General features: G+C 31.3%; 5 protein-coding genes and 2 long non-coding RNA genes across 9 annotated transcripts; 4 read left to right on the plus strand and 3 right to left on the minus strand.

Moving 5' to 3' along the window:
* Positions 1 to 20,874: 20,874 nt before the first annotated feature.
* Positions 20,875 to 23,696, minus strand: LOC140439732 (uncharacterized). The gene is made up of 3 exons (XR_011950710.1): positions 23,532 to 23,696; positions 22,013 to 22,162; positions 20,875 to 21,707 (listed from the first exon to the last, which is right to left on the minus strand). It is a non-coding gene; the product is annotated as an uncharacterized lncRNA (long non-coding RNA).
* Positions 23,697 to 29,410: 5,714 nt separating this feature from the next.
* Positions 29,411 to 50,846, minus strand: LOC140451649 (uncharacterized). 2 transcript variants are annotated; one of them, XM_072545493.1, is made up of 3 exons: positions 50,739 to 50,846; positions 31,060 to 31,256; positions 29,411 to 30,429 (listed from the first exon to the last, which is right to left on the minus strand). In XM_072545493.1, the coding sequence occupies exons 2-3, from the start codon at positions 31,148 to 31,150 to the stop codon at positions 29,726 to 29,728; spliced, it is 795 nt and encodes a 264-aa protein (XP_072401594.1). In that variant the 5' UTR covers positions 31,151 to 31,256; positions 50,739 to 50,846; the 3' UTR covers positions 29,411 to 29,725. The 2 variants fall into 2 exon arrangements, with proteins under 2 accessions (XP_072401594.1, XP_072401598.1); XM_072545497.1 differs by lacking the exon at positions 50,739 to 50,846 and having other exon boundaries at positions 31,060 to 31,463.
* Positions 50,847 to 55,684: 4,838 nt separating this feature from the next.
* On the plus strand, positions 55,685 to 88,588 carry RpS24 (ribosomal protein S24). Of its 2 annotated transcripts, none has more exons than XM_072545503.1 (4): positions 55,685 to 55,842; positions 56,193 to 56,339; positions 56,421 to 56,666; positions 88,444 to 88,588. In XM_072545503.1, the coding sequence occupies exons 1-4, from the start codon at positions 55,840 to 55,842 to the stop codon at positions 88,444 to 88,446; spliced, it is 399 nt and encodes a 132-aa protein (XP_072401604.1). In that variant the 5' UTR covers positions 55,685 to 55,839; the 3' UTR covers positions 88,447 to 88,588. The 2 variants fall into 2 exon arrangements, with proteins under 2 accessions (XP_072401604.1, XP_072401601.1); XM_072545500.1 differs by lacking the exon at positions 88,444 to 88,588 and adding an exon at positions 67,110 to 67,136.
* An 842-nt stretch (positions 88,589 to 89,430) lies between these two features.
* On the plus strand, positions 89,431 to 90,559 carry LOC140439737 (uncharacterized). The gene is made up of 3 exons (XR_011950713.1): positions 89,431 to 89,682; positions 90,271 to 90,360; positions 90,449 to 90,559. It is a non-coding gene; the product is annotated as an uncharacterized lncRNA (long non-coding RNA).
* A 1,136-nt stretch (positions 90,560 to 91,695) lies between these two features.
* On the plus strand, positions 91,696 to 95,215 carry LOC140451661 (uncharacterized). The gene is made up of 3 exons (XM_072545506.1): positions 91,696 to 92,074; positions 92,129 to 93,990; positions 94,309 to 95,215. The coding sequence occupies exons 1-2, from the start codon at positions 91,834 to 91,836 to the stop codon at positions 93,298 to 93,300; spliced, it is 1,413 nt and encodes a 470-aa protein (XP_072401607.1). The 5' UTR covers positions 91,696 to 91,833; the 3' UTR covers positions 93,301 to 93,990; positions 94,309 to 95,215.
* On the minus strand, positions 94,976 to 97,244 carry LOC140451667 (uncharacterized). Its single transcript, XM_072545513.1, has 5 exons — positions 96,598 to 97,244; positions 96,230 to 96,545; positions 95,928 to 96,158; positions 95,327 to 95,874; positions 94,976 to 95,256 (listed from the first exon to the last, which is right to left on the minus strand). Exons 2-5 carry the CDS (start codon positions 96,541 to 96,543, stop codon positions 94,976 to 94,978), a joined length of 1,374 nt encoding a protein of 457 aa, XP_072401614.1. The 5' UTR covers positions 96,544 to 96,545; positions 96,598 to 97,244.
* A 5,818-nt stretch (positions 97,245 to 103,062) lies between these two features.
* On the plus strand, positions 103,063 to 106,158 carry LOC140433964 (uncharacterized). Its single transcript, XM_072521936.1, has one exon. It carries the CDS (start codon positions 103,063 to 103,065, stop codon positions 106,156 to 106,158), a length of 3,096 nt encoding a protein of 1,031 aa, XP_072378037.1.
* Positions 106,159 to 144,179: the final 38,021 nt, after the last annotated feature.

Raw genomic sequence — 144,179 nt, forward strand, 5'->3', positions numbered from 1 at the left:
TACTTTTAACCAATCATGATGCCAGAATGATTTGTGAATGAAAAAAATATATATATATTCTTAAATTTACTATTTCGTTGTGGGTAATATTATATCCAACAACGATGCCAAATTTCTGATGCGAAAATGATTGATAATGAAAGTGGGATATACATTTTCATGTATATAATGGCAGCGAGTAAACGGTAAAACCCTGAACTAAATATATATAATATTTTCACTGTACCATCATTTTAGACTCAAACATTTTCTGGAATAAACTTAGATAACTCAGTAAGGGATAAAAAGAGAAAGCGGATATTTTAATATACCAGCACGGTATCAAAACTCTAATCAATGAGATGGTTAAAATTCTTGTAACAAGTACAGAAAAAAAGTTATTAAGGTCTTGTAAAGTAGCGTCGATATACAGATGCTACTTTGCAAGACGATGCTAAAATGATAGTAGGATGTATATATATATATATATATATATATATATATATATATATATATATATACATATATATATATATACATATATATATATATATATATATATATATATATATATATTATAATATGTATATATTATTATGTATTAATTCTAATTATTGGAAAATTCTTGACCTTTACTTGTAAAATTAATAATTTGTTTACTAAATTTAAATTTTACTATAATGTATATCGAAACAAAAATGTATTTTTCAATCATTTAACTCATATTTTTCTTTGTCAACCGATTCTTGCGAATAAAGGTATTCTATTCTATTCAAACGAATCGCATTCCATCAAATTTATAAACCGAATTTATCTCTAATTATTCTTAAAGTTTACTACTTTTGACATATTATATAAACTTTTTTATTTGTCCACCCGATAAAAATTGAAACTTAGAATTGAAATCTAAACGCCAAAGCCAATAAAATGTTTAAATTTAATATAAATTAATAACCTGTAAAAAACTGTATAAATGTATTATAGCGAGAGTTAGTTCGTTTTTGTTGAGCGGTGTAAACGTGGGAAAAGTGGTAATCATTCCATTTTTTCAGCGGCCAAACTATAGCAACGCTGATAACCATTTTGAGGATTCAACTATACTTGATGTAAATGACTTTGAATTGAGACAGTTAATAAATTCGGACGATTTTGTCTTAAGTGATTATAATTTAGCTATTAAGGATAATGTTAATGATTCAGTTAGTAGTGAGTGTAATCTAATAACGCTACAAAATGTTCAACCTCTCAAAGAAATTCAAAGAAACTCCCTTTCAGAGTTTGTGGATACACCAATAAATCAAACCCAGGAAGAGGAATATCATGATAGACTAGAAAATAATATAATAGCACGTTCCAAAAAAGGAAGAAAAAGGAAGTACCTGGATCAAACTAGATCTATAAAGACAAAAAAATGTAAACACAAACCAAGATTACATAACTACAAAAGGCAATACTAAATATGCAAGTTTCGAGACTACATTTGCTCCTGCAGGTTGAAATTTAACCAAAATCTGTCTACAGAAGAAAGGCAAATATTATTTAAAAATTTTTATAAAGCTGGCTCATACGAGGGTAGGTGCCTCTTACTTCAAACAATGATTAAGAAGTGCAAATTAAAAGAAAACGAGTCAAGGGTTCTGACAAGAAGACAAGTACTAGAGAATAATACCTAATGAACCAAAAAGTTTGCAAACAGCTATTCATGCAAACTTTACAGATATCCAGCTGCTCGATAAATGTAGCACTAAACAAAAAAAAACAAGGTTCTGTGATAGATGGCGGAGGAAATGCTGGAGGTCACAACAAATTAGATGATGCTAAAATCGAAGAAATTGTCAATCATATTTCTAAATTTCCTAGATATGTTTCTCATTACTGCAGGTCTACAACAACAGCGGAATATCTAAATCCCGACACCACCCTCCCATTGATGTTTAAATTATATTCTGAAGAACACGAGAAGCCAGTATCTATGGCGCTATACAAACAAATATTTTACGATAAATTTAATTTAAAAAGAAATCAGTTAAAAAAGACACATGTAATGTATGTGACCGTCTTATTATTGAAAAGAGTTCTACCTCGAATGAACAACAAATGCAGGCCGAAGAAAAACATAATAATCATTTAGATATGGCAAAATATGCAAGAGAGCTAATGAACAAGCAGTTTGAGTTAGCAAAAATTGATGAAAACACTGAGTGTATATCATTCGATTTGGAGAAAACTCAGCCTCTACCCAGAGTGCCAACTAATATAGTTTTCTACAAAAGACAGTTATGGTTCTATAACTGTGGAATTCATGATTCAAAGAACAAAGGTTATTGTTATACTTGGGTAGAAGGAGATGCTGGACGAGGAGCCCAAGAAATAGGTTCATGTTTGACGAAACACATCCTTGAAAGAGTACCACAAGGAACCAAACATGTCAACCTGTGGTCCGACTCCTGTGGCGGCCAAAATAGGAATATAAAAATTGCTTTACTACTAAAAACAATTTTAGAGGATCATCCAACGTTGGAAGATATTACTCAACGTTTCTTACTTCCTGGACACAGCTTTTTAAAAAATGATGCTGATTTTTCTGATGTAGAATCAAGCCTTAAACTACAGCAAAGGCTATATGTTTCTAATGATTATATCGAAGTCATTAAAAGCTGCAGGAAGAAAAATAAATTTATTGTGGAACGAATGATGAAGGAAGATTTTGTTTCTAGTAAAAAATTAGAGGAATCTGTAATAAATCGTAAAAAGAGCACTAAAGGTGAACAAGGAAACTGGTTGCAGTTTAAAATTATTCAAGCACAAAAATCAGAGCCTTTTAAAATATCTGTCAAAAGTGATCTTAAACAAGAGGAGTTTGTTGAAATTGATATAAAAAAGAAAGAAAGGAAATCTAAAGGTCCAGCAATGAGAGTTGACAACGGTACCAACCAAAAGTTCTTTTCTGACAAACTATCTATGTTGTGGCCTCAAGAAAAGCCCATCAGCAAAGAAAAATTGCAAGACCTTCAGTCAATGTTTTACTTGATTCCAAAAGACTGTCTACCATTTTATAAAAGTTTAAAAAGTACTGACATTATAGATGATATTGAGGGGTTCTCGGGCGAGTTAGATTTTGAGGTGAAAGAACAATAATATTACATTGTATGTTTGTAACTTACTGGCGTAATAGACTTGGGAAGGTCGAGGCTCTTTTATAGGGCTGTAGCACCAATGATGATGATGATGTTTGTAACAACTATATAATTTAAGTTTAATATTGGTATATATATAGTACTTTTACTTCCAATTTTTTTAAATACTTTTACTAAAGTACTGAAATTTTTATCTGTATTATCAATTAAATAAGCTAATAATTGTATATGTTTATAAAAGATGTATTCAACGTTTCTCAGTTTCAATAAAAACATAAGTAACAATATTTTGTTTTATATTATATCTCATTCCATTGATATTATATATATATATATATATATATATATATATATATATATATATATATATATTTATATATATATATATATATATATATATATATATATATATATATATATATATATATTGTTATGATGTTTTATTTGTGAATGATGAGCAATGAGTGTTTTTTAATAATATATATGTAGGGTTTTTATCGCGTTTCTCAAAGAATTAGTTTGTAAGCACTTTTTTAAATTATCTTTATTGTATCTATTATGAAACACACATATATATCTAACATAACCAATGCAAAATTTAAAATAAACTATCTTTAAATTGAAATTCTTATGAAACTAATTAAATTATATAGACAATCTAAAATTTAAACAGACTATCTTTAAAATTGAAATAATTATGACACTAACTAAATTATATTAACAAAATTTTGTACCTTTCTTTCACTGAATGCCTAAATGAAAATGTTCTCCAAAATAAAGATTTTAATCACCACTCAATGTCTTCGTTCTTAGCCTCGGTTATCCTTGTTTTTGTGAAATTACTTTTTCCAATTATCAGCTTCCACCAATTTAAAATATATTTCTGCTTAACTGTATTTATATTTATTCTTCTTTTTAATACACCAATCTCCAATCACCAAATATAATATAATTTTAATTTTCAATTGATACTTTCTTCCATTATCCAATTACCATTTTTACATAACATAATTTTTAATCTTCAATAATATTATCTTTATACTGTTTATTAATCTTCATAAAACTTATTATATTGAACATCTGGACCTTCTGACTATCTTGAACTTACTGAACAATTGACTTCACTAACTAAATGTGTCTATCTTCTAACTAACTTTCTTACTAACTGACTGGCCATCTGACTGAGCTGTCACTGATAACTAATGCTAAATCACCGGGTATTTATATCTTTTTCCATGTTCCAGAATCATCTGGCCAGAAATCATGTTCGATTTGTTCCATCTCCTACATGTCTGAATTTTCTGGAACAGTCCATTTCGCAAACAAAGCCATCTCCGGTGATCTAGAGAATTCCTTACTTTTCTATCGAGAATTTTATCGACATTTAGGCTTTTCAGATCAGAATATAAACTTAAATCAGTGACTATATATAAACTAAACATTTTTAAACTAAAATATTATTATAACCCCACTTATATTCGTAAATTCTTATTCAACTGTCATTTAAATGTATAGTTAGTTATCTATGCACATGGCTCACTTAAATATATTTACAATATTATAATTATAAAAAAAATACTTTTTATATGCTAATTTCTTAAAAATGCCCTCACATAAATAATTTTTATAATATTCTCTAGTATATAACTTATTAAAATAACCAAATACTTTTTATATCTAATATTATCTAGTAATTAACTTATAAATTAATTTTTTAAACAAAATCATTTCAATACCCCAAAAATTAATTTTAAAATAAATAATTTACTTATTATTTTTTTAAATATTAATTTTTTTATTAACTTTCATCAATATAAATTGGTAAGTTTTTCACTTTTTATATTATTTTAAGCAAAACATTTATAGAATCTATTTAGTATCTAACCCCAAATTATGATTTTTAGGGCACAAATAATTTCCATATGTACAAAATCATCAAGTATGATGTCAAATTGATTCATAACAAAGAAATCTACCATCTATCTATGAAATGGATCTATCAGTAAGCTGTTAGTGTTGTTATTATTAGTGTTAAAAGTATAGAAAACATTATTCATTCTCTTCATAATATTTAAAAATGTCAATGATATGAAACATGCCTCTTAGTCTATTCTCTGCATCTATCAACACATAACTATTTAATCCATTCTGATTTTCAATTCTGTATGGACCTTCAAACATTGGTTGTAATTTCTTACAACGGTTTTCTGTAACATTACTCTTTCTAAGTGAACGAATTAACACTGTCTCCTTTTTGAAATGTGATTGGTTTTTTTATTTTTCGATTTTGTCTTCTGATATATTTTTCAGCTTTCCTCCTAATTCGGTTATTCACTTTTTGCATTATTTCTTCTTCTTCTTAAAGTGCCTATCCGTTCCGGATGTTGGCGATCATCACGGCTATCTTTACTTTATTTATTGCAGCGCGGAACAGTTCAGTGGTAGTCGCATTACTTGTTCTAACATATCCTGATCATATTCACTAATCCATTTTCTGTTTCCTATATGGCCAAACATTAAATATTCTGGTACTTCCTCTGTATTTAAATTATGTGTATTATTTAAAAAATATTCTACTTATGGTATATGTTGCTGCCATGTTTGATGTTGATTCTGGCATACTATCCTTAAATATTTTATAACTTCTTTAATATATCTTTCTGCAGGATTTGTCTGAGGATGTCTGATACTTGTAAAATGAATGTTGATTCCCTTTTTCTCACAAAATGCCCGAAATTTTTGGTTGTTAAAATATGTAGCATTATCTATTATGCAATTTCTAAATGGTCCTATTTCTTCGAAAAATTGATTAATATATAATTTCAATGTTTTAACATTTGTTCTGGAGCAGGGATATAGTTTAATAAATTTTGTATATAAATCAACTATCACTAGTATATGCTTTTTTCCTGTTGGACTTGGAACTAAATTTGAGATGAAATCCATGGAAACTGTATTTAGTTTTTCATATACAACATTAGATCTATATGTGTTCTGGTTTTTAAAATTCTTTTCTTTGTTTATTTGACATATTTGGCATTGGGTAGTAATTTCTTTTGCTATACTTATGTCATTCTTTGCAAAATAATTGTCCCTAAATAGCATCCATAGCTTTCTTGAACCAATATGCATGTAATTGTTATGTAAATTTTTCAATATTTTCCTTGCCAAAGTTCTACTTACTACATATACTTCTATGGCATTTATTATTTTATAATAAACTCCATCTTTCTTAAGGACTTTTTGTTTTTCACTCAAATTGATCTGATCTCTTATAATTTCTTCTTTAGAATATAATCCAGTGCTTTCTACTAACTGATTTAATCCAATTTTTATTGTTCGCTGCCCTTTTTGTGATGTATTTTCTAACCTTGATAAAGCATCTGCCACTATGTTGGATTTTCCAGAAATGTAGTTTCCAGAAATGTTAAAGCTATATTCACTAAGTATTAGACTCCACCGATGTATTCTACTGTTTCCATATTTGTTATTTAATATAGATGTTAAAGCTTGGTGATCTGTTTCTATAGTAAAATTCATTACCCAACAAATAAAATCTTAATTTTGTGACACAGTGTATTATACTTGCTAGTTCTAATTCTGAAACTGAGTAACCCTTTTCATGTGGCTTTGTAATTCTTGAAATGAATTGTATTGGGTATTCGACCCCATCATGTATTTGTAATAATACCCCTGATAATCTCTCTATGGATGCATCTGTTCTTAATATGAATGGCTGTGTGTAGTCAGGATAGTATATTTTTAAATTTGACAGAAAAATGTTTTTAATTTCTTGGAATGCTAGTTCTCTTCTCTGATCCCATCTCCATTTTACACCTTTTCTCAGTAGTTCAAGTAATGGAATTTTTTTTATACTTAGATCTGGTATCATCCTTTTATAATAATTAAATATTCCAATAAATCCTCTTAAAGTTCTTAAATTGTGTGGTGTTTTATATTCCTGAATGACCTGTGTCCGTTCTGGATCCATTTCGATTCCCTTAGTGTTAAGTTTATAACCTAGATATATTACTTCTTTTTGAAAAAATGTACATTTTTCTTGATTTATTTTTAGTCCAACTTTGTCTAATCTGTTGATTATAATTTTTAGGTTTCTCATGATCTTTAGCCGTTTTAGAAAAAATTAATATATCATCAATGTAGTGAATTACAAAATGTTCATATTGATCCAAAATATCATGAAGACATCTACATAGAGCACTGCAAGATGATTGAAGTCCAAATGGTACTACTTTGAATTGATATACTACTCCATCTATCTGAAATCCTGTATACTGTCTACTTTTTCTTTCTAGAGGTATTAGCCAAAAGCTATGCTGTAAATCGATTTTAGTGAAAAATGACATTCCTGTAATTCTTCCTAGTATTCCATCTATACTCATTGGTGCTTCAAATTGCTTTTCAGTAATCTTGTTAATATTCCTTGCATCCAAACATAACCTGATTTCACCTGATCTTTTACGTACTACTACTATAGGGTTTATAAAACGTGTGTCTGCCTTCTCAATGATTTCATCTTTTAACATATTATTAATCGTTATGTTTACTTCTTCTCTATATTTATATGGTATTGGGTATGATTTTGTTTTAAAATCTTTTTCTTCTTTAACTTTTATACTATGGATATAATTTTGTGCAATTCTATTTTCTTTATTGACAAGTCCCTTGTGTTGCTGCAATATGGAAACGACTATTGATTTATATTCTTCAGGGCAATTTAAAACTTTTATCATATCTTCTTCTTTACAAATAAAATTATTCTTCATTATGTACTCATTATTCCTTGCTTCCAATTTTACGCACTCTACCTCGTAGGCATCCATCTGCTTAAAATTTCCATTCCTTAAATATTCACTACAATTATTATTTACATTCTTTTGGGACATTTCCCTATCATCAAAATACATTTCTTCTTCATAAACATCATTATTTTCTTTTAATAATATCCTATCAACTCTTATTTCTTCTTCCACCTCATCTTTCTGCATAAATTTAATTATTTGCCCTTCCAAAGTTACCATTTTTTCTTCAAAATCTATCTTTACTTTCTTCTTTTCCAATTCATCATTTCCCATTAATATATCAACACATAAATCCTTGACAATAAATCCTTGCATATTAATTTCTTTATTAAGAATATTAATTTTAAAATTGGCTAATTTATCAATTTCACCCAACTTCTTATTATTTGCACCAACAATTTTAATTTCTGGAATCTTTATTATATCTGATAGTTTTAATGTATTAAAAAAAATTCTCCGAGACTAAAGTACTTTCTGAACCAGTATCTATCATAATTTTAATCATTTTATTTTTGGCCAAAGCATTTATATAAATTAAATTAATAGATTCAATAATTTTATCTTCATCTAAAGAAATAAAGTCAGAAGGTTTTTCATAATAGCAATGGCCTAACTTGTAATTCAGAAAGTTTACTGAACAAAATTTTGATTATTAGAATTGTCAGATTGTATCTGACCACTTGGATCTGATGTCCTATGTCTTTCCCTACTATGACTTCTACTCACATTCTCTTGCCTTGTACTATTTCGTTTTCTGTCTTCGCAGCTTCTATTCTTTCGTACACAATTTACCTGTCTGTTGTAATTAGGTCGTTCTGTATTTCTTCTATTGTTAAAATTTTGTCTATTATTATTAGTATTATTATTAAAATTATAACTAGTATTGTTATTAGGATTCTGTCTATTTTGATTATTGTTAAAATGTTATTATTGTTAAAATTTTGTAAATTATCACCATATCTAGTATTATTGTATGATTGTCTATATTGTTGATAATTATTCTTATTATATTGAAAGTTATAATTGTTTTTTCTCTTATTATTATTCATCCTAATATCATTGTTATCATTATTGCTTGCCATATTACCTCTTTGTATTCTTTGAATAAAATTAATAAAACTCTCTATTGTTTGAATATTTTGTACAGTTACTGTTTGCACAACATCAGCATCAAAATGTCTAGATACATTTAAGACTGTTTCATCCTCCCTAAGTGGTGGTTCTAAATATTTTGTAACCGTTATCAGTTTTAATGCATAATCTACCATATTTGATTTTAAATTGTGATTATACTTTCCAAAATATAGAATTTCTCTAAACTTGGCTTGCTCTAGTTCACCCCAATAATAATTTAAAAATTTATTTTCAAATGTTTGAAGATTATCTAAATCATTTTCAATACTGGCAAATTAAATTGCAGCATTATCACTTAGTGTCATTCTAATATAATCTTTAATATCATTAATATTATTCACTAATCTTAATTTATGTTTTAAACTATTTATGTATACTCTAGGATGCAGATTTTTTATATTACCAGAGAATTTAATCCCAGTCTCATTTGTTAAATTTAAGTAAGGTCTCCCTATGTCTCTCATTTGTGAAATATCATCTATTCTCTGTTCCACATTTCTTATTTGATTACTATTTATTTGGATATTTTGTTGTATATCGTGTTGCCGAGAGGGGGCATTTGGGCCTGTAGGCCTGTATACCGCTGTTATAAATAACAGTTCCAGTGACAAATATCTGTTATAGGTAACGGTTCCAAGGAACAGTTACAAAGTAACAGAGCAAAAATGGAAAACAGATAGGTAAAAATGATCTAAGTATTCCTTGACTTACGGAAGGAATAACTTAGTAAACAATTAAATTAAATGGTATAAAAATATAATGCAAAGAAAAAAATGTTTCTAAGTGTTTCTTGACTTACGGAAGAAACAACTTAGGACAGAAATATAGATAAATGAAATATGTAAATGTGAGAGTAAAATATGGAAATATTTCTAAGTGTTTCTTGACTTACGGAAGAAACGACTTAGAGTGGAAAAATAAAATACTCAAAATATAAAACGAGAAATGCAAAAATGAAACAGATTATAGAAATATGTCTAAGTGTTTCTTGACTTACGGAAGAAACAACTTAGAACAGAAAATAAACAAGAGAATCAAATATAGTAAAATAAATGCACAAATATTGCTAAGTGTTTCTTGACTTATGGAAGAAACAACTTAGCATAAAATAGAAAATAAAGGAAACAAATGTATTAAGTATTTTCTTAACTTAAGAAAGAAAATATCTTAGATAAAATATCGGAAATAGTGATGCAACAATGATAATGAAAATATTTCTAAGAGTTCTTTGACTTACCGGAAAGAACTACTTAGACAAAGTACAAATCAAAATATAAAATAGAAAAAGCAAGATAAATATTTCTAAGTGTTCTTAACTTACGGAAGAACAACTTAGACACAAAATACAAGAAAAATAAACAATCAGTACATGAACAAATATAGATCAATGTAATATCCTAACCTGAAAAGGTCTGAATATACAATAATGCTAAAATAAAAAGGTATACAGAAAATCAGAAATAAAACAATAACTTAGTTGGAACAATAATAGCACCGACTAGGTCTACAGTAGAAGAGGCAAGCTCGACTGATCGATGAGAGAAAATCTACCTGCTTTTATGTAAAACAAATCCTTTGTTTTACGTAGCGAAAGTGGAATTTCCCTGCATCGAATCAATTAGAAATTTGGATTTGGCCAACCTTGAAATTCCCAAGTATTTTGACCGATATCCAAATTCCTTGATGCCTCCGGCACGGCTGTCACGCCTCCGGAGGACAATCGTCTAATTTTTCTTCTGTGTTTCTCCTGTCTTCGTTAATTTTTACTTCTAAGTTACATTTCTGCAACTCTATTTTCTGTTCTATATCTATCTTATTATCTTGAATAATCCTCTTTACTTCTGTCCTCTCATTTTCTATCCTTTTTTTGTAGTCATTCCGTATATTTTTTATTTCATTTGCTACTTTTTTATCTGTAGCTTCAAGTTTTTTATCCATTTGTTTTTCTATTTGTTTTACAATTTTATTATTATTATCTTCTATTTTCTTTTCTAATTTTCTATAATTCTCTTCCATTTTTTTGGTGTCCTCTTCCATTTTTTTTATATTCTCTTCCATTTTCTTCGTATTCTCTTCCATTTTCTGTTCCATTTTTTTCATGTCTTCTTTGACTTCTTTTGAATTCTCTTCCATTTTTTTCGTATTCTCTTCCATTGTCTTGTTCATCTGCATCATTAATGACATCAAAGCTGCCATATTGACATTTTCCTCTCTTTCTGGATTAATTTCTGCAGTATCTTGTGGAGCTTGAACTAAAATCTCCTCTTGTACAGGTTGTGTTTCTACTTCCACATCTTCATTCTTTTTGCTTCTTGTACCTTTTTTTCCTTGAGACATTTTGAGACTTGTTCAAATATAATTAAAAAAAAATTTATAATTTTTTTTTTAATGATAATTAATTTAATTATATGAGAGCACTTATCTTCCCAAACTAATTCTTTTAAATAGAGAGCCCCGCGCCATTTTGGGCGCCAAATTGTTATGATGTTTCATTTGTGAATGATGAGCAATGAGTGTTTTTTAATAATATATATATAGGGTTTTTATCGCGGTTCTCAAAGAATTAGTTTGTAAGCACTTTTTTAAATTATCTTTATTGTATCTATTATGAAACACACATATATATCTAACATAACCAATGCAAAATTTAAAATAAACTATCTTTAAATTGAAATTCTTATGAAACTAATTAAATTATATAGACAATGTAAAATTTAAACAGACTATCTTTAAAATTGAAATAATTATGACACTAACTAAATTATATTAACAAAATTTTGTACCTTTCTTTCACTGAATGCCTAAATGAAAATGTTCTCCAAAATAAAGATTTTAATCACCACTCAATGTCTTCGTTCTCAGCCTCGGTTATCCTTGTTTTTGTGAAATTACTTTTTCCAATTATCAGCTTCCACCAATTTAAAATATATTTCTGCTTAACTGTATTTATATTTATTCTCCTTTTTAATACACCAAACTCCAATCACCAAATATTATATAATTTTAATTTTCAATTGATACTTTCTTCCATTATCCAATTACCATTTTTACATAAATAATTTTTAATCTTCAATAATATTATCTTTATACTGTTTATTAATCTTCATGAAACTTATTATATTGAACATCTGGACCTTCTGACTATCTTGAACTTACTGAACAATTGACTTCACTAACTAAATGTGTCTATCTTCTAACTAACTTTCTTACTAACTGACTGGCCATCTGACTGAGCTGTCACTGATAACTGATGCCAAATCACCGGGTATTTATATCTTTTTCCATGTTCCAGAATAATCTGGCCAGAAATCATGTTCGATTTGTTCCATCTCCTACATGTCTGAATTTTCTGGAACAGTCCATTTCGCAAACAAAGCCATCTCCGGTGATCTAGAGAATTCCTTACTTTTCTATCGAGAATTTTATCGACATTTAGGCTTTTCAGATCAGAATATAAACTTAAATCAGTGACTATATATAAACTAAACATTTTTAAACTAACATATTATTATAACCCCACTTATATTCGTAAATTCTTATTCAACTGTCATTTAAATGTATAGTTGGTTGTCTATGCACATGGCTCACTTAAATATATTTACAATATTATAATTATAAAAAAAATACTTTTTATATGCTAATTTCTTAAAAATGCCCCCACATAAATAATTTTTATAATATTCTCTAGTATATAACTTATTAAAATAACCAAATACTTTTTATATCTAATATTATCTAGTATATAACTTATAAATTAATTTTTTAAACAATATCATTTTAATATATATATATATATATATATATATATATATATATATATATATATATATATATATATATATATATATATATATAAAATATACAAAATGATTTACAATATATGCAGCATATTGAAGACTGTAGACACCCAGAAAAACAAATTAGTCATTATGCATTAATAGACCAAGTGCCAATTGGTTTATAGTCTAGCATTGCGTTTCAATAAATTTAAAAAGTGCTATTTGGCAATAGTAGACTAAGTGACATTTTAGTTAATATTATTGATATAATAGTTATCAATAAACCATTTATCACAAAAAATAATAATAGGTACTATACCATCATACATGTTATCAATACAAAGATTATCTCATAAAATAATTAGTAACTAATAGGTAACAATGCTTTGCAAAATCTCAAATATCTCAAAACGAACATTCTGTCGCTTGGTCTACCATTGCATAACACCGTCCAATTGTAATTTTATGGCCAACTAGGAAAAAACTAGTTTTTCGAAAAAATGATAAGAGGCAAATAAGTTTTGAAAATAATGTGTTTATTTGAACACATGATGCCACAAAATTCATTTGATTTGAACGTACTCACAAGTTTGGGAGATTTATGGCTGCACACCCCCCATAAAATTTTTCTGTGCGCATAGATTTTGTTGTTTCTTTTGTATGAAAAATGCTTTCAGAACAAGAAAGTAACGCGTCCATTTTTTATTACAAAATGTCAAGTAGTTTAGGAAAAAATGTAAAAAAACAATTTTTATTTAGTAACTTCAAAGGGCTGTAACTTTTTTTGTGTACACTTTTGTACTAAGGTAAGTTGGATTCAATCAACTTATTTTTGTCTCCGGAATGCGTTATTTAATTTATGACATACCTTTTTGAAATACCCTGTATAGTTTTAGGAGGATTTTTTATTCTAGAAATATAAATATTTTTAAAACAGAAAAATTTCTCAAGCGAAAGATAAAGTCACGCCTTCCAAGAAAAAGTCCAGTAACAACCGTGCTAAAATGATTCTAAAATCGAAATTAGAGCCACCACAAATTTTAATAATGTAAGTAAGTAAGCAATCTACTGTTGTAAATAAAACGTGTGAAAAGTGGTTTCCCATGAAAATGAAATTGATAATAAATATGTATTTATGTACAGAAATAGAAAATAGAAAAGTACAAACGCCAATTTTTTCAGGTAGGTAGATATTCATTGGCGACAATATTTTCGAAATTATATTTTTTATTTGCTATACACCACTATGCATCAATCTGTAGTTCATTTCTTATGGCTAAACTATTTGATATATACGTTTATAATAAACGTTATAAGTAGTAGAGCTCGGATCGAGAGAGCAATTTCCAGGGTAGTATTTCCTTTATACTTCATTTGTTTAGATGTATACATTATTAATTTAGTTGATATATTGCGACTGCTTGTGCATTCACTAAGCAAAAACCAAAGTATTCTTGCCATTAAACATGTATATGTATGTCAATGTTTAGCCGTAACAAAAGGAAATCAGATATTTGGAGCACCCTGTTTAACATAGTAAAATAAACATGTTCTTATAGGAATAGTTTTTGTCCAATTTTTGAAAATATTGAAAATACCATGATTCAAGTATCTACATTAATTTTGTGGAAATTACCAGTTATATTTTTAGTGGAACTAACAACATTCAAACTGACACGCAACCTGACTGTGCAACTAGCAACTAGGTTGACCCCATAGTAAGCATTGTCGACAGTGTTGATAATAGTAAAGCTTGTTTTAAAAAAAATTCAAAGTTATTATTGTTACTTTTACTATTATTTATATTAAAACAAAGTGTAACGAAACAATTTTGTCTTATATTATTTTAAATTTATTTTAGTATTCTGCCTGAACCTTTAAGTGTCCGAAGGATAATAGACATAGTTATTGATCCGCAGATCACTGACACATTGGAATCTAATGATAATCTTTTAAGCAATAAAATGACTTTCTAACAGTCCAACGTATCCCCACATTATCATATACGCGTAAGACAATTTTTGAATCAACGTTTTCCAGGGCGCTGGATTGTCAGAAGGGATCCAATAGAGTGGATCGGACACCGGATCTTTCGCCTTTAGATTTTTTTTTGTGGGGACACCTAATATCAAAAATATACGCCACTCCGCCTGTAGATATTGCAGAGTTGTGACAAATAATTGTGACAGAATGCCAATTATTCACACCGAAGGTATTTGCAAATGTACGAAGAGGCTTTGAAAATATACTGTATTATTATATGGAGGTCACAGGAGGTCATTTCGAACATTAAATTGGTTAATTTAATGAAATTTTATGTTTTTTGTTATTACTTATGTTCAACCAATACATTAGCCAAAATTATCTTCAAAGTTATTTCGTAAATTAAAAAAAAGTATCGGGTAGAGGAAAAAATATCTTTCAGATGGTATGCCACTCGAACACACTTGCTATTTAAAAAAAAACTGGGGGTTGATGCGTGGCAGTGGGGGGTTACATTTGAGGGCATGAATTTTGCATGAAAATTCGTCCCGCGCCCAATACAAATTGACGAGTTTTATTTTAATTTTGAAAAAACTTTTGGTTTCTGAGTTTATGGGAGGGTCAAATTTTTGGAACACACTGTATATTATTATTAAATTTATGATAGGTATTTACTAATGCTTAAGCTAAGATGTTTTATACTAATTTTCTTAAAAAAAAAATTTTTAAGTCTAAGTCTTTGTTAAAATTTATATGCTTATGTTTATTTTTTTGTATAATAAAATCTTAATGCTTTGTTTACGTTTCTTTATACTGCCGATGCACTGTTGCCAAAGGTTCGCAGAACTTTCGAAAGACGGTGCGGGGTGCGGCTACTATTTCTCGAATTGCGCTGATGTAGCCTCTTGTATGCCTCTTGTATGTAGCCTCTGAATTGTGATGACGCGCTGATGTAGCCTATTAAGTACAAGCTGATTATAGCCGCAAATGTCAAACATGGAACAAAAAATTTCGGTATAGCAGTGTTGGCATGTTTTTATAATGTAGATACTGTATGCTTCAAATATAAAAAGATAAAGCTTTAGAAAAGTACATTTTGTTTATATTATGTTACGAATTCTGCAATTGTTTATTTATATAAAACAACAATGAGTAAATATTTGTTTCTTTGTACATTAATTGCAGTTAATTAATAGACATTTTTTTAGCAATTACCCTTTGATAGATTAGGGGATAGATTTGGCAATCGTCAAATCAGCAGTTGCCAGATTACAACAGATGTTTACAATTAATCTCGAAAGAGACAAATATTTACTCGTTATTGCTTCATATAAATTAAAAATTGCAGAATTCATAAAATAGTATAATGAAAACGTACTTTTATCTCTTTATATTTGAAGCATACAACATATGTATTGTAAAATATGCCAACACTGCAAAAACGAAATATTTTTAACATTTGCGGCTATATTTAGCTTGTACTTTCGGTAAACTCAACCCACCTTTGCAATAATTATGTGACCTATTTGATTTAAAATGGATTCAGGATTTTTTTTATACTTTGGCAACTATGTCAACTTCGATCTCTGTCAATGATAATGACGTGCAACGTAAAGTAAATTAGATGGACTGTATGGTATAATTTCACTATTTGAGAGAGTGATTCATAGTTTAAAGGCGCAGAACTGCGGAAAGACGTATGAAAAATATAAATGATAGTTATATTTATTTTATTTGTTTACTATTATATATTATTATAATCTTATATTATTTATTTTCTTTTTTTCTATCCTTAAAAAATGGAATAGAGATCGAAACGTCAGTGTATTAAACATGTAAATAGATATATTGTGGCTTATTTCCAACCTTTTCCCTAAAAATATAGAATGCCACAAACAAGAAGCTATAGAAAAATAAATATATCTGTCATTTGTATGTTTGAAAACGGTCTCTTTATAGAGATCGAAACGTACGTAAATTAAACGTTTGAATAAATATATTGTGGCTTATTCCCAACATTATTTCTAAAAATACAGAACGACAAACGAAAAGCCATAGAAAATAAATATTACTATCATTTGTTTAATTCAAAACGGTCTCTGGATATAGAGATCGAAACATCAATAAATAAACATATGAATAAATATTTTGTGGCTCACTTCCTACATTCCCCTAAAATTACAGAATGCCACAAACAAAAAGCTATAAAAAACAAGTAATTTTGCAGAGAGTTTACTGATACCAATCGGCTGTCCCGGAAGTTACGCTAAAACGTCTTTTGACGTGACCCGTCCTTAAAGAGTTAAACAATGAAATTTTTTTAAAACAAATTTTAAGACAGTTTCCACACCACCCCAGAGGTATGTCTTGTGGTGCGTTACTTTTTTTAAATGGGTGTTCGCCAAGAGCCATATATTGTCTTATTAAATAAAATGAACAAAACAAACACTTAAACAGTATAAAACAAAACAAAACAAAATCCTATAAAACAAAATAAAATTCTATAAAAACAAAATAAAAATAATGTTTGATTTAACAAAACATTGTACTATTCTATTTAAACACAAACACTATACACACTTACTACCGTAAAACGGGGAGAAGTGATACAGTTTTCAAATTCAAAATGCATTGACAGCGACAAATTTTATTTTTAATCGACTTTATACTCATGATTTTATTGATCTACCTTCAGACCATCTAATCATATGATCAAATTTTATTTTCAAAAATCTTTACCTTTTTCATTTAAAAAAAATCCCTTGTATCACTTCACCCTAGGTAAGTGGGTGAAGTGATACACCATATAAAATAAATGGTGTATTACTTTCTAAAAGCCTTAGGGTGAACTGAGACACATAGTATGTTTTAAAAAAACTTTTTATTCACAAAGAAAAATTAAAAAACATTTTTTGAAAATTTTAGGCGGCCATATCGCAGTTCCACGGGATTCTGAAGTTGGCTGATCAGCTCATGAGGATACACTATGCTAGTTTCTTTAATTTCAGGCCATACAAAAATGTCTCTGTGACACCTATACTGCTTTAAAAAACTTACTTCTATGATCCTGTTGTCACCCCTGCTGTTCTTGCTTACAGTAGTCACCTGAGAACAATACAACTTATCTTTTTTTGTGATCAGATCCTTACATTTTACAACTATGAAGTCTCCTTCATTGATGGACATATAATCAATTTCTGGAATAGGTTCTTCATTTTCTCGTAAGGCAACTGTATCAAAGTCTTCTGTATTGAAGTCTTGTTCGCCTGTGCTATCATTAGACATTTCCGACTCTTCTGTCGATTCCGGTTCATCCACTAACTCCTCTTCAATATTTGCGACACTTTTTCCTGGTTTAACCTGGAGCTTTGTCTTCCGGCTAGTTCTTGGTCTGGGCTTTTCTTTTCCATAGCGTAGCTCACGAAGCAGACCTATCACAGAATCATTCATATTTTCTTCAATGTGAACGGGATTCGCACCAACTCCATTGTTGGGTAACATATTCAATATTTCCTGGCGGTCCAATGGAACAATACCTGTTTTTCTAAAACCACTTCTAATGTTGTCACCACAACTGTTACTCAGCTCGTCAACAAGTTTTTTCAACATTGGTGGAAAATGGATCTTACTTAACGAGCCCTGGTTACCTTGATTTCTCCACTTTTGAAGCAGTGATCTCCACTTACATTTTAAAGGCCTAAAAAAGGCCACATCTAGAGGTTGGGCCAGATGAGTTGAGTGTTTGGGAAGCATAGTAAATATGATTGCGTTATCTCTACATGATGTTAAAACAGCTTCGGAAAAATGGCTTGATAGATTGTCTCCTATGAGAACTCTTGGTTGCGGCTGTTTCTGCAAGAATGGTAATGCTACTGTAAAATACCAGTCCTCAAAATGGATTTGGTCAAACCAGCCACTTTTTGTACACCCATAACGTGTGCCCTTAGGACCTCCCAAACGCCATGAATCATACAAATTTTCGGCTTTGTATAATACGTAAATTGGTAACAATTTACCGTCACCACTGCAAGAAAACATCAAACTCGTTGCAGATTTTGCAGTCGTTTACTTTTTCCGGATGCTTTTGACCCCTTCTACAAATAATTTTTTTGTTGCCTGGATCGTCGGTCAGATTTGTCTCATCGTAGTTAACGATGCTACAAGGCTGGACACCCCTAAGAGTTTCTTCAAGATTGTCAAAATACTCATTTATTGTTTGCGCAGAAACACCTGCTCGTGCCCTTTTGATATTTTGGCTCATTCTTGAGCTAAGCTGCTCTTTGTGTCTCTTAAGGAAGGAAATAGCCCAATCCTCACCTGGTAAGTTATTGACGTGACAACGTCTTAAATTAGGTTGTGGCTCGGAGTCATTCATGAAAAAGTGTAACGCCCGCTCACGTCTGTTACAGTGAGTCACCGAACGAGAGAGAGGCCCGCCGGACCGGCGAATGCCTTGCGTCTCTCTCCCACTCAAACATGATCGGTCCGCTGCGCGCGCAGCACTAGAGAATTAGGCGCGTTGAATCGGTGCGTGCTTGTGTGTCTGTCTTTCTCGAGCGTTCTTGGCGTTCAAGACACATTACAGCAGAAACACTTTCTTTCATTTCATATTTCTCCTATCATCGTCCTATCCTCAACAAAATCACTCAAATAGAAATTAGTTAAGTTTAAGTTTACATGTACAATGTTTTAGTAAACAAAATATATTTCTATAGTTAAAATTTGTGCAATTCTTATTTTCATTCAATTCCTTGTTCCTATTGTGCAATTTAATAATATTTATATCAATAAATATTCTACCGAGAAAAAGACGTTGTCACGTAAAATATTCGCCCGTACAACCGACTTTACAGGCAACCTGTAATTCTTTCATATTCACCTGTTTTTCTTCGACTCAAATTGAAGAAAACCATCATCAAGAAACCCTCCCTAATAGCACACGTACGTCCATAGTACGTCCATCACGGAATTTAAGGACGTCCCTCGAACGTCCGCTTTGGTCCCAAGTACGTCCATTTAACGTCCTATATCAGTCCGAATGTCGCTGCGCCGAACGTCCTATGGACGTCCATTTTACGTCCCGAGGGGACATAAAATGGACGTACCGGGACGTTAATTGGACCTTAATCGAACGTCCATAATACGTCCGGAGGACTTACTGGATGGACTTTTATGATGTTTTCGGACGTCTATTTTAGCGCTGAGGATGTAAATTAGACGTCGACGCTATTGTATAAAGTACTAAAAGTGCCGTCATCCTGTACATATTAGGAATGTATTTTGGGAAATAAAACGTAAATGTTTAATGGAACTTACATTTATTATTACATTTACCTATTTATATTTAACGGGACAAATCCACTGTCAAAATTATACAAAAATGCAACATTATCGGAATATAAAATCATTTTGATTAATAAAACATACATGTTCAAAGGACCTTACATTTATTATTACATATATTTATATTTATGTATTAATAATAAATGGAATGAAATGGAACAAATTCACTGTCAAAATTATACAAAAATGCAACATTATAGAAATATACACAAAATTACAGATAAAAATAAAATATACATGAATAAAATAAATAAGTACACATTTATAAAAAGTATCATTTTGCACTTTAGTGCTTCAAATACTACCTAAAGCTATTGATACAAAAGATTCAGACCATACCTATACTTGAACCATAATTAGTTCTGCGGTAAGGAACATGGAAATGTGAATTCTGATGCAGTGAATGAGGAGGAATATGAAAACAAACTAGATGAAGCAATTCAGGAGATTGGTTATTTTATAAAAAAAACCTTAAAAATAAAGATTGAAAGGTAACTCTTCTGGTAAGAGAATCCAGATTTAAGAAATTGATCATACCAGAATAGGAATATGGTCTACACAATTTACAAAAACAGTAGATGCTTGTATACAAGTCGTACAAATCTAATCGACAAAAAAAATGTTTTTTAATGCAATTATAACTTAATCAACGTAAATTAGTAGAAGTTGAACAACTAGACATTAAACCATGCTCACCAGTATGAAGCTGATTCTTCAGATTTACTGTCAAAAAATTGATCAGTAAAGCCTCGAAAATTTTAGGAATAGCAGAAAGAATTACAATGGAACGATAATTAGTAATCAATAAGTTAAGGATAAAATCAGTAAATAAATTGTGATGAAAAGTGACCCTCAGTCAGAGATATATTAAAAATAAACCATAGAGGCCTACATAAAAAGAATGCAGAATTCCTTAAAAATAAGTTAAGATATTCCGTTTGGACCAAGACCTTTATTGGTATTAAGACACTGTAAGCATGCTAAAATGTACAAATTCTAATAGTTAAAGAGTGAATAAGGCTGTGACTGATATGGGATCTTTGACTACACTTGTCTACACAGGAGAAAGAAGGATTGCGAATACTGCTAAATAAATTGGCAAAATCGTTGAAACTGTGGCTCACTAAAAACAGAACCATTCAACTTCCCCTATCCCTTCCCATTCTGATTTCCCTTACAATTGTGTGGTAGGCAATTAAAAGCAGACAAGTCAATTGTTGAGTTTTAAAGTTGAAATCATAAGTATGAAAAAGATCAATACTTAATATGGAACTTTGTCTGTTTTATTTCAGCAGTAGATAAATTTTTAGGTACCTATTTTTAATAAATAAAAATGTCTCAAAAATTGACTGTCCCTTTTTGTCCACCAACCACACAATTTAACCATTACAAAATTATCATATTTGCTAATACAACATGCAAATTAAATTGTATCTGCCCTCTCTTTAGATATCCTCAGATATTTCATTATCAAGTTTCAATTGCCTTCCCCATGGCAACGCTGGTTTTGTAGTTTTTCCAAGCAGCATCTGAAAACAAAATTAATGTACATTCATAAATTGAACAAACTAATTTCAGATGTAGTTAATAGAAAATAACAGTGTATAAATAAAATATAAGGCCAACAACAAACCTTCGTCTCATATAGCTAGCTGTAGTTCTTAAAGCAATCTCATAGCCAGACCTGAACATTTGTGAATTGGTAAATTTTGCCAACTAAATTACATATAAGACACAGTTAACGATATGCTTTATCGGCTGTATGTGGCCACTTAAGCGATAGTGTAAATTCTTAAACGTACCTTAAATTGATTTATGTTTACAAGTTACAAACCTTTTAAAATCAGAGCTATATGTGTGTCTTCAAAAGCTTTATATTGATTTTTCCCTAGCCAACTATATTTTACTTGAATTTTATTGCAGATCAGCTTCTTAAGGCTTCTTCTAACAAATTTATCTCACCAATTTTGGAAAGCTCATTATCCTAAAATATAAATCAACATGTAACAGTAATCTAACTAACCCACAAACTTGATCATCCATGCTTAATTATTTTAGCTTAAACTATCTAATAAAAAAACAGCCTGTTACAAAATCAATCAAACATTCATTTGCAAATTTTGGTTTCTCATAACCATGGTAAATGCCTATTAAACCTACAATTGGATCGCGTTATGCAATGGTAGACTAAGCGCCACAATAGGGAACTTGACAATTTTTTTTATGTATTTATTATATTTGTCTACATATAGAAACAACGTATACCAAATATCAACCCTCAAATCGCAATATTTAATTTACAATGAACATTTAAAGTTATGATCGCCAGTTTTTCATTTTAAACAACACGACGAGCTATATGACGTCACGCTGCTCGTTCCAGGACAAGAGAACAACGAACTGGCAACACTGTTGCCACAAACTGTCAACTGTAAAAACATTGTTTTGAAGTTTAGATTTTGTTGTGGATATTTTCTTTTTATTAGCTGTGCTTTAATAATATCAATAATAATAATGGGCACACACAAAATCGGACGATTTTCACATTTGGTCCCATTGAAGATAGCTATAATTGAGCTGTCAATTAAAGTTCATAGAACGAAATGTTGGTTCTTGACTGTATTGCCATGTTTTTTTAATAAATCGGGAAATAGCATGTGATTTATAATTAATAAAAATCCAATAGAACGTTAACAAACAGTAAAAAAGAAATTCTTTCAAAAAATAATAAGAATAGTATTCAGGTACTTTCCACAGATATCTGGTGACCATCTGTAACAATCTGGCAACTAGCGGTTTGAGGATTGCCAAATCTATTAGCTTATTATCGAAGGCAAATGCCAAAAAAATGTTGTAATAATAACTGCAATTTATATGAGAAGAAACGAGTATTTATTCGTTCGTGTTGTATATAAAAAAAATTGCATAATTCATATAATAATATAATAAAAATGTATTTTTGAAAGCTTCTGTATTTGTAATTGAAGCCTACAACATATACATTATAAAGACATGACAACACAGTCAAACGTCAAAAATTTGTTTTGTGAATTTAATTCACAGCTCCTTTGTAGCTATCTTCAATGGGACCAAATGTGAAAATCGTCCCACAAAATCAATATTACAAATATTGTATGGTTCCCATGTGTTCCAATACAACTTATAAAACGCCCGGAAAGATATTTATTCGTGTGCCTCAAGATCAAAAACGCCGTTTAAAATGGTTGAAGGCATGTAGAAAAAATTAGAAAGATATTTTACAGAAAACTACAGCCCACGTATGTGAGGATCATTTTAACGTGAGTATAAAAATCAGACTCTATATCTAATCATCTACATATCATTATACATACTAAGCTATTTTATGTTTATTTGCTCCACAATGCAGTTAAACTCCATTCGCTTAGCTCGGGCATATTTTGACAGATTCATTGTCGGAAACCTACAACACAACAATTCCTACTTTTCAGTATTAATAGCTAAAGTATCCTACTATTGCATACTACTTTGTTTAAAAAAAGAAGAATTATTCTAAAGAGTGGAAGTGTATACTAAACCATGGAGCAAAAAGACAAAAGAGGGAATCTAATCGTTATGAAAAGGAGATCAAAAAAGTGGCCTCTGATGGCGGACATATCCGGAAATGCGAATGCGCCAAATTTAAATTTCATGACACTTCACAATAATCATACAGTGGTGTAGGGGTTCTAATTTATCTATTTATTTGTTATATTACATAATATTAATATTACATAATAAAAATAAAAATTTTATTAATACATAATATACTTAAAATACTTTTTTTAACACTAGAACACAATAAAGTTTTAATTAAATAATAATAATAGTCTAAAATGTGAAACAATTGTTAAAAAACTTCAATAGAAAATACAAATAATCTTTCATGTGACAGTTATAACCCTGTGTATTCATTGTACCATGACATAACCCAACTAAATTTGATTTCTTAAACAAGGAAAGAGTCTATCTTTCCTTGTTTAATGTGGCCTCTCAAGATGTCACTTCCTGTCTAACAATATTTTTGTCCCCACTACCTTTACATTCCCTCTTTTGTCTTTTTGCTCGATGTACTAAACACATCAAATTTTGGGTAGTATATTTAAAAAATATATTTTAGTTGTTATAATTTAACATAAATATTTATTATATGGTGCAGATAAATAAATATTTATTGTCGGTAATTCGCAAAGTTTTATTTTAGTTACTATTTAGTTAGTTTACTATTAATATTGGCTATGAGTACGTGTGCTTGGTTGTATAGTAATTTCCAGCCACTTTTAGTCTGTCAGTCTGTCAAAAAGTAACTAAATTCACTAGACAGTTCGGACTGGGAATTGCGAACCGAGTATAAGTAAAATAAAGTATTGTATTACCCTTGTATTACAAATAACCTTATGTTTTTAATTGTTACTATATTTATTCATAATAACACATATTTTTATATGGCTTATTTAGTTATTTATTTATTTATTCTAGCTTGAAGAAGACATGGATAACTATGTTAAATACAAGTTAATGGGTGGTCAGAAAAAAATGAAAACTAATGTAGTGCCTCATATATTTGATTGCCAGCAAAATAGAAAAATATCGTTTGAAAATCATCCCACTGCTGCAGGTACTAAGAGAACTGCAAAAAGAATTGTTGATGAAGCTATTTCTTTAGTGCCACAAGATCCAGTTTGTATTCAGGAGAATTTGGAGATAGTTGCATGTAGTAATAAGACCATTCACCCTATGGAAATTCAGCTGGAAACAAATGACATTGAAATTTCGAAAAGGGGTGTCTCTTCACAAACCTGTCCTAGTGTTAGGACTAAAGGTGTTCAATGTAACCTACAGTGTGGAATTACAGTAGGGTTATCGCCAATCAAAATTATTCCAGTCAACATAGAGATGAAGCCATCAACAAGTTATGTGGCCAATATTTCTGAAACTACTCTAAGCATACAAAGTAGTGATCATGAAAATGTTAGTGAAAGTAGTGAGTATAGGTACTTTAACGCCCAGTAAAGTGAAAAAAGTTAATGATGAAAAGAGAACTGAATTTAAAAATATGACAATGAATTGTACAATCACAAAGTTACAAAACAGACCTAGATTGTATATGGGATTACCAGAACATGCATACTATACATTTCAATTGCTAGAAAAATATTTCAAGGTAAATTCTATGTATATATTTTTAACACTAAAAAAAATCAGGACTGGACTTTCTTTTATAGCTCTAGCAGATGATTCTGGCATAACTGAAAGTTATGCTTCAAAAATATTTTCGAAATCTGTTCCATTTATAAGTAAATATTTAAGAAAATGTATAATACAACCTCAGGTTTCATTCGTGAAATCAATCAGGACTGGACTTTCTTTTATAGCTCTAGCAGATGATTCTGGCATAACTGAAAGTTATGCTTCAAAAATATTTTCGAAATCTGTTCCAATTATAAGTAAATATTTAAGAAAATGTATAATACAACCTCAGGTTTCATTCGTGAAATCAGGACTGGACTTTCTTTTATAGCTCTAGCAGATGATTCTGGCATAACTGAAAGTTATGCTTCAAAAATATTTTCGAAATATGTTCCAATTATAAGTAAATATTAAAGAAAATGTATAATACAACCTCAGGTTTCATTCGTGAAATCAAATTTACAATATCTTTTCGAGCTCAATATTGTAATGTTTATTGTATAATTGATTGTTTAGAAATAGAGATAGAGAAACCAACAGATGCAGTGAAACAATCTTTAACATGGTCAGAATATAAAAAATGTAATACACTTAAATATTTAATATGTTGCACTCCTGATGGTATCATAAATTATATATCTACAGCATTTGGGGGTCGTACATCTGATGCTGTCATTGCAGAACATAGTGGTTTTTTAAATATTTTACCTCCAAAAGTTGCTGTTATGGCAGATAGTGGATTTAAACATATTGACCATTTACTTATGTCTAAAGGTTGTGTCCTAATTAGGCCACCGAGTGTCTCTGTATGTACAAAACCTAGTAAAGATGAGGTATTTGAGACCAAACGAATAGCTAGCTTGAGAATTCATGTGGAAAGACTTATTCGTAGATTGAGAGAATTTTCATTTTTAGCACCACATGCATGTATTGATAAGAAATTGTTGTGTTATTCAGATAATATTATCAAAATAGTGTGTGGATTAATCAACTTGCAATCAGGAATAATTTCAGGACGGTAACTTTTTGTAGGTTTTACTTTTATACTTTATAGGTAGTTATTTAGTTTTAGAAAAACATTTTAGAATGTTTTTAAGAAAATGGTTGGTAAAAACCTGATATTTCATCTTATTACTATTTGCAATATATATTATGTTCAATAAAATATAAGCAATAAATGTATGCAAGTAACATTTATTTTGTTTTATTTCACAATTAGGTACACCAGATTCCCAAGTGCATCTATCTAGGGATTGGTCAAGGTCAAACACAGTAAAAGTGATTTAATAAAAACAAATCAAACTAATATCCTCGTGCAAGTGGTTTTATTAATCATACCTTAGTTATAGGTACATATCTACATTATACTTTATATATTTATATTTCATATAGATAGATAGATAGATCTTTATTTAAATAGAAAACCTATTATACATACAATATAAAGAAAGTACACTATAAATGTTTGATACATATATATTGTGTAAGTAACATTTTGAAATTATTGAGACTAGTAGGTACATTTTTTTACAGATGTTGTTAACTGATTAAATTTAAGGAAGATTTTAAAAAAGAGCAAATTCTTCGTACTCTTATACATAGTCTTAGTTACATATATGTCATCCAAACCTCGGGTATTATAAGAATGAATACTTTTGTTGAAAGAAATGAATCGTTCAAAATATTCAGGTGATAAGTCTATTTTCAACAGAGAACCAATTTAGAGTATTTAACATCCTCCCAATTGGGGTATGTTAAATAAGATTGATGAGCAATAGTCAAAATGAGGTTGAATAATTGTGTAAGTTTTTTTGATATTTTTTTATGAATGTACTCGAAGTGACTTAAAATTCAGAATATTGTCAAGCTGGAATCCCAAATATTTAACTGTTGTGACAATTTCAATTTTTTCATTATTAATATTTAAATTTATGATTTCAGATATATATATATATATATATATATATATATATATATATATATATATATATATATATATATATATATATATATATATATATATATATATATATATATATATATATTTATGTTTGGTAGTTAAAACCATTGCCTTTGTTTTTTTCACATTCAACTTCAGTTTATTCATTTTTTAATATTTATTAACCATATCTAAAATAGTGTTCATTTTTTGAATACCTACATCAAAATTTTCATCACTACAACAGATTAGAGTATCATCGGCAAAAAGATTAATAAATTGACAAATTACAAAAATATCGATATCATTAATGTACAGAATAAATAAACGAGTGCCTAATACGCTACCTTGAGGAATCCCTGTATTACTATCCATTTCACATGACAATTGCTCTTTAAATCGAACTTTCTGTTCGCGATCTTGTAAATAATTTTCTAACCACGCAATTACTGTACCACCTATACCATACTGTTTAAGTTTAGAAATCATTATTGTCCTGTCAATGGTTTCAAAAGCTCTTTTTAAATCAAGAAATACACCACAACTACGTACTTATTTTTATCTAAATTACTCTTTATGTGACATAATGTAACTTGTAACACTGATTCACAAGAGAATTGTTTTTGAAAACCTGATTGATTATTAATTAAGATTTTATTTTTGTTACATGTTCTAATAATTGTTGATAAACAGCAATTTCTAATATTTTCTCTATAGTAGGTAAAGTATTGATTGGTCGGAATTCTTCAGCTTTGATAGTGTTGGGTATTTTTTTTAATAGGGGTGATAGTACTTATTTTTAATACATCAGGAATTCTACCCGTAGTAAGAGATGTATTAATTAAATTTAACATAACGTGCCCAATGGTTTCAAAAACTTCGTTTACCATTCTGCAATTTAACGTTTCATGTAGTGAGAATTTATTATCTAAATTGCCAATAATTTTTCACAAATCCTGCATAGAGATCTCTTAAAATTTTTCAAAATTTAAATATAGATTACTATTTACATTACACCATGTTTCAGAATTATCAATACTTTGAACAATGCTTTCAAATAAAATACTCATTAAAACTGCTAGATATTTCTACGCTGTTTGTTAACTGTTTTAGGCCAGTAGTAGTTTCAAAGGTTACCGTGTTTGGCATTTCTTGACTATTATCATTGATTAATTTTTTTTAAGTTTTCCACATTTATTTTTAATTGTTTCTATACCTGTCTATTTTGTTAAAATAGAACCTCTCATTTCTAAACATAGTCACTACCTCATTTCTATGTCTCTTAAAAACCTGCCATTTATGTTGCTTTTCAATGACATCAATACATTTTTTAAAATCTTTATAAGCCCTATCATATCATTTAATTTGTTTAAATACGTTATAATCAAACCAAGGTAATTTTGATTAAAACTGGCATGTTACAATTGATATTATGCCATTGATTACATTTTCACAATTTTGCAAAATTTACTGGTAAATGATATTAACATCAACAGAATTTAAATTAAAGTGACAAATGATAAGATTAGTTTTGATTTTATCTAAGTTTTGATTACATAAATTTCTAAACTTGGATATATTACCATTAGATATATTATAACTATTATTATTGGAGATATTTACTGAAATAACGAAATGATCAGTAATTTTTTGACAATCGTGAACCCAAGCACTTATATTATTTTGATTAGAAAGTACATAATCTACCAAAGTTTTACTAGTGTCAGTAATACGGGTAGGATCACTAATATATTGTTTTATCCCATAAGCCGAAAACAATTTTTTACCATAGAAATTACAAGCCAAAAAGTCAATATTAAAATCACCAACTAACACACAACGGTAGTTTGTAGTAAATGAGGCTTCACATATTTATACAGCACAAATAGATTCACTTGGTATTTGAGATTTGGATGTGCACTGTTGTTGACGTTCGGTTTTTCCTTACTTTCTGAATTTTATTTTGGTACCATGAAGGCATTTTACTTGGCGAGACGTTACCAAAATAAAATTTAAAAAATTTGGAAAAACTGAATGTCAACACCAGTTCGCATCCAAATGTTAAATACAAAGTGAAACTGATCGTGCTGTATATAAATATATTATCATTTTTTGAATGAGTTACATAAATGTGTAAATATATTATATTGCCAGAAGTTTTCTGCAGCATCCATTAACATCTTTATGTATTCTTGATCATATGGTACCCATATATCAAAAAATTTTAAATTTTCCTCAAAATCAGGATCTGCAACACAAAATAATGCTTTTTGTTTCTTACATAGAAACATCTGTAGCTGCACTTGAGCTTTATATTTTGCTGTAATTTCCATATTTTTTGTTAAATAGTTACAAATAGTTTTCTCAGATTGAGGACATTTTATTTCAACTACAAATTCTTCAGATATAGCATCTGGAGAAGCCCCAAATATTGGATGCCTGTGATTTAATTGTAACCCAATATGACTGAGTTTTATCTTTATTTTTTTTTTCTAAAGCTTTAATTACAGCGTCCTCAAGCCTTTTTCCTCGAGACATGGCTTCTGTAGCAGGAAGTTTGGTTACACCAAGTATTTGGTTAAACAGGAAACCATCTGATTTTTTGCAGTGTGCTGCATCATAAATCTTTGATGCAGTTATTCTTGCATATTGCAGGTCAAACCATAAACCGGAATTAGACTGTTCAATGGTTATTGCTGCAGCTTCAGAACATAGTTGGGGATCCATTTCCTGATAACAGAATTCTAGAAATTCTGAAAAATTTAGTGCCATTTTGGAAAAATCATTTCTGCTAACAAAATTTAACATTGATTGATATAGTCCAAGATGTTGCAAAATTCTGTTAGGCTTGAAGTGTTTCAATAGCTGACTCTCAACATTATGTTCTAGTCCTTGGTTCACAACTTCCTGTAAAAAAAGTGAGCTTTCTTCATCTGAGCTCAGTTCTTCTTGTGCTCCAAAATCCTTCAAAGTTAGGTATTTAACTGAAGTTCCAACTTTGGAAAGTTTATTCTTTGCCCAGTAACAAGCAACTTCAGTTGGAGAAGGTTCTTCACTCCTTCTGTGAAGCCACATCAAGAGTGCTATGGAATGCTTACACCCACCTAAAACAAAGTAAATGCTATACTTATAAATTATACCCAAAATTAATATCATTTCATAGTATGTATTTGCTATCCTTTACGTTCCATATTACAATTAGATTGGAAGCATTTAAAATGTGGACATATTGAAGAATTTCCTGGATAGACAGAATAACCCATGAAGAAGCACTCAGAAAAATAGAGATCAAGCAGGGAGATACTGGATTCCATCAAAATAAGAAAACTGCAATACTTGGGTCATACTTATAACAGCAGGTGGTGACAGATATGAACTCCTAAAATTAATAATGCGGGGAAAGATTCAAGGAAGATGCAGCATAGGAAGAAAAAAATTGTCCTGGCTGAGAAATCTCAAAGAATGGATTGGATGCAGCTCAAATGAACTCTTTTGGGCTGTATAGTGCCAAAAGTTAGAATAGGCAATGATGATGGCCAACCTTCATCGCGGAGATGGCATGTAAAGAAGACATTCCATAAACATAAACAGTTTTTAAATAGCATCAAAGACATATAAAACATTTTTTTAGTCTTAAAATCGTAGAATCTCAATATAAAAAAACTATAAATCTCATGACTAAAACTAATCTGATATTTACCTAGTACATTTTTTATCATTTTAAAAATATTTACCTGAAGAGGCAGCACAGTCATGGCACTGAATATTTAACACCTTTTCACATTCCTCATCAATATTGCAAGTTACAGCATATTGTGTTTTCATCACATTGTGTTCAGGTGTCACTTTAGCTTTAACTGTGCATACATTTTTATCTCTTCGAACTTGCACCCATCCAACAGCAGAGTTCCCATAAGAAGGCCTAGCGGATCTGTAAATAAGTAGAAATATTTAACAAGTAGGTACCTATGTAGATGTAAGTATTTTTTTGCCTAATATTTTAATTTCAAGTAACTAAAAATATATTGTCATTTACACTTCATATTATTGCATATTATTCATATTATTATTCACATTATCCATATATTATTCACATAACTTATTATAATGATTATAATTTAAGGGCGTAGGCACAAAATTTCGCACCAATGTGTTTTACATGCATTCATTTTTTTCTAATCCTGAGGAAATTAATAAGTATTTTTGAAAAATTTAAACGCAGAATGAAAGATTACGTTATTACCGAGGGCCGAGAGTCTCTGAAAACTTCTATAATGTTTATTTTAATAAGTTACAGGGGTAAAAAACTAAAGAAAAAATTTAGTGTGATTTTTAATTTCAAATATCTCATTAAAAAGAAACTTTTTATTCATTCTAAGGGACTTTCGGCCCTCGATAATAAAGTATTCTTTCCTTCTGCGTTTAAATTTTTCAAAAATACTTATTAGTTTTCTCAGGTATCGAAAAAAATGATTACATATAAAGTACATCGAAAATTTTGACAGGCGTCAAAATTTTGCATTCTCTTCCTTTCCTCGTAACTTTAATAAGTTTTAACTTGTATGAAAAATACTTTTATCGATTTATATTATACGTAAAACTATTAAGTATGGTTTATATCCTACCTGTTAGTTTTCAGCAAGAGAAAAACTTTCGCTGTTTTTGATGTAAGTCCCCACCATAAATATATCCACTAAGGGTAAATTGTCAGACTGTCCCTTTAAAAACCCAGCGTCAGTCATTTAAAAAAAACTATTTTACACACATAGAGTGTATTAGACCGGTAGAGTGCGTCTTTATATTTAAAAAAATTTGCAAATATATATATATATATATATATATATATATATATATATATATATATATATATATATATATATATATGTATATATATATATATATATGTATATATATATATATATATATAGATCCTACAGACATTGATGCGTCCTTACATTTATGTTTTTGCATGTAATGCTGCATCCACCGCATTGTTGCGTCAATATACGGACGCTGGATTACAATCGCTTATATTTCAAAAATGATCGTTACCAATTTCTCCTAACTGACATCAGGGGACACTCGTAATCCAAACAAGGGATGTGGCAAATTTGCATATAGTTCTGAGTTATAGCAACAAATTTATTAAGGATTTTAAGTGACGCAACAATGGTGTTAGCATGAAATTTTTGTGTATATATTAGTTCATGGTATCTCATGCAGGAGGCGTATGAAACAATGGAGTATACTTCATTGGTGTATATTATTTTCATTCTCTCGATTATTCTGCGTCATTTCAATTTGGCAACATTGCTAACCGTCTGAAATACCATTAAATATATAGATGTTTTGCAGTAACATGTAGGTAATAGAGTTTAAGTTGTAAATATGTATATTATTTTTACAATATTACTTTGATGACATTTCATATTTAAGCTTTTTACTAAAATTGCATCCTTTGAAAATGTTTACAGCAACCTTCATCTAGAAGCTGTGGTACTTTACTCTTGTACTTTTGTTTTTTGTGATTTTTTAAGAATGTATATTTCCGATATATGCAAAGCTGGTCTTGCGGACAACTTTTATTTGAAAAGCCTTTCGATATTGTAAAAGAACAAATTCAGATTCGGGGTGGTTAATTAGTGATAAATTTAAATACAGGGACAGACTTTTAGACGTTTTTCAAAAACTAGATAAAATATATTTTTGTGCATGATAAACCTGATAACGAAAGTCGCATAACCCACCCACCTTGAAACGATATCAGGTACGTGACGGGTCAACATCAGATTTTTTAACATTTTAATAGATAGGTGTTAGAAGTTAGCCTTTATTTTATGAGTAGAAAATTGAAAAAGGTACGATAGTTAAACAATCCCTTCGGAACAAAATTAAATACTTCCAAAATGTGTATTTTTATACAATTATTTATATTTAATTTAAACACGAATGCACAAGTTTAAATGGATGTACTTACGTTACTTAATTTAACACAAAGATTGTTTTATTGAGTTTGCTTTATACAGTATCAATTAATCTATAGGCTAAAAACTGAACCTGTCAAGAAGTCAGAGAATTTTCAATCTGCTAAAAGATGAATGGTCCATACCAAATCATGAAATCACTAAAGGGACATATCTGAAGAACAAAATGTTAGATTGGTGTAAACTCAGGATTACTACTGATGCAGTAATAATAGCACAGCCACACAAAATAAAAAGAAAAGTGTCTACTACGCACTACGCTAGTGTAGGTATTCCGATGTATTTTTGTGCATATTTGTTAAATATTTACGAGTAGATCCTCAGTTACGGAAAGTTTCTTTAGTGGCAAAGAAAGATTTATTGATTTGTAGCAACTGATCTAAAAATTTTCAAAAATTATTTATTGAAGAAAGCAGATGAATCTATTCAACATTTAAAGAATAATAAAAATAGTAAAATAAGCTACAAGTTAATTATATAATACATAAAATTAATGGAAATAATTTTCTGCCGTTTGATTTTATTGAATCGTGAAAGAGTTGGCGAAACGGAGCGCATGCCAATTCACGTTTATTCTGAAACAAGTACTCATCAAACATGAAGAGTTTTGAGAAGCCATAACACCTACTGAAAAAATATTGCTGACTAAATTCAAAAGAGTTGTAATTCGTGACAAAGGAAGGGGTATTCCGGTGCTCTTCAGCATTGACCTACAAGAACACACAGGTGTTTTGACAAATTGAAGAAAAAACTTTGTTGAGGATTCAAATATATATTTGTTCCCGAAAATCGGTACAAATAATCCGACGACCGGTTATAAAGTTAAGGAAAAACATGTCAAAATGAGTGAAGTAAAAAATCCTGGTGCCATTACATCAACGAGATTATGCAAATATTTAGCCAGCCAAATCTTCAACATGTAGCCGAATGATATCGAACAACTAACAACTTTTATGGGTCACATTAATGACGTACATAAACAGGTGTATAGATTGCCTGATGACTTATGATACATGTGATGTAGTATAAGCAAATGATGCAGAATTAGATGGTAGTGAGTTAGTTTGTCGAACCTGAAAATGTCGCTACTATCAACAAAAAAAGTCATACTCTGGTGCCATGTACTTTAGACCAAAAAGAAATTGCAAAAAAATTCTTTACAGATCACATAAGAAACAAGACACCACCGAAAAAAGGAGAGTGTGAAGAACTTAAATCCAGCAATACAAATATTTTTGGCAATAAAACATGGCTCCAAATTAAGGTTTTTATACGAAATATTTACCGATTGATTTGTGATGCAAATTGACACTGGGCTGACAATCACGAGATACATTAATGCTTGCCGCTAGTTGATGGTTTATTCTTACTTCTGTGCTTATAGCACATTCGAAGTAATTTTTTGAGTTCAGTGTATTTTATTCAATAGAATGTAGTATTTTGTATTAGTTTACTATAGTTTTAAATTTCTACTCAAGTTCTTTATTAAAACGAAAATGATTATTGATTTGTGTTATTTTAAATGTTTCACTTCATTCCTATAGTCAACTTTGTATCTCTTTGGAGATAATACTCTTTTTAATCTAAGAGGGGATGAGAAAAGAGAAAATTTTCACGTTTATTAAAATTATTATTAAAATTGTTAACCATCTTTAGTTTCAGAGCTTACTCTTTTATTAATAATATGTAGTCTTTAGTTTAGTTTAGTTTTTTAAATTTTTGGTCTTATCAAAAATTGTTAAAAAAAAATAATCAACACAGTTACAACTGTTTGTTACTTATAATATTTTTTGAGATATTCACCTACTTTGAAGTAATCCTTAAAACGAAAAAACTTTCAACTGCATTTTTCTCAAAAATTATCTTGTGTGATTTATATTTAATATTAGTCTGGGTATATAAATAATACGCTTTTTCGAATTTTGTTACAAAAAATGGAATTTGTTGATGTCGATACCGTTATAAGCACCATTTTCTATCATCCAAAAAAAGGAAATTAAGTGTTTTTTCGTATTATACGATTTTTTAATATCTAAAAAATTTCAAATGTAATAAATATTTATATATAATAAAAGTTATAACATTAATTATGCCTGATACATTATATTTAAGATATTTTTTAAAGTTACAAATAGATAAAAAATATGTTTTTGAAGCAGTACGATTACTTCAAAACTAATTAATATTAAAAAAAAATGTTATTTATAAACAATTCAGTTCTGAATGTAGCTCATAACAGCTCATAACAGTTTCTATTCTCTCACTTTTTATTTTTGATACTTTACTGGTATTTCAAAAGTGTTTGAAATACCAGTAAAGTATCAAAAGTGTTCAAAAACACTGATAATTGTTAATAACTTTTATTAAAAAGGTTTTCCGATGCAACATAATTTACATTATATCTTTTTTGAGAAATATGAGTATTTTGGAATTTCTATAATAAAGTTATTAGTTTTGACATTATTATTAAAATATTCGTATATCATGTAATACTGAAATGTGCTTAGAAAATTATGAACATTCTGTATAGTGCCTTAGTATTTGCGGCATATTTTGATTAACTTTTTGACTTTTTCTTTTTCTTTAATTCTTACTTTAATATCTTTAATTCTCATTTTATATTAGTGATATTCCTGTGAGTCAATAATTTTCATAAATAACACTATATCAGTTTTTCCTGATTTACAATTTCTTTTCGTTTTGTCATTATGGCTTCATTTATAAAATGATGCTACTCATTATTTAGCAGACAACCTTGAGAATATAAGATGGCATTTTCTACGCAGACATATTTTCTAACAGAGTACAGATAGTATTTAGGATGACATCAAAATGAATGATAAACTGAACCGAGGTATTTGATAATGGCAACGTTGCGGATGCAGAAACAGCTTTAGTATGAACAAAAATACCCGTTGCGGACACAGAAATGTCGGCTTGCTGTAATATGGTATATTGGGACGTTCCAACGATGGCAAAATATGTGGATGCAAAATTGCTATCGTAGTGAAAGTAAAAATCATCTTCTTTATTCTTAAAGTATATAGAAAACTGAGTTGACACTGAAGTAGCCATGGTTGCGGGATAGTCAACAACAGTCTAAAATTTAGATATATTTCAATTTTTCGAGTGGACGCACAAACATACCTATAATAAAATGATGCAGCAATGATGGTAAGATTTATATATATATATATATATATATATATATATATATATATATATATATATATATATATATATATATATATATATATATATATATATAACTGTTTTGGATGGGTTGGAGTCAATAATAGGGCTATTGGTTAACTATTTTTTTATTCTCGAGCTTTCAATTGTGTTTACAATTATTATCAAGAGCTAAAAAAGACAAAATACTTACAAGGTTGAACTAAAAAGAAAAAACAATTTTTGTTAACTTACCAAATAAAAATTAGTTTGGTAAGTAAAAATCACTGCTTACATGTTCAAAATATTTAATACAAAAATGCTTTTATCTAATAAATGTTTCTCTGAAAAATTTTTTTAATTTTGAAAACATTTTTTTAATATAAGAATAATTGAATTTATAAATAAGTTTAAATAGCAACCAATTACAAATAGCCTCAATGTCATAAATGCCAACATAAAATTTTTATTTTTGACAATTATATTGCCAAAAGTAAAACTTCGTTTAAACATTCTTTTTTGTTTAGTAACAAAAAGAAGAAGATTTATTCACCCTTGACAGATGTCTGAAAGAATGTGACAGATATATGGAGAATTAAATATGACATTTTACAAGTTTTATATATAAATCATAAAGAGAGAATATAATTATAAATTTTGCTTAAATTTTGAATTTCAGATCTTTTGTTTAAACTCTTATCATTTTTGCTAATACAAACCATTTCCAAAAAAGTCCTTTTAAATTTATTACTTTCACTACATAAAATTTTAATGTTATCAAAATCCATAATATGGTCTTTATCGATTACATGTTCTGCCAAAGCACAAGATGGTTTTTTAATTCTGCAATCACTTTTGTGAGAAATAATGCGATTTGAAAGATTTCTTCCGGTCTCACCAACATATTCAGCCTCACACTGAGTACAACTAATGCTGTATACTAAATTCGTTTTTTCAAATTTGTCTATAGGATATTTAGTTTTAGAATATAAAGATGAAATAGTTTTGATGTTCTTTGTTGCTATTTTTATATTGTCAATAACCTTTAGTGTTTGTATTAATTTAGGTGTTAATGATGGTATAAAAGGTAGTGAATGATAATAGATGTTCTGATTGTTAGATACAATGTTTTGAGATTGAGCAAAAAATGGTGTTAAATTATTTATATTACCAATATTAGAAAAAAGCATCCTATGTAGCATATCTGGAGGATAAGAGTTTTCAATTAGAATATTTTTTAATAACTGAAGATCTTCCTGTAGATAACCTGGATGAAAAAGTTTTAAAACACGTTCTTTTAATCCTTATAACAAGATTAAAAGAAACTAATTGTCAAAAATAAAAATTTTATGTTGGCATTTATGACATTGAGGCTATTTGTAATTGGTTGCTATTTAAACTTATTTATAAATTCAATTATTCTTATATTAAAAAAATGTTTTCAAAATTAAAAAAATTTTTCAGAGAAACATTTATTAGATAAAAGCATTTTTGTATTAAATATTTTGAACATGTAAGCAGTGATTTTTACTTACCAAACTAATTTTTATTTGGTAAGTTAACAAAAATTGTTTTTTCTTTTTAGTTCAACCTTGTAAGTATTTTGTCTTTTTTAGCTCTTGATAATAATTGTAAACACAATTGAAAGCTCGAGAATAAAAAAATAGTTAACCAATAGCCCTATTATTGACTCCAACCCATCCAAAACAGTTATATATTTGTTCCAAACGAGTCACAAGTACTTCTTTTTTCTTATTCTTGTAGAAATATATATATATATATATATATATATATATATATATATATATATATATATATATATATATCTTAAAATGCTTTATATGTAACAAACTAAAATTTATAGATACCTTGCTTCACTTTTCAAATTCTAAAACAACTCCAGTTTCTTCTTGTTAAGAAGACTATGTCATCTACATAAATAGTATATGTATTGCTATTTACATGTGTAATTAATTTTATATTTGGTAAGGAAAGGTTTATCAAATAAACACTTATTTAAAAGGAGGAAAACTCATAGTCATTTACTTTAAAATTGAATATAAAAAATACATATTTAGAAATAAAATGAAAAAGAATAGGTATATCTAACATTTTACAAGGATTCAATAATATATTCTCAGAATAAACAAATTCTAGTTGAATATAGGTACAAGAGAAAGACAGAAGATTACTATATAAATTCAAAACATATATAGTGAAAGTACAATAATAGAGTAGCAGTAGACAAGTACCTAGATAAAATAAACAATACACTGGAATCTGGCTAAATAGCATCTAAGATAGCAAGACCAACCATTCATACCCAATTCATCATCACCAATCATTCAGGGCTCAATTAAACAACCAAGATGAGATATTACAAAAAAAAGTAAATTCCAATTGCACAAAACCTTAATACATCCAGTATTTACATAGGATCTGAAATCTGGTTACTTACTCAAAGTGAAGACAGCGAATTGGCTACTTTAGGCAGAACAATCTTGACATATATACAAAGGAGAAAAATAAAAAAGGCAGATGGAGAAGAATATATGACCCAATATGACCTAGTGTTAATTTTATGTAACACTTGCAGATGTATTTAGTCGGCTTTACATGAAGTTTCATTTTGACTACAATCACATAGATGACGGTATAAAGCATTCAAAACAAACATAAGGAAGCCTTCCGTGCAAAGTCATACTGATAGTTGTTTTAGTTAGTGAGTAAGTGCAGTCTAAACTAAGTATAATTTAGAAAGTATCATAGAGCATAACATTTGTTTCGAGTAAGTGCTGCAAAAACCTTATTTTTAGAGTAAAACGCATATTTTTACAAGAATACTGTTAAATAGTGCTTTTTTGTTGTTGTCTGTGAAAATAGTTAATCACTTTGTCTATGTTTGATAAAAACAGCTTGGAATAATTGTAAATTTACTTATATGTAACGTTAGGCTCTTTGAGGTGTATGTGTTGTTTTTCAACTTTTCGCTAATATAAACTTTTTGAAATTAATTAATTAATTTATTTATTTGTCTACGAGAAATTGCCCAATTTAAATACAATCGTATAATACAAAAATATAAAATCCTAATTACTCACATACATAGCATAAAATTAAAATTAAAACTAACATAGACAAAAAAATAAACACAAAAAAACTAAAACTAGGTCACAATAATTTAAAATCAATTAAAATAATTTACGCAGCTAGTGGCATCAAATAATCACAGGAAAGATATTAACTGCACTTTAAAAGTAGGTACTTTGCTTTTCAAAGCAATCCAACCTATCTGTATACTTATTAATTTGCAAACCTAGCCAGACCTAGATAGATAAGAATTATATCCATAGTTAGTTCTATAATGTTTAATTAGGTTAATAGCCTGGTTTGTCTAGAAGCACATGAAGGTTAATTTTTCCTAACAGTTGTGGACTGAAACTATGGGAGTGCAATAGACTATACAGCATAGTTAGATCTTTGTGCATGCGTCTGACCTGAAAAGTTACGATGTTGAGAGAATTTTCAATGTTAGGGTGATTGGATAAAACTTGTTCATTACTGAGAAAAAAAGAATTGACAAATTTGGAATGTGGATCATGACATTTCATAAAGTGAGTAGACAATAACATTTTGGCTGCTGCATCTATAGCTTATGGTGCTACTCCTGTGGGAACTGTGGTCATATATAGTAAATAAGAAAAAAAATATGTACAAATTCCAAGACCTAAAATCATTGCCAAATATTAATAATATGGGAGGAATCAATTTGATGGACCAAAACATATCTACATATAGAATTGGAATCTGTTCAAAGAAGTGGTGGTAGTATATCTTCACATGGCTCATTGATCCAAGTATTAATAACAGATGGATACTCTGCAAGTACTACTACACCAAGATTTCCTAATTAGATTTCAGAAGATGTATTGCTTAGTCATATCTTAACAAATATACAAATGCATGGTGGAAGACCCAGTTCTTTGAAATTTAGTGTTTCGCTTAATAGAATATCAGACAATCTAAGGTGCGATGGAAACAATCACCTTTTAATAACTATATCTAACAACAAAAGATGTTGCTGTGAAGGATAGGGGTGTAGCAGTAGTACTCGAACAATGTGTAGCAAATGTGATGTTCACATGTGTATTTACTGCAATAATTGTATTTTTCATATGACATTCTAGTTTTAATACAAATTTCGTTGTGTTTCTTAAGAATTTATTTTATTTTAGCTACAATACTATAATGACCTAGCATTACATTTATGTAACACATGTTTGTTGTTAGTTAATAGATTTTTAGATTAAAAAATTGTTAATTTGTCTATTATTATACATTTTTAATAAACATATATTACAAAAAAAACTCGGGTCATAATGGGTTAAATTAACATTCATCAAAATAGGACCACATAATACGAGGAAAGATGAAAGAAGATGAAATACTTTCCAAAATAAACAAATGTCAGATGGACATATAACACGAGGAAGACCAAAGATTAGATATAGGTAAGGAACAAATACTTAGAATAAGTTATTGAAATAGATTGGAATGGAGAAATAAGTATTCCTGAAAAGATCAAAACCCAAACAAAAAAGGTTGTCAAGCCAATGATTATGATCACATTTTGAGAAATAATAGAAAAAGAAACATTTAGTATGATATTCAATAGTATTCTCATTCTCATGCAAAAAAATTGTTGAATAAAATGTCTCCTATAATTTAACCATTGTTCCACATCATTAACATTTCTATTTACCAACACATCAACATTTTCTACAAAATCATCATCACCATCATTATTTTCCCTTAAACCCAGATTGTAAGGTAATGCTGTAGCACATATTATTGCAAGAGATGTATTTAATTTGGATTGTAGAACTTGTTGAAAACAAGGAAACTGTCTTTTTCAGGTTCCAAAATAGCTTTTCTACAATACAATATTTCTTGTTCTTATACGTGCACTATTGTATATATTTCCTTGATCATTACCTAAAAATATACATAATATATACATCTATACAGCGTTTCACGTTAAGAAAATAACATTGCGGAGATAGGGCCATGTATTTCTTATGGACGATAGAAGCGCAGCGATGCCACGATGAACACAAGCACGATTCAGGGTTGTATAATTATTTGTATTTTCGTTTTCACAGACATGAATTAAATAATTGTTTTTTAACGTAATTGACCAAAAGTGCCCATTCAAAACAAGAGATGAAAAGTAGGGAAAATGATTTTAATTAAATAAATAGTATTTACAAAAGATAATTTTATTTTATCTTATTTTAATTATAGTAACGACAGTTGATTTGTTTTTCGGTAAGAATATCATATACCATGAATCATAGAAATCAGTAGAAAATATTGCTTAGTTAAATCATATACTTTGCCGGCTATTAAAGATTTAAAAGCAAATAAACGGACCGCTTGGAATGCATATATCTAATTACTAATTGCAACTTAAAATAATACAGTGTACGTATGTCAGCGATTTTATGTCGTTCTCTGAGACTACATAATGATAATAAGCCTTTGTGGTTCTTCAGTTGTTATTCTGACTTTACAGTTAAATGTTAATTGAAAATGGAAATTCGAAAAATATATCGACAATCTAGTAAACCGCACGCCTGAGAGTTTTGGCAACACTGATCTCCATAAGCCTAATGTTATTTTCTTAACGTGGAACGCTGTATAGTGTACTGATTCTAAACATGCCAGTAGGGGATGGCTTCTATGCATTGTATTATAATCAGTGTGTAAGAGAGAAAGTTTTTAAGTTCAACAACAATACCCATAATCTCCCTTCTATGACCAGAAAGAGCTACAATTCATTTAATGGAGCCTGAATAATGAAAATAAGTCTATACCTGTACATTCGAAAAATGGGCAATCCCATAAAAACTGCTTATATTTTTATAAAGTATCATACAATATTTGTTGTTTAAGTGAATGCGCTGAAGAAATATTGTAAAATTCGATTGGATTTTAGATATAATAAATTGCCCAATTTAAATACAATCGTATAATACAAAAATATAAAATCCTAATTACTCACATACATAGCATAAAATTAAAACTAATATAGACAAAAAATAAACACAAAAAAAGTAAAACTAGGTCACAATAATTTAAAATCAATTAAAATAATTTACACAGCTAGTGGCATCAAATAATCACAGGCAAGATATTAACTGCACTTTAAAAGTAGGTACTTTGCTTTTCAAAGCAATCCAAACTATCTGTATACTTATTAATTTGCAAACCTAGCCAGACCTAGATAGATAAGAATTATATCCATAGTTAGTTTGATGATGTGTAATTAGGTTAATAGCCTGGTTTGTCTAGAAGCACATGAAGGTTAATTTTTCCTAACAGTTGTGGACTGAAACTATGGGAGTGCAATAGACTATACAGCGTAGTTAGATCTTTGTGCATGCGTCTGACCCGAAAAGTTACGAGGTTGAGAGAATTTTCAATGTTAGGGTGATTGATTTGATTAACTGTATGGAGATTCTTAAATGAGATAAATCGTAGGACTTTATGCTGCTCTCTCTCGATTGAAATTAAAAGAATATATTACAGGAACCTTTAGGGGTGACACAATTCCTAAAACTTGTTCATTACTGAGAAAAAAAAAAAGAATTGACAAATTTGGAATGTGGATCATGACATTTCATAAAGTGAGTAGACAATAACATTTTGGCTGCTGCATCTATAGCTTATGGTGCTACTCCTGTGGGAACTGTGGTCATATATAGTAAATAAGAAAAAAATATGTACAAATTCCAAGACCTAAAATCATTGCCAAATATTAATAATATGGGAGGAATCGATTTGATGGACCAAAACATATCTACATATGGAATTGGAATCCGTTCAAAGAAGTGGTGGTGGTATATCTTCACATGGCTCATTGATGCAAGTATTAATAACAGATGGATACTCTGCAAGTACTACTACACCAAGATTTCCCAATTAGATTTCAGAAGATGTATTGCTTAGTCATATCTTAACAAATATACAAATGCATGGTGGAAGACCCAGTTCTTTGAAATTTAGTGTTTCGCTTAATAGAATATCAGACAATCTAATGCGATGGAAACAATCACCTTTTAATAACTATATCTAACAACAAAAGATGTTGATGTGAAGGATAGGGGTGTAGCAGTAGTACTCGAACAATGTGTAGCAAATGTGATGTCCGCATGTGTATTGACTGCAATAATTATATTTTTCATATGAGGACATTCTAGTTTTAATACAAATTTCGTTGTGTTTCTTAAGGATTTATTTTATTTTAGCTACAATACTATAATGACCTAGCATTACATTTATGTAACACATGTTTGTTGTTAGTTAATAGATTTTTAGATTAAAAAATTGTTAATTTGTCTATTATTATACATTTTTAATAAACATATATTAGTTTCTTTAATACATACATTACAAAAAAAACTCGGATCATAATGGGTTAAATTAACATTCAGATGGATGGACATATAACACATAAATATGTTATATGTCCATCTGACATAAATGTCAGATGGACATATAACACGAGGAAGACCAAAGATTAGATATAGGTAAGGAACAAATACTTGGAATGTCATTGAAATAGATTGGAATGGAGAAATAAGTATTCCTGAAAAGATCAAAACCCAAACAAAAAAGGTTGTCAAGCCAATGATTATGATCACATTTTGAGAAATAATAGAAAAAGAAACATTTAGTATGATATTCAATAGTATTCTCATTCTCATGCAAAAAAATTGTTGAATAAAATGTCTCCTATAATTTAACCATTGTTCCACATCATTAACATTTCTATTTACCAACACATCAACATTTTCTACAAAATCATCATCACCATCATTATTTTCCCTTAAACCCAGATTGTAAGGTAATGCTGTAGCACATATTATTGCAAGAGATGTATTTAATTTGGATTGTAGAACTTGTTGAAAACAAGGAAACTGTCTTTTTCAGGTTCCAAAATAGCTTTTCTACAATACAATATTTCTTGTTCTTATATGTGCGCTATTGTATCCATTTTTCTTGATCATTACCTAAAAATATACATATATACATCTAGTGTACTGATTCTAAACATGCCAGTGGGGGATGGCTTCTATGCATTGTATTATAATCAGTGTATAAGAGAGAAAGTTTTTAAGTTCAACAACAATACCCATAATCTCCCTTCTATGACCAGAAAGAGCTACAATTCATTTAATGGAGCCTGAATAATGAAAATAAGTCTATACCTGTACATTTAAAAAATGGGCAATCCCATAGAAACTGCTTATATTTTTATAAAGTATCATACAATATTTGTTGTTTAAGTGAATGCGCTGAATTAATATTGTAAAATTCGATTGGATTTTAGATATAATTTTATCAGGAATATATGGGAATATATGGCTTTCATATACGTTCCAGACGATTTTCTTCTACAATGTGATAAATAAACTCTAAAAATTCTTCAACTTCTACATAACAGTCTAACATTTTTTTATTGTAATTAGAAAAACTAAATAATATATATATTGGAAGTGAATTGGAAAAAATTATTATTCAAACATAAACAAACAAAATTAGGTTAGAATCGATGTGTGAGTGAGGTTGTCCAATACAGATTACTGACTGGATTACCGCAAGTCCGAGATAAGCAACCAAAAAGAAGATGTATTTGGTGACTTTTCTAGTAACTTTCTTGGGTGTGAATCTGTCTTTTTAGTTTACTCCTCCTGGTTAAAAAACAGAGTTTAGTAAAAACAGGCTATAATACGTTGTTCGGTGATAATACAATGGTACGTTATCAAATATATTGTCATGTGCATAAAATGCAATACAATACTGTGACAATACCCATCCATAGGTAAGAAGAAGATTAGGCAATACCGTTGCAGTTGCAGCGTTGCAATACTTATCGTTTTTACCCGTTTATAGGGATGACCAACGAGCGGTATGACGTCACAACAGATTCCGCCCGTTGAAAGAATCATTTAAATTCTGCAGTTTTTAATTGCTTATATTTATTTCATAATAATAAAATATGAGTTTTTTTGTAAACTGGGGTTCTCTTAACAGTAATAAATAACTTTTATCAGTAATATTTCTGGAATTTAATTTTTATGCAGGTTCCCAATTTAATATATGGAGATATCGATGCCCTCTTGTAGTCAAAGGTTCAAACTTCGTGTAGAAAAAATTCCACATCAATTCGGCTAAGGAGATTCCTTCTATCGTTGAAAAACCTAAGCGCCAATAGACCTATCTACCATTTTGAATTTTGCAATCGTAGATCAAACGACTTTATATAAAGCAATCGTAGACTAAGAACCACAACGTTTGGCATTCGTAGACCAAAGTGGTCGCTTGGTCTTTAATTGCAAAATAACAACCCACAGAATACGGAAACTTGTACTGTGACATATGTAATAACTTCTGTGTAAAGTTTTTGTGGTTATTATTATAAAGAGATTTGTGGTTATTTTTAATTATTATAATGAATAATATATCAAGAGGACAACAGATGCTACTTCTAGCACAACTGTCAATAAATGCTGTAGAGGTAAGTAACTGATTTAATCCTTATACTAATTTCTGTAAAAATGTGTAGGTTATGTTTTTATAAAAGTAATTATGTGCGGTTTTTATTTTTCATAATGGCTTTTACATCTAAAAGTATTATACATAATAGCTAATTTAAAATAATTGGGAAAAACGTGACACTATTTTTTTTTAGGAGCTGCATATTAATAATGAAAAAGACACTCAGGTGAGTGAATCACTTATTATTAATGTAAATGGTCAGGAATCCCTGAGTACTAGCAACGCTGATATCCATTTTGAGGATTCAACTATTATTGATGTAGATGACTTTGAATTGAGACAGATAATAAATTCGGACGATTTTGTTTTAAGTGATTATAATTTAGCTATTAAGGACAATGTTAATGATTCAGTTAGTAGTGAGTGTAATCTAATAACGCTACAAAATGTCCAACCTCTCAAAGAAATTCAAACAAACTCCCTTTCAGAGTTTGTGGATACAGCAATAAATCAAACCCAGGAAGAGGAAGATCATGATAGACTAGAAAATAATATAACAGCACGTCCCAAAAAAGGAAGAAAAAGGCAGTACCTGGATCAAACTAGATCTATAAAGAAAAAAAAGGTAAAGACAAACCAAGATTACATAACTACAAAAGGCAATAATAAATATGCAAAAGAGTTTCGAGACTACATTTGCTCCTGCAGGTTGAAATGTAACCAAAATCTGTCTACAGAAGAAAGGCAAATATTATTTAATAATTTTTATAAAGCTGGCTCATACGATCGTAGATGCCTCTTACTTCAAACAATGATTAAAGAAGTGCAAATTAAAAGAAAACGAGTCAAGGGCTCTGACAAGAAGACAAGTACTTGAGAATACTACCTAATAAACCAAAAAGTTTGCAAACAGCTATTCATGCAAACTTTAGAGATATCCAGCTGCTCGATAAATGTAGCACTAAACAAAAAAAAACAAGGTTCTGTGATAGATGGCCAAGGAAATGCTGGAGGTCACAACAAATTAAATGATGCTAAAATCGAAGAAATTGTCAATCATATTTCTAAATTTCCTAGATATGTTTCTCATTACTGCAGGTCTAGAACAACAGCGGAATATCTAAATCCCGACAGCACCCTCCCATTGATGTTTAATGGCGCTATACACACAAAAATATTCTACGATAAATTTAATTTAAAAAGAAAACAGTTAAAAAAAGACACATGTAATGTATGTGACCGTCTTATTATTGAAAAGTGTTCTACCTCGAATGAACAACAAATTCAGGCCGAAGAAAAACATAATAATCATTTAGATATGGCAAAATATGCAAGAGAGCTAATGAACAAGCAGTTTGAGTTAGCAAAAATTGATGAAAACACTGAGTGTATATCATTCGATTTGGAGAAAACTCTGCCTCTACCCAGAGTGCCAACTAATATAGTTTTCTACAAAAGACAGTAGAAGGAGATGCTGAACGAGGAGCCCAAGAAATAGGTTCATGTTTGAGGAAACACATCCTTGAAAGAGTACCACAAGGAACCAAACATGTCAACCTGTGGTCCGACTCCTGTGACGGACAAAATAGGAATATAAAAATTGCTTTACTACTAAAGACAATTTTAGAGGATCATCCAACGTTAGAAGATATTACTCAACATTTCTTAGTTCCTGGTCACAGCTTTTTAAAAAATGATGCTGATTTTTCTGATGTAGAATCAAGCCTGAAACTACAGCAAAGGCTGTATGTTCCTAATGATTATATTGAAGTCATTAAAAGCTGCAGGAAGAAAAATAAATTTATTGTGGAACGAATGATGAAGGAAGATTTTGTTTCTAGTAAAAAATTAGAGGAGTCTATAATAAATCGTAAAAAGAGCACTAAAGGTGAACAAGTAAACTGGTTGCAGTTTAAAATTATTCAAGCACAAAAATCAGAGCCTTTTAAAATATTTGTCAAAAGTCATCTTAAACAAGAGGAGTTTGTTGAAATTGATATTAAAAAGAAAGAAAGGAAATCTAAAGGTCCAGCAATGAGAGTAGACAACGGTACCAACCAAAAGTTCTTTTTTGACAAACTATCTATGTTGTGGCCTCAAGAAAAGCCCATCAGCAAAGAAAAATTGCAAGACCTTAAGTCAATGTTTTACTTGATTCCAAAAGACTGTCTACCATTTTATAAAAGTTTAAAAAGTACTGACATTATAGATGATATTGAGGGGTTCTCGGGCGAGTTAGATTTTGAGGTGGAAGAACAATAATATTACATTGTATGTTTGCAACTGAATGGCGTAATAGACTTGGGAAGGTCGAGGCTCTTTTATAGGGCTGTAGTACCAATGATGATGATGATGTTTGTAACAACTATATAATTTAAGTTTAATGTAGGTATATATGTAGTACTTTTACTTCAATAAAAACATAAGTAACAATATTTTGTTTTATATTATATCTCATTCCATTGATATTATATATATATATATATATATATATATATATATATATATATATATATATATATATATATATATATATATTTATATATATATATATAATATACAAAATTATTTACAATATATGCAGCATATTGAAGATTGTAGACACTCAGAAACACAAATTAGTCATTATGCATTAATAGACCAAGTGCCAATTGGTTTATAGTCTAGCATTGCTTTTCAATAAATTTAAAAAAGTGCTATTTGGCAATAGTAGACTAAGTGATATTTTAGTTAATATTATTGATATAATAGTTATCAATAAACCATTTATCACAAACAATAATAATACTATACCATCATACATGTTATCAATACAAAGATTATCTCATAAAATAATTAGTAACGAATAGGGACAATGCTTTGCAAAATCTCAAATATCTCAAAACGAACATTCTCTCACTTGGTCTACCATTGCATAACACCATCCAATTTTAGGATATATAAACAAATTGCACAAACTAGGATAAAAATGACTACTAAAACCCTTTTTTAGTGGGATTCCATCAAAATTTACACAAATATAACATTGTTTTTTTGCGAAGATAAAAATACATTTGAAATTTGAATCATGTGGATCAGAGTATTTGTTCTCTGGGTGAAGCAAGAAGGGTTCTAGCATCTGAAGGCAAATGAGAAAGATCAGGAACTTCTTTATGAATTTTTAATAAATCACCTAGTTTTAAAGGACAAAATCCATGCATAACTTATTGGAAAAATTAAAAACATCTCGATAAGGTTCTCCAGAATTCTCGTTACAACCATATTTAGATCATTCTTCAGTTTTATTGAAAGAATAGCTTTGTAAATGATCACCAGAATGGTCGTCCACGTGGTAATTTGGATTATTTTAGGTACTTAACATGTTAATAAAAAGTTTAAACCGGAAGTATTGTAACCTGAATTATTTGAACTGAAACTCTCATCAAAATGATCAGTTAGGGATTCCGAAGAAAGATTTGAAGAACATGGAATATCGGGGCTATTAATAATTTCAACAATATTATCTACGTTTTTCGTAACCATCCTCTGTTGATGACGCTTAGAAACAAATCGTTTTCTTTTAAACATAACTAATTTTAGGAAAAATTACGGTACTAGTGTAATAAGCCGGAACCATGTCTACGGAGATGAAATATATATCAATAAATTCTGCTTCATTTACTAATGATTGTGCAATGATTTTTATTCGGTGCAAAATGTTCTTTTTTTATGTAATTTCCATTTAAAATATGCCCGATTTTTAAAAGCCAGCGCCATTATTCGCCATTATTTACCATGAAACAACAAGAAATGACAAGAATAACAACAACTGTTTTATGGTCAAGAAGGGTAATTTTAACCAGTGTTGCCATAGTTATTCAAAATTATATTTTCTAATGAAAAATAAAAATTTACCTAAAACCTAAAGTTTATAAATTATTACCTACTTTTTACTGAAAAATATAGCTTTTTTACAAGGGTCAGGTTAGATTTGGTTACGTTACTTTAAGTTTATTATCACGTTTTCTTATGAAAAATAAAAAATTTGATTTTTAATTATACAAAATTTTATTCTTATTACTGCTTTTTTACCAGAGTTAGGTTAGATTTAGTTACGTTGGTTTAGTTTTAATTTCATGTTTTCTTATGAAATATAAAAATTTTGATTTTTAATTATAACATTTTATTCTTATTACTGCTTTTTTTTACCAGTGTTAGGTTAGATTTGGTTTATTGGTTTCCATTTTTAATAATAAAATAAGACGATGGTTAACGGGTACTCATTTTGCACGTGGTTATTAAGATTGCATCCACCTGTATTAATTAAAGTAATTTTTATGAAATTTTTAGACCTTTTAAAGGTTAAAGCTGGCAACAGTGTCAAAAGTATTTAAAATTTAACTTCTTGCGCATGTACGCCATATTGTTTTGAAATATTAAAAATCTTGATTGTTTTAAACAATTTTACCCATTTTTTTATAATTGAACAGTAAAAAACAGTGATATTTAATATGTTTGTATATATACTTTTCTTTGCTTTTTATGTAAATTTTTTTGATTCATATGTATTTTTGATATAGGGGCACTTTTACTAGTTTAAAGCAAAGAAAACATTAAAATTTGAGGTTTTTTTCACTTTTTCGGCTAGGTCCACAAAAAATTTGGCATTTTTGAGGCGTTCCGGCTTACTAAATAATTACCAAAATTACACTTACCTTTTTGTAATAAAATAAAAACCAAACTCGGAAGTAACCTAACAAATGGTACCAATCCTTTAATGATAATATGGGACGATTTTCACATTTTGGTCCCATGGAAGATAGCTATAATCGAGCTGTCAATTAAAGTTCATAGAACGAAATGTTGGCGTTTGACTGTGTTGCCATGTTTTTTTAATAAATCGGGAAAGAGCATGTGATTTATAATTAATAAAAATCCAATAGAACGTTAACAAACTAACAGTAAAAAAGAAATTCTTTCAAAAAATAATAAGAATAGTATTCAGGTACTTTCTACAGACATCTGGTGACCATCTGTAACAATCTGGAAACTGGTGGTTTGAAGATTGCCAAATCTATCAGTTTATTATCAAAGGCAAATGCCAAAAAAAATGTAATAATTAACTGCAATTAATATGAGAAGACACGAGTATTTATTCGTTCGTGTTGTATATAAAAAAATAAAAAATTGCATAGTTCATATAATAGTATAATAAAAATGTATTTTTGAAAGCTTCCCTATTTGTAATTGAAGCCTACAACATATACATATACATTATAAAGACATGACAACACAGTCAAACGTCAAAAATTTGTTCTGTGAATTTAATTGACAGCTCCTTTGTAGCTATCTTCAATGGGACCAAATGTGAAAATCGTCTGATAATATGATATACTAATATTAATATTATGATATACTAATACTATAACCAAAGTAAGCATCCAAAAAGGTTGCTAATTCACACCATTTGCACTTTAGGCAGAAGTATAGAGAAAGTGCCGATGAAGTTAACTATAAACGTCATGTCAAATTTGTGTTTGCGGTATTGCCATGTCCTTATTATGTATATGTTTTATGCCTCAAATATGCTTTGAAACAGTAAATTTTTATTATATTATTTTATGAAATCGGGTATTTTTTAAAGATTTTTAAATTTATATGAAACACGAACGAATGAATATTTGTTTTTTTTTTATACACGTTGCAGTTAGTTATTAGAAAAAAAAATTATAATTGGCTTTTGGTAGATTAGCAAATAAACTTGGCAATAATGTCAAAATTTTGAAAACCCTTGTTGCCAGATTGCAACAGATGTTTGGCAAATTTAAATTTTATGACCATTTTCTTATAATTTTGGGATGAAATGGTACCTGAATATCGTCCTATTAATGTATTAGCTAGTTACTGGAACTTGTTCAGATCGTTACTACATTTAAATTGTGTGAATTTGTGTATTTTATATACAAAATTTAAATTAAAAATAATGCCTACAACAATTGTTGAACCAGAAAGGGTGTTAAATGTACAAGAAATGCGGGAAGAACGTTTTAATTTAAGCGATTTAAGTTTTATAAGTGCGTTTGACGCTTTAGTGTGGTGCGTAATTTGATTAAAAATAGCATCCTTAAATTAAAGTTAATTTAAATTATAATAAATTAAATTTAAATTAATTAAACTTCTTTTAAAAACTTAAAAAGAATGTTTAGTAACATAAATTAATATTATATCGCATATATTTCGTGATTTATTTGTGATATGGAACACTGCCAAATTCAAATCTGTCCGTCATTTGTAGCTAACTTCATCGGCACTTTCTCTATACTTTTGCCGCTAAAGAATTCTTTTAAACATTAATAATATTATAATTAAACTGTGCCCTGTGCCATTTGTTTAAATAGGTATGACATGACAATCAATGACAATGATAATTAATATAAAATATAATCACCATTCATTACTTTGCCCAGCCAGAGTATATACAACCACTTGTTCATCTTTTCAAAGATTATTTCAAGATTCATCTTGTTGATAAAAATAATATTTTTACTTATTAGAATTAGCAAACATATATCATCGTGATAACTAGAATAATAAAACAATTGTAACGAATTATCTAGAAATAAATGATTTTTACAATTTACCTAAAAACAATAAATGATTTCACCTTTAGCTTTTAATTATTTTATTAACCCTTTGACTGCGGGAACCGCATATTTGCGTAATTTCATTAGTGCACGAGATGTGCGGGAAACGCATATATGCAAGAGGGCTAACCGCTTAGCTGCGGTTAGCGATTATTTGCGTATAACCAAAATATAATGTCATTAGATGTTTTCTAATTAGAAGGGCGTGAACCACCTACCTAAAGTGCCTAGAGCGGGATGGGTGGGAGGAACTGAGAAGGTGTTTAGTATTGCGAATGCGTTGTTGCAGTAAAGTGAATATTGTCGCTTAGAAAATTACGTTGTGTTTGAAATCATAAATACTGAAAATAAGTATTACATCATGCCGCCGCCACCTAAAACGGGTAAATATTATTCGATGGCGGAATTGGAAGAAATTGTGACACAAAGTGATTCAGACGACGAGTTTTTATTTGAAAGTGATATATCTGATGATTCAGCTGAAGAAATTGAACAGGAGGTTATAAATGAGCATCTATCGAGTTCTACTATAGACGAGGTAGACGATCAACATGAGACTGACGTGGGTGACGAGCAAAAGGAAGAGAATCGTGCTGATAGAATCGACGAAAACCTAAAATGGGAAAGCGTAAACATTCAGCCGCGTATATTTCCTTTTGATTCTAGTAATTCTGGGCATAATATTCCAGATCTTTTTGATAACTGTTCCGAGTACGAATGTTTCCAAGTATTTTTTGGAGAGGATATAACCAGTTTCATAGTCACTGAAACTAATAAATTTCATAAATACGTTGTTGACAGCAAAGAGCTTGGGCCACGTTCCAGATTGAAGGAATGGAAAGACACAGATGCAAAGGAAATTCATCGTTTTTTTGCCCTAAACTTCCTGATGACACGGGTGAAAAAACTTCAAATACAAGAGTACTGGTCAACGAATTATTTGATTGAAACACCTGCTTTCAAGAAAACAATTGCACGAGGCCGATTTTTAGCAATACTTAGTATGATGAATTTTTCGGATAATAATTTGGCAAGGAATGATGATACATTACATAAAATTCGAAGAATTTTGAATCATATGAGAGTCAAATTTACAGAATCGTTTACCCCATACAAAGAATTATGCATTGATGAAAGTCTAATGCTATATAAGGGGCGTCTTTTTTTCAAGCAATACATACCCTCAAAACGGCATCGATTCGGTGTGAAATTTTTTGTCTTGTGCGACTCATCTACTGGGTATATATTAGATTTTGTGATTTATACTGAAGCAACAACAGAAACTGTGAATTCTAGTTTCGGAAAATCTGGAGGTGTAGTTCAAACTCTTCTTGACCCCTATTTGGACAAAGGTCATATATTATTTGTAGATAATTGGTACAGCAGTCCTGATCTGTTTTTATGGTTACATGATCGTTGCACTAACGCTTGCGGGACTTTGCGTAAAAGTAGAAAACAAATGCCAAAAATGGAGGAACAGTTAAAAAGGGGTGAGTCTGTATTTCGTACCGCTAAAAACCAACTAATTGCTATTAAGTGGTATGATAAACGAGACGTATTCATGCTTAGTACAGCACATGACAAACATGTAGTAGATACCGGAAAAACTGATAGTAGCCAAATTTCAGTTGAATTTGATTTCGCAAATGATTGAATTAAATTTAGATGACTTCGTATACAGGCCAAGAAGAGCAGAAAATCCAGCTCCATATCGTTTAACTGGTAGACATTTCCCAACAAAAATTGCCTTAAGAAACCAAAACCACTCGACAAGCAGAAAAAGATGTTGCGGATGATAAATTGCGGAAAGAAACCGTTTACATGTTCGAACCATGCGATGTCGGGTTGTGCGTGACACCTTGTTTTGAAAAATATCATACTCTACGAAATCTGTAATGTCAGATAAGTTTCTATTTGTATTTTTTTGAGAAAAATCATTAGTTTAAATTTTTCTTGTGCCATTTTTTTGTTATTAAAATTGATTTTTGGGTTATTTAGTTTTTTTTTCGAGCATGTAATCCTTTATTTTTCATATTTATAGAAAATGAAATGTTTAGTTTCCGTTAGTTTATATATATATATATATATATATATATATATATATATATATATATATATATATATATATATATATATATATATATATATATATATATATATAAAATAATAAAGTAAAAAAAATCATAGAATTCCGAAAATTAAGTCAACTGTAACCTAAAAACCAAAAATATTTGCTTCACTGCGGGAGACGTCTATTAGCGCGGCAGCGACGGGATGCAGATCCTCTCAGTCGCTCCGCAGCGAAAAGGTTAACGTAAATATTTTTTTATTCTATTGAAATATTTGTCATTTAATCCCGTAATTCGTAAATGTCGGACGTCCAGAAAACGTCCGAGTTCGGACGTCCTGGGAATGTCCGAGTACGGACGTCCAGGGAACGTCCATATTTAGTCCACCGAAAGTACGTACGTCCAAAGTACGTCCATTTTACGTCCAGGGACGTCCGGACCAAAACTGGACGTATATTGGACGTCCATAGGACGTCCTGTGTTACTAGGGAATTTCAAGAGCATCCCTTTCAAACACATAATTTGTAAAAAAAAACAAATAAATTATTACAACCAAATTTTTTATTATTCCTGTCTTCCATTACAGCCTGTTGAATATTTTCAAAAATTGTGGTGTCCAATTTAGTTTTAATATTGGGACATTTTATTTCTTTCATTTTTAAACCACATTATTTAAAAAAATAATCAGTAGCATCTGGCTTGGGGTCCTCCGGTACTGCAGTTCTATTTTTATATGTGTCAAAATTTCGACCAAGCAAAAGCCGAATCACATACAATTTCCCGTAAAAGAATTTGCATAGTGTCATACAGAGCACAAATGTACGTGCAAGAAACGATACAAGAAAACATAAACAACTTTCTATATCAGAAACGATAACGAAATGATACAAGAAAATGCATAGTGTCATACGACCTTAACAAAAAATAAAATTACAAATATCAAAAGATCATTTATGAATCGGAACACGACAACAGTGGATATTCGGAGCTCACTCTAGGAAGCCCATGTTTATGTTCATAGTACATTTTATGTTTATAGTTTGATTAACGACCACCTTTCCCGTTTGAGCGCTCTTTTTGTGAAGTGATCTATCATAGTCAAAATGGTAGGTTAATAAAAATCTGAAAATAAATGAAAACATCGAAAGTTATTTCACAAATATAGTGGTAATTTTTAGTAAATTATTAACCGGTGAAAGCTCTTGTTTCCATATTTTTAACAATGTAACAAAACTTAGTAGTTTTTTTAATCGTAGTTGTGACTTGAAGGTGACAGTTTTGTAAATTGAGTATATGAAATTGTGGAGCTCACAAAAAAGAGTGTTAAATGCAATTTAATTTTTATTTTTACAGCAGATGAAGTACACATATAAATTTGTGAATACCTTTTTTGTTTGTATTCATTTTGGATACAACTCACTCCCATGGATCGGATACTAATTTTATTTCATTTTAGACGGAAGGTACAGCTACTATTAGAACTAGAAAGTTCATGACCAACAGATTGTTGGCTAGAAAACAAATGGTTGTTGATGTTTTACATCCAGGTCAACCATCAGTTAAGAAAACTGAAATAAGGGAAAAGTTAGCTAAAATTTATAAAGTAAGTTTCAAATACGTTTTTAATAAGCTCGACTGCTAGTCCATATTTTATTAATTCATCAGTATATTATAATGCTTTTAGGTTCTCCCAGATGTAGTCTTCGTCTTTGGCTTTAGGACAAACTTCGGAGGTGGTAAATCCACGGGATTTGGTTTAATTTATGATACATTAGATTTCGCCAAAAAATTCGAGCCTAAACACAGGTTAGCAAGGCATGGTCTATACGAAAAGAAACAACAAACTAGAAAACAGCGTAAAGAACGTAAGAACAGAATGAAAAAAGTTAGGGGTACCAAAAAGACTAAAGTCGGTGCTTCTGCTAAAAAGGTGAGCATGTCTTGATAATTGATTGGTACAATTAATGATAATTGAGTTAAATTGAATTTTCATACAATAAACATAACCTATAGATATATTTGATGTTAAATGTAAGCTTAATATACATCAGTGTTGCCATATACTCAATTATTTCATACTCTCACATAAAATTAGGGGCAAGATTTATATTATATGAAATAAAAATTTAAAACAAACAAAAACGTGAAAAATACATACATAAATAACCAAAAATGTGAAAAATACATATATAATTAAAAGCATTAAAATTATACCTATAAATATTATAAAATAAAATTATATCTTGCATTTAAAAAATACTTATATAATAAAAACCATTAATATTATGCTTAAGGTAAAAATTAATAGTTTAGAAACTTTAAGAACTACAGAATAAAGTAAAGTTAAATAAAAATAAAAAAATTAGGTTAAACAAAAGAATACACTAACGAACACAGTTATTACGAGGTTTCGCTTATAACGAGGTACATTAGATGTCCCGTGAAATTTCTATTGAAATATAATCGTCTATAGCGAGGCAAATTTGGTTATAACGAGAGAAAATAAGATCGAAAAACGTGTTTTTTACGTTTATAACCCGGCTGTGGTTATAAATAAATACCCTTTTTAACTGCCGGCAATAATCTTAACTGCTGCCCGCAATAAGCTTCTTTACAATAAATACAAATGTTTCACATCTTTAGAAAATATGATAGAATGATACTTGACAATTTAAAGAAGTCAAGAATGACAGACTGTTTACAATTGAAGAAGCAATAGTTTATGATATCCTTCAAAATACGCTTTATACATGTAGTTGGAAAAAAATGTAAGTACAGATTTTTTGTTTTAACGTATATCATTGACAATATGAGTAAACAACTTCTTTTTGTTTTAACATCTTTCATTGACAATAAAAGTAAACAACTTTTTTTTCAAAAACGCCATTCAAACAATATTATAGAAATCTACATATTTATATGTATGCACAGTATTATTGTCTGATATAACGAGGTAATTAGTCTGCCATTTCAGTTCTCGTTATAGAGGGAGTCTACTGTATTTAGCTATATTTAAAGTAGAAATACTATTTTTTTATGAATGCTTTTTAATCTAAATTCATAAATTGTGGCTTCTCATAACAAAACATATAAAAATTAATGGGAAAATCCTGTAGTTGGCTGTATACCATCGTTTTAATCAGAAGTAAAACATTTCACATTTGTATTTAGATATATACCTAAATACAAATGTGAAGTATTTTACTTCTGTATAAGTTTTTTAAAACATAATTTCGTCAAAGTATCTTTCTATTTTAAAAACTCCTATACTTTGTACAAAAAAATATGGCAACACTGTGAAGCACAAACATATATAATTCAATGCCAAGGTTATGTTCATTGCCCTAAAATTCAATTTAGCTGATACTTGTTTATTTGGTTCACTGATCTTAGTCCCAATTGTAGTAAATTTTAAATTAAGTAATTATTTTTTGCCATCTTATTTGAATTTTGACAGAACGATAGTGACTGGAAATTAATATATAACCAAACATTCTTTCAGATGAAAACTGTACAATCTCAAAATTTACTAACTTTTTAGTAGAGCATGTTTATTTAGGTTATCCCTAAGTAGTATTTTCCACTATAAACATTGCCAGTTTTTTGTTTTAGTTTGTATTAGTTGTAGCTTTTATATGTCAAAACAACATGAAAATATTTCAACCATATAAATAATAATAAAAAAAAATTAAATATGATGTTTTGAATTTTGCTACTTTTTTAGAGAAAACTTTAATTTCCATAATTATTCAGATGTTTAAAAAGTACTATTATGATAAAATAGGGTATGTCCAATGAAAAATTAGGCTTATAAGCAAATTTTTATTCTCAAAAATATAACAAATAGTAATATGGCACAAACATAAGAATTTACAACATACAAAATAAATTTAAGCTTACAATGAAACTTAGTCTTAGAAATGAGTGTACTGAAGACAAAACTCTTTATTTAACAAAATCACATTTACTATTAAATACAAACAATCAATTAAAGTAAAAACAAATTAAAATGAACAGGAAAGTTATTCAAAGATTTTCATAGAATCTAAGATACTAACGTGGAATGGTTTTCTTTTACAGTAAACCCACAATTTTCTTCTGCTCTGAAATTTTAATAGGTGTGTGGTATATTGATTTAAATGCATAGTTTTCTCTTAGAGCTTTTGAATTACTAGATGTAACTTTTACCATTTTAAAATATTCTTGGCTGTATGAAGTCTTATAAAAAAACTGCCACGATTAGCTTTTTTAGCTTGTAAAATTTTTATATCATTCCTTTTAACAGTTTCATTTTCTGTGTTTTTAGAAAAGTTACAGCCTAGATCATTAGCAAGAATCTTAAAATCTGCAAATTGATCATAATGTAAATTAATTTACTTTGTAAGGATTACCGGATTTCTTGGCTATCCAGTAAGGACTACCGGATTTAAGGGCTTTTTTGAAGTTTCTCTCAATTACAGAATGGGTATAATAATTTTCATTTGTGTATGCCCTTTAAAAGAAATTTGTGAGTAACTGAATTAAGAGTAGGAATTACTGCCACAGCATGAATGTACATACTTATTAAAAACTTGTTTATTTGCTGACCTGTGCAGTTATCACTGTAAAAAATGCTGTCTATATCTTCATTTGCACTTGCAGATCAGTCTTGGATATGCTTAAAAACACAGGTGGCTATCTCCTTAGCTCCTCTGTAGCCCTATACCTCATGTCAGAAAAAACACTAAACATCTTTTGTTTTCAAATCGAATATGGTAAAATTGTAAACATTTACTTTCAAGGCGTAATAGAATGTTGAAATTTTTCCTTTTGGGCAAGGCAATGATGCTTGAAGATCATAAACAGCAACAATTAGCGATGATCTACACTGAGATTAGTTTTTGTCTTTTTATTTTTCTAATTGTGATAATTCTTTTTCGTTTATGTGGTCTTTGTATACCTTTCTCATTACTTCTTTTTCAATTCAAAAAGTATTATTGTAGGCAGTACAATCTTCACATGCGTCTTTATTTGGAATGAAACAACTAATAATAAATTCCATATTAATGATTTTATCAAACATAACATAGATACTAACTTTTCTTTTTTGTCAGTGCACATTTTAACATCATCCTTATAAATATCACTAAGATTTCTACCTCCTGGGATTCAAATATAATGGTTCTCGATATGAGGAATCAATTGAGTAAACACTCTATACAGCGTTCCACGTTAAGAAAATAACATTAGGCTTATGGAGATCAGTGTTGCCAAAACTCTCAGGCGTGCGGTTTACTAGATTGTCGATATATTTTTCGAATTTCCATTTTCAATTAACATTTAACTGTAAAGTCAGAATAACAACTGAAGAACCACAAAGCCTTATTATCATTATGTAGTCTCAGAGAATGACATAAAATCGCTGACATACGTACACCGTATTATTTTAAGTTGCAATTAGTAATTAGATATATGCATTCCAAGCGGTCCGTTTATTTGCTTTTAAATCTGTGTATGATTTAACTAAGCAATATTTTCTACTGATTTCTATGATTCATGGTATATGATATTCTTACTGAAAAATAAATAAACTGTCGTTACTATAATTAAAATAAGATAAAATAAAATTATCTTTTGTAAATACTATTTATTTAATTAAAATCATTTTCCCTACTTTTCATCTCTTGTTTCGAATGGGCACTTTTGGTCAATTACGTTAAAAAACATTAATTTAATTTATGTCTGTGAAAACGAAAATACAAAAAATTATATAACCCTGAACCGTGCTTGTGTTCATCGTGGCATCGCTGCGCGTCTATCGTCCATAAGAAATACATGGCCCTATCTCCGCAATGTTATTTTCTTAACTTGGAACGCTCTATAGCAGTATTTGTTAGTGACTTGTCAACAGACTGATGATGTTTTATTTATTTACAGGATGTCCCCATTTTACAAAATTTAACAAAAATAAAATATGCTAACCATAATACAAGTACATACTAAAACTAAGTATTAATAAGATTAAATAATAAAATGAAATGATATTAATAAAATGAAATGATCTTAATAAAATGAAATGAAATGAATACTCCAAGTTAAATGTCACTCATCTTTGATTCCTAACATACTCAGTCAAACAATGCTTAAATCTTACATATTTTATATCCATCAGATCATGAGATTGGCTTAAGTCATTTCCAAGGATCTGAATCCTGTTAATAGGAGAGAATTTGCCATAGTTAGTGTGATAGTGTTTTATAGAAAAAAAAAGGCAGACACAAAGGCTCTAAGAGTTCCTGTGTTACATCTAAAGTTGATAAGACTTAATAAATCAGAACAGTCAGTGGTATGGTCAAGTAGTTTATGGAGAAAAACTAGATCACATTTAGTTCTGTAGTCTTCTAAGCAACTGATATTTAGCCTTGACCTTAGTTCTACCGAAGACATGTTCCTTAAGTTTAATCTATAAGCACAAATCTGGAGAAATTTATTTTGAACTTTTTCAAGGGTGTGAATATGGATAAAATAGTATGGTGACCATACTATAGAAGCATAAGACAGGATGCTACGGATGAAAGTAAGATATAAAATTCTATATGTGGGTACTGAAAGATCTCGAGAGTTTCTTGTGATAAAACCTAGATTTTGGCTAAATTTATTTGACAAATTGTTAATGTGGGGGATAAATGACAAGGAACTGTCAAATTACACTCCCAAATCTTTTAGTTCAGTCAGTCTTGATAGAAGCCTTGTATTAATCTGATAGTTGAACACATTATTTTTAGATTTGCTAAAGGATGTAACAAAACACTTATCTTTATTTAACTGGAGACCATTGGAAAGAGACCAATTATACAGGGAAGTAAGGTCTTCCTGGATCCTTAGACAATCGGATAAATTTGAAACTTTAAAATATAAAAAAAAGAGGTAAAAGAAATAAATTAGACCTACTCACAATCAATTTATGGACTCACACAAGCAACACATTCGTGATTTTAAAATATAACTTAAGGGTCATCAGCAAATAACAAAAACTAACAAACCTTGATTACCTCAGAAGTATCATTAATAAACAAATTAAAGAGAAGAGGACCCACATGTGAACCTTGTGGGACCCCTGAACTGACAAAGATAGGAATTGAAAGTGAACTCTGAATTCTTTCATCAAGATAACTACTTAACCATGAAAGAAACCACTCAGGAAAGCCAATACATCTTAATTTAAAGATGATTAAAGAATGGACTGTGTCAAAGCCCTTCGAGAAATCAGTACAGATGGAGTTCACTTGGTACCCATCCTCGAAAGCACTGATAATATAATCATGATTCAAAACAAGATTTGTAGATGTAGATTTGCCCTGCCTAAATCCATGTTGCTCATTAATCAAGAGATTCCTACAATGCCAAGTAAGATATTTGTTTAAAATTAGTTCAAAAAGTTTAGAGATGGCAGATAACATAACAGGCCTATAATTTTTTATATTGTCTCTGTCACCATTATTTTAAATACAGGAGTTATATGTTTAGTTTACTTCTCCTGTTGTCTCTGTCATCATTATTTTAAATACAGGAGTTATATGTTTAGTTTACTTTTCCTGTTTTCAGGTAAAGACATTGGATTATTCATATCAAATTCCTTATTTCGTACTGTTTATATTCACAGCATTCACAGTTTATGCTAATCCTATACAGTGGAATATCAAAGGACAAAATAGAATTCTTGAACATCATACAGAATATGACAAGATGCATTTATTCCAAATTCAATAGGGTTCTTCCTTAGACTAGAATCTATGTTAGGTTTCTTGACTATAGTCAGACAATTTTCAATTAAAGGTGACTAATCTACAAATTGAACTAAACGGTAGCGGCAACCATGTAAAATGTCAGCAGTAAATTCTTACCGGGGTCATTTTTATTGTGTATACTTCGCCCATGTAAATAAATGAAAAAGTAAGAAAATTTGCCACCGTAACAATATAAATTGGTGCGATTCACGAGTGTACAGTGAGACAAGTTCATTGAATAGTTTGAAACATCGGTAAATATATCAATATTTTGCTGGTCTATATATATATATATATATATATATATATATATATATATATATATATATATATATATATATATATATATATATATATATATATATATATATATATATATATATATATATATATATTTACGTTCTTAGAAAGAGTGAGAATGAGAGACATATGATATTTTAGTTTATTCAATCCACATTTTATATGTGCATAGGCGTAGTGTGTTCTATTTCTTGAGAATATATTTATTAAATAAACTTTATTATTAGCTTTAAAATAGTTTTGAGGTAAGTAAAGTAAATTTGAGGCAAGTTTATTCTTTATATAGTATTAACCCATTAACGGCTGTTCAATATACAAAGAGAAATTTGATAATTAATTTATTAGATTGGATTAAAAACACATAAATTAAGACTAATTTACAACCAAAAAGATTTTTTTTCTCATTTTCAATGAAAAACAGTACAATTTTTAATAAAGGAACATTTTAATAAAGGTAAATTAAATTTTAAGAAGAAAATTTTCGAGGCATTCGGGGTGTAGTTGCATTCTACACCTTTTACATAAATAAATAGTATTTATTACTTTTGCACATCCTACATTCTTGCTTTTGTAATGTGGTCAATATTGTAGAATCTGGTTTCATCTGGTAAAGCAAATTTAGAGTGACGTCCATGTACTATGTTTGACACTGATGTAGCGGTTTCTTCACTATTATAAATATAAATCTATGTCGGCTCATGCTTTCTCTTATAATGTGCACTTCTTTATCCTCATCCTTTGACCAATGCATATCAACTTGAAGCAGAGTGTGAACCAGATAATATACATGTGCTAATATTTTTTTTTAAATCTGTTATTCATTTCAAAATCGTGACGGTTATTCTGCAATGCATAAATATTTGTAAAATATATAATGCTCTCAATTACTTTTTTGTCAAAAAAGAGTGAAAAAACTTCAATATATAACTTGCCTCCATGGTTGGCTTTTATATTGTCTAAATATCAATCAGACTGATGTTGAATTACTACTGAGCACGGAGGAGTATCTGTTCTTAGAACTTGAGACAAATTTGGATTTACTATTTTTGCCTGGTTTTTTCCTTGGACGTTTTATCTGTGGTTCAGAGGAATATCATAATCAGAATCGTCAGAATTCCCAATCACTTGTATTTCCTATGTATCTATACTATCAAATTTTATTGATTCTTCAATCAACAAATAATATTATCATCAATGTCTTCTACATCAGAAACTTTCTAATCTAATCTCGGCGGCAAATAAACCACATTAAGTGAGTCAGCATTTTCACAATCTGAGTCTTCTTCTAACAAGGCTATTAACTCTGGTAGTTAGTGATCCTTATTTCATATTTAGAGAATTTACTGAAATAAACAAATGCACTACTATATAGAAATGTTTGTTCAACGTTAAGTTTCCCAAAAAAAAAAATCTTTATTTCGAAATTAAAAGTTTACTATTTTGAGAAATACTACAAACTACTACATTTAATGATTTAAACTTGACTATTGAAACATAATAATTATAATAATAATAATAATAATAATGATTTTTTCCCTTTTTATAACATCGGACATCGGAATCTGCTGATTCTTAATAGTAGGGGAGCTTATGGCTACATTTCTATATACACATATTCACATGATAGTTTAGCTTACTTCATTTTAATTTATATAAACTTCGTAATATATTTATATATTTATATAAACAAATAAACACTAGACAACTTTCAAATTAAGTTAAAAAATATATATAATGTTTACAGCACACAGCAATTCTATAGATAGAGAATGATGTGTAATGACGAGATCGTATGTTAAAATTTCAGATTGTTTAGTCTAATGGAAAAAATAAGTATTTTCCAAAGTTTTCTGTTTTTTGAAGTGCTGTATTAGGTACTCTAGTAAAAATAAAATTTTACTTTAATTTGTTAGATAACTATAAGATACCTCTCAAAAGACACATGATAATTTAATAATTATATCGGTCTTAGATAATTAAATCAATTCAAATCAAGTTTAAACAAAACAAATATAACGTTTGTAGCAAACAGCAATTCTATAAATAGAGAATGAAGTGCAACGACGAGATCGTATGTTAAAATTTCAGATTGTTTCGTCTAATGAAAAATATAAGTATTTTGTAAAGATTTCTGTTTTTTGAAGTACTTTATTAGGTACGCTATGTAACAATAAAATTTTACTTTATTTTGTTAGACAACTATAAGATACCTGTTAAATGACACATGATAATTTAATAATTAGGTTGAGTTTACCGAAAGTACAAGCTGATTATGGCCGCAAATGTTAAACATGGAACAAAAAATTTCGGTATAGCAGTGTTGGCATGTTTTTATAATGTAGATGCTGTATGCTTCAAATATAAAAAGATAAAGCTTTAGAAAAGTACATTTTGTTTATATTATGTTATGAATTCTGCAATTTTTGATTTATATAAAACAAAAATGAGTAAATATTTGTTTCTTTGGAGATTAATTGCAGTTAATTATTAGACATTTTTTTAGCAATTACCCTTTGATAGAATAGGGGATAGATTTGGCAATCGTCAAATCAGCAGTTGCCAGATTACAACAGATGTTTGCAATTAATCTCGAAAGAGACAAATATTTACTCGTTATTGCTTCGTATAAATTAAAAATTGCAGAATTCATAAAATAGTTTAATCAAAAGGTACTTTTTAAAAGCTTTATCTCTTTATATTTGAAGCATACAACATATGCATTGTAAAAACATACCAACACTGCCAAACCGAAGTATTTTTGACATTTGCGGCTATATTCAGCTTGTACTTTGGGTAAACTCAACCAATAATTATATCAGTCTTAGATTTAATTTTTACGTAATTACTTATGTGTTTAAATAAATAATTCAAAATTTTTTTGGTACGCCTCTGCAAAATTGATAAATGGAATATGATTTCGTTGAAAAGTTATCGTTAAGCGCTTTGTTAACTGCGATGTTGCCAAGTAATCACCTTCAATTAAAAATTGTTTTAGTATACATTTTTCCTTTGAGAAAAAAGGAAATAAATAAAAATACAAACAGAAGAACCAGACCTATTAACCGAGGTGCAATAAAGTTCTAGCACTAAAAGGAACCTATGGTAAAAGTTTTCAGGCTATAGGTCTTTTCCTAAGAGCATGTGAAAAACAAATTTAGTACAAATCGTAAACAACAAGTATAAGTTAAGTACCTACCTAGGACATCAGTGTTACTTAAATGGACTCATCAATAAGATGGTCAATCTACTATAGTGGTTGATGGTCTTTTAATAAGCACAGAACAGAAATTCATACTCGAGAATTTTATGCTCTGGACTATGCAGATGATGTAGTTATAGTGGTGATAGGTATGCAGGACGTTATTGCTGATTACATGCCTTAAGCATAGTAACTAGCTGGTGTTTGAAAGATGAAACTTTCAGGTAAATGCTAATAAAATGATACTTATTTCTTATATAAACAGGAGGAGCTTAACAATTCAATCTACGAACATGAATGGAAAAACTCTATTATTCTCAGGAGATGTTAAGTTCAGATAACCTCAGAGTTATCCCGTATAGGAAATTGACATGGAATGCTTACCTCACAAATATCACCACTAATGCATGCAACAAGGGGTCTTTGCACAAGCAGTAGATTTTGTGGCAAAACATGGGCTCTGAAACCTAAAATGCTCTATTTGTCTGATTGATGATGATTTGCTGAAACAATAAGATTGCATATTTTAATATTTGGAACAAAGTAATCCATTAGGATGCCCACAGACTTTATGTCTGCGAAACAAGATTTTTAACTTGAACTACATAATAATCTATAGAGAAAGAGTAAACACAAAATGAAATCACATAAAGTCACAAAAGATGCCCTCACATTTTATACTAATGGGTCAAAAACACAAGAGGGCGTAGGAATACGGTTTACTGGTGCTAACACCAGACTGTTAATAAGCCTCAGAAATACTTCAAGCAGAAATTTCGAAAAAGCCAAAATGTTTATTGCTTGCATATGATGCAATAACAGCTTTCATTTCATTCCGATACTAAGAAAACCATGTTCTACATAAACATTATGCGGAATAAGTAATAACTGCTCTGAACAAATCAATATATAAAATAAATGTTAGAACAAAGATACAGCTGGCAGTATATTTAAAAAGATCAGAAGAATACCATACTGCCATTTCTACAAAAATAATTGCTCCTTCATTTCAAATTGACTAACAATATTTAGAAAATTTAAAATGTTAAGTAATTTTATACTGTACTATTTATTTATAAATATCTATATAATTTTATTCGATTTACAGGGAAAGAAATAGATTTCTATATCTCGTCAACTAAAGGTTTGAAAGAGTTTTACCCCTTTGTCTTTAAACTTATCACTTTTTTAGTGTTTATTAACATAGGTTCCTTACCCACCTAACAGTTTTAAACCCTCATATTTTTGATTGCAGTATAGTGTTTATGTGGATCATGAGCTGCTTCTTGTTCAGTTTGAAGTATTTGGTACTATAGTTGTTTGTTAAATTAAACAAAAAAAAAATAAAATAAAAACGTTTTATCTTTATGGCTTAATGTTAAATTAAAAAAAGTGCATGGGCCAAACATTTTACTACCATATTCTCTTTGACAGGTTTAAATATGGCAAAAGTTAAAATGGTATTTTGGGAGCAACTCGTACAATAACATAAATTTATTTACTCGTGCCTATGAAGACAGGCCAATCCCGACATAATCACCTATTAGTCGTATTATTAAAAAATTGGAATCGTTTGTTTGTATACAAAACTGTCGAAAATGAACGGATCTACTACAAGAGAAAACAATCAAGGAAGTTTGGCAAAATAGGGAAATCGATGTTTGTACGGAAATTTAACGGGCAATAAATACTTAGAATTGTTGCAAAATTAAATGATTCTTGCAGTTCAATTCCTACATGGATTGACCTACTTTTTCTTCGTTTGTATACATGGTTAGAAACACTACTTTAATATCAGCTTATGACATTATAACGAGAAGCAAACGTGTTTGCTCGGCCAGTGATATTTCATGGAGCTGTGGCGAAATCGGTAGATACCTTAGGCAAAAATGAGTCGATTTCGGTATATCATATACACGCTTTTAAATTTGAAATTCATTTCAATTCATAGTTCATTTTTATGTTAATTTTGATTTTCTCTCTAGGGATCTTTTTGGCAATCTTTCGGTCTTCATTCTCAAAACATGACCAGCCCATCGAAGTCTCTGAAGTTTAACGAATTCTGAGGTTGATGCCTCTTGATACGAATTCTGAGGTTGATGCTTCTTGATACGAATTCTGAGGTTGATGAACAGTTGGTAGAGTTCATGGTTGTACCTGGGTCTCCATGCTCCGTTTTCGTTAATAGGTCCAAATATATTCCTTTGGACTTTTCTTTCGAAGAATTCCAGCTGTCGTTTTGTGTCTTATGTCATCACCCATGTATCACATCCATAATCATACTATTGGTCTGATACTAGTTTTGTAGACCCTGCTTTTCGATCTCCAGTTTGTGTTTTTGGAGCGGAACACATGGGCGAATTAAAAGTAAGCTTTGTTTCTCTTTACTATTCTTTGAATTTCTGTTTTTATCTTGATTTTAATCAATTATTTTTTAAATTGTTTTAACGCAAATCAATTATCAGTTTATGTAAAATGCCCCGAAGAAAATCAAACCTCAAGAATGCGTGTAGCCAAGCCGCAAGACGTACATGAGTTGCAAGGGCTAATAGATCAGGCGAATAAACTACTCAACTAAATGAAGATCAGAGAATGAGGTCAGAAGAGAACCGTGCACAAGAATCTCATGCACATCGTGACCAATGTGTACAACAGAATATATTAACAACAGAGCTGCACGTTAGCAGTATATAACTACATCCAGAACGAGAAAGACAGCAAATTAACCGCGCATTTACACGTATATCATTTGTTCGTCTTGCATTTGAATATGCCCCAAACATTAATTATTGGTGCGATGGGGACAGTATGCCAGTATTGTCAGGCATTGAAGTTTCATAATGAAGCACTTGACATTTGTTGCGCATCAGGAAAAGTTGTGTTACCGTCTCTTACTACTCGACCAGAACCTTTAAAATTACTTATTACTAGTGATTCAGAAAATTGTTAGATGGTGGGCGAACAGCACATGCAGTACTCAAGCTGCCATTAGACGTTCCTAGCAAACCAAATGCAGTGTGTAACATTAAAAAAAAAGTGACATGGTTGCAGTGATGCAAACGAGTTCAGTTATTATCTGGGATAAATGTACTATGGCTCATAAACATTCACTCGGAAGGATTGCATAGAAATATGCAAGATTTAAACGGCAACGACAAACTATTCGGTGGTGCTGTCTTACTACTGCCTGGAGACTTCCGACAGACATAACCGGTTAATGCTCTCTTTACATATGCGGATGAGATTAATACATGTTTAAAAACAATCGTTTTTTTGCGAAACAGTTTGACGATTAACATAAGAGTACAAGTGCAAAATGATCTATTGGCGCAAATATTTTTTAAACATTTGCTGGATATTGGAAATGGTAAAATAAAACTGAATCCAAATACACAATGCATCAAACTTCTTCCAGATAATTTCTGCACTTTTGTTGAGACCAAACATGAATTAATTTTAAGTGTTTTCCGGCTATACTGAATTATTACTTGATCATAATTGGCACGCAGTCTTGTTTGCTTTGTAGGTCGCGGGTAGATTTTTAATGTTTTTTAAGCAACGTGGGTTTTTCAACTTCAACTTTTTCAGGCCACACTTTTTCTAGACAATCATCCCTTACGTTTTTGTTAACACCGCGGACCTCTCAGCTGATCTGCCCGTAGTTGATACTGTGCCGTAGAAAGTGAAAAGGTTCATACCCTGCTGCTGGAACCACTGAAGTTTAGCGCGATCTAAATCTTCGTGCTGAAGTTTCTGCAACTTCTTCCTGCTACCGCCCTTCATTTCCGCTTCAAGTCACTTTTTTGTCCTTCCATATCGTAGCCACAGCGACTGAGACAGCCCCATGAGAAAAAATGTTGACTGTTGAAAACACTGAGACGAAGTCACTGAAGCTGGAAGTGAGAAGTCGGTAATAGATGACAACATTTGTGTGAAAACAGTTAGGCACATCGCGAGAAATAAACGTGTTACTCAACCATTGGATAACAATGAGTAGAAGGGGTGGCCGCATTCCTCAAGCGCGAAACAGAACAACCGCTGGACATTGGACATTGCCACTCGTGACTCAGATAGTCTGGGTTTTGACACATTTGCCATCGACTATTGAACGCTGAAAAGTCATCGCTATAAAGAGAGAACAATATCGGTATAGAGAAAGAATTAACACATTGTCCTTATGAAGAACCAAACAACGTTTACTCGTTATATAGGGAATAATATATATATATATATATATATATATATATATATATATATATATATATATATATATATATATATATATATATAACAATATTAGTACAAAAACAACATGACTTGGGGGGTAAAAGAAAATGCTAACCATCATCAAAGTATACACAACACATATTATTTTAAAATTCTTATCAAAACAGTTATTCAAAAACATAACCAACAATTACTGACACAAACACGTTGCTTTGGAACGCAAAGCAGTTCCAAGAGAATGGAAGCAATAAACAATCACAAAACGTGAACAGTGTCAACTTCAATTGTTTGATTTAATATTAAAAATAGCGGGATATTTAAAATATTGTGATAACGTCAAATAAATGTTGATACATTCGATTTACAGATGAATAAACTACACTAACAGGTAGGTAAAATAAAGAAATGCTATTATAAAAACAGTGCTGATAAAACAATTTTTTTGTCTTTACATGACAGAGAGATGTAAGGTCCAGTGACCAAATCATCACGACACAAATTGGCTTGTTTACCGGTAGGATGCGCACATACACTGATACGCGAGCACTAAAAGCGGCACTGATCACAATGGCTGGGTGCTGTTGAAGGCGTAACTCCCACTGCTGTAGGCTCTGTCAGGATCGGTGAGGTAGGTCCAAGGGGTCATGTCGCTTCAATATCTTCGCTTGTTGGTTGTTGAGAAGATTGTGTGCCAGGGTATTAGGATGCACCCGCAACCTGTTTTGATATTGTTCAGAAGATTTTTTGCACTCTTCAGAGACTGTTAGTACCTGAAGATCTCTATGTATTGCATCATTCTGGATGTACCAAGGTGCATTAGCGATTGTTCTCAGAGTTTTGGATTGGAATCTTTGTATTATCATATTAGATTTGCTAGCTGAACCCCAGAGCTGTGAGCCATATGTCCAAATGGGTTTTATTATTGTATTGTATATCATCAGCTTGTTGTCAATCGATAGGTGAGAGTTTTTTCCCAACATCCAGTAAAGTTTTCTGTATAAAATTCCCAATTGAAGCCTTTTCGTCCATATATGTTTGGTCCAAGATAGACGTTTGTCAAGGTGAATAGCTAAGTATTTTACGTCATAATTTTGGGGCAAAGGATGTCCATTGAGGTTAACTTGTGGACATGTACCTCTTCTTAGAGTGAATGTAATTTGTGTGGATTTTGAGGGGTTTACTCTAATTCTCCAGAGTTTAAGCCATTTATTTGTTTTGTTCAGATGTAGTTGCAGTCTCTCTGATACTATTATTGGGTTGCTATGAGAGGCCAAGAAAGCGGTATCATCTGCGAATGTTGCAAGCGTTAGGTTATTGCTTATTGGCAAGTCAGCCGTATATATCAGATACCGAAATCGGTCCGAGCACACTACCCTGCGGTACACCAGATAGGATGGGGTAGAGTTTTGTATAAGTTTCACTATATTTTACCAGATATCTCCTTTCTGTAGATAGGTCAAATAAAGAAATGCTATTATAAAAACAGTGTTGATAAAACAATATAAAATACAAAGTTTTAATAATAATGATTGAAAATGGTATTTTTAGTTTGATATTAAAGTAGTTAAAAAATCTAAACTATATCACTCACATACATAGCCGGCAATTTTTTGATTCCCGAAATATTTCGTTTTAAAAGAAACGTTTAAATTGAACTTATATTGTCAACATCCTTTTTGCGATTAATGAAATTTTGGCATTGTAGATATAACAGATCTCAAAGATTTTTCTCTGAAATTCTGTATTGGATTGATCTAAGATACGGGAGCGCGGTCTATAGTGGGACACTTCTGAATATTTAAGTCATTCAGGTGCATCTCTAATTTTTTTAAAGGTTTGAACATATAAAATCAATGCTTTGGGTATCCTCGATTATGTGTCAATTGAAGTTTTAGATAGAGTTAACAGAAAGGACTGCCTAATCATTGACTCAGTAAGGACCATTTGTCCCAGCATGGACCAATATTGGTTCATAGTGGGACTCCTATTGGTTTATATCGGGACACATATGATCCATACTGGGACTATTATAGTTGAATTAGGAAGTAAGTAGGTATTTATGGGGAATCAGTATTAAAAAAATTGTTTGTATCAAAATTAAAATTACAAAAAGCATTTACAACATTTTATATGGACAAAAATCAAATTGGAACTATAGCTGATTTGCTGAACGTTCCGTTGGACCTATTGCGCTAGGTTTTGGTCATAACAATATTACCTTGTTCTATGGTGTCAATATCTTTTTTTTTTTTTCGGGATATATAAATGCATTACCCAATGTTTTACGAAGGAAGGAGATCACATATTCGCTGTTAATATCATCTTCAACACATCCAGTATAATGACGAACAGTTTTCTTGGTAGGGTATTGCACAAGTAACAAAATCGCCAATATATCTGGCTCTAAATCATTGTCCTCGTCATCACAACGTGCGTTTGATTCCATGTTATCATCTGTTTCGGACTCTTCAGAGCTTGTTTGTCCCATTTTATATCCTTTTTTAGATAATAAATCGACACATATTATGTTCTTATTTTTTTTTTAGTTTATATTTTTTGTAATGCTCAAAACACTTGTTTTGTGACTTTCTGTTTCTTATTATTTTCTTTTTAACTGTTTTTTTTTTTCTTGTCTTTGTCTATACCCTTTTATTCTATTTTTTATAGGAGTGTCTGTAAGTACTAGTTATTTTTCCTTCTTTTGGTGGTATTTTTTCTAGGGGGTGCTTTTAGATGAAGCCTAATGACTTTAGGTGTTATTAATTTTGATACTCTAGAATGAGAAGGTCCAGCTATTTGAAGTACATCAGAAGGTTCAAAATAGGCAGTATTAATTTTATTTGACTCAACTGATATTTTTTCTATGGGAACAATATAAATTTCAGTGGACGACTTGGGCGGAGTGTTTGCTTTGCTTGTTACAGTATTTTGAGGTTCTGGATGTGGTAAAGTTGCAACTTCAGACGGCCGTTCTGTGATATAAGACATCATGAAATCTTGGTCTGTAAAAATGTTGGAATCCACATAACAAATTCCAGTTTTCTTTCTTTCAAAACCTCTTAAAAGATTGGTTGGGTAAAGGCTAAAGGAAATGCTTTACCAACATTTTCACTTATGTTATAAATTGTTAAAGGTGTACCCAGGTTATTAATCATCCATTCGTCAGATGCTCTATTGTAATATGATTTAAAGGGTTCAAAGCAGGATGTATCTAAAGGCTACAGTGGGGTGATGGTAAGGTCAATAATACTATGCCATTTGCACACATACTTTGCTTTCTTTAAAACATCAACTGCATAATGGCTTTCATGATTGTCGAATATAATGAATATCTTTTTCGCAGGAGAGCTGTTGGTATGTTTAATAATATGATCCAAATATTCTGAAAATTTGTTGAAGTCATCCAACCTGTAGAAAATGCGGAACCCCAGAATCAGGTGGAGCGTGTTGTAACATTTTTGGGATAAATTTTTTTCTTGGTAAAACCATAAATGGTGGAATAAAAGTACCATTTGCAGATATTAACAGGGTTGCTAAAATACCCCATTCTCCCGAAGTGTTTTTCCGACTTGTTTGCAACCACTTTGCGCTAATATCTTTGGAGACTTGTGCAGAGTCTTAACTCCCGTCTCATCTAAATTGTAAATGTCACTTGGACAAAATTTATACTTTTGAAACACACTTGTCAGATTTTTAAAAAACTCACTAACATTGTGTTTGTTAAAGCTTGTCGCACGAGACAAACGGGTAGCTTCAAGTGTGCGTAACGTTAACCGAGAATTGCGACGTCGGAAATTTTTTAACCACTCACCCCCCAGCGGCACCATTTAAATTCCAAGTGTCTGGTATAACGATTGAATTTGTAATGGCTAAAGACTAAGCCAAAATTCTAGTCTCTCTTTCAGTTAGACCATAGCACATATATAAGGCATCAAATAAATACTGTGCCAACATAGCTTTCTCTGCTTCAGTAAATATAGATTTATACCCATGTTTTTGTGTAAAATCATACTTTTCTTTTTTCATCATCTGAGAGAGCCTTATATTTTGAAACATGACGGTGTAAAGCCGATTTTGATATAGAGTGTATTGCTGCTGCTTCTCTTATAGTTTTGTGACCGCTGATTACTTCTAGGACTGCTTTACTTATCTGGTTTGATCTTTCCAAGTAAAGTATAGCACTATCTTCGTAATAATCTTGTAGCTTTCCCCTCGCCCACTTAGGCATTGTTAAAAAATCAGTAACACAATTAAACAAGTTATAAAAATTATCATCCTTACTTGTTTTTATTCAATTTGGAAACATTTATATGTTGTAGACGTACAAAATGTTAAAAATATTTAATCAGAAACCTACTTTTAAATAAAATCATCAGAAAACGCTTATAACATGCACTATTTACATTCGTCCCAGTATAGACAGAACACTTTTTTTAGATGTCCAAGTATGCATCACATAGATATTTCTCAGTATGAACCATTACACGAAAAAATAAATTTTAACTGATTACTTAAAATAGGTAACACACAAACAAATATTCACTGGCCCATCTACTCTCTAATTTCATAACCTCAAAACATATTAAATAGGGTTTTAAAATATTTACTAATAAAAAAGTTAGAAACAGAATTATTTGACATATATTCACTTACCTTTTTATTGAAAATATTAAATACAGTAGACTCCCTCTATAACGAGAACTGAAATGACTAATTACCTCGTTATATCCAACAACAATAATACTGTGCATACATATGAATATGTAGTTAAAACATTAACTTTCTATAGTGAAGCCATTCGGAGCAATATAAGATGCTAATAAATATTGTTTGAATGGCGTTTTTAAAACAAAGTTGTTTACTTTTATTGTCAATGAAATGCATTATAACAAAAAAGAGTTGTTTACTTTTACTGTCAATGATATACGTTAAAACAAAAAATCTGTATTCTGTAAATATGTATAAAGCGTATAAAGTTATTTTGTCATTTTTGACTGCTTTAAATTGTCCAGTATTCTATCTATCATATTTTCTAAAGATGTGAAACAGTTTTATGCTTCTTCATTTGCGTTTTGTCCTTGGATAAAGTTTCTGACAACCTTTAAAACACGTGTGAATGGTCAACCCAATACAATGACACTTGTGAATCATAAATTTTACATTTCCGACTAAGAATCATAAATTGTAAGAAGTTTATTGCGGGCGGCCCGCAGTTAAAAAGGGTATTTATTTATAGCTACGACCGGGCCAAAACGTAAAAAACACGTTTTTCAATCTTATTTTTTCTCGTTATAAGCAAATTTACCTCGCTATAAAGGGTTATAGTTCAATAGAAATTTCACGGGACATCTAATGTACCTCGTTATAAGCGAAACCTCGTAATAACCGTGTTCGTTATAAAGGTAGTATACTGTATTTTTCTTATTATTGGTCGGAAATTGCAAATTAATCACAAACACAACGTGTATGAACAGATGACTCAACACAAGTGATTTGAGGTGTTATACGCAACGTACAAGGTTGCCAGATCATTTGTCCCACTAAGAACCATGTTCCAGCATAGACAGACCACTCTCCCCTACATGAATCATTATACAGGATTCTATGGTTTTTACTATTAACATGGATGCTGATACTTGTTGATTGTGGTTTAAGTTTATATTCACTTTTGTAAAGGGCCAACTTTTGTCTCGGCATCCATGTTAATAATAAAGACCACAGAGTCCTGTATAATGATTCATGTATCTTAAATCAATCCAATACAGAATTTCAGCATATAATCCTCGAGCTGTGTTATATCTATAATGCCAAAAATTCCATGAATCACAAAAAGGATCTTGACAATTTAACACTTTTGTTTTAAAACAAATATTTCGGTTATCAGAAAATTACCGACTATGTATGTGAGTGGTATGGTTTAGATTTTTTAACTACTTTAATATCAAACTATAAACATTGTAAAAATGCCATTTTTTCCATCAATATTATTAAACCGTAGTATTTTTGTATGTTTTCATAAGAACATTTATTTATTTGACTTACCTGTTATTGTAGTTTGTCTATCCGCTATTTTTAATATTAAATCAAACAATTGAAGTTGACACTGTTCACATTTTGTGATTGATTATTACTTCCATTCTGAAAGCAACGTGTTTGTGTCAGTAATTGTTTGGTTATGTTTTTGAATAACTGTTTTGATAAGAATTTTAAAATAATATGTGTTATGTATACTTTGATTATAGTTAGCATTTTGTTTTACCACCCAAATCACGTTGAGTTTTGTGCTACTATTTGGTTAAGTTTGTAATAGTTTAATAGGCTGCAACTGTCATAATTTGTTCTTGGTTTTTGTAGTTTAAACTATGATGAAGTCTATAAACATAGACAAAAGCTTAACTTTTAATAAAAAGGCACTTACTATAAGACACCCGAGTTTTATTTGCTTGGTTACTGAAATAAAGGGTATCTGTCAGTGTTATCGTTTTGTATTTTAATATTCACTAGTACCCGTTTGAAATTCCGAAGAACATATTGAAGCATTTCAGGGGTTACTGGACTAAATTCATGCAATATTCGTTTTATTACTGTTCTGAAGATATTTTTGATGGCATCTTAATGCAATTACTATTTTCTTTGGGAACAAGCCACAATATAAGTTTAAAATAAGTTTTGTATTTTTTATACAATTTTTATATTTTAATTAAGTTTTTGTATACAATGTTTTGTATTTTGAGAACGATTTCCGAAGAGGAAATTGAGACGTCAAAAATAAACTTATTATTGTGGCTTATTCCCAACGAAAATATTAATTACTATTCGCTTTCTTAGTTCTTCCAATGAAGCTTCAATTGTAGGTATACATCTCGCTTTTTAAATAACCTACATGAAGAATACAGGTGAGTTAAATAGGTTATCTGGCTCTCCACTTAATAAGCCACATCGAACTCTCGTGAACTCCTTCATATAGGGATATTTAAAAAGCAAGATTTATAACGACCATTTCAGCCTCATTGGAAGAACGTAAGATAACGAATAGTGCATCAACCCTAAAATGTTCTTCGTAATTTCGAATAGCGACTTTATAATTGTATAGACGTTCGTAGATAACATTTTAAATATTTGAGCAAATAGTTATAGCTGACGGGTAAACTGTTTGGAATTATAAATTTATGTTTTAATGTTTTTGGTATGACCGTAAATTAACACTAATAAGACATACGCGTTACGTTTAGTTTTTAAAATGTATAACACTTTCAATAAACTGATATTTTTTTACAAGAGTAGAGTTAATTAAAAAAATATGGATGTTTGAATTCTCCTGCAAAACACCAGTCTAACAATATATCACATATGGAATATTCCCTATTTAACATTTAAGAGTTGTGGAGCTGGATTGGTGGGGGTTGATACTTGATGGATATCTATATCGTTAAAACATGACCCCTTTAGAATAAAAATCGACCTGTTTTAGCATTTTCACAAAATCCAATCAATATTGCTAAATATCAGGGTGGACTCTTTGAGTGGCCAACTATATATATATCCTAGAGGTGATATTAAGACTATTACAGAAATTAACCTCACCAGTCTTCCGGCTTGAACCGCGCTGATTATCATTGCGCCGAGCTTTCTACATCATCTTCGATGTTATCTTCAGGGCTTCCGAGGTCTCGGTCTCCCGAGTCTCCAACCACACTGATCACTTATCAAAGTATTATTGGTGCTGGAAATAGAGGACGCGTCATTTATACCGTCGATGGTGGCGTGGCTTGGGTGGAGGATTGGCCCGAACATTTCTAACAGTAGGATTTTGGTTGACGGGTGGAGCTGATGGTATTTTCTTTATGAGAGGTCTCCAACCCGTCCTCTCCTCCACCCGTCAACCAAAATCCTACTGTCAGAAATGTTCGCGCCAATCCCCACGCCAACCTCCACCCAAGCCACGTCACCATCGACGGTATAAATAACCCGCCCCCTATTCCCAGCACCAATAATACTGTGATCAGTGTCGTAGTGTCTGGGGACTAGGGAGAGTGTGACCTTGGAAGCCCTGAGAAAGATATCGAAGAGGATGTCGAAAGCTCGGCGCAATGATAATCAACGCGGTTCAACCTGGAAGGCTGGTGAGATTAATTCCTGTAATAATATTCATCTTAGTTTTCTCTCTTTTTCTCTCTCTCTCTCTCTCTCTCTCTCTCTCTCTCTCTCTCTCTCTTTCACTCTCTCTGTTTCACTCTCTCTCTTTCTCTCTCTCTCTTTCTCTCTCTCTCTCTCTCTCTCTCTATATATATATATATATATATATATATATATATATATATATATATATATATATATATATATATATACACGTTGATGCACTTTCGATATAACTTTTAAAAAAGAATTATTTATTTTTAAAAAAAAAATACAATATTACTTTATTAAAATCTTAATTACATAAATGAAACGAATTGATCAAAAAATGATATTCGAATGAATGTTATAAAATATAAAAATGGGTTTATTGTCCGGAATTGTTTGAGATGCTGAATTTGCAATTGCTTGCATTACACTGTAGTTCAACGGTTGTATGGGAGCTTATGGTTACATTTCTTCTCCCTCCTCTGGATGTAACTTCGTCCTCGAAGTTTTTAATGTTTGGGCTAGTAGTTCTTCCAAAATTTGGATTCGTGCCGTGTCTAGCTTGGGCCCGAAAAGAATTTTGGAAATACGTTTTCTTTTCTTCAGTAGGAATATTGTTAGTATGACTGACACAAATAGGATGATTATCAGTGAAGTGATGCTGAATCCAGTAGAGAGTTGTGGTAAATTAGCAGTTATCTCGATGGGTTGGATTTGTCCATGCGTCTCTGGGATTCTCAGTTTTTCGATTTTTATTTCGTGGTTTGCTATAAGTTCCATGGGTATGATATCTGGTACGTGGATTTCTTGATTTGACTTTTTGTTAAATTTGATGCCATCTATGGTAATGGATTCATTTGTGGTAAGGATGCTGCTGGATTTGATCGTTTGTTCCCTAATATTTATTGGTTCTACTATTCCCAATAATATCGCATTGTTGGTTTCTTGAAAGAAATTTTCTTTGGCTATACTTTTAGTGCAATTCTTGACATTTGGTATCGTACATTGGGACCTTACTGGTTTCGTGCATATGATGTTCTCAGCTTGTCTCGTGCAGATCTCGAACCATTTATTATTGGTACGATAATGTGCTGGTGGAAAAATCATAATATGGTCTGCATTTGGGATAGGATAAATTTTAAATGTGTTGTGGGATTGTTCGTAGAGGATAGGGATTTTGATAATTATGAGCATAGTTCGTTGTGTGACACAAACTAATGTTTTATATAGTTCAACTAGTTCATATGGGTGTTCGTCATTTACTAATAAAGAATTTCTGGGATAAATTTTTAAGAGATTTACTTTAAGATCTTCAAGTTCTTTTAATGCAAACAATTCAATATTGGCGATGTCTAGATGGGATAAGGAGATAGTTCTGATTAATTTCATCAAAAATTCGTATATGTTTTGAAGGTTTAATATTTCATTCTGTAATGCAACATATCCGTCGAGGTCAGCTGACAGCTTGTTAATTGTGGATATAAGCAAGCCATTATTTTTATTTAAATTTATTAAGAGTTTTTCGAATCTCGTATCGCTGGCTTGCCCGTACTAGATCTGATTATTAAGTGTTTTTATTATCTCGTTTTGTTTCATTTCTATAGCGGTAATATGGGTTTTTAGGAGGTCTAAGTCTGAGACGTCTGGGTTTCCTGTAATATATTTTATGACTATACCTAGAAAGTTGAAAAGTCCTGTTTTTTGTGTTCTTTTGCGTGTAATTTGTGTAGGTCGTCTTCTGCTTGTTGTTGTAGATGTTCGTATTGAGTGTATAGTGACGAAAGTGGTCCTCGTTTTAGTTGGTCTTTAAAATAGTCTATTGGGCTACTGTTTAGGGATTCTTCTAGTTTTTCTAAGTCAATGTGCAGAAAGTGTCTGTGGTAGTGAGAAATTTCGTGAGATTTGCCTATATCTTCGGCGTAGTATCCATTACGTAGTATCCATTACGTAGTATCCATTATTAGGAATTTCCAGTATTTTGAGGGGATGTCCCACGGATAGGGTTATCGTGAAAAGAGATTTCGTTTGAAATATTTTTGTCTACATGTTTCCTAGTTCTTTTTACAAATTTAAGGTGAGTACTAGTTTTATTTTGTTTATCTGTTTTTCCTATTATTTTTGTATTTTCTTGTTTGTCGGGATGCATTGTGGAGAAAGGGGCTTGTAATTTTGGCTTGTGTTTTTTCTTAGATACATAAAGAGGTTGTGAAAGATCAACTTCAGGTATCTCTTCGGTATTTTCGTTTTGTTTGTCTAAAGCGTGTTGCCTTTTTTCTTTCTGTTTGTTGTAAAGTTCTTGGATGAATGGTTGTAATTCGTCTTTGTGGTTTTGGTTGTATGTTTCATACACTGGAAGGTCAAAATCGAAATGTATTTCTTCAGCGTATGGACCGTAAAGAATTGAAAAAGGTGAGTAATTGGTAGCACTGTGAATAGATTGGCTGTAGATTAAAACGGCATGTGTGAATACGTCATCTAGTGAATCGTTAGGGTTTTGGACACGTAAGGTGCGAAGTTTTTCTATAAGTGTAAAGTGGAAGTGTTCTACGGGTGAATTAGAAGATGAGTTGTTGGCAGTAGTGAAATGTATTTCTATTTTATGGAGGTTTAAAAACTCCTTAATGATTGCAGAGTTGAATTCTGTGCCTTGGTGGCAAACAATTTTTTGGGGATAGTTATGATGTGAGAAGTAGTGTCGTAGTTTGCTCAGAATGGAGATCGACGTTTTGTCAGGTAATTTATAACATTGGGCGTACTTAGAGAATGAATCTACAATTGTCAGATAAAGATTTTTGTTACAATGAAAGACGTCTATGTGTAGTAGTCCTAATTGTGGCGGTTTGTAAGGGTGTCTTTCATACTTATTTTTTAAGCATATTTCGCAAGTATTGATAAAGTTTGAGATTGTAGTTTGCATGAAGGGCCAGTAAAATTTATGTAAGAGGTGCTTGTAAGTTTCTACTATTCCGTTACGGTTATCGGTGTGGTATTTTTTGACACATTCTACCTGTTGTCTTTCGTCTTCGATGTCTTGTAATAGTTTGTTGCAAAATATTGTTTTCACTGTGGAGTTTATGTTTTCTTTAAAGTAATTGCATATGAATGGTCGGAATTCGTGTGGTATTTTTATTGCAAATTTTTGATTGGGCCTAAGTAAATGTTGGAAAGTTTCTGGTAATTTTCCAATCGTCGGTAATAGTTACTATGTGACGGTGTTTGTTTAAAATTTTCTTATAAGTCATTTCGTATTTTTCAGAGTTTGGTTGAAATATAATTTGGTTAGTTGACAAGTTGATTGGTTCTTCCGATATTTCTATGCCTGTAATAGGATTTTCGACAGCGGTGTGTTGCGTGTTTCCGTCCGTTGGCTTTTGGTTTTTACCAAATTCGTCTCAGAATTCGTCGATGTCGAATTGGCCACTAATATCCAGTGGTTCGGCAGAGTTTGAACTAGTGCTTAAGGCGTTTATTCGAATTCGACTGAGAGCGTCTGCGACTTAATTTTCCTTTCCTTTTTTATATCGGACTTCAAATTGAAATTCTTCAAGTTTAATTTTTTGGCGGGATAATCTTGAGCAAGGATTTTTGATTTTATTAATCCAAACAAGTGGGTTGTGATCTGTTTCAATGATAAAATTTTGGCCATACAGATATGGGCGGAAATGTTTACAAGAATCTACCATGGCAAGCAATTCTTTTTCGATTGTAGAATAGTTCTGCTCTGCAGTATTTAATGTGCGAAAGTAGTAGGCGATCGGCTGGTTATTCTGGGATAAGACAGATCCAATAGCTATGTTAGATGCATCCGTAGTTAATACGAATGGTTTAGAAAAGTCGGGATTTTGGAGAATCGGGGCGTTGGTAAGCAACTGTTTACATTTTTGGAAACACTCTTAAGAAATCTGGATTAGTGGGGACAATGGTTGCGTTTTTTCGTGTACATCTCGTGAATGGAGAGGTGATCTTTGCAAAGTTTTTACAGAAACGTCTGTAAAAGCCAATAAGACCTAAAAAGGATTTTATTTCCTTGACGGTTTTAGGTAGAGGATATTTCTGGATAGCCTCGATTTTACTGGGATTCGGTTTTATACATTCGGGAGTAACTATGTGACCTAAAAAGGCAACTTCTTTGGTCAAAAATTCGGATTTATCTAATTGAACCTTTAGATTGTTTTCTCGAAATGTATTAAAAATTGTGGAGATGTGGACTAAGTGATCTTGGAGAGATTTGGAGAAGACTATAACGTCATCCATATAAACAAAACAAAATTTATGTAGGAAGGGTCTCAAGATATTGTCCATTAATCTTTCGAAAGTGGCAGGACTGTTCTTTAGTCCAAAAGGCATTCGCAAAAATTCGAAGTGGCCGTGGGGTACTGAAAATGCTGTTTTGTTAATAGAATTTGGGTGAACTTCTATTTGATGGAAGCCTTGAGCGAGATCTAGGGTGGTGAAGTATGTAGCTTTACCAAGATTGTCAAGAATTTCATTAATTTTTGGTAGAGGATACTTATCTGCAATAGTATTCTCATAGAGTTTCCTATAATCGATCACCATGCGGAATTTTCGCTTCCCTGAGGCGTCAGGTTTCTTGGGGACAATCCAGACAGGTGCCGAGTAAGGTGAAACTGAAGTTCGGATTATCTTGTTGTCTAAAAGTTTGTTTACTTTAGCCCAGTCTGGTTATACAAAAATCATCGATTTCACGGCAAAATGTTTCGCAGATATCTGAAGCTTTTAAGACATAGGTGGGGGTTACTAGATGACGAATAGATAAAAAGATACTCCTATTTTTACCTTGCGTTTTTTTTTTAACAATAATTTATGGTCAGAATTTGATTTTTTATCTATACGTTTTTACCCTTATAATTTAAAAAAACAATATTTATACCATTTTTTTATATCAAGAATATCTTTATTTTCCCGTTTTTTCGATTAAAATTGATAAATAATTTACGGAGATATTTGCAAAAAAGCAGTTTTTTTGCACTAATTTACAAATTTTATTAATTTTTTTATTAACAAAATAAAATGTTTTTAATACACTTCAACATTGAGGAATTACCGTCCTTTAAATTTGTGCGAAATTTCCCTCCGATCGGTCAAATAGTTTAAAAGTTATTCAATTTGTTTATCCCTGGGACTAATTATTTAAACCATTGAACTTGCCCTATGAATAATGCTAGACACATTTAACAAATTTAATATGATTCTTTAAGACTTATAATATCTCAGAAGTTAAATGAATATTGAGTTTTCATCGAAATTATTTACAAAATAAACGTTTGAAAAAGGGGTATGTTTTTTACTTATAAACAATTGTAATAACTTCTATATTTTTCAAGCTACATACTTATACGTACAACCATTAGATAGCTGGTAAAAAAACTCACATTTAACAAAAAAAAATAAACCTGCTATGAACAATAGGAACAAAGTTAGCGACAATTTTTTTGTCAATTATATCTCCATAGTTTATAAACATTAAGAAGTAAAATTTGCATAAATTTTGAATGAAAATCTAAACTTTATATTGAATTTTATAGCTAAAAATTCATCCAATTTTTCGAAACTTAAAACCTTTCGAAACGAAGTTACTTTCGAAAGATCGACATAGGAAAGTGGAGGGGAAACTGTTTTAGCTCCTCGCTGCAAAATTTAATATTATGGTTACGGATTTATCATTCAAAAGCTTCAACAGTTCTGTAGGAATTTCATCAGGTCCATTTGCTTTTCCATTTTTAGCGTTTCTTATTGCGTATTCTACTTCTTCTTTCAATATGTCTGGCCCAGTTGCATTGATTATCTGAGTTAAGTTGTTTCTATCGTCTTCAAATAATTCATTCAGGTATTCTGTCCATCTTTTTATTTTATTCTCTAGATCTACAATAAGATTTCCATCTTTGTCTTTAAGTTTACCTATTTGGCATTTCTTTTTGAGGCCTGTTGAGCTGAACTATATATTTGGCATTTCTTTATGTTTCCTGTTATCTCTTTTACTTTTTTGTGCATATTGAACGCATCGTACTTTTTCTCATAGGTTTCCATTTCTTCACATTGTTCTTTAATCCACTCCTCTTTGGCTTCTTTTATTCTTTTTTATATGTGTTTATTTATTTCTTTGTATTTGTCTGGGTAATTCTTCATCTTTCTTCTTTGTTCCATCAAGTCTAGTATATCTTGTGTCGTCCACCCCTTATTCTTTGTTCTTGTTTTTGTAACATGTTTCTTTCCTGCTGTTTGTATAGCTGTATTTATGTACTTTAATTTTTGGTTAACGTTGTTTGTATCGTTAATTTGTTGCTACACTGAACGGAGGTTTTCATTTATTTTTTCTCCTGTTTCTTGTCGTATATTTTTGTTTCTAAATTTATTTAAATCTAGTGCCTTTCTGTGTGGTCTTCTAATCTTTTTTGGTCTCGCCTCTATCACAGTAACTACCGGGTTATGATCTGAGCCTATATCAGCTTCTGGGTACGTCTTAGTACATTTAACAGCATTATGATACCTCCTTGCTATCATAATGTAGTCTATTTGATTTCTCACTATTTTTTCTTTGATATGTTGTGGAGATGTCCATGTATATAACCGCCGAGGAGGTAATTTGAAAAAGGTATTTGTTATTACGAAGTCTTCACTTTGGCAAAATTGAATCAATCGATCTCCTCTGTCATTTCTGTTTCCAAGCCCATATTTTCCTACTTGTTCTCCTACCTTACCTTGACCCACCTTGGCATTAAGATCGCTCATTAATATGTTAATGTATGGAAAGACTGACTTAATAAGTGAAGACAAACAACCTGCAACAAAAAGGTTCAGACCTGACAGTGAAGTCGAATAAATGAACCAAATTTTAACTTTTAAACCAATGTATGTAGAGAAAATAAAAAAAGTAAAGTTCAATAAACATTGCAAAATTTAATAAGGCAAGTGATGAAAAAATCGACTTATTTTATCAAAGCAGTAAGGCAGATAAGATTAATATTGTATATCATATTTGTAAGAAAAATAGAATAAAAATCAATATTGTTAATTATAAAAATATGTACAAACAATTATAATTAATATAAGGAATATAATAATATAATGTGTGAAAAATTACCTGAAATTTAATTTATAAAATATATAAGTATTATTACATCATTGATATAAAATGAAAAAACATGTTGATTTTCCGGGATTTTCCGAGATTTATGGGGGGTGAAAATTATGTCATCATTATTAATACTGCGACAGACTATTCGAGCAAATTCAAAAAAAGTATTTAGGGTGAATTTCAACTGGGCTCAATTTTTCCGAGTTTTCCCATATTTTCCGGCCAGTGAAAACTATGTAGTTATTCATATTTCGACGAGCTACCCCAGAATAAAAAAAAGAGGCTTGCAGCTGCAAAGGAAGCCGAGATAATGTAAATTTTTCCTACGTGTTGCAATTTGAAGTTCCGATGCCGAAAAAAAAAACGGAGCTGAAACAGATATCCTCTCCACTTTCCTATGTCGATCTTTCGAAAGTACCGTCGTTTCGAAAAATTAGATAAATTTTATAGCTATAAGTTTTAATATAAAGTTTAGATTTTCATTCAAAATTTGTGCAAATTTTACTTCTTAATGTTTATAAACAATGGAGATATGATTTTTTTTTAAAATAGTTACTAACTTCGTTCCTATTGGTCATAGAAGGTTTTTTATTTTTTAATGTGAGCTTTTTTACCAGCTATCCAATGGTTGTACGTACAAGTCTGTAGCTTGAAAAATATCGAAGTTATTACAATTGTTTATAAGTAAAAACATACCCCTTTTTCAAACGTTTATTTTGTAAATAATTTCGATGAAAACTCAATATGCATTTAACTTCTGAGATAGTCTGTCTTAAAGAACCCAATGAAATTTGCTGAATGTGTCTATTATCATGCATAGGGCAAGCTCAATAGTTTAAATAATTAGCCTCAGGGATAAACAAATTAAATAACTTATAAAATATTTGACTGATCGGGGGGAAATTTCGTACAAGTCGAAAATATGGTAATTCCTTGATGTTTAAATGTATTAATACCATTTTATTTTGTTAATAAAAAAAATTAATAAAATTTATAAATTAGTGCAAAAAAACTGCTTTTTTGAAAATATCTCTGTAAATTATTTATCAATTTTAATTAAAAAAAAAACGGGAAAATAAAGATATTCTTGACATAAATATTGTTTATTTAAAATATAAGGGAAAAAATTTATAGACAAAAAATCAAATTGTGACCATAAATTATTGCTTAAAAAAACGCAAGGTAAAACTAGGAGTATCTTTTCATCTATTCATCATCTAGTATCCCCCACCTATGTCTTAAAAGCTTCAGATATCTGCGAAACATTTTTCCACCTTTTTTTTAACCAGACTGGGCTACTTGTCGAGTGATCTCCTCTTGCATGTATTTGGGATGTCTGTAGCCTCTGACGTAAATGGGTGATTCGTCCTTGGTTTTAATTTCATGTTTTACTGCTGATGTGAGAGTTAAATTCTTTTAATCGTCGTAAAAAATATCTTTGTATTTTTTACAGAGTTTTATTATCTTACTTCTCTCTTCTTCGTTTAGATGTTCTATTCTTATTGCTGGTTCGTGAAATTGGGTCGGGCCGGATGAAATCTCGTAATTGTCTAGATTTTCGACGTGTAGTGTTTCTAATTGTATGGGTTTTTGTAGCTTAATGTTTTCTAGAAATCCGTCACTTATGTTTTACGCTATATTTTTAAAATAAGGAGTCTTAAAATTAACAGTTTTAACGTTGTCATTTAATGTCCTATGCTGTAATAAATCATTTAAATTTTTTGTAATTCTTTGGTGATATTGATCATATGATTCGTGATTTCTTTGGACAGTTGTTGAAAGCTGGGTAACTAGAATATCTTCGGAGCGTCTGTCTCCGTATTTAGCCAAAAGAGCTGGACGTACTTCAGCCCAAGCTGTTTTGTTTGAATAATTAAGGAAGTCTTAACTTTGATACGAGAGATGATATTTGAATTTAAAATAAATTTCTGAGAAGGTGTTAACTGCTGACCTACGAGGAAGGTAATTAAATTATCAACTGATTTTAGAAAGGTAGATAAGTTATCTCCGGTGGAGGATTCTGGTAACGTAGCACATAAGCTAGTGACATCGGCATTTGAAAATGGCATTTCAAATTCTGTGATTAAAATGGTAGGAATTTGTTGAGAAAAATCGGCGTTGATACGGGTGTTAGAATTAATTTGAGAATTCAATGTAAGGTTTTCAAGTAAAGAGTTTAAATGATTCACATAGTCTTCAGTTATATCAATAAAAGTGCTCATAAATCAAAATAGGAATGAAAGGATAATGTACTTACAGTAGGATGATCTGTTGGGATGTCCTGCACATAATCTTTTCCTTTCCAACGTTCGGTGGATGTCTCGTTTAACAACTAAGTTGACCAAGGAAACTGTTTATGCTTCTTGTACGAGCTATATCCTGTGCGCAGCGCCAGATAAATTGATGCACTTTCGATATAACTTTTAAAAAAGAATTATTTATTTTCAAAATTATACAACTAAGTTTTCTACTTCAAAAAAATACAATATTACTTTATTAAAATCTTAATTATATAAATGAAACGAATTGATCAAAAAATGATAATCGAATGAATGTTATAAAATATAAAAATGGGTTTATTGTCCGGAATTGTTGGAGATGCTGAATTTGCAATTGCTTACATTACACTGTAGTACGTTCAACGGTTGTTAGTATGGGTGCTTATGGTTACATATATATATATATATATATATATATATATATATATATATATATATATATATATATATATATATATATATATATTCGACATAAAAGACGATAATTACTTTCGTTTTTGAATTCAAACATGACTGACTACTTTTACATTTCTTATATATATTTTTAGTAATTTATGTATATATATATATATATATATATATATATATATATATATATATATATATATATATATATATATAATTATAAGACAGAAAAAACGATAATCACTTTTCTTTTTGAATTCAAAAATGACTCAACTACTTTTACATTTCTTATATATGTATATTTTTTTTAGTAATCCGTCAATGGACGCACATCATTGTGTTGAACTCATCTACAGTACGTTTCAAGTTCTATATGTGCTATACAACAAACATAAGATGTGCTTGTTTGTTTTTCATGTTAAACATCATTTCAATAAATATATAAGTTTCTAAGTATATATTGAGTTTTATTTATTCTCAGTTCCGTGCTACATTTTTATTCCAAAAACAAGTTATTTGTTTTCACTGTAATCTATTAACCCTTTCATTCACGAGTTTCTATTTGCACGGTTAAAAATTATTTTTTGATTAATATCTTGGTAAAATATGATTTTATGTATTAACACCCTCGAATGGTTTTTTCAAAATTTGCTTCCTTAAGTATATGAAAAAAATAGTGTCTACGATTGTAGATATTGGTAGTCAATGAAATAAATTATACTATTTATAAATATATAATATAATTATATAGTTTATTACTAAAAATGAAAATACAGTAAAATTTAAACAAAATATAAGTATGTAATATAAAATGTAAGAATTTATTTTCCATGGAAATTTACAAAACAATTACGATCTTTTTGAAGGCACAAATGCACCTTATGACTTCGAATCGAGACAGCAAGGTGAACAGACGTATTTAATACGAGTTCCAAAGCTATCGATTTTAAAAAAGTAAAACACATTAAGTATTTAGTTAATTAGTTTTTATTGAATAAAAACAGTGTGATAATCAAGATCAACGTTTGAATCTGCAAAAATCAGTAAGTAAACAAAGTTTGTTTACATACATTTAAGCGTTGATTCAATAACCCAAATAGATCCGCAACGCATATGGAAAGAAACGTGCAACCCAAAAAATTAAAATTTCATCAAGAATCAGCGACTCTAGTGGATATTTCAGGAAACAACTAGTTACGAATTTGCGCTTATACGAGAATGATCGTAGAAAGAGGTGATGTTACCCTTAGATTAACGAAACCGTAGATATAACATCGACAAGTGCGCAGCCTGTCCGTTTCCCCTTAATCCCCACTCCTTCATCCTGCCAATCAAAATAGCAGACAGAGTATACCCCTCCAGCACGGTCCGCCGGCAACGACTTGTTCACTATTTTAAATTTTTTACGTTAAATTGTGTGATTTTGTGTATTCAGTTTTCGGCTGTGTTAGTGTCTTTTTTTATAAAATACCACGGTGTATAATTAAGAACTATATTTATCATTCAACTGCAAATTGTGTGAAAGACAAAAAGTCAGCTAACCTATTTAGGTAAGTTTAAAATATTCTATTTGTAATATTGTATTCATTAGTAGCCATATTTGTACCGAGGGGAAGTGTTCGACGCTGTACTTCAGAACCGGACTTTTAAATTTTAAAAACTGCAATTTGTTTTGAGTGGTGATCTCAGATTAATGAGTGGTGATATTTAATTTCGCTTAACGTCATCATTTTGATACTTCTACGGTTTATTTGAAAGTGACATAAATTAAAGTATTTATCAATTATAAAAACCATTACATCCTTCTTATATAGATACTATTTTTTTTTTTGTAATTTTCGGTGAGGTAGTTGCTATCAATAGTTAGTTAATGTAACTCGTTTTAGTTTCTCTGCATCTAAAGAAATACGAGAGGCATGGATATTTTTTTCCAATATAGAGGGAAAAGAACTACCAAAAATCCCTCGTATGTGATTTGCATTTTACTGAAGATTCGTTGGACAGAGAAAAATCGCCGTTTAAAATGTATCTAACGAAAAATGCTGTACTCACTAAGGGGTGCCTACAATAAATCAATTTTAAATCCATATGCATGCAATATAACTTATTGAAGTCTTTAAACTATTATATATTTTTAGAATCAACCAATTTTAAGAAATACTGCAATGCGTGAAGAACATAATGTAGAAATATCTACATATCCGTACCTACCGGAACCTAAAAAACAGGTAAATTTTATGCTAACCGGTCTAGCTAACTGACTAAGTTGAACTTACTGAATTTTGTAACATTTGTTATAATATAGCATTTTTTCAGAAACTCTTATTTAACGCACAAAAACCTAGTGGAAGTTCTAACATTACAGAAACAACGCCAACAAGTTCACCTAAATCAAAAAAAGAACAAGTACGTTTTTACTACTTAAAAATAAATAGATATATAGGGTATTAAAGTTGTAAAATAAAAATATATTTTTTTTTAATTTTACGCAAAAATTATTTGTTTTGGTTTTAAATTGGATAATTCATTGTCTTTTAATGACCATTTTAATTACATATTAAAAAAGATTTCTAAAAAATTATACTTTTTTTCAAGAATATCTAAAAATTTGTCAACTGCAACTAAAATTACAGTTTTTAATGCGATTATTCAACCTCACTTCGATTTTTGCTCGTCAGTTATTTTTCTCTTCAATTTAAATCAATCGGCCCAGTTGCAAAAATCACAAAATCGTGGAATGAGAATCATTATTGGTGGAAACAGATATACACCTATAGCAACAATGCTTAGCATGCTGCAGTGGGTTTTAGTTCAACAAAGGGACTTTTACCTTACAATGTTGTTCATTTATAAAATTCTAAATAATTTGGCCTCTGCTTACTTTTGTGAGTTTATTACACGGAATTGTGATATTCACAATTACCCTACTCGAGGTAAGTGCAATTTACACATTGTGAAAACAAAAAGGACAGCTTCAAGAAACTCTTTGTTGTTTAAGGGTTTTGATCTTTTTAATAAGCTTCCTCAAACAGTTAAAAGTTGTTCATCTATACAAATGTTTAAAAGCAAATTAATGGACCATATTAAAAGCACCAATAGTTAGGTAGTTGTTTTGTTGTCATGTTTTATGTTATATATTATTGTTTTATATTTTTTAATAAGTGTAGATACTATATTTTAAGTGTAATTGTTATTTTTATCATATATGAATGTTATAAATTGATTAATTTTGTATGTATTAGGGCTTTCCCTATTTTTGAATCAATAAACTTTTTCTTCTTCATGTATCTATCTCTTGAAGCTTTGAAATGTTTCACTAACAATATCTCTATTGTAGAACAATTTCTTCTTCGATTCCATTTTTCAATTTTTGATTTGGTATGTCACTTGTCAATAATAATCGATTCGAACCGATGAGCGTTTCGACAATTATTTTGATTATTTCGGACATTGTACAGTTTGGGGGTATTGGCATTTCGTCGTAAGCATTACGCCCTCTAGCGGCTATTGCAGTAACCGAGCTAAGAGCCATTATTTATTTACTTTCACGTTGAAGGCATAGTGTTTTGGTGTCATTTGGAGATTTTGTTTGTTTATTTGATAGTGTATGTACTGTATTTTTATTTTTGTTGTTTCGCGTTGAAGCTAAATTGTGTTTTCGTGTTTTTCGAGTTCTTTAGTACTTTATTTTGGCTCTAAAAATGAATTACTATTGTTGTGTTCCCGATTGTAATTCTTGGGTTAAAAGGAACCCAGAATTAAGTTTTCATCTTTTTCCAAAACCAAAGAAAACAAATGTTATTATTGAAACCAAATTGGGCAGTAAGGAGCTTGTCGACAGAAGGAAAGTTTGGATTCAAAGGCTCAAAATTGGGAAGAAAGTTTCAGACTATATGAGAGTCTGTTCTTTGCACTTTAAAGCAACAGATTTTCTTCAAAAAGGTATGTTTTTTAAAATTAGTATGATTGGCCAGTAATTTTTTTTTCTGATTTTAGAAAGAGTAAAACGCAGGACTTTAAAGTGTCAAGCAATACCTAGTCAGAAGCTTCCATTGGAGGTACACAATACAGAGCCAGGACCATCCTCTAGATATATAAGGACAGCTGCTAAACAAAGAATGACCACAACTGTTGCTCCAAGTTTAATTGCTTGTGAAGATTGTGAGGATGAAGATGATCAAGAGGTAGCAGAAATCTTAATTGGTTTAAGAAATACTGTACAGAATAGCACTCTTTCATCAAAAGATGCAGCTGTTCAAGTGAACACTCCAAAAGTGCTTACATTGTATGAAATTATAGATAATGACATTAAATTAAAAAACTTTACTGGTGTACATAACTTCTCTATGTTTAATTGTATAGTAAATATGATTGAAAATTATATTAAGGACAAACGAGTTCATAGGTTAAACATTCGACAGCGGATAATGTTAGTTCTTACAAAATTTAAATTAAATTTGACTTATGCCACTTTGGGTTCTTTGTTTGGTATTTCAGCTGACTTAACAAAAACTTACATTTATGAATTAATACCTATCTTGAGCCACAATTTACGGCCATTGGTGTTTTTTCCCACCAAAGAAGAAATTCTTATTAACATGCCAGTTTGTTTTGCTGCTTTTCAAAATGTTAGGCTAATTTTAGACTGTACTGAAATTTATGTACAGACTCCAAAGTGTCTGTGTTGCCGAATACGATTTTATTCTCAATATAAATCCCATTTAACAATTAAGTTTATGACTGGTGTTTCACCTGGTGGGTTCATAACTTATGTCAGTAATGCATATGGAGGAAGAACATCAGACAAAGTGATATTTGAAGAGAGCAATGTAATCTCTTTATTAGATTCTGGCAGAGATGCAGTTATGGTAGATAAAGGTTTTCTTATTGATGATAGTTGTAGGTTATATAATATACAATTAATTAGACCTCCCTTTTTAAGAAAAAAATCCCAATTAACTACTGAGGAAGCTATCTTAAATGCCAAAATTGCATCAGCTAGAGTTCACATTGAACGAGTTAATCAAAGATTAAAAATTTTTAAAGTTCTTAGTGGAAAGTTAAGTTTTGCTTATGTTCCATTAGTTAATGATATATTTACAATCATATGTGCAATAACAAATATATCAGCTCCAATTTTATCTGATGGAAAATTTTTGGAGACATAATGTATATTAATTTTATAATTCTCTTCCACTTCCGTTGGCCCTTTTCTTGACAGAGTGCATTATAAGATGCATGTATTTCAAAAGTTCATTTTACCATCATATTTGATTTTAAATTTGTTTATTTGGCAATGCCTGCTTCAGTGCACGTTTCTTGAGTTAATATCTATTCTTCAAAACCTACTTTTAAATTTTGTGGTTACTAGCTTTTATGAATTTTGTTTAAATGCAAATAATTTTTTTAAATCACATTCCGGGTACAGTATGACTTCATATATGGTTGAACCAAGGCAATTACATGAAATTAGGTACGACCAAACAGCTCACTGTCCTGAATATTCAATTAAAGGAAGATGTAGGAATTATAGTGGTGCACAAATATGTCTGGCAAATGTAGAGTATAGAATAGAAATATGCTTTATTATCACTGAAAATTTTACAATTTACGGACAAAGTTTACAAAAAGTCAAAAAAATAACAATAACAATTAAAATTTACTAAAATTATATAAATCATCAATATCCCAATATACAATCAAAAATATATATATATATATATATAATATGGTAGCTAATTATAATTTATTCTCTTTCAGCCCTGAAGAAGCCGAATTAATTATCTTTGATGAAAACGTTCGGCGAAACAATTGATACTCATTAGAATCTTTCTTGCAGATTTCCCCAATATTTAAGAGTTTAGTATAATATATATATATATATATATATATATATATATATATATATATATATATATATATATATATATATATATATATATATATATATATATATATATATAGTCAATATCAAAATATACAATCCATTACAAAATTTAACTAAACTGAAAATTGAATAATAAAACCTTGCGAACTAAAGTGAACTGATGCATGTGATACCCAAATATATATATATATATATATATATATATATATATATATATATATATATATATATATATATATATATATATATACTTTAGTTGCTTGTACCTAAATGTACTGTAATTTTTTAGTTATTCGTTAAGAAACTATTCCACTGAATGATATGGTCTTCAGATTGATAGGATTTTGTCAATTTACGAAACTTAAGGAAAGGAGTTGTAGATTTAAGTACCAAACTTGGAGATGGTTGTATAATTTTTTGACGAATATAATATAGATTTCTTTACTAACTCAGTGGACGGGATCAGTAAATACACATCAAAGGTTGAATTTCTGATGGAGTAGTCATGATTAGGTCTTGACGAAAAAACATTTAGGTGTTAACGAATTAAGCGAAAAGTTTCTAAGATATATAAAGAGGGAAGAGTTAAAATCCTGTGATTGTTGAAGTAGCTTCTGCAATGTTTTATTCTACTGAGGCCAAACAGATACAGTATTGCTCCTTTTTGTCATTTAAAGATAATATCAGATTGGGCAGCTGTACTAGAACCCCAAAAAGGAAGGCCATATTGAAGATGAGACTTGAGCAAAGAAAAATAGGTTGTACATGTAGTACAGAAAACAGCATCACTGGTACATTTATTAGATAAAAAGCTGAACTGTCTTTGTGATAAAATTTTATCTATCTATCTATTTTATCAGACTATGTATCAAAGTCTTTAATATGTAAAAAGGTATATATTTTACTGTCAATATACTGTAGAGATATTTAATAAATAAATAAAAATAACATGTATTTTATTTTTTACACAGATGGTGTACCATATTTTTTAAATAATTATGTTTTATTTTTGACAACATGTTGAAGCAAAATTCAAAATCGAAATCGATTTCCATTATTAAAACGCTGTTGTCAAAAGATGCAAAAACTACAAATGCAGTTTTCAACAAATTCAAAACAGCCATTCCCATTTGTATTTGCCCATAATATTTGTGATTTTTTTTTATTGTGTATTTTCCATCTATTTGTACATTGTATCTGGAATTTTTTATTGCTTCCAAAATCGTCTTGGTTTTTCCTAAAAAAAGTTAATAGTATAAAACCCATTTTAGTTAGTGGGAATCAAGCCAAAATGAGTATAAGCTTACCTGCAAATATACATTTTATTTCCAACAAGTAGAGAGGTTGGTCACCAAAAAAAATTATTCCATCAGGTGAATAACTTAGCCACCTATTTGATGAGGAAATTACCATGCCACATTCCATCACATCCATCTTTGAAATTTTCATATACATTTCTCTTGCTGTACCCTCAAATTTTAAACCATGCTTAACATATTTATTATTTAACTGAGGTGGGTAAAAGTATTTAAATGCTTTGGTTTTCCAATCTTTATTTGAATATGTAAATATTTCATAACATCTACTACCAGTGATTCGGAGTTTTCTATATTTTTTCCACTCATTGGAATTTTGAGGTATATTGATGACAAGATCTAGATCATCCTCAAGAAAACTAGATATTTTCTCCATGCAACAATTTTTAACGGAAACTACCTCAACTGCAGACAAATACAGCATTATAACTGACTGACAAGCATTATCTAATACTGCTCTAAATCGACAATTATTGGGTAATATATTTTTACATGGATGAATACCACTTGATGTTGAAGGCAAATTTCTCCTACCCTCTCTAAAAAGTAATGGTTTTAAAATTTTCATTTATAAAGAAAAAGGCATACTAACCTGTGTTTTGCAATAGCTGAAAGTGGAAGATTGTCACAGAAGAAGTTTCTGATTGCGACTTCATCTACTGGTAATCTAGTAGACCTATCTTTAAAATATGGCATATCTTTAAAACATGGCATTTCACTTACAGGCATTGGTTTGTATTTATCTTCTGCAATTTGCTTGTGTGAAATCCATGAACACTGCATTTGTGTTTGTGAAATCTTTTCCATTAATTCCACATCTTCCCTAAAACAATATTAATGTAAAATCAAAAATTATCCTTGTATGATTGCACTTATTTTTATAAATTTACATACCTTATACATTTAACAAGAACAGCAGAGACATGTTTACATTTTCCACTATTTCCTGCTTTACATGAACATGACATTTCGCAAATGTTCACACCACTAGTTAAAGATAGGGTTCCTTTAATTTCGTGGGGATTGGACTTGACTGAGCTGGACTGAAGGCATAAACCATATATTTTGATGGTGTGATCAGAACTTTCCTCCAATTTTCCAGTCAAAATAAGATGGCCAGAGTTTAAAACTTGTTCTCCTTCTACAACACATCTTGAATTTTCAGTAACACCCAAAAACTTCATATATTCTAGGATACTTAACTTCATGACTAAAAAATAGAACTTTAACAATAATAGTTACAATCTTTGGCGTACACTTACTTAAGATATTTTTTTCTTATGTAAAGTTCACTAAAATAAAACTTATAACAAATGGTCTATTAATCAGTACGAACAAAACTACTCAAAAACACATAAAACTAACACAATCGCAATATACAAGACAAGATGTAAACAATTATAATGGCTCTTAGCTCGGTTCAAATTCATACCGCATTGGCGCTGCGATCTTAATCAGAATAGTCAATAATGCTAGAAGTGTACAATAATTTGTGTACAATGTTTGTAGGATTGTCCAATTTCGGGCTTTGCTCGTAACATATATATATATATATATATATATATATATATATATATATATATATATATATATATATATATATATATATATATATATATATATAATCACTAATATCTGTAAAACATTCGAATACTGTACTTTAAATTAACTCATATTAAAATGAAAAAGAATTTGTTTCGAAACTATCTTACCGATTTAACTCATATTAGTTTTAGTTATTGTTTTAAATAAATTATTTAATAATTAAATCACCGTTATTTCATTACTCCAAAATTGTCCTAAGTACGTACCTGTCACTCCTCCCACCCATTAGCCCTAACGTGAAATATTTGGCAGGCTTTGCGCATCTGTTTCTTGCCTGAACGTTATATCTATGGTTTCTTTAATCTAAGATGTTACCTCCCCTATCGTTCCCTACCACAACCAATTTACGGTAGTACTTACTACGAACGAAGTGTAGTGAGTTAGAGAACTAAACACCACACCAGCGTTATCTGAATTATGATTTCTAAGAAATATGTCTGTGAAGCATTTAGCAATTCGCGAACAGTTTGAATTTATTTTGTCAATATTATATTTTGTATACAGATACGATAAAGATCGAACTGCAATGAAAATTATTTGATATGTAATTTAGAATGTTAACAATTATAAAAACAAAGGGTACCTGATCTAATTTTGTTGTGACTATAATTAATTAATAATTAACTTTTTTATAAAGAAAATTTTGCGGACAGATAATATTTTAGATTCATTCAAAACAAAAAAGGGCTTTTTTAATTTTTCTCTTAAGCTGATCGTTTTTAAGTTATAAACAATTTAAAACTGAAAAAATAACGAGGGATGATGATCTTCAAGGCTTAGAATCATAAGTTTCACTTCATTTTTGAAATTTTAAAGTACCTAAATTCAAGCTCACATTATTTTATCCCGTCTTGATAAGTATTTTGGACTTTCATTTGAAATAATTGTTTTTTACTTGTTAATGTAGCCCAGCCCGATCGCCTGTCTTTCCACAAGGAACCTTCCTCATTACCAATTAAAAAATATTTGCAAAAATGCAAAACATGGCAAACATTCTTATCTTGACTTGATAGAAAAAATTTCGAAAGTTTGTACTTGATGATTACAAAATTAATATTTTTGCTTGTGTTTTTGAGCCTTGAAAATCGAAATCTTTCGTTTTTTCTTTTAGTTTTAAATTATTTAAAACTCGAAAACGATCAACTTCAGAGAACAATTACAAAAGACCTTTTTTGTTTCGAATGATAAAAAAACCTAAAATAATACCTGCCCAAGCTTGATTTTTATTATACTTATAAAAAAATGTTATTTTTAATAATTTGTAATTATTTATATTCAAAACTCATCTCAGGCACACATCGTTTCTCATAATTTTGTTAACATACTGAATTACATATCAAATAATTTTTAGTCCTTAAAAATATCGGTACAGTTCTACATTATATCGGATCCTCTACTATTGACGTGCGATTTTCTTTAAATGTGTAGGAATTTTCGTAATAAAGAAGAGACATTAGGCTAGAGTGTATTGTAGTATATTTTTAATTTTTTTTTTTTTTGATAGCACTTTACAAAAACTTTTAAAAACATTGTATTATTTTTTTTCTGAAAAACCAAAAACTGCAATAGAAAAATATTTACAGTTATGGTACCATAACTGTAAAAGAGGTACAGTAAAACCTCCCTTAACCGAAACCTTTTTAACCGAAACATCGTTTAACCGAAACGGCTGACAATTTCAATAATTTCGTCAATAAAAAGTAAATGTTTGTGGCAAAACGTAAACAATTCCGTTAATTTCACTCACCAATTGATGTCTATGTGTGTTGGGAAATCACAAAAACCAAGAGCTGTAAAAGATATTTCCGAAAAGGCATTTTAAGGTATAGAAGCCAAAAAAGTTCATGGATGTCGACCACTTTATTTTTAGAATGGTTTGAAAATGAATTCGTCTCAAGTGTAAAATCCTTTTTAAAATCAAAAACCCTTCTCATCTAAGCATTGTTGCTTGTTGACAAATTAAACCTTTTATTAAAAATTTGCCGGGACATGACGAAATTAACTAAGAAGAGATACGTGACTGGTTGGCAGCTGATGACTCAGAACGTGAATTCATCGACCAGGACATCATTGATATGGTTCTTTATTAAGACAACCTGAGCATATCAGATGACGACCCAAGAGGCAACAGGCAGCACAAGACCGTCGACGAGATTTTCAATGCTTTAGAGGAAAGAATTTTATACAGTAGGCCTAATTAGTTAGGGACACGACTAGATTCTTAATTTTTGTTGTCATTACATAAAGTTTTGTCCTTTTCAGATTGCTTTACGTTTCGTCGAACAATCGAATGAGGCAAACTCATGACGTTCTGCAAATTAACGATGGAGGGAGAGACAAACATCGTTGTCAAACGAAAACGCAAAAAAAAATAGCCAGATTTCTTTAAAAAAGCATGTTAAACTTGTTCATTTTTTTAATACCAATACTTTGATCAAGAATATTATAAAAAACAATGTTATTTTTAACCGAAATTCTTGTTATCCGAAACGGCCTCCCCCCCAATTATTTCGGTTAACGGAGATTTTACTGTATATTCGAAAAAATAATCTCTGTTACCCAGAAACACATAAGCGTACACAAATACATTATAATAACCGAAATTTACATTAACAGTTGTTAAATTTTTCATCAGTATGTAATATGTCTTAAAATATATTTTTAATTTTTTTTGATAACACTTTACAAAATATTTTTAAAATATTATATTTTTTATTGAAAAATCAGAAACTACAATAGAAAAATCTTTTACGTTTATGGTGTATTTGAAAAACATGAAATTTTCAAAACTGTAAAGCCATTACTCAGAAACAAATGAGCGAGAACAAATTTACATATTTATTTGATCAATTTTTATATAATTAGGATGTAATACTGGAATACATTTTCAATTTTTTTTTGATAACACTTATCTAACAATTTTAAAAACATCAAATTTATTTCATTTCATTCATAAAACCAAAAACTACAATAGACATATCTTTTACATGTTATGATACATGAATGCAAACATTTTTTTGCATTCAACTCCTTTTATACATATATAAAAATAAAAATTTATATTTTCATTAAAATATTGATTTAATTCTTAATTTACTTACTATTTCTATTACAGGTCAAATGTTTATATACAGCAAACGATGCGCCATATACCTGTATGCCTAATTCTTTTTCTCTTTCTGCTCTCTCTTAAATATAGCATTACATACAGTCCATCTAATGTACTTACCGTTGCACGTCATTATCATTGACAGAGATCGAAGTTGACATAGTTACCAAAGTATAAAAAAATCCTGAATCCATTTTAAATCAAATAGGTTACATAATTATTGCAAAAGTGGATTATACAACAAAACAAATTAATATTTAATGTAAATAAATAGAAACAAAACAAGAGTTAAAAAATAATCTTGTTAAAAACAATTTGAGCTGTTTGTATGCGTCGTATAAAGATGTAAAATGGAATACATAGATTTTTATTTTATGTAAAATATAAAATAAAAAGTGTCACCACCGCAAGTGTCAAATAAGTGTTACCAATTTATGCCAAAGTATCACCTTCGTTCGATTACAGTTACAGTTTGTTCCGAACAAATGTTCTTCATAAAAACGCTTTATAATGCGTTTATACAAATTAAATGAAAACATATTGTGTATTTCTTTAAGTTAACATTAATAGAAATCTTTAAATATTATTTCTACGTGTCAGTGGCGTACCCAGAAGTGGTTTTGGGGGTTAAACCCCCTCCGGACCCTATTTCGACACTGTTACTCACACTGGTGAAATTCCATTCCACTTGATATTAATTTTTAACCATGACTATATTGAAATTCTTAGAAGGAATAAAGAAAGATATTTAACGGTACTTTTAGGGGTACGAGCCCTGCACTACCTGCCTACATAATTTGGATATTACCAGTCAGTTCATAACAAGCTATTACCAAAGTCGGTCGCAAAATCTCGTAAGCTAAACTCGCTATATATAGCTCGCAAATACTCTCTTCGCTTATATATCATATGTATTTGTAACTAAGTAGTTACACTCGCATCGCATTATTCATAGAAATTATCAAGTAAATCATTTATAGTAACCAGTGTTTTCTGAATCCGCAGTTATAGTTTTTATATAAACAGTTGATCTATTCAAACTAGCAGAGTTGCCAGTAGTTCGCTTTAAACATAGAAACGACATTCCGCTAAGCAATTCTATTTGTAATTATATATAATAGTGAAAATAGCCTCAGTGAAAAGTGTAGTGAGATATCCCATATCACAGTGTTTTCGGAGGGTTATCAGAAATTACTATTTAATCTTAGCATTAAAGATAAGTTAGTGTTTAATCTGTTTTTCATTCCAGCCCCTGGGCTGGTGGTCCTTCTGCCTTTAATTCTTTAAACGAGCCTGTTTCCATTCCATTTTTTGGTCCTTCGAGCCGGATTAACCCAAGTATTATAATTCATATAACTTTTTTCCGAAAAATAGAACTTTAAACACAAACTTTCTGCAAATCTAAGACTTAAGTGCGCGCCGGCAACATTGTGAGACAAGGGTGGCGATCGTGACGTGCAGTTCCAGCCGCCTGTAAGGAGCTTAGCCGATTCTACGAAGGACAAGGAATTTGAAAAGCTGACGCCCCCATACCCAGCTTGAGTGGTAAAAATTCCAAGGAACTATATTTTCGTATTTACATATTTTAAGAAGCAATAAGACTTTCTCTATTAATTTCGATAAGACGTTCGCATTTTTCATGTTCGCATTTTAAATATTTACATAGATATTTATTTTAATACTGTCTTAATTATATAATGCCAATAGTGTTATATTTTTTATAGTTTAATTACGTAATTATTTTGGTAAAGAATTTATTTTGATTCGTATTTTAATCTGATTAAATAATTTGAAATGGCCACTAATAATACAGTAATTTTAAAAAATCAGCGCAGTAGCTGTAAGGCCCAACTAACACGGATAGAAAAATTTGTAAAGTCGCAAGTAGATAACCCTCATTTAGTTAAAATCAAATATGAAAATTTATCCGAAAACTATAAAAAATATCAACAAATTAAGTTAAAAGATTCAGATTCAGTGACGTCCGATACTGAGGAAGATGAGTCCGTATATGAGAGATTTGAACTCGCGTTAGCCCAATTGCAGGAATTAATTGAAAATTTGTCTACATCTAATAAAATAGTTGATAGTGTTTCAAATATAAAGTTGCCTGATATTAATATAAGACCGTTTTCTGGGGATCCACAAGAATGGATGTCCTTCTTTGATTTATTTTCTTCGCTTGTATTGAACAATCCCAAATTAAAATCAGATAGTGAAAAGTTCTACTATCTCAAAAGTTTACTTAGAGGGCAACCGCTTAGCTTAATAGAATCTCTACCCGTTACAAATCAGAACTTGGATGTCGCTATTTCAACGCTAAAAAATAATTATGAAGATAAGAATAAGTTATTAAATTCTCTGTATCAGACGTTACTGGATCAAAAGCATATAAATAAATGTAATGCTAGCGAAATACGGAATTTCTATGTTACGAGTAAAAAAACACTGGATTTAATAAAAAATCTTAGACTATCTGCTCAAGTTACCTTTGAGACGCTTCTCGTATTTTTGCTAGAGAAAAAACTGGACTTTCAAAGTCGACGAGCTTTTGAAAGTGAACGAGATTTAACCGCACTCCCCTCGGTTGATATATTTTTTGAATTTTTAAAAAAGCGCTATACAATACTGGAAAACTTAAATATGTTCGATGGTAGCTCAAAACCCGGTAATAGTTTTAGTAGAAACTCACATAAAGATTCTCCCAAGGTAAACTTTCACGCGAAGGTGTCTGATTCGACTACGAGAAACAGTAGTTCCAATGGTAAATATTGTAGTTATTGCAATGAGCGATCGCATTCCACATATGTGTGTACAAAATTCTTAAAATTATCGCCGCAAGAGAGACATCGATTTGTCAAATCAAAATCTCTTTGTTTTAATTGTCTGTCAAATATGCATATCTTGTCGAGTTGCAAATCCTTGTCTAGATGTCAGTCCTGTGGCAGGGATCATCATTCGCTCATTCATTTAGAAACTAATTCGTCGCGAGTTGGAACTCAAAGGGTTCAAAATGTATCACAAAATAGTCAATCTCGTGAGACATAATGGGAACAGAATTAACGGTTCTACTAGGGACGCTCATTTGTCCAATCCATCTCTAACACAAAATAGTAATTTTCTTACTCAAAATTCGCCCGCTAATTTATTGGTATCCGACACAAATATTGCTAGTAATCAAGGTTGTTCATCTATAGGTACTACTAATTTATCCGCCCTTAGTAAAAATAATTGCCAAATCCTTTTACCTACCGCTCAGGCAAAAGTATATTCAAGAACGGGTAAACCATTTTCTGTCAAATTAATTTTAGATTCAGGAAGTCGGCAAAGTTTCATATCGAAAGACTTAGCAAATCGATTGCAGTATCTCACTAGAACGCAAAAATTATCCATTTCCGGTCTAGGAAACAATGGCCTTGTTCAATCAAATGAAATTTTAGATATTGTGTTACACTCCAAAATTAATCCTTATCAACAATTTGATGCTTCTTGCTCAGTAATAGATCGAATTACTGAGCGATTACCGCAAATCGCTTTAAACCCTCATGGTTTAAAAATACCCGATCATCTAATACACGAGCTGGCCGATCCTCATTTTTGGGAACCCAGCAATATTGATATATTAATAGGTGCTGATCTTTATTTTAGCATAGTAAAAGGCGACCTTACTTCACTAGGTCATAATCAACCCACGCTTCTAGAAACTGCATTCGGCTATGTAGTTGCAGGGCCAGTTCCTAATTTAAGCCACCAAAATGGCAATTATCGTGTCCCAACAACACATTCTTTTTTATCTGTTCAGGACGAAAATAATCTAACCGTAGGTTCCGACGGTGGAGAAAAAGATATATGTTCAATTTTGGAAAAATTCTGGGAATTAGAGGAACTTCCCTCGCGATGTTCTCGTTCTGAAGAGGAAGAAATGGCCGAAACGCTCTTCGCCGTTACTACTAAAATTTTAGAGTCAGGTCGATATCAAGTTGAAATGCCGCTTGCTTGTTCAGGAGTAAAACAATTGGGTGATTCATTTACCATCGCAAAAAGACGATTTCTCACACTAGAGAAAAAATTTTTCAAAGACCATAGTTTTTTCAGAGAATACAAAAAGACAATAGAAGAGTATTTATCCTTAGAACACGCAAAGGTCATACCGCTTACACTCACTAATTGTTTAAATGAACATAAATATTTTATCCCCCATAGAGCTGTTATTAAGGAGGGAGTTTCGTCCACTAAATTTCGTGTAGTATTTGATTTTTCCGCAAAATCCAGCTCCGGATTTTCTTTGAACGAGTTGACTCTCAAAGGGTTTCAAGTACAAGACAACCTTTTTGATATATTGTGTCGATTTCGGACTTATAAATTTGTTTTGACCGCAGACATCAATAAAATGTATCGCATGATAGAAATGTGTCCGCATCATCGATATTTACAAAATATTCTCTGGAGGGACTCACCCCCAGAAGATTTCAAGTGTATTGAATTATCTCGCGTTAGTTTCGGTCAAAATTGCTCTCCATTTCTAGCTACTAGAGTTATTAAGGACATAGCCCTTAGGAACTCCCAAGCACCACTCGCATCTAAAGCTTTATTAAAGCAAACATATATGGATGATATCCTAGGAGGAACCGATAAGTTTCACGAACTTAGACAGCTTTATTCAGAATTAAATGCTGTTTTAAATAAACACGGATTTAATCTTCACAAGTGGTGCTCGAACGTACCATCTTTTTTGCAAGAAATTTCGCAATCTGATACAGCAGAGTTTGATTTGAGTTTAGAGGAAGCGCCATACAAAATTTTAGGATTAAAATGGAACCCAATAATAGATACGATAAAAATATCCGCGAATACTTCGATTGACCTGGAACCAATAACTAAGCGACGAGTTCTTAGTTGCATTAGCTCCTGTTATGACCCGCTTGGGATAGTTAATCCCTTAATTGTTAACGGTAAACTACTCATGCAAGAAATTTGGAAACTAAGGGTAAATTGGGATGACATAATCACCGATCCAGTGATATTTAAACAATGGAAAACGTTCTTAACTACCCTCGCTAAAGTAAATAATATTGAAATACCTCGTTTTATTTTTGTAAACAAAAAAATCACCAAAATTGATATCCACGGTTTCTGTGATGCAAGCCTAACCGCTTTTGGGGCTTGCATCTATCTTGTTGCCCAATATAGTGACAACTCATTGTCTAGTAATTTAATTACCGCTAAGTCTCGTGTTGCTCCACTCAAAAATAAACTCACTATTCCAAAGTTGGAATTATGTGCAATGGAACTACTTTCCAAACTAGTTCATCAAATGATATCTATTTTAAACGATCGCGTTACAATCGATACGATAAATTATTGGTCCGATTCACAGATTGCACTTAGCTGGATAAAAAATCCCGCAAACAGTTACATGACATTTGTAGCCAATCGCGTCTCTACAATTCAAAGCTTAAGTATGATTTCTATGTGGAGACATATTCGGTCTCATTTGAATCCTGCAGATATGCTAACTCGCGGCAATTTCGACGAAAACATGCTAGATTTTTGGCTACATGGCCCTGAGTTCCTGCGAATGTATAGTTTTGATTTCGATAATTTTAATTCGTTTTCCCCTGTTGAAAATCTTCCCGAAATTAAAAAGATTTCTCTTGTAATCTCAGATAAGGTGGAGAACTCGTGGACAACAATGTTCGCATGCTTTTCCAAATTTTCCAAGCTACAACATTCAGTAGCTTATGTTTTTCGGTTCATTTACAATTTAAAAAATAAACAAACAAAAATGTTAGGTCCTTTAACGGTCGATGAACTCTCGCATGCGCATATGTTCATTGTACGCCAAATTCAGTCAGAAAACTTTTCTAAAGAATTTTTACTTTTGACAAGCAATAAACCCATAGATAACAAACAATTGCTATCGCTTAATCCCTTCATCGACAAAACTGGTATCTTAAGAGTAGGTGGTAGACTTCAGAATGCAACGATTGATGACAGTCAAAAATTTCCAATTCTCTTGCCCGCTAATAATCGTGTAGTTTCTCTCTTAATAAAAAGAGAACATTGCCGACTGGGACATACTGGTCCCCAAAATGTTCTCGGTAATTGAAGACTACGACACTGGCCGCTCAGCGGCCTAAAACAAGTTAAAAGAATTATAAAGCAGTGTTTAACGTGCTACCGCTTTAACGCACATACTGCTTCTCAAATTATGGCTCCGCTTCCTATAGATAGGGTACAGAATACTCGTGTTTTTAGTAAAACCGGTGTAGACTTTGCTGGACCCGTGTATATTCGTTCTTCCCGCTTACGCAAAGCTCCAAATTTAAAATGTTATATTGCCTTGTTTGTCTGCATGGCTACCAAAGCCATACATATTGAATTGGTCAGTGATCTGACCACTAATTCATTTCTAGCATCTCTAAAACGGTTTATTTCACGGCGAGGAAATCCGCAAATAATTTTTAGTGATAACGGAACCAATTTCGTTGGCGCTAATAATCAGCTTCGTGACTTATATGATTTTTTTAAGTCTCAATCAAATTTCGATAACATACGCTCCTATTTAGATCAAAACGAAATACGTTGGAAGTTTATTCCACCCCGCTCTCCCCATTGGGGTGGATTGTGGGAATCTGCTATTAAGAGTGCTAAATATCATTTAGTTCGCTTGGTTGGAAACTCACGGTTCACATTCGAAGAGATGTATACTATTCTAACTCAGATAGAAGCTGTGTTAAATTCTCGCCCACTATATCCGCTGTCAAATGATCCTAATGATCTGCAGCCGCTAACCCCAGGACATTTTTTAATAGGCAGTTCTTTGACTGCATATCCTGATTTTGATTTAACGTGTACAAATACCAATCGACTAACTGCTTGGCAACAATGTCAGCAAATCCAACAATCCTTTTGGAAGCGTTGGTCAGTCGATTATCTAAATCATTTCATTGCCTAATATTCAGGTTAATGATTTAGTCTTAGTGAAGAGTGAGGACACAATCCCATTGCGCTGGCCTCTTGGACGAGTAATTGCCACTATACCCGGCAAAGACGGTAAAGTAAGAGTTGTACGATTAAAAACTGCTGATGGAGAATATACGCGTTCTATCACCAAAGTTATCGTGTTACCTATAGGCGATAAAGTTAGTTGTTAGATAATAGACTGTTCTTGTATATAACTTAGGTTTAGTTAAATATTTAGTTGTTAGCCTATTTGTTCGCCGCCGCCCCCCAGAATGGTGAAATTCCATTCCACTTGATATTAATTTTTAACCATGACGATATTGAAATTCTTAGAAGGAATAAAGAAAGATATTTAACGGTACTTTTAGGGGTACGAGCCCTGCACTACCTGCCTACATAATTTGGATATTACCAGTCAGTTCATAACAAGCTATTACCAAAGTCGGTCGCAAAATCTCGTAAGCTAAACTCGCTATATATAGCTCGCAAATACTCTCTTCGCTTATATATCATATGTATTTGTAACTAAGTAGTTACACTCTCATCGCATTATTCATAGAAATTATCAAGTAAATCATTTATAGTAACCAGTGTTTTCTGAATCCGCAGTTATAGTTTTTATATAAACAGTTGATCTATTCAAACTAGCAGAGTTGACAGTAGTTCGCTTTAAACATAGAAACGACATTCCGCTAAGCAATTCTATTTGTAATTATATATAATAGTGAAAATAGCCTCAGTGAAAAGTGTAGTGAGATATCCCATATCACAGTGTTTTCGGACGGTTATCAGAAATTACTATTTAATCTTAGCATTAAAGATAAGTTAGTGTTTAATCTGTTTTTCATTCCAGCCCCTGGGCTGGTGGTCCTTCTGCCTTTAATTCTTTAAACGAGCCTGTTTCCATTCCACACACATTTTAAGGACTCAAAAGTAACATCATGAAAAGAATTTCGGTGACCAACCAAACCCCCCCCCCCCCCCCCGAGGCAAATTCTAGGTGCGCTACTGCTACGCGTATATAATAAAATATGTCTAGTGGCTGTAACGCCAGTGTACGCGGCAAAGTGATTCTAAAAACGAACACACCTACCGCCTAAATATTTCGTGTTAGTATCATGTGACCTCACGGGCTGTGACGCGGATGACGTGCAACGGTAAGTAAATTAGATGAAGTATATGTAATAATTGTGCAGATTGACTCCCATATAAATTTGTAACGACGAACGCGTGTATAGTATAGAAGTATAACTTTTACCGGCAATCCCACTGGACTGCCACACTACCCTACACTACAATCCCACTACACTGCCACCCGTTTTTTTCTGATAATTTAAAAACTACAATAGAAAAATCTTTTACAGTACATAATGATATATTTAAATACTAAGAAATTCTCAAAACTATAATATTTGTTACCCAGAAACACATAAGCGTGCACAAAATAAATTATATTAACCCAAATTTACATACAGTTAGTTGTTCAATTTTTTATGTTATTAGCATAGCATGTAATATAATAATATATTTATGTTTAATTTTTTTTGATAACACTTACAAAAACTTTTAAAAATATTCTATTTTTTTCTGAAAAACCAAAAACTACAATAGGAAAATCTTTTACAGTTATGGTATATTTGAAAAATATGGGATTCTCAAACTGTATTTTCTGTTACCCATAAAAACATAAGCGTGCACAAATAAAATTATATTAATACAAAGGGTCTTGTCGGTTAATATAGTAAAAGATGCCTCCAGCGATATTCGAAAAATAAAAATAACACGCCGTTCTACTTAAAAAGTATTCGACCAAAAATTTTTTAGACTTCTAGCCCCACCAACAAAGTCCTAAAAAATTAAAACGTGTTTTTTAGTTTTTTGATGATATCATCGATTCTGATAATCGTAAAAACGTCTTCTTTATTTCATTTTGTAGAATTTTTTTATTGCCTATAGTATAGTATATTTTTCTTAGTATCGGTTTTTATTATAGTATAGTATATTTTAAAATAATATATTATTTATTGGTTATCATATTATCTCTGCGATTTTTTTCAGATTTTTATAGGATGAGCATCATGGTCAAAATAATGAAAAATCATTTTTCGGTATTTTCTTTAACCGTTTTGACTCCTGATACAATTTTAAAATCATTAACGGCCTTAATTTTCTTCGAAAAACGTTCTATTTTTTTTTTCTGAAAAACCATAAACTACAATAGAAATATGTTTTACGGTTATGGTATATCCGAAAAATAAGAAATTCTAAAAACTGTAATTTCCGTTACCCAGAAGCACATAAGTTTGCACAAATAAATTATAATATCCGAAATTTACATACACAGCTGCTCAATTTTTATATAAACATGTAATATTGAAATATATTTTTTGTAGCATTTTACAAAAACTTTTAAAAACGTCCTATTTTTTCTGAATACCCAAAAACTACAATTGAAAAATCTCTTACAGTTATGATATTGTTACGAACATACTTTTGGCATGGCCCAGGTAACGGTTGCATTGTATCTCTAATACTCTTCGAGAACATTCGCGATGTATCGAGTGCGAGAGAGAATAACCGGTCACGTAGGCGAATTAGAGGTGGGACAACGCCAGAATATTCTAGAACATAGTAACTTTGTTATATATATGTAACGTTTTTAGGAGTGAGTTTAGTTGATAAGAGAGTACCGAACTGTAAAGTTATAAATAAATATATGTATATAAATTCGAACCGCTCGTTTTATTTAATCTCGCTACAGTTGGTGTTCCGGTGTGAGTAAAAAAAAAAATAAATTCAGCAGTGACTTTTGAAAAAGACTTTTGAACTTTTGAAAAGTATTGTTCGTCGGGAACATCCGCGTAGATCGGTAGTGATCTTTGTACGAAAGAACGTTTAAAAAGTACGTGTTGTAGCAAAATACTGGGGTGTGTAGGAGGAGAGAGGTATAAGAAGAGTGGTCTATATATATGGGATAAAATAGATAACAATTAAGTAAAGAAGTATGAAAAAAAAAAATATTGAACGGAATGGGGCTAGGCTAGCAATGTAGGCAAGAGAATGACCACTAGAAACTCAAGGATGGATACGGTCAATTTGCATGCCTTTTAAAGACAGTAAATCAGGAAAATATGTATGATGGATAGAAAAGAAGATATGAAAAATAAATATATATAATAAAAATTAACAAAGAAAACAAATTGAGGGCGCCAGAAGAGGGATAATACTCTAAAAAGAGTAACAGTCACTCTTCCAGGTATCGTATACTGCTTATATTAATTAAAGTTGATTTAATAAACAAAAATGCTGTAAATGTAAAAAGGTAAGGAAATATTAATAAAAAATTATATGCAAAACAAATTCAAGTTTATTAAATATAACTTCTTAGATTTTGACAATCTCTAAGTTACCAAAAAGTATATGAAAATTTCACAATATAATATTTAAAAAAAAATGTTGAAAACAACTATAATAAAAACTTGAAAACTACACAGAATAACTCTGATATAGAGTGTACAACCTACATCTAGGTTAAAAAACAACCTTAAAAAAAATAATGCTAACGTTGGAAGAACGTATAGCCAAGTAAATATATTATACTAACCTACAATATGACCAACAATATTGTTAAACACCTCTAAATTCAAATATAAACAAAGTAATATATATAAATGGGAACAAGCCAAGTTAAACAATTGAAACGGTCTATTATCCTGAAGGGATAATAGCCAGAGTTAATAACGCAAGATGAAATATAAAAAAATTAGTTAAGTAAACACATAATGAAATAATTAAAGTTAATAATGAAATAAATGGTTAATACAAAAAAACAATGGAAGATAATCTCTGGGTAGAATTTGAGCTCAAACTTACCGATACCTTACACCAAGGGGAGTTATATTAATTTATATATATATATATATATATATATATATATATATATATATATATAATGTTATAAAAAAAAACTATAACTGGTGAAACAAGATATATATATATAGTTCTGAATCAAAAACCAACTGTCCTCCTAGGTGAAACAGTTGTCTGGAAGGATACTCCCGAATGGCTTCGGTGTCCCAGCGAAGTCCTCCTTGAGGTCCGAAATTAGCACGGAGCTGGTGCTAATTGGCTCAGTTCCAATGATTACGGTCCTGCCCTACCTCTAGGTGCAGGCTGGAGAAAAAATGAGAGTGGAGTAGACAATACTCCCTGGCTTGTCCCAATGACCCTGATTCTAATAGAGTTGAAGTGGTACTCTCCCTCGGATGTTCTGAGGGAAATTTATAATTCCATGGTAGGTGGCTGAAAACAATTCCCCGTTACTTCTAATCTCAACATTGATAAAAAGAAATCAAAGAAGAAGTGAGGAAAGTTTCTTTCAGCATAAGAAACCGGAGCAAAAAGATAATTATAGTAGATAAAAAAAACCCATCCAATCGGATGTAGCGTGACCTTGCTTCACATAGAGTAAAAATATAATGGCCTTGAACAAAATACTATATTAAAATATGAAATAATAAATCTGAATAATAGGATATGGATAAAATACTCTAATGTTCATTAAAATATCTGTGGAAATTGTAATAGATGTTAAAGATTTACGGAAAATTCAGAATTTTAATCAGATTCATGCCAGAATGATTGTAAGCGGCCATACTATGCTTGAATTCGTGACCCAAGGTCATTCTGAATACCATAAGGATGTGGGAACAAAAAGTTAGTTTTTATAAAATAAAATAAATTATTATTTACCAGATAGCTACTTAATTCCGTGCTAGAAATTTAACTTCAGTCTCCCGAGTTTCCGAAAACACCGTCAATTAAATGATTACGGTTATACTTAAAATATTTAACTTCTTGAAGTGAAGGAAATTCTATGCATTAATTGGATTTTCTTTCGCTAACTACCACCTTTGTACCACTTCAAACTCTCGATCAAAAGTGAATTTTAATTCACAGTTAATTAACCAAGTTAACTAAGAGCCAGTTTCCACTTCCCCCTCATCTCCTGTCATCTCTCTGGTTCGCAATGGTACCAAATTAGATCAGAGTGACAACTTAAATTATTAAAAATACACACTTAATGGGCAAATGAACACTTAAAGTTAGGCAACCCATACTACATCTCTGAAATTATTTTAATATCAATACAGTATAAGTAACGACTGTTACATTCCCCTACTAGTCGGGAAAAAAAATTTTAATCAAAATTTTTTTTTTTCCTAAAATTAAAAGTATCAATAACTAAGTGTACTGGCCTAACATTCCACGTTGATCTGCAAGTTTACACAAAAAAAATAACCACGAACTAAAGATCACGGGAAAAAAAAAGAATGGTCATGGCGCCAGACACCACAAACTCAGATGACTCAAAGTCGAATCAAAATTTCAATCGACAATATGCTTAAAAGCCAAATATTAACTAAATATACCAACTAAATTCTTGCTGACAAATAAATGTCGAATTGGACACTAAATCCAAAATTGAACTATCCATGGACATCAGATCTATAAGACTAAGTATATCCAAGGACGAACAACCAGGCAAATGTATGAGCCAATTCAAACAATATCTCACCCGGAGATATACTAAACTAAGATCAAAGAAATCATAAACTAAATAGGTTAAGAACTGAACACTTAATCCAAAATTGAACTAACAATGGACACCAGATTCATAGTAATATATCCAGAGAAGAACAATCAGGAAGATTTATGGAGCAATTCTCACCAAACCAAATAACACAAATAGTAATCTAAATCGTAAATATACCAAAGTATATCAAAGACGTAATAACTAAAATAAATGCGAAATAGGACGCTTAATCCAAAGTCAGACTATCAATGGACACCAGATTCATAAAAGCATATCCAAAGAAGAACGACCAGGAAGATTTATGGACCCATTCACACCAATACTAAATCTCAAAACTAAATGAGATCTACGTACACCCACATATGGTGATACGAACCTACATAACCAAATAAGTGAGGAATCAGACACTGAATCCAAAATCGGACTATCGATGGACACCAGATTTATAAATAGAGCATATCCAAAGAAGAACGATCAGGAAAGGACCAATTCTCACTAATGCTAATAACGAAATTAGCTCTTACCCTCATCCGGTAATATGAGCCAATACCAACTAAGTAATTACAATAAAGCAAAATTTCCTAAAGTGTGAAGCAGCATCGTCACACTTATTCAGACTAAGTAATGTAATATGTAACTGAACTAAACCAAAGATAAAGATAAATACCTAAAGTCTAAAATGGACTAAAGGAATTCAGAGGCTAAATAAATTTTGAGTGTGCTGGTATTCGCTAACTATAGCATGTGGCTACAACAGATGTATGAGAATAACCAGACACCGATAAAATTCCAATAGAAATCCTAAGAAAATATAAGTGGTGGACTTTTCCTATAATACCATTACTAACGAAAGAAAAAAAAATATGTCGAGAACAAGCAACCAATTTTGAACAAAATGTAGATTTATAACAAGTTCTCGCAGCATGGAATTATCCGGGAATAGTCCTAAATCTAAACAGCAATTTATGCCTAAGGAAAGAAGTGGGATTACACTAAGAGAACAACTCATTTGTCTAAACTCTTAAATAGTGAAAATGACTAACTTGACATGTGTAGGGATAGTTAAAGAAAAAAAACATAACCTGAAGTAAGATAATAAGATAACTAATATGAACTAATTAAATTTCCCTATCAAGTTGTGAAAAGGTAACTGGAATATTTGGACAATCACACAAGAATGGTTAGGACATGTCGCGAGCATTTCCTGCCCAGAAATATTATGAGGCATAAACATCTGCCTACTCTGCAATAAACACATATAGTACGAACCTAATTGAGCAGCAGTGATCAGTTGCTGAGCAACAATCTCGAACCCACGTATTCACTAAAGCTGAGTATTGACAGATTCATTGACAGAAAATTCAGAAGAATAAGTAAGAAGAAATAAGAAGGACACCGGTCATCCTTACCTACTTCAAAATTCCAAACTAATTCCAGAACCATCCTGTATATGGAATCAGGACATAAATTATTGTAGAGTATTTAAGATTTTCGTGACAAGTGAGAATAAAGCAGACCAAAGATAAAAAAATCACAACATCTTTCCAAATTGGCAAATATTGAACAAATAGATCAAAACAAATACTAAGGAATCAAATATCAAAAATATAACACACAATATATGATCCAGTAGTGTAACAACATAGTTCCATAGTTCCTTATCAGTAATAGGATTAACTATAAGTCTAAATCTAAATATGTAAATATGTATATACTAAACAACCCTCGTATCATAAGAGGTTAAAAGGAGTAATTCTCCTGGGAAAATTAGTACTTAAGAATATTAATTCATTATAAAGTGCATCATTTATAATACAAAAGAAAATGGATAAGTCATACATACTAATTATCTAATAAGTTATAGAAGTCATTAACCAATGCCAAAAGATACAAAAAATAGCGGTGTACCTACGTTATCTGGTGATTAAGAAAATCTTAGACTAAAATGCAAAATATAATCAAAATAAGCTAAAGACAAACAGAGAAAGAGATTAGCTTAAACGAAAGTGTTAAGTTAGTCTTCTTCTAAGGATGAAGAACTAACCTCGTCGATGGTGTTATCAGGCAGTAAATCCTTTATATGAAATTGACCAATTCGTTTGTTGGACGAATTGTCCTTTAATTCATATACCAAAGGGGATATTACCCTTACAACCGTACACGGAATGTATTTCTGGCAAAATTTTGCCGAAATAGCATCACCTTTACTTGATTTTACAAAGTTTCTCTTTATAACTTTATCGCCAACAAAGAATCGCAAATCTCTCTTCCTCAAATTGTATTGACTTTTGTTCCGGAGGTAAGAAGTTTTTAACTTCTTCCTGATATCAGCAAAAATTGGAGGTAGAGTCTGAAGGTCATCTAGACGATGAAGTCTCTCGGATATTTGAGGGAGATTTGCGGAATTTTCAGAAATTAACCCAAAATAGTCACCAGATAAAGCAATGTTTCTGCCAAAATTCAAGTATGATGGAGAGCACTGTGTCACTTCATGGACAGAAGTCCTTATGGCTTGAGCTATGGAGTGAATATATTGATCCCAAGCTCTGTGATCTGGGAAAGTGTATGATCTCAAGGCTGTGACAATACTTCGATTCACTCTCTCAGTATGGTTTGCTTGCGGATGGTACGCAGCATTATAAAAGATCTTCTGAACCTTGTATTTGGTTAGAAGGTCTTTAAAAGCTTTAGACACGAACTGTGGACCATTGTCACAGGAAACAATTTGGGGAACACCAAACAACAAAAAGACTTGTTCCTCCAAATATTTCACGATTGCTGGAGTTGTGGCCTGACGAAGAGGAAAAACTAAAGGAAATTTAGTGAAATAATCCACAACTACTAAACAATAGGTATTTCCTTTGTAGCTACGAGGATATGGTCCAATGAGATCCAACGAGATCATTTGCCAAGGAAAATCAATGTTCCTGAAGGAACCCATGAGTCCAGCTTGTGGTAAATTACTTGGTTTACAAGTAGCACAAACCATGCACTTAGCAATATGCTTTTTACAGATTTGCGCAAGCCGGGCCAATAATATAACTCTGCAATACGGTGATACGTTTTATAAAAGCCAAAATGACCAGCAGTAACCTCATCGTGAAACATATGCAAAATGTTTTCCCGATTTGGCGTAGGTACGACTATTTTCCAGTCGGACATATTAGATAATGTCTCTTGTGGTCTTAGGTATAGGAAAATTCTTAATGGCAACAATTTTATCAGGATCAGTCCTTAGACTCTGATTATCAACAACATAACCCAAAAACTTAAGACTAGGACGGCAAAACTGACACTTATCTAAATTAATCGTTAGATTAGCTTCCTTAAGGCGTAAAAACAACTTATCTAAAATTTCCATATGAAGGGAAAAATCAGGAGTAACAACTAAAATATCATCCAGATAATAGAAAACATAGGGCTCTAACTGAGGACCAATGACTAAATCCATCAGACGACACATTGTCTGGGGAACAGAAACAAGACCAAAAGGCATAGTGACAAATTGAAATAGTCCTTTGCCACTGACGGCAAAAGCAGTATACTTCTTGCTCTCTTCACTCAATGGGATCTGTAAGAAGGCCTTAGACAAATCAATAGAAAAGATGTATTTGGCAATCTGAAGTTTGCTCAAAATCACATCTATTCTGGGGATAGGATAAGCATCCCGGTTAGTGGTAATACTGTTCAATTTCCGACCATCAAAGCAGATCCTAAAGGATCCATCCTTCTTTTTCGTTAACCATAGAGGGCTACAGTAAGACGAGGTAGAAGGTTCTATGATGTTTAACGAGAGCATCGAATCGACTTCTGTTTCTAAATCAGCCTGCCATGCTTGAGGTATTGGATACTGATAAAGTCTAAAAGGAGTGGGATTTCCCACCTCAATAGTGTGAGATATTAAAGACGTACGACCTAGTTTGTCTTTGGAAGATAGAGTAGTAAATTTAGAGATCATGTTCTCTAATTGTCTTTGTTCAGAACTAGATAGACTAGAAAAATCATGAATAGCACTCAGAGTAGCTAAATTAAATTCAGAAATTGAAAACGAAAAATCAGAACAACTTAACGTGCTATTGAAAGCATTGAAAAAGTCCATGCCTAAAATTATAGAATTCTGTACAGAAGGAATAACATAAAATGTGATTTCTCTACATATATTTGCAACAGTGATTTCAGTTTGAAGTTTGCCTGTAATAGACTGAACTCTACCATCTGCAGTAGATACCTGCAAAGATGAAATGGGCATAATGGAAGAAGTTGCATTTTTCAATAGATCTAACGAATGTGCACCTATCAATGAAATATTAGAGCCACTATCTAACAACGCTAAGCATGCTTGTCCTAAAATCTTAATGGGTAAATAAGGCCTATTATCATTAACATTCCTAACTAGTAAAGAATTTAAATCTAAATCTAAAGTATTTGATTGGTTATAAATATTATATGATACAACCATAGACATATCATCATCATCAACAAACCTAGAAGTTGATACTGATAATGGAACTATTTCACTACTGTAATCATTAGAATTGTGTTTAACGCTACTGGATAAAGAAGAATTGGTAGTTGACCATCTGTGATCACTTAAAACAGGCGGATTCAACGTTTCATGATTTGTAGTTAATTTCGGGACTGATTTTGTCCTGTGGTGTGCTTTGCTTTTTTGAAAGTTACCCCTTTCCGACTCGGAGATGGGTTTGGGTTGCTGGATGTGCTTGGACCAGCGGTCTCGTTTGAAGTTTGGGTTTGATTCCCTGATTGTATGGTGGACGTAGAAACGCTTAGGGGACGGACCTCCGACAATTCGTTTCCCGAACACTTAAAACAATTTCTCTTTAGAGTGTTTTCCCTACCACAACCATGGCAGAAAATACGAGTGCGAGGGATCGAACATTCAACAAACGAATGACCAGACTGACGACAATTCCAGCAGACGATAGAACTTACAACTGACACATTACGTTCAGGGCCCTTATTTTGCCAAGAACGATGACTAAAAGAGTTTGGCTGAGAAGAAAAATTAGAAGAAGGTCGAGATGTGGATGAAGACTGAGAGGACCAGGATGTTTCCTCTAAACGTTTACACTTTACAGTAAGGTTATCAATAGTTTGGATGTCCATAAGAGCTAGCTGTTGATGATAAAAAGGTAACAGACATTTAAGAATAATTTTTATCTTAGCAGAATCTGATAAAGAAGTCTCCAAACGGCTACACATGCCCAAAATAGTGTTAATGAACATGGTGACAGATTCTCCAGGTTTCTGCTTATGGTTTTTGATTTGGTCCAATAGATCATCCTGGAATGAGTAAGGAAGAAAATCTGACTTCAACTTGTGTACCAGATCAGACCAACAAGAAAAACTACCTCTATTATTCATGAACCATGTAAAAGCTGTACCGGTGAACAGTTCAGCAGAAGCAGCAAACAAATCCTCTTCAGAGACACCTCTAGAAACACGAAGACATTCAACCCTTTCTATAAATGACATCACATCAGTGTGCTGTTTTTCACCAGAAAATGAAACACCCCATTTGTGTACTTGCACAGGTTTGGAGTATGCGAAGCTAGGAACTACATTGACTGGAGCATTAGGAGTAGATGTAACAATGTAATTAACTCTAGAATCAAGTTCACCCTCCAATGTAAGTATTATCAGAGAAACAGTCTTTTTAAAAGATTCCTGCTCTTCAGTAGTGCAATGTAACAAATGTACGCGGCCAGAAATGTGAGCTAAACGAGAAGTTAGTCGCGCATACAAGTTATCTTGTACAGTTCCCCTGAAATCTCCTATTCTCGTCGACAAATCATCTAAGGTTTCGGATATTCCTTTCTGTTGGTCATCGAAAGGGATGTGTGTAGCAGAAATCTGAGTAAAACTCCTATTGTCCTGTTTCTGCTTTAAATCTCCACGCAAAAGCTTGCGTTTGTCTTCAACCTTTGCCGACTCTGCAGGCGTTATACCCCTAACATTCAATTCGTAATTAAATTCGTTTACCAAAAGATGCTCAACTTTGAAAGCACACATGATGAGAGGAAAAATATGGACAAAGTGATACCAAGATCAGAAATATGAAATACTAATTATTAATTATACCTAAGTTGTAAAAAAAAATGTGGACAAATTATTAGCAACACACCACCAAGATCACAAGAGCCAGCAAAAATAATATATATATATATATATATATATATATATATATATATATATATATATATATATATATATATATATATATATATATATAATCAAATAAATACCTTAGTTATCTTACTAAAATAATCAAAATAATTTCTAGTTATATGTAAATTATAATTATTCTAAACCAAACATTAATATATATGCAACAATTAATAGTACCTATAAGTATAATACTGTTGGCTGTAGGAATAAAAGTTTATATAATATACGATATAAGTATGTGTAGGTAAGTAAGTAAATATAAGTTCTCAATAAAAATACAAAATTCAACCTAGAATGTAAGTTGTACTACTATAACCTATCACTGAGGTCTCAAAATATTAATAACTAATAAATCTAATAAATAAAACTAATAATAAAATCAATACAGCAGTATAAGTATACCTGTTTAGTATTAATAAAAAAATTTAAAGATAGAATAAATCAGCAATAATATGAGTAAAAAAAAGCAAAAATACAAAAACTCAAGTAAGAAAAAAAAAAGAAATCAGCTAAAAGCTACTGTCTTAAAACCAAAAACTTGGAAAAGGCACCGCGTTGGGACGCCGTAGCAAAATACTGGGGTGTGTAGGAGGAGAGAGGTATAAGAAGAGTGGTCTATATATATGGGATAAAATAGATAACAATTAAGTAAAGAAGTATGAAAAAAAAATATTGAACGGAATGGGGCTAGGCTAGCAATGTAGGCAAGAGAATGACCACTAGAAACTCAAGGATGGATACGGCCAATTTGCATGCCTTTTAAAGACAGTAAATCAGGAAAATATGTATGATGGATAGAAAAGAAGATATGAAAAATAAATAGATATAATAAAAATTAACAAAGAAAACAAATTGAGGGCGCCAGAAGAGAGATAATACTCTAAAAAGAGTAACAGTCACTCTTCCAGGTATCGTATACTGCTAATATTAATTAAAGTTGATTTAATAAACAAAATGCTGTAAATGTAAAAAGGTAAGGAAATATAATAAAAAATTATATGCAAAACAAATTCAAGTTTATTAAATATAACTTCTTAGATTTTGACAATCTCTAAGTTACCAAAAAGTATATGAAAATTTCACAATATAATATTTAAAAAAAAAATGTTGAAAACAACTATAATAAAAAGTTGAAAACTACACAGAATAACTCTGATATAGAGTGTACAACCTACATCTAGGTTAAAAAACAACCTTAAAAAAAAATAATGCTAACGTTGGAAGAACGTATAGCCAAGTAAATATATTATACTAACCTACAATATGACCAACAATATTGTTAAACACCTCTAAATTCAAATATAAACAAAGTAATATATATATATATAAATGGGAACAAGCCAAGTTAAACAATTGAAACGGTCTATTATCCTGAAGGGATAATAGCCAGAGTTAATAACGCAAGATGAAATATAAAAAAATTAGTTAAGTAAACACATAATGAAATAATTAAAGTTAATAATGAAATAAATGGTTAATACAAAAAAACAATGGAAGATAATCTCTGGGTAGAATTTGAGCTCAAACTTACCGATACCTTACACCAAGGGGAGTTATATTAATTAATATATATATATATATATATATATATATATATATATATATATATATATATATATATATATATATGTTATAAAAAAAAACTATAACTGGTGAAACAAGATATATATATATATATATATATATATATATATATAGTTCTGAATCAAAAACCAACTGTCCTCCTAGGTGAAACAGTTGTCTGGAAGGATACTCCCGAATGGCTTCGGTGTCCCAGCGAAGTCCTCCTTGAGGTCCGAAATTAGCACGGAGCTGGTGCTAATTGGCTCAGTTCCAATGATTACGGTCCTGCCCTACCTCTAGGTGCAGGCTGGAGAAAAAATGAGAGTGGAGTAGACAATACTCCCTGGCTTGTCCCAATGACCCTGATTCTAATAGAGTTGAAGTGGTACTCTCCCTCGGATGTTCTGAGGGAAATTTATAATTCCATGGTAGGTGGCTGAAAACAATTCCCCGTTACTTCTAATCTTAACATTGATAAAAAGAAATCAAAGAAGAAGTGAGGGAAAGTTTCTTTCAGCATAAGAAACCGGAGCAAAAAGATAATTATAGTAGATAAAAAAAACCCATCCAATCGGATGTAGCGTGACCTTGCTTCACATAGAGTAAAAATATAATGGCCTTGAACAAAATACTATATTAAAATATGAAATAATAAATCTGAATAATAGGATATGGATAAAATACTCTAATGTTCAATAAAATATCTGTGGAAATTGTAATAGATGTTAAAGATTTACGGAAAATTCAGAATTTTAATCAGATTCATGCCAGAATGATTGTAAGCGGCCATACTATGCTTGAATTCGTGACCCAAGGTCATTCTGAATACCATAAGGATGTGGGAACAAAAAGTTAGTTTTTATAATATAAAAAAAATTATTATTTACCAGATAGCTACTTAATTCCGTGCTAGAAATTTAACTTCAGCCTCCCGAGTTTCCGAAAACACCGTCAATTAAATGATTACGGTTATACTTAAAATATTTAACTTCTTGAAGTGAAGGAAATTCTATGCATTAATTGGATTTTCTTTCGCTAACTACCACCTTTGTACCACTTCAAACTCTCGATCAAAAGTGAATTTTAATTCACAGTTAATTAACCAAGTTAACTAAGAGCCAGTTTCCACTTCCCCCTCATCTCCTGTCATCTCTCTGGTTCGCAATGGTACCAAATTAGATCAGGAGTGACAACTTAAATTATTAAAAATACACACTTAATGGGCAAATGAACACTTAAAGTTAGGCAACCCATACTACATCTCTGAAATTATTTTAATATCAATACAGTATAAGTAACGACTGTTACAGTGTGTGCCTGACCAAAGATGCTGCTAGTACAACTTTCAGTAAAACAGTTGCGTGAGCAACTGGAAGAACGTGATGAAGACTGCAGCGGGTCCAAGAAGATACTCCAAGAACGACTGAAGACTGTTCTCAACAAGAATAGAGAAGACCCAGAGACATTCCAGTTCCAGTCAGCAGAAGAAGCAGTTTTAACGAAAATAAAAAATGTGTCGCAAATGATTATTGAAGAAAACTTCTAAAAAAATTGAAGAAACTTCTAAAAAAACTGATGATAAATTCGAGACTGTTTCCAACGATTCGATGAAACGTCTCAAATGATAGAAGAATCTTCTAAAAAAAATGATGATAAATTCGAGAACGTTTCCAAAAGATTGGATGAAACGTCTCAAATTATTAAAGAAGTAGGTAGACAAAACGACGAGAAACTTGAGAATGTTTCTCAAAGATTCGACGAGAAATTTGAAAATGTTTCTCAAATGATGGAAGAAACTTCTAAAAGAACAATGAAAGATTTAAAGAAGTTTCTAAAACATTCGAAAAAGTAGAAGAGAAGATCAAACAGTTAGAGAGCATGATAACTAATACAAAAGTGCTACCACCAGTTAATACAATAGCCTTAGATCCGGTACTGAAAGAAGAATCACCTAGAGACGAAACGACACATCATATAAGATTCAAATTGCCACCATTTGATGGAAAGTCCTCTTGGTCCATATACCTTAGACAATTTGAAGCTATTGCGACAGCCAATCATTGGACGGAACAAGAAAAGGCTGTTTCCTTGACTGCTGCTTTACGAGGTGATGCTGCAGATATCCTAAGATCGATTCCTAAGGGTCAAGAAAAATGTTACCAGACCTTGTTCACTCGACTAGACAAACGTTACGGAGATGCCCATCTACAACAGGTCTACAAGGCGCAACTAAGAAGTAGAATTCAACGTGCAAGTGAAAATTTGCAAGAGTTTGAAGCAGATGTTGGTCGTATAGTGCGGTTAGCTTATCCAGAGGCACCAGACAACATGTTGGAAGAAATTGCTGTAGATATCTTCGTCAATGGGTTAAAAGACAATGAATTACAGAAAGCTTTACGACTATCAAGACCGAAAGTTCTAGATGAAGCGCTCGCTATTGCCTTGGAACATGAAACAGCTAGTCAAACTTCACGGACCCATCGAGTACGAACCATTGAAGAAGGCGACGAACCAAACGATGAACGTCTGGAAGAAATGGTACGAAAAGTAGTTCGTAACACGATGCCGAAGAGACGCGAGCCCAGATGTTGGAATTGTGGAGACGTAGGTGACATTCGCCGTAATTGCAAGAAAATTATACAACAGTCGGAAAACTAGAACGGGTCGACACCAAGGGGCAACTGCCGACCTCGAGAAACACAGCCCCCATAGTAACTGTGAACATTACGTCCTCCGGTAAAATTCATAGCTTGTACATCGAGGGTCGTATCAATAATAAATGTAGATCGTTTTTAGTAGATACAGGTGCAACAAGAACTATTGCACGGCCAGAAGTAGTACAAGGCCATCTTAAATTATTGCCTGCAACAGTAAAGCTTAGAACAGCAACTGGTGAGATAATTAATACATATGACGAGGCTAATATGTCAGTATCCATTGGCCAGACCACAGTAAAACATACAGTATTAATTGCAGAGATCTCCGATGAATTCATATTGGGGATGGATTTACTAAGGAAAGTTGGGGCTGTATTGAATGTCAAAGATGGAGTTCTCGAGATCAGTGTGAAGAGTTGCCGTTTCATGAAGACAACGAAGATGTAATCAACTTAATAACTACTTGTGACGTAACAATACCCGGTAATAGTGAGAAAATTTTGATGACCAAACCTGATGGTTACTGCCGAGAGGGAAGTTTAAGGATGGTTGAAGATGTGAATAATGCTGAGTTCCTAACGGCAAAAGCTTTGGTGAGAATTCGAGATGTCGTTCCTGTAAGAGTTCTGAATTTAAAGGGAACTGCTATTAAGTTAAGTAAAAGAACTTTGATCGGACAGTGTGTTCCCGTGGCTTTGATTTGTTCCATGAATTCTAATGAGAACCCGTCGAAATCCAAGTATCCAAAGGAGCTTGTTGAGACGATGATTAAAACGTGCCAAGATCTTAATGATGAACGAACTAAAAAAGTGAAATCTATGCTGATAGAATTTCAAGATGTTTTTGCCATTGATAAGAAGGATAATGGCAAAACAAGCATAGTAAAGCATAAAATTAATACCGGAGACGCTCAGCCGATCAGACAACAACCTAGACGACTTCCATTTGCGAAAAGGGATGAGGCCGAAGACATCATCAAAGATATGAACAAACAAGGGGTAATTGAACCATCAAACAGTCCATGGACATCACCAGTAGTGCTAGTAAAGAAGAAAGATGGTTCAACACGTTTTTGTATTGACTACCGACAGCTCAATGCGGTAACTAAAAAAGATAGTTATCCTTTGCCCAGAATAGACGATACCTTGGATACACTTTCTGGTTCTCGTTGGTTCTCCACACTCGATCTGAAAATTGGATATTGGCAAGTAGACATGGAGCCAGCTGATCGTGAAAAAACCGCAATCTCGATAGGATCAGGACTTTGGCAGTTCACAGTTATGCTCTTTGGTTTATGTAATGCCCCGGCTACATTTGAAAGATTAATGGAGGCAGTTTTAAGAGGTCTATGGAAAACATGCCTGGTTTATTTGGATGATGTAATTGTAGTTGGAAGATCCTTCGATGAACATGCCAATAATCTAACAGAAGTCTTTCAACGATTGCGGGTAGCGAATTTGAAGTTAAGTCCAAAGAAATGTCACTTGTTTCGACGAGAAGTGAAGTACTTGGGACATATTGTAGCAAGTAATAGTGTAACAGCTGATCCTGAAAACTTGCAGCAATTAAGGATTGGCCCTATACCAAGAGATAAACACGAAATTAGAAGTTTTCTTGGTCTATGTACATATTACCAACGTTTTGTCAAAGGATTTGCCAACATCTCCAAGCCATTAACACAGTTGACAGAAGAAGGCAAAGAATATACATGGAGCGAAGAGTGTCAAAGAGCTTTCGAACACTTACAAATGGCTCTGACCAGCGCACCGATTTTAAGCTACCCTAGGCAGGCAGGAAAATTTGTGTTGGACACCGATGCAAGCAACAGTGCAATAGGAGCTGTTCTCTCCAAATCCAAGATGGACAGGAGAAAGTCATCGCTTACTTTAGCAAAGTCTTGTCGAAACCAGAAAGAAACTATTGCGTTACCAGGAGAGAATTGCTAGGCGTGGTAAAGGCTTGCGAGCATTTCCATAAATACTTGTATGGCAGAAAGTTTCTTCTTCGCACGAATCACGCTGCTCTAAAATGGCTCCTACAATTCCGTAATCCAGAGGGCCAGATGGCAAGATGGTTAGAACGATTACAAGAATATGATTACGAGATCGAACACAGGGCTGGCAGAGTTCATTCAAATGCTGATGCCCTTTCGAGACGGCCGTGCAGTGCAAATTGTAATCACTGTCTTAAATTAGAAGAACGGCTTTGCCCCGTGAGACGAACCACCGTCATTAATGATCAATGGCAGCCTCAACAGCTACAAGACGCTCAAGCAGATGATCCATGTATAAAAAGAGTATTAGATTGGATGCGTCGAAGTGAAAGACCTTCTTGGCAAGACATTAGTGCATGTAGTCCAGAAGTCAAGTGTTACTGGAGCCAATGGAATTGCCTAGTGCTGAAAGATGACCTTCTGTATAGAACCTTTGCGAACGATGATGGTACAGAAACTAAGCTTCAGTTGATTGTACCTAAAAGTAAAGTGTCAGAATTATTGTGTCAGTTGCATGACGGTGCATCAGGTGGACACTTTGGTATCACGAAGACTCTGCAAAAGGTTCGAGAACGGTTCTATTGGGTGAACTGATGATGTAAGAAGATGATGTAAGAAGATGATGTAAGAAGATGGTGCCGGAAATGTGAACTGTGTGCAACCAGTAATGGTCCAGTTGGTAAAAAGAGGGCACCCATGAGACAGTACAATGTTGGTAGTCCTATGGAAACAGTAGCAATCGACATTGCAGGTCCACTTCCAGAGACAAATCATGGAAATAAATATATCCTGGTAGCGATGGATTATTTTACGAAATGGACTGAGGCCTATGTGATACCAAATCAAGAAGCTGCTACCGTTGCAGAGGTACTTGTTAAAGAATTCTTTAGCCGATCTGGTGTTCCTTTGGAGATCCACTCCGACCAAGGGCGAAACTTCGAGTCAATCCTTTTCCAAAACGTTTGTAAATTGATTGGTGTCAATAAGACCAGAACGACACCCCTGCATCCTCAATCAGATGGAATGGTCGAGAGAATGAACCGAACAATGGGTAAACACCTGTCCAAAGTTGTATCAGAACATCAAAGAGATTGGGACCAGCACATTCATTTATTCCTAGTGGCCTACCGCTCGGCCGTGAATGAAACTACAGGCCAGACTCCAACCTGCCTGATGTTAGGTCGTGAAGTTCGTTTACCCTGCGACCTAGAGTTTGGCTGCAGACCTTCCGAAGAACATGTTGCAAGCGAAAATTATGTCGACTGCCTGAAGTTAAGAATGAACAACATTCATGAACTTGTCCGACAACACATCCAGATAGCCAGTGACAGAATGAAAGATCAATATGATTCTCGATGCAAGAGTGAAAGCTGTGAAGTAGGTGATCTTGTTTGGCTTTATAATCCACAACGTCGTCGAGGCTTGTCTCCCAAACTGCAAAGACAATGGGAAGGTCCGTATGAAATTAAAAAGAAAATAAATGACGTAATATACCGAATTAAGAAGTTGCCGAAAGGTAAACCAAAAGTAGTTCACATAAATCGTCTTGCACCATATGCTGGCTCAAATGAAACATAAGAAGCACGAACCCTTCTACATGAGATCAAAGATGACCGGCGACCAAGCTTTAATGAATTTATGTCAAATTACGCAGACAGAAAGAGTGCTAGATTCGGCGTGACCACAGAAGTTCAGCAAGATCTTTTTAATGTTCCGCATAACGTCTCTCTAGCCCACTGTGTTGCCCAAGATCTTGAGATGACTAAAGGAATCTCATTTGTATTTTATAAGAAATTCGGTCGTTTGGACGAGTTGGAAGAGTACTGAGATTAGAAGATGGTTCTCGATCTTTGCTGTATATGGTGACCAGGAAGTCGTATACAGACAGGGCAAGCTACGAGGATATATGGCGTGCTCTAACTAATTTGAAGAAAATTGTGTGCAATTACGACATCAAGAATTTGGCCTTACCCAAGATAAGTCATGCACTAGATAATCTGGACTGGAAGATTGTCAGAAGCATGCTTGAAGTGATCTTCCGAGACACCGGCGTACGAATTACTGTGTGTTGCATTAACCCGATGAGATAGTATCCTTCAAAGTCAGTAGACTGTTATTTCTTTCTAAAGGGTTCATGCAGAGCTGGAGAGTCCTGTAGATTCCGCCAACCTGTGCATACCTATAGAGTTGCTGATCGGGACGATCAGATTTAAGAGGGGAGCAGTGTTACGAACATACTTTTGGCATGGCCCAGGTAACGGTTGCATTATATCTCTAATACTCTTCGAGATCATTCGCGATGTATCGAGTGCGAGAGAGAATAACCGGTCACGTAGGCGAATTAGAGGTGGGACAACGCCAGAATATTCTAGAATATAGTAACTTTGTTATATATATGTAACGTTTTTAGGAGTCAGTTTAGTTGATAAGAGAGTACCGAACTGTAAATTTATAAATAAATATATGTATATAAATTCGAACCGCTCGTTTTATTTAATCTCGCTACAATATATTTGAAAAATAACAAAATTCTTAAAACTTTATGACAAAATTCTGGCTTACTGAAAACATTTTTTGTCACGGAGGTTTCTGTTTTTGCAGAAATCCACTTAGCTGTATAAACAATTTTAATTTTAATTAGCTGATCAATAACAAGCATATTATGCTCTTTGCAATTATCCAGCCATTTTTTATTAGAATTTATAATGGATTCTAACAAGTATTGTTTAATTTTGACGGTAATTTCATACTCGGTTTTTACTTTTTCGAAAATTGTATTAAATTCTTTTAATAGGAATAAAATGGCATCTGAAAAACTTTTTGTTGGTAGTTTCAAATGTTCAATTTCGCATTTTGTTCCATAATCCCGGTTGAAAATTAATAATTCGTGTTTTCTAATTGCTGAACGATCAGAACTAACATTTTGTGAGCAAATTTCGCAATTGAATTTTTTTAATATATAATATAATAGATATCCCGCCACGTAGATTCCCGAACAGGTCTCTAGGGTGGGTTGTACATAAATAATTTTTGTGTGACAAGATTTAGTATTAACCACATCAGAATGATTTATCCCTTGATCGTCTTGACGATCAAGGGATAAATCATTCTGATCAAGTTCAATTTCGTCAACACGATCAAGGGATAAATCATTCTGATCAAGTTCAATTTCCGCAGAGTTTGAATCTAGTTCTAATCCATCTACTTCATCATCTTCACAATTTGCTCCTTCGGTGTGGTTGATAAGTTTTATATGCATATTGAATTGTATTTCGATATTTGCAATTATTTTGATACAGTAAATTTATTTGTGTTTGTGTAGAGAGGGAGTTGGCTTCGGACTATCCATTAGCCACAGATCGTACTAATTACGATTTTATCTACTGATTTAAATTGACAAAATTAAGGAAAAAGAATCGTAAAACTATATTTCATACTCTTAAGGAAATAGGTATGCTGTTAAACCTATTATAATGCAGAGAAGGTCTATTAGCAGTACAACAAAAAATTCTTTCAAATTTCTAATTTTGTTTTTCCGAGGAAATCAAGTAACAGGTCAAATAAAGCAATTAAAAAGAATAAATTGACTGGACCTGAGATATTTAGATTATACTTTACTTAATCAGTAGACCCATTTGTACCTTTCGGTGTTGGGCCGTTTAAAATACAATTCATTACATTATACTATTTGACGGTCTTCTGAGGTGTCCTAGCTCTTAACGAACTTTCTCCATTCCTTCCTATTGGATGCCATCTGTGTTGCTTCCTGCCAAGTCTTACCCTTACTCTGTAGTATCTGCGAGATGTCACTGTTCCATTCTTTAATGGGTCTTCCTCTTCTGTTCTTCCCTATTGGTTTGGCGTCCCACACTCTTTTAACTTGTCTATTATTGTCCATCCGGGTTAGATGTCCGAACCATGCCAATTTTTTCTCTTTGATTGACTCGAGTATCGGTTTGATTTTGAGTCTTTCTCTTATTTCTTCATTTCTGATTTTATCAGTTCTTTTTACTCCTATCGTTCTTCTGAGGTATTTCATCTCTGCTGCCTGAATTCTGCTCTGATGTCTTTTGTTTAATATCCAATTTTCTGCTCCATATGTCACTGTAGGTCTATATATTGTTTTGTATATTGTCATCTTGGTCTTTGTTGATATTTCTTTGTTATTAAGGAATCCTCTATTTAGTGCTTGGAATAGTTTTCCTGTGTTTTCCATTCTGTTGTTAAGATCATCCTCGATGTCTCCTTTGTTGTTGATTACTGTTCCTAAGTATTTGTATGAATTTGTCTGTATTATTTTTTGTTGGTCTATCATTACTTCTATTTGATCTTCCGTCCCTTGTTTCCTTGATATTTTCATTATTTGAGTCTTCTCTTTGTTTACGTTTAAGTTGTATTTGCTTGCTTCTAGGTTCCATTTCTCTAAGTTGTATTTCAGTTTTTCTGCAGTTTCCGCAATTAATACTATGTCGTCTGCAAATATACACATCTCAGCATTTATCATTTGCATTCTGTTCCAACCGATGCAGTATTTCTTGAATGTTTTCTTACATTCTTTCACTATCTCATCTATTACATTTATGAATAGTACTGGGCTGAGACTTCCCCCTTGTCTAACTCCTTGGGTTGTTTCAAATGGTTCTGACTGTATATTTAACATTCTTACTGTATTTGTTGTTTTCATGTATATACTCTTTGTTGCTTCTATCAGTTCTTCACTTACTTGTTTCTTCTTTAGGCTTTCCCATATATCTTTTCTTTTGACTGAGTCGAATGACCTAGAATGAGCTAGATTATACAGTTTTGATATCATTAATTTTATTTACTTTGCATTGTTTTTTGAGATAAGTAACACTTTACAGACTTTTATTAATTTCATAATTGTGTTATTCTATATCAAACCCAATTTTATAGAATTATTATAAAAATAAAAATTTACTTTTACTTACTTTTGGTTGAGGATTGTAGCCTCCACGATGTCGTACTACAGAAAAAAGATTTTCTAGTGGATCTTGATTCACTCTGGATGTAAAAAAATTTAAATCCTTCCATTTTTAAGTCCTCCCAAAGCTTTAATATTGAAGTAATACTTTTCCTACTATTTCAGATAATAACTCTTTTAACATTTCTCCTTTTACAGGACCTTTTGAAATGTAGTAGCAAAATGGTATTTTCCATGAATTAATGATACCCGTAACCATAATTGCGTGGTCTGCCAACTTGTCCTTTCTTCCTAAAGCTGAAAAATCTTCGAAACCTAAACAGTCATAAAATTTGTTGTACTCCAACTTCTAACTTAATTTCGTCGAATAATATGCTACAAATGTTTTTCAACGTCAGTCATGGTTTTAACTTTATTTTTAATTTCGAAATTAAAGTTGTTTTCATACCGGTCTGCAAATTATATATTTTTAACCAAGACCGAATGGTTGATTCTGCTGGTAATTTAAATTTCAATTTGTTTCTTAAAAATTTATACAGTCCAGGGGATTTATAGTAAATAGAAAGCGACAATTTCTTTTCAACTAGACTCCATTTTTGACCTTTGTAACGATATATTTTGCCTACCACACGGGGCATTAATACAAGGAGTAGAAAATTGGGGGAAGAAACTACTGGGGGTGGAGAAGGGCAAGCAAAATAAACGCTACTTGTGCGAACGGGCACTCAGGGGTTAGTTGGAGAGCTGGGGTCGTGGATAAGTAAAAGACAGGGTGTCGGATTGGGGTAACTACCAGAAAAATGAAATAAAGGGTCATAAATCTCTTGGAACAAACAGAATGAAAATAAACCGGAAACACCTCAAGAAATTTAATATAGGGCGCCACTTGAGGTGCCTAATTATACCTATTACAACCAGCTAGTTGTAACTGGAGATATAATTATTAAACATAAAAAACATATCTTTTCCAAATGGAAACTCCAAAAAAAGGGTTAGTTAAAAAAAATAAACAAATGTTGAGAAACAAAATTTAACATTTATTTTTGTGTCACCACAAACAGTTACAAAACATTAGAGAACACAAAAATTCTCAAAAAGACAATACAAAAATATAATAACAATAGCTGCAAAATACAAAAATACAAAAAAAACTTACATGTGTCATCTGTTTACAATTTCCAGGAGTTGGAGATACTACAAAAACTTACAAAATTTACATGTAAGTTAACCTTTCTTTCAAAGAAAACAAAACAAATCAATATCAAAAATAATAAAGCTAACTGTCATATGTTAACATTAAATTTAATACAAAACTGAACAAATAAAATGACAGCTAAAAGTCAAACCATAAAATTTACTACTTTAAATATTACAATTACTTTTTTTGTATGAAAGCAATTATTACTTTTTCTAAAAAATGTCTGCTTTACTTTAAATTTACACCAAAAAATGTTACCTGGATTTCACAATAACACAAAAACAAGTTCCTGAGGTTGGAAACTGGAGTTGAATCCTGGACACGAACACACGAACAAAAGGGACTGGATCTCACACTGCAAATTGGATCGACCATTTGAGGCCGAAGCCGGCACTAAGCACAAAACTTATGACTCTGCCTCTTAAACAACCGGAACAGGTAGAATTAGACAATTAACTGCTACTAAAATTGATTTCCGTTACGTAAGACGAAGATTTCCCTGAAAAGGGACAAAAACAGAAAACTACAAATTCGACGTGAATTTGGACATGACGCTGGACCACTGGAGATCACCGCTCTTCACCGCGCCTCCAACGAAAGTGACGAAATTATCTTTAAAAATTGCTCGCATAAACCAGAACAAACAAAGCACTTAGGGTATAAACTAAACACAACGGAAATTAAGACGTAAATTAATTTGAAAACGCAATATCGGGCGGTTTGAACAAAGGAATATCGAAGAATTTGCACCTGTGACATAAACAAACAATAAAACGATTTATTATCGACCTAAAAAGAACGAAAAAGATTATTTGGGTTTTAAATTGAAGGATACGAACTAAGAAACATTGAAAAAATTCTTCGTTATTATAATTTACCCTTATAAAGGGGATTTCAATTAACACATATACGAGGAGATTCCAATAAATTTCAGATGCTACACCTTTTGCGTGGAAAAGTTGCATTTCGACAAAAATTTTTGCTTCTTCTGAACAACGATTTAGAAGGTTTTTGAGTAGAATTCTTGGATTGTTTTTTGCTGCATTCAGCTTGAAGATAATACCAAATATGCTATTCGAAGTAAATTCCATGCTTTCTTTTTTCGGAACGAAATCCCAACCTTAAAGAAAGTTGAAGTTGAAATATTTTCCGATAATTCAATACCCAAAATATCACGACGTGTTTTATTGCGAACATTAGAACAAATGAACATTAAATATATAAAAAGAAGCTGGAATAGTGTTCTTTTAGAAAAAGATGAAATTGTTTTGTGGCGGAGAAATTACTTACAAAAAATCCGAGAGTATCGTCGTAAAGGACGAAAAGTATACTATTTAGATGAAACTTGGCTAAATCAAGGTCATACTGTCTTAAAGGTGTGGCAAGATTTGGAAATTAAAAGTCGTCGACAAGCCTTCATTGAAGAGCTTTCATTAGGATTAAAAACACCAGTGGGTAAAGGACGGAGGCTCATAATAACACATAGGCAGCGATTCTGGTTTTTTGGACAAAGGCTTGTTACTATTCGAATCCAAGAAAACCAACGATTACCATGAGAAAATGGACGCTCAAAGATTGGAAGGTTAGTTTTCAAATATTCTACCAAGCCTTGAAGCAAATTCTGTCGTTGTTATGGACAATGCGTCATACCACAGTCGACGGTTGGAGCCATCACTAACGACTGCCTGGCGAAAAGGTGAAATAATCAACTGGCTCTCTCAAAAAAATATACCATTCAATGACATCATGTTGAAAGTACAATTATTAAACCTCGCGAGGATACATATACCCGTTTTCAAGAAATATGCAGTCGATGAAATGGCTCGTGCAAACAACATAATTGTACATCGCCTCCCTTCTTATCATTGTGACCTGAACCCTATCGAGCTTATATGGGCTCAAATAAAAAACCAAGTGGCAAGGGAAAACTTGAGTTTTAAAATGGAGGAGGTGAAGTGCTTGTTAGCTACTGCCATACAAAATGGCACACCTGAGTCTTGGAAAAATTGTATAAGACACACTATAAAAGAAGAAGATAGAATGTGGGACTTAGACACAAGAGTGGACATTTCGGTTGAACCATTAATTATCAATGTAAATAATAGTGATCGCGATAGCTCTTCATCAGCCGACGAGTCGTCTTCATACGATGGTTAATATTTTAACTTCCTGTGGAGGTCGAACCATTTTATTAAGATTACTTTCGTATGTAAGTAAGTTTGTTTTGTTAACCTAGTTTTCAAACTAAAATACATTTTGTACCAATATACTTTGCTCTTAAAAAAAATGAATACTTATATATATTAGGTATATTCGATTCGATTTATTTTATTTAGTTATAATATATATGTGTGAGTGTTTATATGTTCACTAAAAGTAAAAGTTCACTTCATGTAATCGGCAAGTTCAGAATTGGATTTTCATAATTATGTAAATTAGTATATTTAAAATATAAGTAATTCCAATGAAAAGAAACCTTTCATTGAAATAACAGCAGGGTAAATCTCTCTACCTGCCTTTTTGATAATTAATTTTTGTAACAAACAAAAAATGTCATTAAAAAAAATTATAGGAATGTCATAGAAAGTTTCTTTGTCTCGTATGTTTTGTACAAAATTATGGAATTTGAAAGTAAGTGTTTCTTTTGTGATAAGAACTATACACTTCAAAGTTAAATATAAGTCTCATATCATATTATATTAAGATTAATTTTTAAAAGTCACTGCAACAGTGTGAACAATACGCTACTGAATGCTAAGCTAGGAAGTCAATGAGCAATTTATCTCTCTCTATATTATGACAACGTTGATTTACTATTCCTTTCTACCGGTCCTAGAATGCGATGTTGTCATGTATGACTTTTAAAAAGAATATTATCGTACTTTAGATGTTTTCTATATATAAGTATTGTATATAAATATAATATTATACATAAATATTGATGTTACTAAATACATTTTATTATATACCTTAACAAATACAAAACGATCATTAATATGATAATTTTGCTGCATGTCAATGATTAAATGATAAATTGCTAGAATATCTATCATTACAAACTGGCAACGATGTGGTTGGTTTATCGCATTCACAGTTCGGAGAATTTACTGCCTACAAATTTGATTCTCAAGTATACCAAATACCTGTTTTTGGTAGTTACGTGCTTTTCTAAAAATAGCTTTATAGATACAAAAGGATTTCATTACCAAGTTGGATGTGTTTTTTCATATGCGAAAATTTCCTAATGTATTTTGTTAACGTGAGTAGGTCTTTATACGTTCTATTTAAGAATCCGGTTAGTAAGAACTTCTTTTATTTCATCCATTGTTTTATGATATCTTATATACCGTTTTTTATTATTTTATTTCTGGTTTTATCTGTGTACTACATATAATTCTAGATAGAAGGTTATCTTAAAATAAATATTTAAGTGCTAAAATAGATATTTTTTTGTTAGAATGGGTAGTAGTGCACAAAACAGGGAAAAATGATTAATTTATCTAACATGAATTATACCACTTCACCATTATTACATATTTCTGAATGTTTATCTCCTGTTTAGGGGTAGTATGTAATCAATATAAGTGGAGTTAGTGTCAAATTTGCAATGATCTTTATAAGTAATAGCTTACTGACTGTACTTTACATGTTCAGTTCACATAAATAAAACTTGTCCCTTCAGAAAAGAGCGATTTAAATGGTAAAGTAAACTAAGAAAGTGTGATGAGTCTTGTACCACCCCACATTCACACAAGTTAACCGGTGTTTGCAGGAAAGAGTCCTCTTGGCAGATTTAAGGAAGATAACTAACATAAGAAAGTTCCTTTCGAGGGTTCAGGTGGCGACGAGCAGCTTATTTTTGTTTGTATATCTTGCAGATGTGTTGATCTAGCCAGTTTTTCCTCGATTCTAGTCATAAAATGGGCTGCTATTCGTAGAGTGGATGTTACGAATCTGGACTTTGTTTGCTTTGCTCTCTAGCTACTTATCTTCGGATATTAGGTGGATTGATAGCTACGATATTGTAGAACTTATGTATGGATGTGAGTCTTAATATTCGCTGAATTTGGCTGACTAATTTATAACTAAATCTACGTGTTAGGTATGTATTGGTCTCACTTATACTATCAAGGTATATTCGGCAGCAGAAGCATAGAGTTCAAGCGTCTACGTTTTAAGGGTGGAAGGATGTGCTTCCCATTTTTATCTGACAAGTTTGCAGAGAATATTATTTTTCTGGTTCTAGTTTGCCATTTGGTTTTAAACAAAGTTCTGTAAATGGCAAAGTGTGAAAGAAACTATCTTAAAGGTATTTATAGCAAGTCCAGAGTCTAAGGATTTCATGACACTATTGGTTCAGGTATATGTTTAGATTTGTGAAAGGGTCTCTGTTAGGGACGCTGAAGGAGCACACCTGACTTTTTCCGGGGGTTTGGCTTAAAATTGATTCATAATCTATTTTTGTTGTGTTTAAGGTATGATTTAGATTTTTCTCCACTTCACCAACAAAAGCTTTTGGCTGTGCAACAGTAGATGTATCGTCTACATAATAAAAGTCCTAGCATTTACTGGTATGGGCTGTGTAAATGTTATACAGAGTAGGTGCCATTACAGTACCCTAAAGGAGACCGTTCTTCTACGTTCTCCATCTGCTATTCTTACCATTGAGTGATACGAAAAATCTTCTTTTGTGTAGGCATACGCGGATAATACAAGTGAGTTTATTACCTAAGGGGATATTACATAGATTTTGGAGAAATACCCTATAATTTAAGGTGTCGTAAGCGGCATTTAGATTGACAAATACCACTCCTCATACCTGATATTTTTCGTACTTCTCTTCGCTGTGTTGGGCAAGATTTAGTATTTGTGACGTATATGATCCACCCTGTCATATATAGCCACTTTTGTCTTTTAATTTTAGTTTTTCTTCTATTATCGATTTATATTAAGGATCATGTGCAGAAGTATTTTGTATAGCTGACAAAATAGATATATTGGCCGATAGCTTTTGTGGTCGTTGGAGTTTTTGCCAGGTTTAAGCAAGGCAACAACTTTGTCTTTGCTTTGCTTCTCTACAGACTTTGGATATTAGCCACTGTTGTAATTTTGGTTCAAATTTTATAGTTAGTTTTGTGCTCAGATCCTCAGCCAGGAGCCGTAATATTGTTCATTATACCCTAGAACCCTAGAAAGGTTCCCTCAGCTGACTGGTTTTGTTTTCTCTCATTTTAAGTTTTTCTTTGCTTCTTTGCCTGCATTTAATATGTTATTTTCAGCAATCAGCCTAATACCAAACACCATAGGATTGGCCATCCATGTGCTTCCTGCACTAGAAATACGTCACATTTGTGACGTATTTCACTTTCACTTTTCTGTTACTGTTACTTTAAGACGATATTTCGAGTTAGATTTGTATAGTAATAACTGTAGTTAATATATAGTCTCTTCGTGAAAAGTAAATGGGTTTGTAGTATCGGTTACAACTCATATATATATATATATATATATATATATATATATATATATATATATATATATATATATATATATATATATATATATATATATATATATATATATATATATATATATATATATATATATATATATATTGATAATAAGGAAATAAACAGGTTAAAGTAAGTGTAGAAAATTTTAGCTACATATATCGGCACCATTGTTCAGGAGATGGGTTTATCCCAAAGATCAAAGGTTACATTCCTTTACATGCGTATTCCAGGTTTTATTTATATATTTTCATTACTAAAAAAGTATATTTATAATAAAGGCCTTAAGCTATCTTTAGATTCTATGAATATTAGAATCTATGGAAATTAGCAAATTAAAAAATACAGACATAATTCTGAATGACCAACTTGAGACAAACAGTTATCCCCTCCTCAACTTATTCAGTTACAAAATATGACGTGTAAACGCATACCTGTTTTATTGTTAGATAAAATGAATTTCCATTAAGTAACGGTCGAATCTATCACTTACTAAAAGAGTACGAAAAGACCTGCTTACGCTTTAGAGTACGGGTACTTTAGTACAAGGTACCCTTTGCTTTAGGCAATTGCTATGTCACTTTCTCAGCGATGTGTCTCCCTTTTGCTCATCAATAATGTTCCGGCTCGATATAGTTATTCTAAGATATTCAGATTACACTATATGCTCTACATTTGTTAAATTTTTGTTTTACAAAAAAATGTTTTTAACACGATTTAATCTTCAAAGAAAAAAGTTGAAAAAAGTTACTTGTAGTAGATGTGATTGTTTCGAATTAGAAATTAAAAATTGCACAGATAACGAACAAATAAGCAAGTTAAAAAAAGAAAAAAAAAGTGTACTTAGAAGATGCTGAAAATGCACAATCTAGAAGAAAGCTAGACATGAAGATGAGCAACGATCAACCAGAAGTGAAAACCTTTTGTTTTGATTTAAAGAAAAACTCTTCCCCTTCCAAAAATTCCAATAAATATCGTATATTATAAGCGTCAATTATGTATTTACAACCTTGGTATCCATAGCGCCAAGGATAACAAAGGTCATTGTTATATTTGATTAGAAGGTGAAGCTGGTCGGGGAGCCCAGGACGTAGGCAGTTGTCTTAAGAAACACATTGAAGAAAATGTTACTTCCGCAAAACATGTAATTTTGTGGTCAGACTCTTGTAGCGGCCAAAACCGCAACATCAAAATAGTTTTGATTCTGAAAACGATTTTGGAAACTCATGCTACCATTGAAAAAATTAAATTACGCTATTTCTTTCCTAGTCATAGCTTTTACCCAATGGTAGTGATTTTGGAGATTTTGAAAATGCCATAAAATTTCAACAACGTTTATATACCGTTGATGATTACCTAAACGTGATGAAAAAATCCCGTAAAAAGAACCCACTAGTAGTTCACAGAATGAAAAAAGAAGAATTCGTTGGAACAAAAAAGTTGGAAACTATGATTACAAACCGAAGTCAGACATAGAAAACAGTAAGGCTGGTTTAAAAGAGAAGAAGAAGAAGAGGAGAAATTTAAATAGGAAAGGATATACCACTAATTATTTTTATGAAAACTGATTTTAACACTAGTGAAGTTGAAGTAAATCTTTACAAGGAATTTCAAAAAGGACGGCCTGTTGCAATGCAATCCCTAAGTAACCACTTGATTCCTTTTTGGCCCACAGGCAAGCCACTTTCTGTGCCTAAGCTTAACGACTTAAGATCTTTAACGCACCTAATACCAAATGATGCAAAACCTTTGTATTGGTCCCTTTTCAGAAACAATACAATAGAAGACGACATTAGAAGATTTTATATTTTTGATTAATTTCTTAAGTAATATAAAATATTCAAAACAACGGCTTTTGTTGTCATACCCAAAAAGAAATAATAGCTTGTGGCCTACCAATCATTCACTAAAAGTGATATTTTAGTTACGCATCACTAGACCAAACGACCTCCATGTCGCTTGGTCTATTCATGTATAACACAATTACACAATGTGGCGAAAATCGTAAGTCGACCAAAAGACTTTTTATTTTTTTTTTGTTTTTCTTTAATATTGGCAAAGTTACTATTTCGCACTTATAAGAAAAAAAAACTGTCTTTGAAAACAAAAAGTTACGAAAGTAACATATAGTAAATTTTAATAGAGTGAAAACTTTGAAGTCAAATATCTCAAAATCAATTTTTGGCGCTTGGTCAAGTGATGCATAACGCCGTCCATATAACATTAATATTCATATGCTGTGGCCAAATCGTCATATTTACTATACATTGATATTTATACGACAAGTCATTGCCTTTTTTCTTGCCGTATCATATTTTAGCATAGTCTTCTGATTTATTTTGTAGTATTTTAACTAAACCGGTTTGTTTTCCGTGGAATGAATCCACAATTCGTCTAATAATATTATGTTTTTAAAACAGCTGTGTTTTTTGCTCATTCGTTCACCTTTTGTAAAGCAGTCTGTGTAAATATTAGGGATTTATATAATCTTTTTGTATATTTGATTTTACTTTTCAGATAAAGTTTCATAATTATAGTCCTCTTGCTTTTATTATCTATGGTAACACATATTCATATTCAATTCGAAAGGGAGAAAACCAGTGAGTTCTAGATTAAATATATACATTCTTCTCTCTTTCTCCCTATATGTTATATAAAGATCATCGTCATCGCATAGTCAAAACGCAGCAAGATTCTATTGCCTTTTCTTCTTTTTGTCTCCTCATTTCTATTGTAAACTTAGCCACGTAAATGACGTTTTAAAAGTTTATATCAATATTTCTGAAGTGCCTTTCCTGGGATATTTTTTTAAGCCTAGTTCGTTTGATTACAAGTAATTGATTTAATAGTTCCCAACAGATAAGTATTGATTGTAGGTAGGATAGCAAGTGTTGATAAATATGATGGGTCGGTAGGTAGTCTCATTATTCCTAAATCTGATCATATGTTACCTCCACCCTTCATTCGTAGACATAGTAAGGACATTTTTTCTCTGATGGCATCCTCCCAATTTTACTTGGCAATGCAGTTATTGAGAGAGCCTTTGGATATAGCCAGCTCAACTTTGGAGTTGAGATTGAGTTTCTTGTACGACATTGCTATCTTTATATATGTGTTTGACCTTGGCATTAGTTCCGTTTGGTATTGGTTAGTACTCGGACCTTTGTAAGTCGAAAAATACCTCTGATGGCTTTTTTAGCAATCCTGATTCCTAATCTAATTAATACGTTCTTGTCACATATCCACACATTAGCACTGGTTTAATCACTGTTTTATATATCCTGATTTTAGAGATTCGTATTAGACTTCTGGATTTAAAAGTGTTATAAGGGTTATATATACATCAATTAGCTACCTGAATATTCTTTTTTATTTCTTCCATATGTGACAACGTTATCCACGATATCTAAAACGCTGCAATCCTTCAAAATGATATGGCTTTATTGTATGGCGTTACGTTATGCCCCACTCTACATCCTCTCTTTTGTATGTTAAAGAACATTTATTTGATTTTGTCATTAGTGACTATTAGACCGTTTTTTGCTGCTAATAGTATTATTTTATAGTATTCTAATTTTTAATTTATGGATTAAATCCAGATAGCAAATAGATATTCTTCACTTTCTCGAAGAAATATTATTCTAACACACAAAATTATTAAATTGCCAAAACCTTCCTTTTATATTCTGTTCACTTTTGAGGGGCAGCAATATCAGTACCATAATAAGGCGTATAGTCCTGGACTGGCTAATTGTTGGATAATAGGAAGCATGAGTGTATGGAAGCATGAAGCAGAAATATCATTACCAGTGTTAATGCATATAGGAATTGTTGCTTGAACTTTATTATTATTAAACAACACTATATTTCCTAGTAAAATCATCATGACTTTACAATAAGACAAATTTTCGATCGTTGGTTATGGAAACATCATGTACATACCACCGGGTTCCCTATGTCGATATCCAGCAAAATCCTTGTAATAATGATACGGGAAACAAAAAACCAAAGATGAAAATATGCACCAAGAAACTCTGTTTTATTGAACAGTCGAATAAAATACAGATTCTTGATTCAAATAGTCAAAAAATCAATGAACAGCTTACTAAAATAGAAATAACGCCTATTTAACATGTAATCCATTAACGGGCCAAGGTACAAAGCACTCCTGGCATATGCTAATCATAAAGATCTCATAAGAAACTCTCTCCGGTCCGCAAACATCTTTAACAAAGTGCACGAAAAATGTTTCACTTAAAATCAACGAAATGAAAACCAAATACAAGCGAATCAACAGAAGAGACTAATTGTATAAATTTAGATAAAACATTATAGTCAACAACTACAATTTCGAAAGTATGGAACACTTTAAATATCTTAGATCACTATTCACGGTTAATAATAATGCCACTAAAGAAATACAGAGCATAATTCAAACTTCATACCTATTTTAATACATGGATGTGAGTCATGGAAAATGACTAAAACAAATAAGGAAGCACTCCGAATATTTGAAAAGAAAATAATAAGAAATTTTTTTTAACCCCATTATCATAATTACTATTTAAATGGGAATAAGCCACAGTTAAAGGTTAAAGTTAGTTTATTGACGTTTCAATTTCCACTTCGGAAATCGTTCTCACTAATGTTTGTATTTTCCGTATAGAATAAGAAAACATACTGAATAAAGAAAGCTCTCATAACGATATTGTTCAGGAAAATAAATCCCTTAAGGTATATCGGACACATGCATAGACGCCAAGATGTCAAACTTGTAGAACTGGTGTGGAAGGAAGTTAGCACAGAAGAATGCCACTTGGGCATGTCAGTATATATTGGAGAGAAAACATCCAATCATATCTCAAAAACTGAACATTTCATTTGATTGCAGATTCGTGGAAACTGGATCAACTTGGAGATAAGTTGTAGTCAGCGAAGACCCACCCAGTGTTGTAGCGCTACGTATTGATAATGATAAAGAGAAAGGAGAAACAGTGACAAAAAGCAACAAAAATGGACTGTGGAGCAAAGCTGCTTCAAAGTCTTTGATTGGAGAGGATTTAAATGAACGTATAAGAAATACAATGGATGATTGATGGATTCGAGAAACTTGAGACTTGAGAAAGGCACTCTCCGAAACAGCTGTAGTGATAAGATAGAATTAATTTTGTGGAAGTTTTGGTGTTTTATTGTTAAACAAAATGGAATTAATATACATTATATACGCTATAATAACTAGACAACTTATATTGTAACATTTTTTTTATAATTAATATATTAAATTATTTCTAATCCTTTTACCCCGTTGCTGAGACGCCGATGGCCGTATTTGCAAATAATATATGCGCGGTTAGTCGGTTGACCATTAGGAAATTTTATTGAAAATTACCGAAATATTAAGGGGAACAATCTACCTACTTATTTAAAAACGACGGTTTAGGTAATCCTCGGGTAATTCCTTCCGGCTCTAAGGCCAGGTTCCTTTATGATAAAATTGTTAGATATCGTCGGGGCACGTAGAAATGTTTTTCTATAATAACCTAATGCAAGGGATTTTATATTTCATCACGTTCCTAGCTAGAAGGGTACCGTTAGTTTCGGTGATCATTAGAATCTTTTTACCTTCTTAGAATCCATCTAGGCTGGCCTATCATTTTTGGGGGGGAGATACCCTCACCTTTTCTTGGGTAGTTTGGTAAAATTTTAGAGGAACCAAGTTACTTACCGGTGGGCATTCGTCGAGTAAAGATGCGTTGCTCATTATCGTCTCTGTGTCGCGTTATCTGTGCAATTTCTTGCTAAGTGTGTATACACTTCTATATTTGAGTTCTTTCAATCTAATACTATATTAGATTAAATATAGTTATAGAGTACCTTTAATTTTAATTATCTTCAGTGCTTGATACAAGTAAAGTATTATAGTTAAGTAAATTAACTTCAGTGAAATAGTGCAGCAGTCATCAGGAATTACTGTAAGTTACCATAATCTTAGTATCTCCACTTATCTGGGCGAATAATATGGAATTATAACATATTGTTTTTCAATCATCTGGGCGAATCTAAGTTCATCCATGTCTTCACCTGTAGTTGAGAGTAACTACTGATTTTTACATTCAATATTTTCTCACGAACTTTCCACCAGCTAGTAAGAAATAAGAAATTACGAATATTTAGTTCTCCATCATTAAATAACAGTGCGAGATAGATAATCAACATAACCAAGTGCGGTTTGGTTAAATTTTTATTTCGGTAACCTTTTTGTATTCTTATAAATTTATATTTGATTAATTTTTGTTACTTGCTATAATTGTTATGCATTTTTAATCCATTGTCTCGAGATATGCCATTAAACAGTAAAGAGAGACCTTTAATCAACCTTGTTTGAATTTGTTTCTTACTCACTATCAGGCTGTCTTCGCTGATAATTGAACCTGTTCATTACTATATTGTTGTATTTGTAAATATACTTATTATTCATATTACTACTTATTTTTATGTGTACACCACCATTTCATAGTTGATGGTGTATTTTTATTACTTGTATGTACATTTAGCTACCGACATCATTGTGTTGTTGAATATATTGTTTTTGTTTTTTGTGTGTATTTTATTTGTCGACTCCTAACAAGGTTTCCTGATATAACCATAACTGAATATTTGCTTTTTACCTTTAAATATTACTATACCTTTGACCAGTAGAAAGATCAGGCCGATTAAGTTTCGTAGGTAATTATATGGACGGAGACCGCCTAATATATTTTTTATTTGTTTATGTAGAGTGTTGACCAAATTTATTGAATAACTAACTGTTGAGATCTTTCCTTATATTTGGTCTCAGAACCAAAATATCTTTCTTTATTTCTTTTCTTTTCTAAGGTTTCTTAATTTTCTCCTTAAACCACAAAAAATTAAGTGGCGCCCTGTTTCCTATCTTATCTTATCTTTGGTAATTTCACCTTACACACCTTAATTAACCTTCCTGTAAATAAATCATAATATCTTAAGTTAAACAGTGAAACTAATTATAAATCTAGTATCAATTTAAAGCTAATTTTTATGGTATCTCATGCATTCACATCGTTATTAATACAATTGTGTAATAGTTGGTTAATCTGCAATTAACAGAAAATAACTCAGTGTTTTTGCCCTTTTTTGTGGTAATTTACAAATCACGAAAAAACTGTCCATTATCTGTAGGCAATAATTGATAAAGCTCATTAGTGTACAGGACCGGCTTTCAAATTTTAATTTAGAAAATGAAGTGTATAGAATGCAAGAAAGATGGTACTGAAGAAGAAATGCTTTATTGTGATAGCTGTGACCGACCAGTTCACAAAGATACTCATTGTTCTGGTCTGTGTTCATCAGAAATTAGGGTTATGGAGTTAAAGAAGAATCGTGTTCTACAGTTTTTGTGCCAAGAGTGTAAATCTGGAATGAAACTTGTTCCAAAACTGTTCAAATTAATTGAAAAACTGCAGAATGAGGTTAATGATATGAAATTGCAGAATTCTAA

This window comes from Diabrotica undecimpunctata, chromosome 1 (genome assembly GCF_040954645.1).
Source record: "Diabrotica undecimpunctata isolate CICGRU chromosome 1, icDiaUnde3, whole genome shotgun sequence".
NCBI lineage: Eukaryota > Metazoa > Arthropoda > Insecta > Coleoptera > Chrysomelidae > Diabrotica > Diabrotica undecimpunctata.

What these genes read in the sequence shown, in the direction of transcription:
- LOC140451661 (XM_072545506.1), top strand. Translation starts at nt 91,834, where the DNA reads ATGAATTACTATTGTTGTGTTCCCGATTGTAATTCTTGGGTTAAAAGG. An exon ending in AACAGATTTTCTTCAAAAAG is followed by an intron (nt 92,075 to 92,128) that starts GTATGTTTTTTA and finishes TTCTGATTTTAG; the next exon opens with AAAGAGTAAAACGCAGGACT.
- LOC140451649 (XM_072545493.1), bottom strand. Translation starts at nt 31,150, where the DNA reads ATGAAAACACAATATGCTGTAACTTGCAATATTGATGAGGAATGTGAA. An exon ending in TGACTGTGCTGCCTCTTCAG is followed by an intron (nt 30,430 to 31,059) that starts GTAAATATTTTT and finishes ACTTTGTTTTAG; the next exon opens with GTGGGTGTAAGCATTCCATA.
- LOC140451667 (XM_072545513.1), bottom strand. Translation starts at nt 96,543, where the DNA reads ATGAAGTTAAGTATCCTAGAATATATGAAGTTTTTGGGTGTTACTGAA. An exon ending in GTTCTTGTTAAATGTATAAG is followed by an intron (nt 96,159 to 96,229) that starts GTATGTAAATTT and finishes ATATTGTTTTAG; the next exon opens with GGAAGATGTGGAATTAATGG. An exon ending in AATAAAATGTATATTTGCAG is followed by an intron (nt 95,257 to 95,326) that starts GTAAGCTTATAC and finishes AACTTTTTTTAG; the next exon opens with GAAAAACCAAGACGATTTTG.
- RpS24 (XM_072545500.1), top strand. An exon ending in AGTTAGCTAAAATTTATAAA is followed by an intron (nt 56,340 to 56,420) that starts GTAAGTTTCAAA and finishes TAATGCTTTTAG; the next exon opens with GTTCTCCCAGATGTAGTCTT.
- LOC140433964 (XM_072521936.1), top strand. Translation starts at nt 103,063, where the DNA reads ATGTATCACAAAATAGTCAATCTCGTGAGACATAATGGGAACAGAATT.